Source organism: Antedon mediterranea, chromosome 10 (assembly GCF_964355755.1).
Source record: "Antedon mediterranea chromosome 10, ecAntMedi1.1, whole genome shotgun sequence".
Classification (NCBI taxonomy): Eukaryota; Metazoa; Echinodermata; class Crinoidea; order Comatulida; family Antedonidae; genus Antedon; species Antedon mediterranea.
The window spans coordinates 18,685,810-18,789,092 of record NC_092679.1 but is presented as its reverse complement, the minus strand read 5'-3'; the positions used below and the strand labels follow the sequence as shown (position 1 = coordinate 18,789,092).

The 103,283-nt window shown below is 33.3% G+C and overlaps 7 protein-coding genes, 1 long non-coding RNA gene and 1 other non-coding gene across 13 annotated transcripts; 5 read left to right on the top strand and 4 right to left on the bottom strand.

Annotated features, from left to right (window-relative positions):
- Positions 1-7,541: 7,541 nt before the first annotated feature.
- Positions 7,542-15,630, top strand: LOC140059932 (betaine--homocysteine S-methyltransferase 1-like). Of its 2 annotated transcripts, none has more exons than XM_072105929.1 (9): positions 7,542-7,622; positions 8,700-8,838; positions 9,172-9,293; positions 10,631-10,822; positions 12,021-12,168; positions 12,572-12,760; positions 13,825-13,955; positions 14,473-14,567; positions 15,139-15,630. In XM_072105929.1, the coding sequence occupies exons 1-9, from the start codon at positions 7,614-7,616 to the stop codon at positions 15,230-15,232; spliced, it is 1,119 nt and encodes a 372-aa protein (XP_071962030.1). In that variant the 5' UTR covers positions 7,542-7,613; the 3' UTR covers positions 15,233-15,630. The 2 variants fall into 2 exon arrangements, with proteins under 2 accessions (XP_071962030.1, XP_071962029.1); XM_072105928.1 differs by lacking the exon at positions 7,542-7,622 and adding an exon at positions 8,302-8,457.
- Positions 15,631-16,008: 378 nt separating this feature from the next.
- Positions 16,009-16,090, bottom strand: Trnas-gcu (transfer RNA serine (anticodon GCU)). Its single transcript has one exon. It is a non-coding gene; the product is annotated as a tRNA-Ser (tRNA).
- A 253-nt stretch (positions 16,091-16,343) lies between these two features.
- On the top strand, positions 16,344-19,689 carry LOC140059971 (uncharacterized). Its single transcript, XR_011847265.1, has 3 exons — positions 16,344-16,452; positions 17,138-17,482; positions 19,364-19,689. It is a non-coding gene; the product is annotated as an uncharacterized lncRNA (long non-coding RNA).
- A 5,671-nt stretch (positions 19,690-25,360) lies between these two features.
- On the top strand, positions 25,361-42,274 carry LOC140059897 (protein dispatched homolog 1-like). Of its 3 annotated transcripts, none has more exons than XM_072105877.1 (7): positions 25,361-25,747; positions 25,929-26,014; positions 33,425-33,495; positions 36,224-36,323; positions 36,970-37,099; positions 37,647-37,941; positions 38,381-42,274. In XM_072105877.1, the coding sequence occupies exons 4-7, from the start codon at positions 36,256-36,258 to the stop codon at positions 41,395-41,397; spliced, it is 3,510 nt and encodes a 1,169-aa protein (XP_071961978.1). In that variant the 5' UTR covers positions 25,361-25,747; positions 25,929-26,014; positions 33,425-33,495; positions 36,224-36,255; the 3' UTR covers positions 41,398-42,274. The 3 variants fall into 3 exon arrangements, with proteins under 3 accessions (XP_071961978.1, XP_071961977.1, XP_071961976.1); XM_072105876.1 differs by having other exon boundaries at positions 33,421-33,495; XM_072105875.1 differs by lacking the exons at positions 25,361-25,747; positions 25,929-26,014 and adding an exon at positions 27,615-27,780 and having other exon boundaries at positions 33,421-33,495.
- Positions 42,275-42,624: 350 nt separating this feature from the next.
- LOC140061294 (uncharacterized) lies at positions 42,625-51,468 on the bottom strand. The gene is made up of 19 exons (XM_072107803.1): positions 51,142-51,468; positions 50,869-50,916; positions 50,362-50,466; positions 49,811-49,930; positions 49,398-49,519; positions 49,148-49,299; positions 48,815-48,947; positions 48,464-48,586; positions 48,177-48,328; positions 47,491-47,696; positions 47,128-47,232; positions 46,824-46,901; positions 46,450-46,558; positions 45,754-46,129; positions 44,421-44,507; positions 43,996-44,157; positions 43,582-43,722; positions 43,100-43,194; positions 42,625-42,955 (listed from the first exon to the last, which is right to left on the bottom strand). The coding sequence occupies exons 1-19, from the start codon at positions 51,334-51,336 to the stop codon at positions 42,870-42,872; spliced, it is 2,595 nt and encodes an 864-aa protein (XP_071963904.1). The 5' UTR covers positions 51,337-51,468; the 3' UTR covers positions 42,625-42,869.
- Positions 51,469-52,505: 1,037 nt separating this feature from the next.
- LOC140059946 (uncharacterized) lies at positions 52,506-55,663 on the bottom strand. Its single transcript, XM_072105949.1, has 5 exons — positions 55,532-55,663; positions 55,063-55,301; positions 54,572-54,820; positions 53,466-53,663; positions 52,506-52,686 (listed from the first exon to the last, which is right to left on the bottom strand). The coding sequence occupies exons 1-5, from the start codon at positions 55,623-55,625 to the stop codon at positions 52,645-52,647; spliced, it is 822 nt and encodes a 273-aa protein (XP_071962050.1). The 5' UTR covers positions 55,626-55,663; the 3' UTR covers positions 52,506-52,644.
- Positions 55,664-55,927: 264 nt separating this feature from the next.
- LOC140059912 (TNF receptor-associated factor 3-like) lies at positions 55,928-68,416 on the bottom strand. Its single transcript, XM_072105899.1, has 9 exons — positions 68,345-68,416; positions 66,118-66,347; positions 65,126-65,465; positions 64,259-64,333; positions 63,288-63,365; positions 62,506-62,739; positions 61,124-61,328; positions 59,885-60,228; positions 55,928-59,527 (listed from the first exon to the last, which is right to left on the bottom strand). Exons 2-9 carry the CDS (start codon positions 66,336-66,338, stop codon positions 59,300-59,302), a joined length of 1,725 nt encoding a protein of 574 aa, XP_071962000.1. The 5' UTR covers positions 66,339-66,347; positions 68,345-68,416; the 3' UTR covers positions 55,928-59,299.
- Positions 68,417-71,393: 2,977 nt separating this feature from the next.
- On the top strand, positions 71,394-83,538 carry LOC140059896 (pyruvate carboxylase, mitochondrial-like). The gene is made up of 19 exons (XM_072105874.1): positions 71,394-71,476; positions 74,222-74,402; positions 74,746-74,930; positions 75,295-75,460; positions 75,847-75,992; positions 76,223-76,340; positions 77,079-77,349; positions 77,783-77,945; positions 78,056-78,238; positions 78,378-78,615; positions 78,837-79,061; positions 79,241-79,397; positions 79,715-79,955; positions 80,061-80,310; positions 80,461-80,705; positions 81,150-81,329; positions 81,670-81,918; positions 82,253-82,396; positions 82,792-83,538. The coding sequence occupies exons 2-19, from the start codon at positions 74,234-74,236 to the stop codon at positions 83,041-83,043; spliced, it is 3,582 nt and encodes a 1,193-aa protein (XP_071961975.1). The 5' UTR covers positions 71,394-71,476; positions 74,222-74,233; the 3' UTR covers positions 83,044-83,538.
- Positions 83,539-84,690: 1,152 nt separating this feature from the next.
- On the top strand, positions 84,691-97,731 carry LOC140059902 (nuclear valosin-containing protein-like). 2 transcript variants are annotated; one of them, XM_072105881.1, is made up of 26 exons: positions 84,691-84,721; positions 85,244-85,325; positions 85,428-85,501; positions 85,629-85,678; positions 85,768-85,831; positions 85,968-86,028; positions 86,235-86,342; positions 86,712-86,862; positions 87,221-87,285; positions 87,387-87,521; positions 87,803-87,904; positions 88,302-88,419; positions 88,741-88,879; positions 89,277-89,414; positions 89,966-90,120; positions 90,350-90,429; positions 90,684-90,806; positions 91,196-91,300; positions 91,433-91,495; positions 91,643-91,765; positions 92,011-92,110; positions 92,205-92,311; positions 92,748-92,824; positions 93,356-93,539; positions 93,983-94,055; positions 96,104-97,731. In XM_072105881.1, the coding sequence occupies exons 2-25, from the start codon at positions 85,254-85,256 to the stop codon at positions 94,016-94,018; spliced, it is 2,430 nt and encodes an 809-aa protein (XP_071961982.1). In that variant the 5' UTR covers positions 84,691-84,721; positions 85,244-85,253; the 3' UTR covers positions 94,019-94,055; positions 96,104-97,731. The 2 variants fall into 2 exon arrangements, with proteins under 2 accessions (XP_071961982.1, XP_071961983.1); XM_072105882.1 differs by having other exon boundaries at positions 87,221-87,289; positions 87,391-87,521.
- Positions 97,732-103,283: the final 5,552 nt, after the last annotated feature.

The following is a 103,283-nucleotide window of genomic DNA, read 5'->3' as shown; positions in this document are numbered from 1 at the left end:
TTTTGATTTAGATGATTTGCGATTATCTGTTTTTATTTTTCTACTTGGTTTTTCAAATTACTGTAAAAATAGTTTACTTGCAAGCTCAGAAAACTATATTTTCTTTGAACTTCAACCTAAAAATATTTTGAAACACCCGCCCTTTCCTGTTCGTTGACGTTTAGACAATTTTCAGAAGAAACTCTACAATTGTTCCTGGGATAAAAGTTGTTTAATAATAAATTCCACACATGGCACAGAAATTACACTTACCAAATTTTCCAGAATAAAGCTCTGTCTACACTTTAAACTTTGTGACAAAAATGTGATGTGCTCATATATGGACATGATGATGTCATATCACTACCATGTTTGGCAAATCACCACCATATTTGGCCACATCAAACTTTTTTTGTCAAACTAGTTTGATAGTGTAGACAGAGCATAAGAAAGTTGGGTTATTCTGTATCCTATAGATAGAAAGTAAACATTAATATTAAATTGTTCTGTAAATATTGACCAGTACATTTTACTTTATTATTATTTATAACAATGAAAGTAATTTATAGTTAGCACTTTATATTCACATTTCAAAATTCTTTTTCGCGATCTCAAAACGATTGCATAACATTTGTAAGGAAAAGTGTCCGTTCTATGGTAAGGTATGCAGCCAGTATCTATTCATAGTCACCTTAGGCTATGATATTACAATCACTGCCATATTTTTTACTTTAAGACGATACTAATGTAGCTACACTATCATATGGACACAAACAAGAATTCGATTTTAAAATTGATATTGAATACAAAAATAACGGTCTAATAATAATTAATTTAGATTTACTGAAAGTTACTGAAACTGCCTGTGAAAATTATCTGCTAACCCGTTTTGGTAGCGCATTAATAATCACCAAGTACTGTTTTGTATATAAAAACTTTAAAAAAAATTAATGTACATTATATTATTGTATACATAGTTATTTATCAAATATATATATAATATATATTTTTTATAATTTTATGTAAATTTTTCCCAAAAATTTTTTATGATTTGGAAAGTTTGGCATTATGGAAGCGTAGTATTTTCTTCACGGTGTGCTGAGTTACCTGTCACATAGTATTTTAATCGTCGCACAATACAGTATCGCCAAATTTTCATTACAAATTTAAAACAAGAAAATGAAGATTAAGATTCTATTGCTGCAATTTTATTTATAAACTATGAATTTTTGCCAAAAAAAAGTGTAAATATATTTTGTGTGTTTTAGTATAGTAGCACACTATTATACTAATTTGTATTTAATTGACGTAAAAGAAAAAAAATTAGAAATAAGTACCGCCGTATGTGTATAATACACCAATGGAGGTCTACAGTACTATCCATTGATTTAGAATGTACCTATCCAATGTATAGGTCCATTGATTAAGTATAAACCTTAAAGGTTTAACATTTTGATGTTACTTGCATCATACTGTAGTTGGGTTTCTTTTGTAAATATATATAAGAATAATATACGGCCATACTGCGTTGAAACACCGGTTCTCGTCAGATCACCGAAGTTAAGCAACGTTTAGCCTGGTTGCGTTCTTGATTAAAGCCCTTCTGAGAATCGTTGGGGGTGCTGTATATACCGGAGAGTGATGATGTAATGATAATATCGGACTATGTGATAGGCATGGTTCGAGCCTATCTGTACCATACTGATTGCATCCTTAGGCAAGATGCTTTACTCACATTGCCTCGTCCTTCGGATGGGATTTAAAGCCGTTGGTCCCGTGTACATATAGTGCACGTTAAAGAACTTGGTACATTATTCGAAAAGAGTAGGGGATCGTCTCCTTGTATGCTGATCGGGTGGGTGCTGCACTGCTGGCTGCCGTGGGTCTGTGAGGGACCTAAGCCAAATTTCTTCAGTTTCCTTGAGGATCAGAATAAAAACATTTTTAACATATTGACTAGAATACAGTAATTACAAAATGCTATGCACTTGTGTTTTATAACTAAAATAATTTAAATTTTTGAAGAGTGAAATGGAAAGAATTGTCAAGCTGTGGTTTGGTACATGTTTTCCAATGAATACAAAACATTCATGAACATAAAGCTCTGTCTTTAAAACTTTATTTTACAAAAAAAAATGTGATGTGCCCATATAATATGGACATATCACTACCATACAGTATTTGGGCACATATCACACTTGTTTTGTCAAAGTAGTTTGATAGTGTAGATTTGTATCCATTGTATCAGTTCGGTAAATGTAGGAATGAAACTGAAAATGCACATGTGTTGACATAATCATTAAACAACTTTACCCCAATGTGTTCTGTAGACAGTCAACCGTTTTTTTGTCAATCCATGGTTGGAAACACTTCAGTGACAAAACACTTAATTCTGAAAAAAGGGCACTTGGTTATGTAGTCTCATATTGTACTAAATGAAGTACTGATGTTAAGTTCAGACGTGGAAGAAATATATAAATTATATTTCCTTTACGGGTCAGATATCTTTCTTTCTGATTCCTTTACCATAATTGCTTTTCCTCTGTCTTTACATTTTACCACCAGTATGATATATATTGCACCATTGACTGAATATATTGTATTTTAAGATTATAAAATTGCAAATTTAATGTTTATTTTAATTTATGTGTAATTGAACTATTGTATAACTAATTCAGACTTTTATTACATTATGTTTCATTTTGCTCTATATTGGTAATTGTAATGGTGTAACAGGCTGATTCTTCCCTGCTCTTAAGGGTCTTTCACACCTGTTCGGCACGGTTCCGGTCCGGCGAATCGAACATTAATGTTTCGTTTTCACGCGGCTATGCGCCAATCGATATGTGCGCATCCGCGTGAAAACGAAACATTGGCGTTCGATTGGATTTTCCGGGGCCGGACCGGAACCGTGCCGGAACAGGTGTGAAAGACCCTTTAATGGGGGCGACAGCACCATTGTCGTGTATCCCAGACCTTGACTCAAAAGTCACATCAGGTTGGTATATTTATACTGTAGTGTATCACACTTTGGAGTAATCTTTTGGTCTTTTGGCTAAATCACCAGTTTGGTATTTAATAAAAGCTCTGGAGTGAATGTATTTTGGCTAAATCACCAGTTTGGTATGTAAGTAATAGCTCTAGAGTGAATGTCTTTTGGCTAAATCACCAGTTTGGTATGTAAGTAATAGCTCTAGAGTGAATGTCTTTTGGCTAAATCACCAGTTTGGTATTTAATAAAAGCTCTGGAGTGAATGTATTTTGGCTAAATCACCAGTTTGGTATGTAAGTAATAGCTCTAGAGTGAATGTCTTTTGGCTAAATCACCAGTTTGGTATTTAATAATAGCTCTGGAGTGAATGTCTTTTGGCTAAATCACCAGTTTGGTATGTAAGTAATAGCTCTAGAGTGAATGTCTTTTGGCTAAATCACCAGTTTGGTATGTAAGTAATAGCTCTAGAGTGAATGTCTTTTGGCTAAATCACCAGTTTGGTATGTAAGTAATAGCTCTAGAGTGAATGTCTTTTGGCTAAATCACCAGTTTGGTATGTAAGTAATAGCTCTAGAGTGAATGTATTTTGGCTAAATCACCAGTTTGGTATGTAAGTAATAGCTCTAGAGTGAATGTATTTTGGCTAAATCACCAGTTTGGTATGTAAGTAATAGCTCTAGAGTGAATGTATTTTGGCTAAATCACCAGTTTGGTATTAAGTAATAGCTCTAGAGTGAATGTATTTTGGCTAAATCACCAGTTTGGTATGTAAGTAATAGCTCTAGAGTGAATGTCTTTTGGCTAAATCACCAGTTTGGTATGTAAGTAATAGCTCTAGAGTGAATGTCTTTTGGCTAAATCACCAGTTTGGTATGTAAGTAATAGCTCTAGAGTGAATGTATTTTGGCTAAATCACCAGTTTGGTATGTAAGTAATAGCTCTAGAGTGAATGTATTTTGGCTAAATCACCAGTTTGGTATGTAAGTAATAGCTCTAGAGTGAATGTATTTTGGCTAAATCACCAGTTTGGTATGTAAGTAATAGCTCTAGAGTGAATGTATTTTGGCTAAATCACCAGTTTGGTATGTAAGTAATAGCTCTAGAGTGAATGTCTTTTTGTTCAATCACCAGTTTGGTATGTAAGAGCTCTAGAGTGAATGTCTTTTGGCTTTCATATCTCTAAAGTTGCATTAAGTTGGTATGAGTGATACTACAAGATTTAATGGTCTGTTTGCTGATCTCTCAAGTTGCACCAGGTTAAGTTTGTATGGGTGTAGTATATGGTGATATTACAAGATTGATGGTCTTTTTGCTGATCTCTCAAGTCACATCAGGTTAAGTTTGTATGGGTGTAGTATATGGTGATATTACAAGATTGATGGTCTTTTTGCTGATCTCTCAAGTCACATCAGGTTAAGTTTGTATGGGTGTAGTATATGGTGATATTACAAGATTTAATGGTCTTTTGCTGATCTCTCAAGTCGCATCAGGTTAAGTTGGTATAGGTGTAGTATATGGTGATATTACAAGATTTAATGGTCTTTTGCTGATCTCTCAAGTCGCATCAGGTTAAGTTGGTATAGGTGTAGTATATGGTGATACTACAAGATTTAATGGTCTTTTTGCTGATCTCTCAAGTTGCACCAGGTTAAGTTGGTATGGGTGTAGTATATGGTGATATTACAAGATTGATGGTCTTTTTGCTGATCTCTCAAGTCACATCAGGTTAAGTTGGTATGGGTGTAGTATATGGTGATATTACAAGATTTAATGGTCTTTTGCTGATCTCTCAAGTCGCATCAGGTTAAGTTGGTATAGGTGTAGTATATGGTGATACTACAAGATTTAATGGTCTTTTTGCTGATCTCTCAAGTTGCACCAGGTTAAGTTTGTATGGGTGTAGTATATGGTGATATTACAAGATTGATGGTCTTTTTGCTGATCTCTCAAGTTACATCGGGTTAAGTTGGGATGGGTGTAGTATATGGTGATATTACAAGATTTAATGGTCTTTTGCTGATCTCTCAAGTCGCATCAGGTTAAGTTTGTATGGATGTAGTATATAGTGATGCTACAAGATTTAATGGTCTTTTTCTGATAAGTCGCATCAGGTTAAGTTGGTATGGATGTAGTATATGGTGATACTACAAGATTTAATAGTCTTTTTGCTGATCTCTTAAGTCGCATCAGGTTAAGTTGGTATGGGTGTTACTAGTATATGGTGATACTACAGATTAATGGTCTTTTTGCTGATCTCTCAAGTCGCATCAGGTTAAGTTGGTATAGGTGTAGTATATGGTGATACCACAAGATTGATGGTCTTTTGGCTCCATATACATTTTCTGAAAGACTGCAATTATTTTATTTTTAATCATTTTAATCAAAAAATATTCATAATTATACAAGAATGTATCTTATATATGATTATAACATAATTCCCTATTATATTATAGTTAGATGTCTACTGTATTTGATTTATATTCTGGTTGAAAATAGTATACTGCTGTATAATACTAAGCAAATTACTAATAATAGTTATTCATGTGTTTTATGTGGTGTATACTCTGCTGTTACATAATATTTAATACATGACAATGGTGTTTCTTTAGTTTTGGTTGATGTAATTTAACAGCCGTATTTTGAAAAAAGAATAGCAAAAAAATGAAATATCACGAAATTTCTAACGTTTCTTTACTTGAGAAGAAGTATATAACATTTATATTAATTTGAAACAATGTCGTATTTTCCCAATCAAACTTAAATACCATATATAAGTAATAAAATATTGTGAATGAAGTACGTATATGTTAACCTTTGTAGACAAAAACAATATTGTTATTAGACTGTGCTGTGTGGTAATAATATATTATTACAAACTTTCCAAATATTCAAAATAACTTTTAATAGTTTGTTAATATAAGTTATTTTGGAAAGTTCATTGGAAGTTTAGATAATTAAAGATGTATTGTCCCCCTGAAAAATAATTTTTACATGTTTTGTTGTTGAATATGTAATTTTTTTTTTCACATTGAATAGTTATCCACTTTGACCAAAAATTAGATCAAAACAAAATTTATTTACCTGAAAAAACTAATTCAAAGCAAAAAATGGTGAAATTGGCTGCTGTTGAATTTAACCATTTATCATGTTATTTTATAAGTGATGAACAAATTTGTTTTCATCGTTTTTTTTTCTACAAAAGTGATTAACTTTATTAAAATTACAAAATAACCTATTGAAAGCCTGATTTAATTAATCTTTATTTTTCATGTTTTTAGGGGACAATACAAATTTGTAATGCTTTTAGAAAAATTAGAAATGTTCAAATGAATACACTATAGGCCTAGGCCTTATTTATTTATTTATTTATTTGAGTTGTTTACCATAAAGGTTTTGATAACATTTTATTTCAATTTATTCATTTTCGGATTGCTTAAGAAGAAAGCAAATATTGATTATGATTGGCTTATTTTACGTAAAAATATATGTTTATTTGACGTTTAATTTTTATAGTCGGTGAACAGCAGGTCAATATTGACAACAATTATTTACTTATAGGTCTATTAATTTGATTGCAACTACATTATTACATTTTTGTCCATGTTATTGTTACTTTTTCTTGAAACTGTTCTGCACGAAATAGATAAAATGTAGACTTAACTAATTGAATTAATTTCATGAAATGCAGAGTCATCATTTATTTGTTTTAAAAGAGAATACGTAAAATAACAACAACTCTAAACGTGATTGACAAAATATGGATACGAAAGTAACGTTATGACAACGACTTCAACGGTTAATGACAACGTTCCACGCATAATGATGACGATGTTAATAACGACAATGATAATGACGATATAATGATAATGAATGAAGTCTCGCAATTCTTATCTCTCAAGCATTCTCTAACGATTCTGTAATACGCGAAAAAAGAACGGGTATATACCTAGTATTGGCGCGGTTTTTTGTGTGATGGTTTTCCCCGTGATGGATAAAACGACGCCGGTGTGACGTACAAAGCCGAAATAGAATATATTTGCAGAAAAGATGAATGTACTGTAGTTAAAGTGGGCTAAAGAAACAACGGAATGAAAACCGCGGTGATTTATTTATTCATTTGATTTAACCTTATATATTTAATTATCGTATATACACGGATTATGAAATAATGTTTATTCCAAATATTATCCCTGTTTCTATGTATTTATATATTTAATTATTATGCAATTAGGCGTGCTTATTATGTCTAATTAAGTAGATTCTATTAGGCATCGACCTAATTAATTCCATTATAAAATGATTAACCCGTTTCAGATAAGTCCGACGGATAACAGTAGACTACAGTGCAGTTGTCGCGTATTTCGACACCAGTGTTCAGGAGGCATGGAGTAAAGAATTCTTTACTCTGCCCGTGGTTCAGGCAAATGAAAAAAAGTTATTTATTTACGAAGGACGTCATCACGAATCAAATATAACTGTTGATATGGATGATAAAAACCACTATTGCAACGTGTTGGTCGTCCAATGCCATCTATTGGTTGCTTTTAATTACATAGGCCATAGTATTGTACGTCTCCCAGTTCTAAAAGTCGCTACTGTAGTACTGTATAGTGTGTGAATGACCTGGTAGCTTCAACACAAGATGTCTCAGGTAAAACAATTTTTTTTTTTTTTTTTACCGTCTTTATATGCATGGTGATATTATATTGCCCAGTTTCAAACTTTGCATTAATATTTAGTCTCGATTACTACATTGTAGAACAGTAAGCTAGCTGTAGTGGGTTTTGGAAATTTAGGTCACATAACTTGGTCTTTCCTGATACCTACGGAATCACAGTAAAAGAAGCATTTGCAATCTAAAAGGGTGGTGTGCAAAAACACATTTATTACGTAACACTTTTCCATGAAGATACTGTATAACTTCATGAGGTGTATTTATAGCGTAATATTTTTTTTTTTTTTTAAATTAGAACAATCACCAGCAGATTAAACAGTCCGATCTGTACCGAATATGGAGTAAATTAATTAACTACTTACTAATTAGGATTTGATTGAGATTTTGCGTTTCAAATTTTCAAATTCAATTTCCATATTTCTTTGGAATATTTTGCGGAACTAATATTAAATTCAGTATTCAAATCAGTATTTCATTGTATTAAAGCAGATTTGCGTTTATTTTTATCACAATGATCAATATAATAATATGATAATACAGTAGGCCTATATAGTTCTAAAAAAACTAATCTTGATGGTACAGTACTCCAGGTCGCGAGCCTCAAGGTCAGTTCACTAAAGTTCATAGCAGGTGCTTATTTTACGCTTGACTGATTTCTATGTTGTACTGGTTATGATTTGAATTAATATAAGAGTAACACAAAATGAGGTATTTAGGACCTGTTTTCCGATCAACTTTGGCCCTTGCTAGGTCTAAAAATATTGCTCGATTTTCGATGTGCAGCTTTTCGACAAGTTCTCAGAGAGAAAAGGTATGCTTTATATTTGCAAAAACTAAAAACTCCACCAGCAACATCTATTTCTACAAAGTAGTGTGTAGTAGCCAAAAGCATAACATATCAATCTACTCTCCTACTCCTATTCCTAATAAATAGTGTGTCTGAGAGAGGAGTTTTTGGTTTTAAGCAAATTTGAATAATTCTATACTATGATTATTATTATTATTTATACAGCATTTTGATCTGTACAACTTTCTATTGTTTGTTTTTTTAAGCAAAAGAAAGGAATACTTGAGTTGTTGGCAGAGAAACCAGTGATAGGAGATGGTAGCTATGTTATCACGCTGGAAAAGAGGGGATATGTATTAGCTGGTACCTGGACCCCAGAGGCATCTGTTGTATATCCAGAAGCCGGTAACTCAGATTTTGTATCACTAATTAACTATTATTAGGGGGACTACTGTACTTAGCACCTAACCCACCCAATTTAAAACATTCACTAGCTGTGCTGCGGATGGCTCAGCATGAATGCTAGGTACAAAGTTACAGCACCACTATTAGTGGGAGGTGATGTGGTGCTGATGAACGTGAGAGGTAATTTATAAAGACTTTTGCAAGCCGGCCCGCCACCTCAAGTTGTGAAAAACACAATAAGCTAAGACGTACTGGTACTTTATGTTTAACCTCCCCCTGTATCATGTTTTTTATTACTAGAGCTACAGTAACTCTCTGTATTGTATATTTTAGTAAAACAACTGCATAAGGATTATATACGTGCTGGTTCAGATATCATACAAGCATTCTCATTTTATGGAACCGATGACAAACTATCTTTTACAACAGGAAAAGGCAAAAAAATCACTTACACAGTAGGTACACCTAATACATCATGTGCTGTTCAGTATTTGCTCTATTGCACTGTAAAATTTATATTTAATTATTCTATTACACAGTAGCTTTTTGTACAAAATGTTGACGCTGCTAACTGTTTAAAAACTGACCTGTAGTTCGTGTCGACTACAGGCTGCTGTTCTACTCTGTGACCAAAATCAAAATCCTGTCTTTATGAATGGCCTAGTCTCTCGTGTGAACTGCAACATTGATTATTGGAAGCAGCAGATTAATTTAATGATAGTTATAAAACAAATGAATGTTCTATATTCCTTGTTTTATATTCAACTCATCGATTATGCCTTATTGAATAGAACAGTCTCTTTAACTCATGGAAATATAAAGATTCAATTTCTTTTTTTCACAGAGGACAGCATTTTTTTCCTTACTAATTCAAATTGAAAGTATCAGTTCAAAAAGTAGAATAATAAGAAACAAAATCTATGATAAATTTTATTTAGTACTATATAGTTTAGTATAAAAAGGTGGTTGCTAATATTTGACTGAATGGCCATATAATTTGTTTTTATCTGTTTGTCGAGTTAAGTTTGTTTGAAAATTGCCTTTAGTCTTCTATTACCATTGAATCCAAACATAGAGCACCAATGCTAAATAAATTTAATATCGTTAATTGGTGAAAGGATGGGGCAAATATAAATTGAGAAAGAGTTTTCTAGTTCATTTCTGCTTAATATAAAAAGCTCTGCCCATTCATGCGTATTTGTCACCTTTCCCAGGGCCCCCCATTATGGAAGAGGTCAAAAGGGTTAACAGGAAATATTACCATTACAGGAACAAAGCAGTCAATGGCAATAAAAAGTTAGACAACGCAGATTCTTTAGGGTTTTGTCCTGCTCTGAAATAGTACGGGAACCAATTATTTATTTCAATAGATTAAATTAAAATTGGCATGGCATGGCATGGCAATACAAATTTTTAAATTTCAAAGTGCTTTGGAAATAAAAGTTTTTAAAATAGATTTTAATCCTCTGAAAGAAGGATAAGAATCCTGCACCCAAGTTTTATTGATATTATCTGTAGGCATTGAAACATACTGGATAAAACTTTGATTTAAAAGTTCAATACATTTTTACAGTGACAGTGAAATAAATCAAGTGGTGCGGTTTTTGCAAGAAAGGGAACAATCTCTGTTTAAGCCACTAAGTTGTCAACGGCTTCTGCAAAAACAAACTGTACTGGTGGCTACAGCCCTGTTTTAAAAAGCAATTTATTTTAATTATTTTAGAAAAAGTAATTCAATTCTGTGAATTACAAACTGTGTTTGTAAAAATGTGAATTTATATTGTATTTTTAGAGTGAAGAGGTGAATGAATCGGCCTGTAATATAGCATTTGAGGTAGCTGGTGACAGCGGTATCTTAGTATGCGGAGGTCTTTCACCAACACCGGCTTACACTGAAGGCAAGGGCAAAGAGTTTGTGCAAGGAGAGTTCCGCAAACAAATAGAGGTTTACAAGAAGAAAAAAGTTGATTTTTTGCTAGCAGAAGTGAGTTTTAAAAATGAGGAAAAAAACCACAGAAAAATAATCTGAATTGTATGTTTTATCTGAAACATTAAAATACACAATTGTACGTAATTGTATCCTCTCTTAAGAGAGAGAGAGTGCTATATTGTTGGTTTATCCAGGTAAGCAGCGGCACAAAATAGACTCCTGTCCATTAGTAATATTCTTGGTTTCAGTATAAATTTTTCATAGATTTTAGTTTTAAATTGAAAAAATTTTAAAGTTATGAAATTAATAATCACTCACATATAATGTCCTTGTCATTGTGCATATTTGAACACATTTAATTGTTGATATATCTTGTCAAGATCATGCTTATTAGAATTGCAAAGTCATTATGACTAGCCATATGTTCAAGCATTCATTGAACATAGTTAATATTTTTAACTTGTTTAAAACACTCCAGTGCCTTCTGTCCATGTTTATTTAAAATAACCTTTGTTTGCTCAATGTTAACACTACATTTTGATAGAGACCTTCGCTATTAGCCTTTGTATAGGAAGATACTGAAACCTGTTTATACAGCATAATAATGGTGAAAAACCTACATATGCCATACAAAATGTTGTCTTACAGATCCTAAGGGATCATGTCAAAATGATTCTACTACAGTTATTCATGCAGTAACTACAATTTTTCCACTGTGATAATGTATGATTTCGTTCGTTTCAATGTAGCAGTTTAAAATGAGATAGTTACTGCTGTAATAAACAATGTGTTTACCCCAAACAAAATTGCTAAATGATTACATAAACAGGTTAAAGAGTAAACAAAATGTAGTTACTGCAGTAACTGCAGTTGTATGATTTTGACATATGTTCCCTAAAAGAATTTATTTTACCATATTTAATGAGCGTGATCCATCCAGCATTTGCTGATCATTAGGGGGACCCTCAGAGGTTCACAAGACAAACATATACACAAGATGCGCTACATAAACAAAGTCTTATTACAAGTCTTTGGGAGGGGAGTTGTAGTTTAGAAAAAATCTGATGTGACAGGGCTTGAACCCAGGACCATTGAAGTGGTAGCCAAACATCATAACCACCAAGCTACAACTCCTGCACTTTCATATCAGATTTTTAGTATACGAACAACCATTTAAGATTTAATAATTAATTTAATCTTTTTCAATAAAATCAAATAATAAATCATTTGGAAATCGTTTTTTTGTTTATAGTTCTTTGGCCACATTGTAGAAATGGAATGGGCTATAGAAGTAATGAAAGGTGCTGGTATGCCTATTGCTACTACAATGCGAATTGGTATATGTGGCGATCTTGATGGAGTATCTGTTGAAGAGTGTACTTTGAGGATGGCTAAAGCAGGTATTTTACTTACAGTATTTTCAGTCCAAGATATTTTTAAAATAAATATAAAAAACATTCTAAATTCCCTTTACTCTCATCATTTTTTTTACGTGCCTTGAGTGCTCTTGAATGGTATGTGTTCCATTTAAATCCATATTATTAATAAGACATCACAACAAATTAACATAACATTGTTTTAATGCTTGGTTCCCAATAGGGACGCAACATAAAGACGTAAGTGCAACACAAGTAATTTGACCAATCACAAGTGATGGATTATTCAAACTGTAGCTTCTCAACGTTCTTGTGCCGATGTGTTGCATCTCTAGTGGGAATCAAGCTTAACAGATACCCTACTATTTTTTTTATACGTTAAGGGGTTTCATTGTATTTTATGCAATTTTATTTTGTATGTAATCAGGTGCTGACATTATAGGAACTAACTGTATGTATGATCCAGCTATCGCATTGAAAACTCTTAAGATGATGAAGGATACTTTGGATAAAAATGACCTCAAGGTGTTTCTAATGACACAGCCCGTAGGCTACCATACGCAAGAAATTGAAAAAGATACTAGAGGCTATTTTGCATTGCCTGAATTTCCCTTTGGTAAGTAAAGATGACAGATTGATTTATTAATTTACTTTATTAAAGATGTATTTTCCCCCTAAAATGCACGTTTATATTTTCATTAATTTTTTTTATGCTAAAATTGCACAACCAATTCACATGAATGTGAAAAACAGCCTTTCATATTAGGGTTATCTCACCGAATTTCAGTACATATTATTATACCACAAAACACTAATTTTTTTTATTTTCAATTTTGGTCATAATTTCTGCTGAATAGTTTAAAAATAAGTTTTATTTTAACAATTTAAATTTTATATAAACAACAACCAGTTCACATTTCAATGTGTGTTCCATTTTGTTAAAAATATGTTTATACTTAGGCTCAGTCAGATTTATCAACCATTATTTTGCAAAGCTGAAACTTAAAATTGCACAATAAATGTGTTAACGATTATTTCCTCAAAAACTTTTACTGCTGCCAAAGTTTAGGTAATTAATTCACACAGTACTGAACCAGTTCCTCAACAACAGAAATAGGTCCATAGTGGTTAGGGTGAAAAGTTTATCTATAATTTAGAGGGTATCTACAACCTCCTTACAAACCACGTGTGTTCATGTTGATAATTGATAAACTTATCAATAGAATGTAGACTTAGATTATCAATTGGTTTGAATTTCATTGATATTGTTATACGTAATAGGTACTTGAATATGGGTGGGGAACTTAAATATTAAGTATTTCACTTAACTCAATAAATATTTCCCTTAAATTGTATTCACTTAGATAGGAGATTTTTTTTTAAGGTTAAGTGTTTCCCTTTGTCTAAGTGTGAATGGTGAATATGGCTGTAGAAGATCCATTCAAATAGTGAAGCCCTTAAATTTGTAAAAATGCTGAATTAACCCAATGTCCTATCTTTTGCATTGGTGGGAATGTTCCTGTATGTGTGCCATTTATATATTTTACCTTTTCATTGGATGGTATGAAATCCAAACAAAACCACATCTAAATGAATTGAATAGTACAGGAAAAAATATAGGTAAAAATAATTTTTCGGCAATAAATAAAAAATATTAATATTCCTATTTTATTTTTTCAGCAATGGAAACACGTTTGTTAAATCGTATGGATGTTCACAAGTTTGCACGTGATGCTTATAATCTTGGCGTAAATTACATCGGTGGTTGCTGTGGATTTGAACCATATCATATTAGAGCTCTGGCAGAAGAAGTAAGTATAATAATAATATAATACGGTAATATTGTTTAAAGGTTTGCATGCTGAAGAAACACTACAGTATAGTAAGGTTTAATGTACTGTATTGATGTTTCGGTTGCAAAGCCCTGTCTACATTATCAAACTTTATGTGACAAAAAAGTATGATGGCCAAAATATGGTAGTGATATGCCCAAATATAGTAGTGATATGACATCATCATGTCCATATATGGGCACATCACATTTTTATGTTGCATAAAGTTTGATAGTGTAGACAGAGCTTTATACAACAACCGTCTTCTGGGGAATAGTTGTAGCACAATATCCACGGAACGTTGAAACATTCACAGCCATATCATGAATAATACCACCAAACTTGCGAGTTAGGATGACTATAACGAGGCATTTAATAAAAAGGCAAATTGCCTTAAAATGTAAATGTGACATGTTTCGAGAAACTATTCTATTGAATAAGTGTTCTACTGTGTAGAAATCTTGAATTAATTTTTGTTTTTTAAATTAATTTTCAGCTAGCGGCAGAAAGAGGATGCCGTCCTCCTGGTCAAGACATGTCTTCAGGCTTTAAAGGACTTAAGGATAGTATGTTTGAAGAACAACGAGCAAGGTACGGAATTGCTTGATACTTCAGGCCTGTTTGCTGGCTTTTGTAGCTTGTTTCAGGACACCCACATCCTCTGTATTTTTATGGGTTGAAAGACTCATCTATATAATAACTATATCCTGGAAATAATAAAACTGTTCTTGTATCAGATATATTTCACAAGAGATAAAAAATAATCAGCATTGATTAATTTTAACCATCAACATAGAACCAATCAACCAATTAGGCTTACCTTGGTTTGATCTGATTTAACTTGTTTAGTATTATCTATATCTTACTCTTGTTATATAGCCTGTACACTGAGCTTCTGTAGCTTGTTCCGAGACACCCCCTTCCACCTCCCATCCACTGTATTTGATGACTACAGTACTGTATATCTTGTAAATAATAATATAAATGTTCTTGTATATATTTTACAAGAGCTAGATTTCAATTTGTATATTGAATTTTCTTACATTTTATTTATATATTGTTAGGCTTATATGCTATTATGTAGTAATGTGGTTTAAGACAAAGAATTATTTAATTTTTATATATGATAACAATTAATTATGTTATTTTTATTTATTTGCAGAGGAAATAGAAAGTATTGGTCTGATATGAAACCAGGAACTGGTAGAAATGAGAGTGTACTGCTATCTACAATCGACCCGGTTCCTAAAAAATGAGGATTTTAATAACCAAATTTGATTTGTAAAATTACCAAACATCATGCAAATGTCACATGTCAAAATGTTATTTTTAGCTTTGTCCAATTTTCGAAACCCTCCCTCACCCTCTTTATTTTTTAAAATGACCTGTAACTTCACAGTTGATTAATTACATTTTAATTAATCATATTTTTATTGAATGATTATATTTTCTATTTATTCCACGAAAATATGTAAAACAAAATGTTGTATACTCCACTTTTAATAAGTACAATACAGGTATGTGTACACTACTTGCAAGTCTTTGACCATCCTGAGAAATAAAACTTAAATTTATAACAAATAGTTTTAAAGAAACTGAACTTTATTTAACAATAAAATGTAATTTGATCAATTTAAATATATATATATACTAATTTTTACTGTATAATTACAAATCCATTTTTGAATCAAATTGAAGAATAAATAAAATTTATGAAATGAATTATTGAGGTTGTTCTTTTTTTCTTTTAAAATACTGTATATTAGTATTTTGTATTATTTTAGTCACAAAATGCAGCTGAAAATTGTAATCTCACAACAACATAAAAAGAAACACCAAAGTTTACTTTTCTGAAATAATTTTGAAATCTATTTATTATTATTGGTGTTATTGGTGGATTTCCTGCTGTTGAATTTGACTAAAAATAGAAAATCGAGTGGAAATAATGAACAGTGATAACACAAAGCAAAACAATATTGTTAATATACTTTATATAAAAAATCAAAGCGATAAAAAAACATTTAAAAAATGGCGACGAGGATGGGATTCGAACCCACGCGTGCAGAGCACAATGGATTAGCAGTCCATCGCCTTAACCACTCGGCCACCTCGTCTTGTTGCGTATAAGCTCACAAAGATAAGATACAATTATTTTAGTTTTTAAAAGTACAATAAAATTAATTCTGTAGTATTTAGGCACTTATATAATATTTATTTATATATTTTAATCATTAACCTATATAAAATGAGAAATATGACTGTGTTTAGGACGTTAAAATCTTCATTTTTGTAATGCTAGAGGGCGCTCTATTTCACGATAGTTAAAAAACGTAAACAAACAAACGCACATGTGACAACACGAAGCAGACGATCGACGCGACTAGCCTAGCCTAGGCCATAGCTTGCATAGAATAATTTTATACATTTAAATTATGTTATGTAAAAACTGCGCCCTAGCCTACACTATATACAAATAGTAAATGCATAAATCTCATAATTATTACGGAGGCTGGAATCCGGACAGTACTACTAGGCCTAGCCTATATTATAGTATTCCTCCTTCTTAGCTACCTAGCTACTACTAGCCTAGGCCTAGGCCTACTAGGGTAGGCCCCTTCCTGGCCTTGGTTGGTACTAATAATACTATAGTACTACTACTACTACTACTACTAGCCTAGGCCTAGTTAAGTAGTATCTAGCCTCCTACACCCTACAGTAACTAACTACTGCCATACTGGTGGTAGGCCTACTACTACTAGACTAGCTAGCTAGAGAGGCCTAGGCTTAATAGAATTTGAAGTAAAATAAAATTGTAACATTACTAACAATAACATAACCAAAGCACACCACTGACTGTGTGTGTATTACTATTTGAAAGACTAGAAGAGAGGCCTACTCTGTCTCTGGGACTAAAAAAGGTCTATGACTATGTACTCTTTATTTACAATACAAATGTTAATTTACGATATTACTTGCTTTGTTCCATTTTTATTTTAAGTTGCATTCATACCTAATTCATTTAATGGGGCTCTTTCAATTATTTGTAAAGATAGTGCTGTCTTCCGTTCTCTGGAATTGAAGCTAGGTGTGAATCTACCTTTTTAAAAGTCTAGGCTAGTATAGTAGGTATCTCTAATTGTATTTTTTTATTTATCTTTCAGTTTATTTATTTATGCTCAACAAAACCTTAGAAGAAAATGAAATCTACCAAAACACCACAAGTAATGGAATCTGCCACCATCATTTCAACCAGTGATGTCGATAGAATCTGGCATTGTCATCATCTACATCACCAGAGATGGAATTTGCCACTACTGTATCATCTATACAACTAGTGATGTCGATGGAGAGAGTCCTAGTCAATGGAATCTGGCATTAATATCGTCTACATGGAATCTGATAATATCATCAACACACCCAGTGACACAGAGATGGAATGGGAACCATTTCCTCTGGATCGTGGGTTTGCTCCAGAAAAAAAATCACATTACTGATGTCAGTCACTGGTTAGTATTAGTAGGAGATTGTTTTCTTGAAACTGCATTTATTTTATCTGTATTTTACAGACGTTCCAACCTTTTTGACACATTTTAACAAATTTGACACATTTTTAAACTTATAAAAATATACTCTGCATGAAGATGTTTATCAGAGATGCAGTCAAGCATTCTAGCAACTAATAAATCGGATGTACTGTAATTACTGTATATGGAATTAACCTTCTAAAAAACCGAATTCAGACTTTAAATGTGGGTTTGAAATTGTTTTTAACCTAACACTAAAATTTCAGGAGATTTAATTAATATTCGGGAGATTGTGAGATTCGATGAAAATTCAGGAGGCTCTCAGAAAAATTGGAACGCCTCATTTCAACTTGAACAAACTCATCATTCTGTTCTAACACTCTTTAGTCACTCCAAACAATTATTAACAATCCATAAGGTATACTGTATTAAAATTACACATTCATATAACTTCAACACTGCCCTCTAGCACAAGATTCTACAAACTTTGCATAAACAGCACCCTCAACCATTGTAAGTAAATGACAATCTAGTCTCATAATTTTTTGGGTTTTGTTTATTACATTTGAATTAACCAATCAGATACATTCATTGATTTTTACTAATGAAACCTAATACTGTTGAAATAATTACTTTGTTCAGTCTGAATCGAGTCAATAAGTTACAAATAGGCTGCTGTTATCATTTCGTATAATATTTAATTTCTATCTTAAATTACAATTTCAACAAAACATGACAAATAAATTCACACTCATTATGTGAAACTCATAACATAGAATGGCCTGAGAATATACATGAAAGACACAGATGTTTTATTAGTTAAAACTATCCACTTTTCAAATGAGCCTGTCTATACACTATCAAACTAGTGTGATGTGCCCAAATATGGTATTGATGTACTCAAATAAGGGCATAATATCATGTCCATATATGGGCACATCACATTTTTTTGTCACAAAGTTTGATAGTGTAGCCAGAACTTAAATAACCTAGAATTAATGCCAAAATTAGAAATATATAGATAATCAACTTGACAGAGATCAGCCTGGCATCAAATTAGGGTGCAGTGTTTAAATGCCATTTAAAACTTTCTACAGTAAATCTTCAAGCGTCATGTTATAATGCTAATAGGCCTGGTAAAAATCACTGAAAGCTTTCCACAGGACCCTTCCTTTGGGACACCCCTAAAGTGGATATTTGAACAGAATGAGGAGGAGTAATATATGTTTTAACATTGCAGCCAAATTGATTGATTGATTGATTGAAATTTATATTCATACTGGGTAACCTCTTCAGTCAACGACTGGTCTCCCAGAGGGCCCAGTTGGTGATCAGTGGCTGTGATGTACTAATACACCGGGGTAACCCCCTACTCGTCTCGAAAGATGTACTAGGTTCTTTAAAGTGCACACGAGCTAGATGTGTACACTGGATCTACAGCTTATAGTCCTTATCCGAGAAGACTCGTTCTACCACCAGAACCATGGAGTGAGTGAGCCTCGAACCCCTGCCGATGTTATGGCTACGTAATTATGGTTCCACTGTCTTAACCGCTCGGCCACCCCTATTCATGGAACACTCCTATCCATGGAACAACATTCCAATTCAGGGCACACTCTTATTAAGAGAACACTTTGTTGGCTCCTGAGTGTGTCTTCTTTGTATCTACGGTTCTACTGTAGTTTCTATATAGTACGGCATGAAGGTATGTACCTCCATATTGGTAGTTATCCTGTTACATAATTGTTGTGTACACCTCTCTTTTCCAATGAGTTCAACAAAAACAGGTTTACTTTCTGATTAATCTTTATCTTGTACACTAATTGGCATTTATAAAACACATTCGATGAATTGGTTTTCCAGATCCAGTCAGATATATACAACATCCGTATGAAATACCACCAGACAAATGGGGGAGGTGACTTTTATGAAAGAGAGGTTTATACCAGACTGTGCCTTGTACATAATTCAAATAGCATTCAAGGCATACAGGTAAGGTTGATTGATTGTTTATTCTTGACAGACATTTGTATGTCATTTAACCTTTTCAAACTGTATCCTCATCTACCTCAATCACATATCCTTTGGGGATGAAGAACTATTAAATTTGGGCTACAGTAAATAGCTGGGGGCCCTGAATAGGTTAAAATAATACCATAAAAGAAATGAGAGAATAAACACCTCAGTCAAAGAGATTAAGATCAAAAATAGACTAAGCTAATTATTTACAAAACGAAAACACGTATGTTATTGATTTAGCTTTTTCCTTTTTTTTTTGTATCTCCATTAAAATCCAGCCACTGATACCCACAGCATTGTCATTTTTTTCAGTATTTTGCCTTTGAATATATATTAGAGTAAATGTACAGTGTAGTTTTTAAACAGAGAACATACTGTACCTAGTTGAAATTTTCAAGTAGCAATATGAAAAATCTACTAGGATAGGATGAATTTTAAGCGCTGTACAAATAAAATTAAAGTTCTATATTTATTTAAGCATTCAATTTCATATACATTATGTAGTGTCCAGTAATATAATCCCCAAAATTATCAGGCTTTATTAAAGTATGCATTACAAATTAGTTCATAATTGTGTAATGATAAGTGACATTCATGATTGTGTAAAATAAATTGGCACCATACTGGCGAATCGATGTGCTTAAAATGTAATGCATTCTGAAGATTGTAATAAGATACATATTTGTTTAGGTTGCCCATTTTTAGTCGTATGTATGCTTCTCATTGGTAATTTTTTGTCTTCTATATACTTGAACCAAAATGAATCTTGATGACGTATTAATACAATTTGTTTCTCATTTGTTCTGCAGCTCTTAGCTGTGTTGTTTTTGCTTTATACACTTTATATTATTAATACCTACAATTAATATGCATACTACATTTACAATATCGTAATTTGGTTTAAATATTCATAACATGACCCTTTTCACTCTTACAAGCAGAGTCAAAATATTACTTACATTTTCACAATAGAATGAAACCCAAGTTAATTAATTGTTGAACAACATAATTTTTCCAAAGAACTTGCCCTTTTACTAAGAGATATATTGTACAGCTACAAAACTAACCCCACCCCCTATCCCACAACTCAAGTGTAGTTTAAAACCTTCTCAGTATGATTGTGGTAAAAAGTGTGGACTTCATAAACCATTTAGGCTGCCATATTGGATCCAAGATGGCAGATGGTTTTTTAAGTTGTTAACCTTTCCAGTAAATGTATGGATTAGCAGTTCACCTTATTTGAACAAATCACTCAGAAAACTGGTAACTACTGTATCCTAAAACTGGGAGTAGGGTTATTTAGGGTTTAGGGTTTGAATTGAGTACATATAAAGGCTTGTAGTTCATGAAAACGACATACAAAACAACCCCAACCTACATTATCCAATATGTTAACATCACCCGATACGCCCTATAGCATTTGTGTAAATATTGTAATATTGACAGCACAATCGTACGCCTCAATCTGATATACATTATACAAACAGGTTTTATCCCCTTAGCAGCTTACAGCTCAGAAAATATCATTAATGTTTATTCTATCATAAATTCATTCACAAAATAATTAGGTTAAGGAGACATTTTAATGCTTTATCAATACTTTGACAGTGCCATATTTTATTTTCTCATAAAAGATAGACAGAGAAAGACAGAAAGGCCAAAAGTTTATTATAGAAAACATAAGTATAAGTTCTCCTGTTTCTATTCCCAAATGTTTTTATCACTTGGCTAGGGTACTATGACACCCAGCTTTTTGGAGCTTATCTCAACAGCCTCCATATTTGCTTCAGAATTTTTGGCAAGCCTGTTTCAGTTTTGCTTTTCAGTTATGACGGACAGCCTTCATTCTAACATAATAGTTTATGTTTTAATGGCATTCAACAAGTACTTTACAGTCAAACTGGACCTTGTTAAAGTAAACATATTGCACAAGCTGTCGCTAAAGTGTTCAGAATCGAACTTCAAGCTAATACTAGAATAAATTATAATTCTTTTACTATATATTTTTTGTTTTGTCAATGTCGCCCTTGGGCAAGCAAATGTTGGGGAGTAGAAAGCGGCAAAAGGAAATAACGGTCCTGGTTGTTAGGGATGTTGAGTAGTGTGACAGGTGTAATTAATTTACTTTTCAGGGGCTTGGGATGGTATCCAGGGGCACATACAGACTTAGGCAATACTGAAATGAAAATCAATATATTCATTTGAATTTTACTTTTATTGAAGTGTGTAACTGTAACTGTAAAATTGAAAATAATGATTTTTTTCTATATATCTATTGCATTTAAATTTTTCTATAAAAAAAAGGAGTGAAAAAACCTAATCTAACAAATTAATTGTATGAACATGGACTTATTTATATGTCCATGGTATGAGCTTGCATAAGATAGAAGTTAACTTTTCAATCAATTTTAAATAATTTTATGTCAGGCCAAAATCTGAGTACTGTAGCGAAAGGGGATTTATTTTGGTCTTATTTGTCGTATTTGTTTAATCATGTAAGTTTCTATAATGTTGTTAGAGAATGACAAAGTATTTTACACAGGTCTGTAGTACCCATATGTACTGTATGTAAGAAAATGTGGTGCAGTGTGTTGTACGTTGGACTACTGATCATGAAATCGTAGGTTCGAATCCAATGTTTGTCGCTTTTTATTCTTTTAGGCAAGACACTTGCGTTTTTGCTTCTCTCCACTCATGTGTACAAAGGGGTACCTGATAAGGTCAAGACGAATTACTTCTGTAGTTGCATCGTAGGAGTATGTTTCCATACATGTTTGACCTAAAAAATGACCAGGGTAATAATACTGTAGTACAGCGCTTTCTTAGAGTTTCACAACATTAGGCTCTTTAGAAATCCAGGATATTATTATTAGTACAAGTTCTTAAGGTACAGTACAGTACATGGCAACAAGTGATCATGATTTAATAATTATGGAAAAATGTATAACTTTAATTATATTTGTTTATTTATGATAAACAATTAACATCATTTTGCTAAACATTCTTTTTGCTTTGTTATTTACAGTACACATACTCTAGCCATATTGTAAAAATAAGGCTAGAAATTAATATGGCTAAATAAAAAAAATGTTAAATTGTTTTAATAACATTTTGATTACAAAAGTGGAATAGAGAATGTTTATTTTGTATTTGTTTATTTACAGAATACAATATAATATTACAATATGATTATAAAATTATATAATTAGATAATAATATAGAAGAAGATGTTTATATTTTAATGTTTCTTATAAAATAATATTACTGTTTATTTTTGTATAACTTCAAAAACATTTTTTATCCACATTACTTACAAAATTGAAAAGAAATATTTAATAAAATTATTGAGGCAGAAAAAGGCAATTTTTTATGTAAATGTTCTGTTTACCCAGCGAGGCCCAAATAAACATAAATTTCAAACGTAATAAGGAGAAACTAAATTTTAAATTGCTCTTGCCATTCTTTCACAGCTGTGCCAATGAGAATGAGTATGCATTGAATATAACAGCTTACAATCTCTGATTGATCATCTTATCATCAATTTTAATCCCAATTAAATCAAGTATCATCAAAAGGACCATGGCCTTAAAGCATCATTACATTTAGTGTTCTTAAGATTGATTACAACAATTTTATTCTTATGTTGCTTATTTACAGAGGTTGGTGCAAATTCTGTTAAAGTTGTTTAGATGTTGTGGATATTGTGCTGGTAACATAAAAAAATAATAATTTTGAGGTCAATCCTTAATTTTATTGGTGTCTCGAATTTGTCGGCTACTTGTCAGGAAGACTTCATCAGGTTTCACGCTACCAGGATTTTACCATGGAGTAATATGCAGGTAAATTAAGTATTTTTATTTTGAATTTAGTTTTTCATTCAGATTTTATTTATTCTGTGAATGCACAGAAATACTACAGTTATAAAGTCATAGATGTACAGTAGTTTGGGAATATTAGTGGTGTTAGGTGTCTAAAAGTTACGGTTGGGTAGGGAAAAAGTTACTCAGAGTCCGGCGATTTGTACTGTATGTTAAAGTTTGCTATGTTAAAGATTTCTAGATTTTTAAGGTTTTCTATGTTTTGTTAGGTAGAATAAAGATTTTGTAGAAGACTTGAAGATGTGTGTTTTCAATGGTAAAACCATTTTGGACCTTAAGAAAATTCTGTTTTGAGATAAGTCTGCCGGTATTAGTAGAGTTGATTGCACTTTTTATTGCATGAATTATTTTTAGAATAATGAGTATGTATGATGTCAACAATCGACAAATGTATATTGATTGTTGCTATAACAATATTTTAATCATAATATTTCCTAATTTATATTGATCAAAATTCCAAAAGTTATTCATTGTATTTTTTAAATTCAAGGACATTGAGTTATTACATGAATTTATTAATCTTTGGGTCTGTACTATTGAAAGCGTTCAGACCAAATGATGATGATGTAAGACTGCTATTAAACTTTCAGCATGTCATGAAAACCAATGTTGAGTTAATTGCTGTTATATACATTGAGAGATACTGTCTGTAAGAAGCAAATTACGATTCTCAACATACCCTAAAAAAAGTATGATGTGCCCAAATATGGTAGTGATATGCCCATATATGTTAGTAGTGTCAGATATGACATCATCATGTCCATTTTTTATCACATAATGTTTGATAGTGTAGACAGAATTTAAGATATCATAATTATGTTATGGAATTTACAATTAGGTGGATCCACTCTAATTATAAGGTCATCACAGTTTCTCACTGAAAATTCCTAACGAAGTAATGTGTCAGTCTATGTTAGTCTATCCCATGTTGCTTTTTCTGACCTGAAGGTCAGGTACGTATCCCGTCTAATCCAAATGTCACCATCTTTTGGAAATTTCATCTTAGAATTTGACAGTTATGATATCTTACAGGTCACGCATACTTCCTTCTCGCTGAAAACTATGCAAACACAAACCCGTGTTTAATCATGTTTTCTGCCTCTGAGGAAAGTTTATCATTATCCCAAGAGTCTTGTTTTAAGAAAAGACACAGTTTATTTTAAAACTCTCACGATTTTCTCATGGAAACTTCCATAGCCTTTTCTACCAAATAATGTTTTAGGTAGATCATACGAAAAATTATGATGTTGGACTTGTAAGATAATAGGGAGCTTTTAAATTATGCGACCTATTACCTAAAAACTAGTTACGTCATTTTAATTCATTGTGTGCATTATGGAATTTTGGGATGTGCTTTCTTCCTATGGTGAATTCTAGGTTCAGGCACTTATGCTAATAAGACATCCTGGATATAAGATGGCCACCCGCTTACTAGTTCGTAACAATTTTAGTTCTTTATGATGATACTTATTGTACCTTTAGTGACTTAGCTATAGAGGCTACATTATGAGCTACAGTAATGCCAAATGCATTTTTGCCAACTTTGGTGGCTGATTAATACTTCTATCAAGTTACAGTAACCCACAAACTTTTTGAGCTGAAACTTTAAACCTTTTTGAAAAGTTCCTCCACCCTCCCTTATCTCACTGTAGCCATGCTTTACCCTCATATTCACATGTTTATCCATAAACTAGTGATAATAACCATGTTTTACCCAATTCCCAGTGATATTAAAAACCTGTTGCGTTTCATTTCTTCAGATACTGAACACATTTTTTTCCTATTCCCTAAGATACAACGCACATTTCATCCCAGTCCTAGGAGAATTGTTAATTGCTCATCCTTGACAGTGACACTGAGACACACCCAAATTAGCAGCGGAATCACAGAGTCATCAGAAATCTTTCAGCCTGTATAATTGTGCTCAAAATGGTGGCTGAAATTTTTGTATCCAACACTGTATACGTTCAATCAAGTTTCTGTTTTTTTTAAATGCTTATTTTAATAATAATAATAGTTCATTCTTATATAGCGCTCTACAAGCAAGCTTCTTTAAGCGCTGAACATTATTACCCCAGTCATTTTTTGGATCAAACACATACTCCCATAATGCAGCTAGTAATCAGCGCAAAGTTGTGTCTTTATCTAACCGGGTACCCATTTAACACCCATATTTACTGTAAGAACATAAGAAAGTGTCCCTTTTCACTTCGTTCTCACTAGGACTTGAACACAAGGATGAACGTGACATACTGACCAATCAGAATTGAAGGATGACATCCTTTTACATTTCATTCTAGTGGGACGTCAAGATCTTCGTATACAATGCTTCGTTGTTATTCTACACAAAGTAAAACAAATATGCTACAAATGAATAAAGTGATTGATTAAACAAATTGCAAAAATTATGCGAAATGAAAATTAATGTAGTGGTAGATTGTGAAACAAGATAATTATATAGTCAATAACAAAGATTCTACAATAGGTGTTTTATATGACACCTTGAAATAATCAATACCAATTTCTTATAGGTGATAAAATTGGATGTTGATGCTCTCTTTAATTACTAAAGTGAAAGGGAAGCAATTATTGGTAGCATAGCTACAGTGCCAGCACAGTAAGTTTAATTCATTTTTGTTAACACTATCAAGCAATTTATATGGCTTTGGCTGAGAACTAACTTTGATGGAATCTCTAACCACTCATCGATAATGCTGAAATATACACCGAATATGAGTGTATGAGTATAATTCCAATACTTGTTGTGGGTATACAGTAATCCCACCTTCTTAGGCTAAATTCGGACACAAGACTTTGGTAGATCCATTGTAATTATATCCAAGTATAATCCTACCACCTTTTTCTAAATTACCCTTGGGACTGTTAATGGTTTTGAATTCAAACTGCAAAGTGCAAATTATAGCGCTACAAAAACAATTTGAAAGATGCTTAAGGAAAAGAAAGAAAGTAGAAGTCCATGCCAGCACCCAAAGTTTAGGGATACGCCCTCATCGCTAACCAGGGTTCAAACAAATGAATTGTAGTTGAGTCTCAGCCTCCGCCACCTATTTGTTTTGGCTTTATTTGTTGCTCAGTATAAACACAGCGTAGTAATATTACATAATTTATTGAATGAATAGTTGTTTTTTTAACCCTTACTAAACCTACCAGTATGTCTTTAATTGATGATGTTTGCATTTCAGTTAATTTGTTTTTATTGTTTCATGTACAAATCCTGTGACAGTTTTATTAGTATCGTAGTAGATAATAAAATGACATTAAACACGCACATTTACTTTTTTTGGCCAGATGAAGGGTCTTTCATTCTGGGACACTGTACTATTAAGAAGATTGATTCAAATTTTAAAATATTTATGAATTGGAATATTGAATGAATAATTCATCAATTTAATTAAATTTGTTTTCAGTTAGATTCCAATATTCATAAATTTGCTCATATATTATTACGCTTTATACCATTAGTAGTTAAGTTCATTAAATCATTTGTACAATTTAAAGAGAATATTCTAATAGTACACAATACTAATAGTACAAAGCTCTGTCTACACTACCAAACTTATTTAGTGATGTGCCTTAATATGGTAGTGATATGCCCAAATTTGGTAGTGATATGACATCATCATGTCCATGTATGGGCATATCACATGCTTTTTTGTCATAAGTCTACCGGTATGTTTTCTTCATTTTCTTTGTTCATTCAATACACAATCGTAACGAAACAATCCAAGGTATACTTTGTACTTTGGTTTTTTAACTTATAAAAGTTATTGGGTTTAAGTATTGAATGAAAGCCTGCAGATTGTTTACTTTATACCATATTGGCTAGTGACTAAGTGTGATTGATATTTACTTATAATTTGCCTGATAATACCATAGTAAATAAACCATATCAACTTAACAGCAAATTTGCACCATACTGGATTTAATTCTGCTAAGGTGAACACAATAAGGTACTTGTCTGCTTGTTCAATTGACTGGAAAAGAGACAACGTTTGTGAAAACTATTTAGTGGCTAACTAGGTCTTTGAAACTAGGTAATGTAGATTGCTGAGAGATATTTTTGCTAATCTGCTGTTTTGTTGTTCATTGAAAGCACAAGTTCTTGATATTGTCTGGTTATGGTTCACTGCCCGAAGTGCTTCAGTACTCGTTCATGCGCATGTGTGTTTTCTATGCCTATCCCCAACAATCTCAAACTTCCTGTACTTTATACTGCAAGCCAAGTTTAAGGGCTGTACGCACGTCTAACACCTCGAGGAGCATTGTTGGTGACAAGTTTTACATATTGAAGGAATTTCCTCTGGAGGAACCTATTTAATTTCTTATACCATTCTGTTTATTGAGCGTAATTTTCATTGTAAGGTAAGAGCCTCGTTTGATATTACTGTACATGTATTTTGTAATAAAACAACTCAATATTTGGTATATACTGTAGTAATAATTGAAACATCAATTATTTACTAAGATTATTTTAGAAATAGGTGTGTTTTTAAAATTTAAAAAAAATTATTTACTGATGATGAATTTACTGATGAATTGCGTATAGTTTTAGTAAGGTTATTCTGCCACATAGTTGGCCCAAACTTTTCAACTGAATGTTCACCAAATGATTGTTAAACATAAGAAGCAGAAGTTTGGTAAACATTGTGTTCAGATGCAAGAGAAGTTTGTTAACATATGTATACTTACTGACTAATTAGCGCATACGTTGACCGGTGCAAGGCCATTTACACAATTATAAACTTGAATCATTAAACATCAATTAACAAAAAGACAAATTAAACAAATCGCCTTAAAATTTTACAGCTTCGTTAAACCTACTCAGGTATATCATGTCTTGCTTCTGGTGCGGCCTAATTTATATTTTCAATTAAAATCTTTTGTGGAGTTCATCAAATAAAGTACTGTATGTTGCCCTTGGAATGAATAGTGCATATTCGTTATTAAATTAAAATAGCTTACAGTACCTCATTGTGTTTTATTTCTATGGGACAGGCCGCTATTAAAAAAAAGAGTACTACTGTATGGCGGACATGTGATAATTTTACCTGTTCAAATACTAATATAAAAGATTGCAAGTAATTTGAATAGTACTGTAAGAATTACTTGGAAAATCATGGATTTAAAATACTCTGTTATATTGTGTCCTTGGCTAGGGCACGTCGTCTTTCTTTAGTGGGAGTATAAATGGGTACACCATTTATTTGCCTATTATATATATATATTCAAACGTGTCTCATACAGTATTATAGCTATCTATATATTTTCTACATTATCCTTGTATGTCTCTTTCATTTTTATCTTTTTCATCATTCATCTGAGTAATTTTTCTTCCATTGCAGAAAAACTGTCCTTTCTTCCTATCTCTCTTCTTTCCTTTTTCTTAGTGATCTTGTCAAAATTATTCTACTGCAGTAACTGCATTTGTTCACTGCCATAATGTATGCTTTTATTTTTAGTTTGTTTCAATGTAGAAGTTACTGTGATGTCAATGCAGTTCAATTTTATAATCAGTATGTCTGATTATCCCAACCAAAGGTTGCTAAATAATTACGGTACATACTGTAGACAGGAATGTAGTACTGCAGTAACTGCAGTTAGCTTTACCTACTGTACTTTTCAACACCTTCAGTATCACTATGCAAATGGATTATGTGTTTGCTGCCTACAATGGCAACATTAAATGTATTGCAAATTGTTTTCTGTTTAAAAACTAGCATTAATTATCTATGTAAAATTTGCATTATAAAGGTATCGTCTAGTGTCGCATATTGAGAAGTTTTATTTGTTGTATAATATCCAGTATCTGAGTACTACTTGATATATACAGTGATCAAGTAACAAGTACAGATGGCTAAAAGGTTCATCTGTACTAAACAGATACTGTATGCATGACCAGATTTATTGTAACTCAAGGAAATATGCTTTTCTAGTACTTCCTAAGTACAGTAGTAGTTTAGAAAAGAAATTTTATAAAGAAGGATACATTTTTATAGTAGTACCTTATGTCTTTGAATTGTAAATGTTCTTGCTCAGACAATTATCTTTCAAAAGTGTTTTATTATCTTTTTTCTCAAAATACGCTTTTCTAGTACTTCTAGAAATTTTATAAAGAAAGATAAAATTATTTATTCTGTACAGTACCTTACTGTATGTCTTTGAATTGTAAATGTTTTTGCTCAGTCAATTATATTTCAAAAGTGTTATCTTTGTTTTGATGATGTCATAATATTAATTAATATTAAAAAAACTAGTAACACAATGTTAATGCTTTGTGCACATACATGGATATTAGAAGATTTATCGCTTGATTCCTCAAGACATTTTTAGTTGATTCTACTGTAGGTCTAAGCGATGACCAATGACACAATAAACTGGCCATAGTGCTGAATGAAAATTTAAGTGGAAAACGGGATGTAGATTAATTCATGTTTGCACTCCATACTCAAGAATACAGTTAGCTCTACAACTTAATGTGTTGACTTTATTAAATTGTTTGCTTTTAAGATCTACCTATCTCCCATAAAATTTAACACAACGTCAAATACATCATTTTATTTGTCACTCAAATTAGGAGTATTTTGACTGCTAGTATACTGCATAAGTTTTTACTGTTCAGTTATTTTAATAATTAATATAGATATTTAATAACATTGAATTAAAATTTAGAAAATGTATTATGAACTGTAGGCCTAAAAAGTATATGGCCCATTTATCCAAAGATTCAACATTTTTGGAGTACTGTATATGTATCTGATATGGTTTGAGAGAGAACATGATTTGGTTGTAAATACTTGAATTTTCTTTTTTTAAAGACAAATAATATTCAAAGCAATACAAAATTGTTTATTTTATACTGTATATGACCGATCCCAGAATAAGAAGACAATACTTCATAGGTTCGTGATAAGAAAAGAATGCCTCGCGCATGAAAGGTTATGCATGGAAATAGTGCAGTAATTAATAGCTGTACTGTATACCGAGAATTCATTATATATTTAGCAATAGATTTTTACCAGTTTTGTGTCCAAATTTAGCCTATATTTGGGGTTTTGTTTTATTATATACTCGATGAGTATCGGATTAATAGTTGGTCAACACACACAGTATTTTTTTCTGTGAAAAAAAATAATTAAATAAATTTAAATGTTTCCGGCAGTTAAGTAGTCACAATTGATGTTAATTTGTAAATGAATTTCCTGCAAACCAGCTGTGCTTAACACCAATTTGTTTTTTAATTAGGTAACTATAGAAACAGCAAGCAATCAACATTGTTTCTGTTTGTATCCAGGCTTCTTCTGAAGTTATGTTTAAACAGTTTAAAACATATTCATTTCAAATCAAATCTTTTTATCGCTGTATAGTCAAATCTCCATAAATTGAACACTTTGAAAATTGAAAAGTCATTAAAAAATAAATTAGAAAGTATAGTAATCATTATTGCGTTTTTCGTACTATTAGTTGGGAAAGCCACTCGACAGTGCAGTTCTTTTGAACTGATCCACTTTTGGTTACCCGCAGGTGCTGATAGTACTTTTGTTCTGTTTTGTTGAATGATGCCGTACCTTGTTTATGATTTTTGTATGTTACCTGGAAATTGAATAAAATAAAATTAAAAAGAAAAAAAATTATAGTCAATTTTTTAAATCTTGAAAGTTCTGAAAATAATCACACAAAACCTTTTACACATCATCATTCTATCATTAATTTGTGTAATTTGTCTATAATATTAATCATTTTTGTACAAATACTACAATTCAGCGTTTTATGCTGCAATTTTTTTTAATGGATATATGCTTATATGATTGAATATAGATACCAAATATACATTATGAGCACACCCTTTTATCGTACATTCTTTAAAACCAAAACCATATGATGACGATACATCTACTAATTTTGTTCAAAACTAGCATATCAATACTACCAACAAGCTATAGATATTGTGTGTAAATGCTGAGAAGCAACAAGCTGATATAATTTTAATAGGATATCAGGAATAGCTATCACAAACATTCTTTTCAATTATAAATTAACCCTTAAATCATCATCATCCAATTCCATACCATCTATCGCTTGACCTGATTTAAATATTTGAAATAATTATTGAATTATTTTCGAATTAATTTTGTTGTCTGATTTGACATTATAAATTTATTGCATTAATTTCAATCGGCTTAATGGATGTCCCCCGGTCGGTCGTTGGTCTTATCAAATTGAAAGCTCCCTATTGTCCCCCAGAGACGACAATCAAATTATTCTTGGTGATATTTATAGTTAGATGGGATCTTTGTTGATCTTCAAAATAGATGCCTGTATTTAGATATCCAATTTCAACTTGATGGCTTATGTACTTTTCTTATGTGATATTCCGAATTCTGGGTAGTTGGGATGTTCTTCAATACTCAACTTTGACACAGTTTGCGGCAACGACCAACAACAAAAACCAACGACATATCAATTGACACGAATAGAATGCTCCCGATGCAATTTCCAGAACTAATGCTCTAAGCTCTGTCTACACTATCAAACTATTTTGACACAAAAAGTGTGATGTGCCCAAATATGGTAGTGATATGTCCAAATATGGCAGTAATATAACATCATGTCCATATATTTTTTTGTCACATACAATATATGCTTTATTGTACAGTAGAATGATGACTCAATAAATGTAATGTATCTACTATTCTTGCTAAACTTTTACGGTATCAAGTTGAATTAAGAATTATCGATTATTTGATCAATTTACATCTTCAACAACAATCACAAGTGTAAATATTTTTTTTGGAGTTTGTTTTTCGTGTACGGTAACCTAGTTATGAATTTATTTATTTGCTTTATGTCGCTTGTCATCGTAAATTTACTCGATGTCGTAGCTTGATTTCATACGGATCCATTTAGACACCAATAAGTTTGCAATTAACTATAATGGACATTTGAACTGACTTATGTAATTTGAAACTGTATATGAAAATTATAATGAACAAAGAACAATTTCCAATATCATGTTTGTATTATTCTCATAATGTATTATTCAAAATTACAAATATTGCAAACAATAATTTATTAATAGTTAAATGCTATATTGCTATAGTGACAGTGAGTGTTTTTGATGAAGATAAGTTTTCTTATAACACTTAACAGTACAAAATTACATCAGTAAAGAATTTTACTATTATTATAATTATATTTTCCATATTGTTTTCATTATTTACTGTATAGTCTGACTACACTTTCAAAAAAAAAGTATGATGTGCCCAAATATGATTTTTTTACATAAGGTTTGATAGTGTAGACAGAGCTCAAGAGCAAACTGTTGGATGTATGTGTGGAGTTGTAGCTTAGTGGTTAACCTGCTTGCCTTCCAAAACCAAGGTCTACGGTTTAATCCTGACCTAGTGCCATTGTTGTAACTCACGACTGTATCTATTCCCTGATGAGAATTATTTTATAAGCATTGTATAAGTTTATCCAACCTGTAATTTGTGAATTACTTGATGTTGGACGTGTCTGAAATAAAACATTCCAGTTCAATTTAATCTTTTTTATCTTATCACAGTTTAATTATTAACACAATTACAATTAGTATACCTATACTTCTAGTTCAACCTATTATTGTGACATTTTGTAGTAATTACATCAGCTGATGTTTTTTTGGCGTCAAATGTTCACTAATGATTTCCTTGTTACTAAATTAAATGTTCAAGGAGGATTGTTATTGGATTAAAAAATAAAATCAACTATACAAATCAACGGTAAATTAGTCCAAGATTTGTGTGCGTGCATATTGCGATTTAAGCTCGTCCAAATTTTTTTCCAAATTATAGTTAATTTGAGTGCAACGCAAGACGAAAATGAGGAATAAACTGAATAGAACTTAATGTCATTTCAAACTTCTGATGTAGTAAAAACAGATCTTAAATTGACTAAGGTTTCTATTGTGTCCAGACTTGATTTTGTAAATGTGAATAAATCTTTGTTTTGTTTGTATTCCTTTAGAAAGACATCTATTAGAAGAATTCAAGGTCATTGATGAAAACTTAGTGGTCTAAACTGGACTGGACTGAACAAGGTGTAAGTATATTTGATTGTTACAGTACTTGTACAAGCTCTGACTACACTATTAAACTTAATGTGACAAAAAAATGTGATGTGCCCTTATGGACATGATGATGTCATATCACTATCATATTGAAGCATAAATCACTCCCATATTTAGGCACATCACATTTTTTTGTCACATAAAGTTTGATAACTGTGTAGACAGAGCTTTATAAAGTTCAGCCTCTTAACCTGTGCCTTCTACAGTTCCTGTGCCTTCTACAGTTTCTGTGCATTGGGACCTCTCATAAGTGGACACATCCCATAACTGACATTTATTCATTTTGCCTACAGTTTTTGTGCATAGCGGATACAGTAAAATTTGGACATTGTGTACAATTCTTGACAAAAACACTACACTGTATTTATACTTCTGTGGTATATCTGCATAAGCGGTCACCTCCCATAACACTTTCTTCTGGACTTATTTGTATTTATAGTTTGGATTATGGATTAGCGTTAATCAAACTTGATTATGTAAATATGGATTACTTAGATGTGGTGATTCCTAAGGGATAATGTGGTTTGGTAGATAGAGGCGGTTGAGAGAGTTATTAGCTTAAAAAACGGAATTTATCATTCTACAAGGCTCTCTGGACCCAAACATACTTTTATTTATAGTTTGGATTATGGATTAGCATTAATCCGAACATAATGCGTAAATATGGATTACTTAGATCTGGTGATTCCTAGGAGGGAGAATGTGGTTTGGTGGATAGAGGCGGTTGAAACAGTTCAGCTCTCAATGTCACTTATCATTTCTACAAAGCTCTTTAATTTTCCAACCAATCCTATAAAATTATACTTTTGATATGTTTTGCACAGACAAACTACTGTTTTGTCCTTGAAGTGTGCTGTTAGTATGATTGTAAGCAGCTTCATATTATTTGATGCTGCTTTGTGCAAATAGTATTATATGAATCCTTATTTGTGAATCTTTATTAAATAATCTTTTCAGTAGAAAATATAATATAATACAGTACTGTAAAGCTTTCTTTTCCTTCAGCCTTCGGGTTTTTGATGAATAATTGTCGGCTCTTTTTAAATAGGTTTTATAATGTGACTTGACTCAATCAATAAATCTTTAATACTACTATATAAATCAACTACAATCATCTTTGCAGTATAAATAATACAATTTGATACAGTACAATAGTGTAAAGGTTTTTTCACCTTCATCAACCACAGTCAATGATTTTTCTGCTTTTTGTGTGGTGTTTTTCAATACAACTGATTGGTTGTAAACACCTTAATTGTCAGGAATTTTGCAATCAAAGTTTTCATTCTGTTATCAAATTATAGTTCTTTTTATGAGTAATTTTCTGCTTTTTTTGTTGTCTTTTTCTATACAACCTGATTGGTTGTAAACACCTTAATTGTCAGGAATTTTGCAATCAAAGTTTTCATTCTATTATCAAATAGTCTTTTTTTGGTTGTAAACGATGATTTCTTTTTATTCATACTCAATATTTCAAAGTGTACGATGATTATAAACAAAGATAAAAATCTGGTTAAAAATCTATAAGGCAAAATTGAGAACAAATGTATTTCTGGTTAGTTACCGTTGACAGAAAGGTGACCTTCAATTCTATCTGGTACAATATTAAATTAAAAGTACTGCAAAACTAAACATATCTTTTGCATAAAAAACATATCAATTCAAAACATCAATGTTTCTAGGTCACTACTTTTCCAATGGCATTAGTAAGATATTATTATGTTGACAGCGTAAGATAAATCGATATACTATAGTTCCTGTCTGGATCTGGCCTATAGGAAGTCATTGGATAACTCACATAAGTACGACCATTCTTCACAACTTCCGATCCAGTGAGGCATGATATAGGGATTTGTTTTTATTTCTCTATACTGAATGAAATCATAGTAATATTTAGATAATAGTGGATTAATAAAAGGCTACTGTTTAGCCATAGTGATATAGCTCGATTGTTTAACAGTAGAAGTCTTAAGAAACCCTAAAAAAGGTTGTAAACAGGTCAATGGGTATTTGAAATCAGTAAAAAAGGTCTTAACTAGATTTTATTTGCTACACTATGCATAGGATTATTTTATTGGCACATGCTTAGTGTTTGACATACTTGTTATCCAATGCCAGGGTTCTCGATTCAAATCCTTTCCAAGTTCCAGTAGTTGTACCAAAACAATTAAAGTGTAAATAGGCCTATTGTTAAATAATTTTTTTTTTTCTCTAACTTTTATTTTACTTACTCTGGACGCACCTTCATTCAAAAAGTGTGCCACTGTTTCAAAAGTGTAGCTTCCAAATAAATTATTATATTATATATATTTATCTTTCTTTCTAATTATTAAACAATAATAAAATATCAGCACACACATGTCAATCAGGGAAAATCAGTCAAACATGACCTATAGTTTAAACTAATCCCTGGATCAAAAAACAAACTTCCTAATTTTGTTCGTCATTTCGAATCCTGCAAGCGGTAATTGATATTTTCCTTCTATGTTAGATTTTAAAAAGCACATTTGGTTTTATTTTATGAAATCAATGTAGATTGGAAAAACAGCTTTTATGCAAACTTGTTTTGTTTTGATTAGATAAATCATGAATTTATAAATGAATAAAGAGTAAATTATGTATAATTCATGAATAAAAAAATGTGTTTTATAGTTTTTGTTAAATAAGTGCATATGCATCTTTTGTTCTTTATATTTTTTTTAGATCAAATGGAACTAGACTGATTGTAATATAGAATGCATGAAAACGGGGACGATGTGAGACTTTACTGGGCTAGGCAGCTGAGCCACAAGATATGTTTCCAGTATGTAGGCCTGGTAGAATTAATATTGTTGTTAATAGAGCTACCAAATTATTCAGGACTTTACATTCAGGCTAAAGCTGTTGGTATACAAATAATGAATGATTATGAGTGGAATGGATAGGATAATTTTATGTTAGATAAAAAGATTTACTTGGTTCCGCATCATTGAGTAGACCAATCCATCATTGCTTAATTACAGTATTCTACCCCAGAATTTAATTTAGCATTAACATATACGTAGCTGTAGCTTGGTGGTTATGATGCTTGGCTACCAATCTAAGGGTCCTGGGTTCAAGTCCTGTCATATGTCAGGTTTTTTTTCTCATGACAATTAACAACTCCACTCCCAAAGACTTAATGTCTTTGTTTATGTAGAGCATCTTGTGTATATGTTTGTCTTGTGAATGGGATTGCCACCTTTGAGAAGGATAGTGAATTGTGGTTATCCTTGGCAATTTGCCTAAAAATGAGAATAAAAAAAAAAAGAATATCTCCTTGTGTTTGATGTAATATCATTTTAAAAATCAACCATTTCTATTTGTTTCAAATTTTAATGTTTTAGTATAATTTTTTATGTATTATATCCATATTGTTGCAGGTGGACTTCAATCTAATATAATACGTACCCTTGTTTTTGTTTTCCTAGGTATGCTTTGATGCTGAGCAAGTTGTGGTGCTCAGCTCTTATGATTGTTGTCATTTTCGTAGGTTTCCTTACATGCGGCCTAATTACATTCTTATGCTACAACATTCCAGATTTCAGTGACCCAATTAAGGTAACTAAGCGTTGAAAAGTTGGCCATCTTCAATAAACAGGGGGCCATATTCAATAGACAGGGGCATATTTTCAATACACAGGGGGCCATGTTCAATAGACGGGAGCCATATTCAATAGACAGGGGGCCATATTCAAATGAGAAGGTGGGGCCATATTCAATAGACATCGGGCCATATTCAATAGACAGGGGGCTATATTCAACAGACAGGGGGTCATGTTCAATAGACAGGGGCCATATTATATAGACAAGGGACCATATTCAATAGACAAGGGACCATATTCAATAGACAGGGGCCACAGTAAAAAAAAAAGCTGCGTACAAATATTTATATAATGGCAGAATACATTTAACTCCAAGTTTCTAAACAACTTACAGGCTGAGATATAAGCCATGTTTTAGAACACTTCCTTTAAGACACTCTCTATTCAGAGGAACATTCCAATTGAGGGGAACCTTTGTTTGATCCTGAGGGTCTTCCCAAGCAGTATAATTTGTATACATATTTTTTTATTTAAATATGTCAGTACTGTGTTATATTTTCAAGGGTTTTGAAGCAAGGGGTACTGACATAAAAAGTCGCATCTCGAGCTGGAACCAATACATCGAAGAATCCAAAGTAGTAGAGGGATCGTTATCCTTCTATCCGACGTTACATGACACAGCTGACTACTTTGAGGATTTTGCGTCGGACAATCGTGTTATACGTGATATTGACACTATGGGTTACCTCAACGAACCTGCTGATTCAACTGATGATTCATCATCCTCGTCGTCATCTTTGATGTCATCCTCCGATGAATATTTGGATACTGTTGACTCGTTCTTCTGCAGTGAACGATGTAAGTATAGTTTTTACTATCTGATGTTCAGTACATAACACGTCTATTGTGTTTCCATGATATTAGGTATGCATTATTAGGATATATCCTCATGATTGGTGGTACATTACACATTGAGGTTTTTGTAAACATGTTGAGAAAAATGGATAATGCATGATTGAAACCAACCTGCGGAGTACAGCAGGAAAATTTCAAATTTTTTAATAAGTCTACGACATTATTGACAACGTCCGGTCAAACTTCCTATTCTGTAATTATAATTTCAGTTTTACATTTAATTTATAATCCAAATCTGAGTTCATCTTCTGTTTGAAATGATATAGATGAAATAGGCATATAATAACATCTTTGCTCATAATCTTCTTTTTAATTTTCGCATCAAATTTAAATCATGAAGGAAGGTTTTCTATTAATGTATTTTGTTCTTGTTAAATCACAGATGGTGATTATGATGCCAGAATAGCTTTTGTATCGGAACCTGGGTATTCATTAATTTCATTACCAGCGATTCATTCTGTTTGTAAGGTCGATGAACTACGTGTCCGTAGCCATATTGATTTCAACAAGTATTGTTTGCGTCAAAACTTTGATTGTTGTCCAAGTAAATCTTTAGGAAATTACATCGCTCTTCTTCGCAATAGATCATCTTGTTTTGATGTTAAACAAGAAGATGTTACGTACGCAATAGAGTTACTTCAATTTTGTGCGGATTATTTCCATAAAAGGACGCTAACAAGATTGTGCTGGGATTATAGTACAAATTCGAAACGCAATGAGTATTGTTACGCAGTACCGACAAATTGCACACGTTTCAACGCGGTCTATATGTTGTTTCAGTACGTCTTAAGCACTGATTTTCTTAGCATTGAAAATCCAAATAACATTCGTCCAAAAGCGACGATGGTTATTGCTCCAATTACAAAAGGGGAAAATCATTTAAAAGATATATATATTGATAATTTTAAAGATTCAGATATATCGGATGGAGAAACCGAAATTGCTGGTATCGATTTCGGGATGAAAGATTCGTTGTTTGTTGATTATTTGATATCAGATACGGTATATCCTGCTCTTGGTGTGTCGTTTGTTTTCTTTATAATGTGGGTCTACATTGGCTCATTATTTATTACGATTATGAGTATCACAAGTATTATAATGTCGCTTATTTTCTCGTACTTTTTTTACGTCGTCGTTTTTCGATTAGTATTCTTCCCATTCATGAACCTATGTGCTATTATTTTACTTGTCGGGATTGGTGCAGACGACACGTTTATTTTCTGCGATGTTTGGAAAAAACTACGATTTGAAAGACCACATACGCCATTATTAATAATTATGATCGAGACTCTACGTCACGCCGTTCTCACAATGTTTGTTACTAGCTTCACTACGGCAGCTGCATTTTACGTAAACGCTATTAGCTCAATTACGGCTATTCGTTGTTTTGCGATTTACGCAGGAACCGCAATCATGTTTAATTTCTTACTGACAATTACGTGGCTGCCTGCTGTCGTTATTATACATGATTTGATAAGCCAAAAAGTGACTTGCATAAACCAGAGAAACCAAAAAACTTATTTTGATAAATTTTTTTTGTTTTTTCGTAAGCTACGATATCAAGCTAGTGAATATTCTAGAATATTTTTTGAAAAGTTATTACCATGTATAATTATTCGTTTAAGAATATTTTGGTTATTATTATTTTTTAGCTTAGCAATATCTGGTGCTATTTTGATATTTGTAACTCCAGGCTTAAGTTTGCCAACAGTGTCAGAATTTCAACTTTTGCAAAGTTCGCATCCGTTTGAGAAATACGATCAGGTATACAGACATTTGTTTAGATTTGAAAATGTTCAAGATGGCGATGATGAACTATCAAATTCGATTCCAGTGAATATAATTTTTGGCGTACGTGCTGTAGACAATGGGAATCACTGGGATCCGGATGATGCCGGGCATTTGGTACTGGATGATTCCTTTGATATTTCTAGTCCTGATTCTCAACAGTGGATGTATGGATTTTGCCAAAGATTACGTGAACAAACATTTTATAAGCCAACCTTAGGATATCATCCGGAATCATGTTTTATGGAAGGGTTCCGTGATTGGATGACAGAGAATCCATGTTTGACTCCATCAGGAATAGACGTTTCCCCATGTTGTAATCATACAAAATTTCCTTACTCTCGACCTGTTTTTGAATACTGCCTGAAAGAACTAGTGCTGTATCTGTACGATGATTTATTAATTTATTTTGATGGAACCGTTGGCGGTCCAAAGTTTCATAAAGATGACGATAGGATTAGTGTTGTTTTAGTAACATTTGAGGCAGAATTTGAATATTCTGTTGTTTATGGAAAAGTAAATGATTTTTGGAATGGTATAAACGATTGGTTAGATAAAGAGCTAGAAACTGCTCCGAAAGGTTTGAAAAATGGCTGGGCCATAGCGGATGAAAGTTTACTTACATTTTACGATTTGCAACATCACCTCGCAGTTGGAACACCAAATTCACTCATGCTTTCAGTATCAATTGCTACCATAGTACTATTACTAACTACTAGGAATCTTCTTATAACTTTGTATGCAATGCTTTCAATATCTGGTGCAATTTTTCTGACAATCGGTATTTTAGTATTCCTCGGTTGGGAGCTGAATATCCTGGAGTCAGTCATCATTTCCATAGCTGTTGGTCTTTCAATAGATTTCACTGTTCATTACGGTGTCGCATATCAATTAGCTCAGGAGAAAGATCGTGAATCGAAAGTTATATTCTCTGTATCGCAGATGGGGTGTGCAATATCAATGGCAGCGTTGACCACGTTCGTTGCTGGAGCGTTCATGATGCCATCCACAATTTTATCATATACTCGGATGGGCATCTTTCTGATGCTTATCATGACCATCACATGGTTGTACTCTACATTGTTCTTTCAATCGGTGTGCCACTTTGTTGGGCCTGAAAAAGATTTCGGACTCACAGCTATGAAATGCTGTAAAAAAGCACATTGTAACAAATCACCATCTAAGCATAGACTGAGAGATTATAGTGTGTCGTTCCAATCATCGAGTATGCCACAATCTTCTGATTCTGTGGAGTTGGAATGTCTTCATGATAATGGGCAACAAACAATACCGGTTTTAAAAACTCTTGTTAGAATTCCTCCAAGTTGGGACCATAACACGCATAATAACGTAACAACTTTGAATAATAGTCGTGAAATCCCAATGTGGGACACACCACATCTAGACACTCAAAGATTAAATACCAAAGATTTAAGACTCGGGGAAGCTGCTATACAGATTTTACATCCAGATAATTTTGAACATTTGAGAGCGGAAAGAATTTTGGAAGATGAAAGGTTTTTAACACGGGTTTACCATAGTGTGCCTAACTCTGATATGATACCAAACAATGATCCTACAATAGAAGATATATGGGTACCAATACGGTAGTTCATGAGATATAATCCCACCTTGTGTTTAGAGGCAAGAATGGGTTTGTTAACTTTCCCAAAATCTCTCAATGTTTTGCTTAAAATATACATTATAGTTTTTCAGTCAAAATGCATTGTTATAGTACTGATAATTTGTGATCTTTATCTTGAAAGAGCAAAAGTAAAGTCTACAGTGACTCTGTGTTTGCTAAGTGTAGCCTTCTGCAAATTAGTTTTCTGTAGTTTGTCAACTGGTCTACACTTACCAACTTTTCTTGTCAAACTCAAAGAGTTTTCAAACAAAAGTTTGCCAACGTAGACTTTTGCCAACTCATTTTCTGTAGTTTGTCGAAGTTTATCAACTGGTGGTATACACTAGTAAAGTTTAAAAACTTTTCCTGGCAAACTCAAAGTTTGCTCAAATTTTCAAACAAAAGTTTGCCAGCACAGACCTCTGCCAACTTCTTTTCTGCAACTTGTCAACCGACAAAAAACTTTGGAAAACTTTTCTTTTCAAACTGTTTGTTTTGTTGTGTAGGCACAGCTTCTGCAAACTTGTTTTTGCAGTTTGTCGAAGTTTGCTACTTGTCTACGCTGACAAACTTTGATATCTCCTTTCTTACGAAACTCGGAGTTTGCAAACTGTAAGGTTTGCTTTCTTGGACTAATAATTAATCTTAATAAACCGTTGTGGATCAAATTTGCATATATATTTCTACCTCAGAAATAATTATACCTCAGAAAGGGAATAAAGGAATTGAGGGCTCACTTCATTTAAGAAGTTTTTGATCCGCAAAGTCATTTATGTCCACCAAAATAAGTCATGCAAATCTATTTAATTTACTGTACTAGCATGGAGCTAAATTTTATAGTTCCATGGTAGTAGTATTTTAACGATATGTCATCATCAAATACTAATATCAATAGGTAAATTTTGTATACGATTTTTATTTGATTTGTATGTAAAATTCAATAAAGATATAGTTTGAGAACAAAGCAGATATGTTACTTTAAAATCATTTTAATATAGATTAACATTTGTCATTTTTTACTTTAAAGCCTTGAACGTATGGCACTTCATACTTTATTACATCTTTTACTATTACATAACAGTAGTAGTTTGAACCGATCTATATTCGACGGCCGTGCACCTTGCAGACTACACTTTGACATCTTTTACCATTACATAACAGTAGTAGTATTTGTCTTTTGACAATTGTACTAACTGTCTTCCACCATATGTACCTTGTCACAATGGTACACCTAACCTAATTTATTTTCTTTGCTGCTAACGTCATAAACCAATCTTAGGCGAGTGCCACAGTTCTGTGTGTGGAATGTTTTTTAATTCACTGTCCGGATATAGGAGGCTTCTTCATCACATCCAGTAGAATTATATGGACATGGTCGTCAGTAGAATTATATGGACATGGTCGTAAGTAGACTGCTGGACATTTTTCATATACATATTTCTTCATTAAATAATTCTCATCAACATGCATCACTTGGTATCCATGTTCTCGGTTGAATCTCTGGTTGTAGAAAGTCTTGATTCATTGTGGAAATAAAGTTGTTACCTATAGATAAAAACAGATAATGATAAGTGGATATTGGCAGAAACATCTTATCGTCTTATTGTATTCAAGTCGGGTTAGATTCGTAATAGTAGTTGTCCAATTTTGAATGACCTTGGATTTAAAGTGTGAATTATCTGCGCTTACCTCTGTTTTCGTCCATGTGGAATAAGTGTGAGGATTGTGGAAGTGTCGGCTTCTTGTTCATGTGACTGATGGTTCGAAGTTGGGCATCAGTAAAACTACAACAAAGAAGAGAGATTCAATTTAGTACTGTAAAATCAAGGGACAGGGACACCTTCGGGACCCAACAAAGTGTACCTTTAATACTACTGTAATAGGGGTGTCATTGGCCGTAGTTTCAAAACATATATCACCCTCGGAAAGTGTTACCTGAATAGGGGTGTCCCATAAGAGAAGTTCTACAGTATTCCAAAATAGGCTAATAAGTAATGATAATGACGTATCGTCTTCGTCATCTTGAGGTCGTGTGAGTTATCAGTATTCACTATTCAAGTTCTGTTATCGCTATCTTTGGTGTGAGGAACCAATTTACTTGGGCAAATAACTGAGCCAGAACGAGTTCTTTGTTGCTAGAGAGTGGTAGGCCTAATAGCTTTCGTGCTTACCTTCTTTGTTGCAGTGGTCTGAAATCATTTGACATCGTGGAATCTGAATGTGCTGCCGATACACCTTCTGGTACTTGTTGAGGAGTCAAGTTTTTCAGGAACACCTGGTAATTTACGTTGCCATCATCATAACGATCACATCTAACAAATAAAGTTAAGTTTCTGTTACAATTTTTTGTATTAAGTGAAACCTCCGGATGTATGATTATTATTTTTTTGCAAGTGTTCTTGGTATAAAGTACAATTACAGTTTAGGGCAATCATCTTATCAATTACATTCGTTGTAATAATGCCACTTTTTATAGTGTTTAAACCGATCGCTATTTGAAGGCCATTTAAGTTGCAGACTACACTATTTGATAGATACTGTATCAGAGACTGTTCTCTATATGATCGAATCTATACGGTACTTACTTTCTGAGTAACGCTTCTATTGAAATTTGACTGATGTTTAGTTTGTAGTTACGACAGATATCTTTCATATGTTCCTTGGTTATCTTGCCTGTGCCGTCTGGATCTAACTCTGAGAACGCTCGTTGAAGGCTCAGATGTAGAGGAGTCATTGAGCTTGATTGCCTGTATGAACACACCATAAATATTGTTTACCAATTCACCGTACTTATTAAAAATGTAAAATCAAATTTTAAATACTAATTATTTACTGTGATGTAAATGGTAGGGTATTGCCTGATATCATGTTGCGGTATGCATGTTACATGTAGTCCGTCATTATGATGGTATAGATCGACTTCCAATGCGAGGACAATATATGAACTCCGTATTAATCCGGTCCCAGTGTGAACGTAGCTAATCTAGTTTCAGGCCTGTAGCCTACATACCCATTGAAGTAGCCTTTCTTGTTCATCCTTAACGTATCAAAAGTATTCCACGACATCGGGTTCTTTTGCAAGTCTTGGGTATTTTTGCTTTAAAGTAATATAAATAATAGTTTCTGAATTTTGTTTAATTACAAAAAAACGATATACTTGTAACAAGTAAAATACCGAGGATCTACAATTCAGAGAAGATCGCCCTCTTTTATTACTTTTATTTACAAAATTTGATTATATTATATTTTTTTTTATTATGCTTTTTAAATTTTATTAAACTCTTAAGCTTAAGTTCAACAATCGGGTATTAGCATGTGATGTCGCAGCGCTTTTATGATTTAAATTTATGTACCTTTCGCACGTTTTTCGGCCCTAGTCCTATTAGAAGAATAAATAGTATCACAACTAGGCCTACAAGTTTAATGTGAATAATATCACGTTGACCACCTCCCTGTAATCACACTATAATTCTCAGGCTCTGATCAAATTTCTGCCCAAAAGGAAAGTGGTTGAATATAATGAGTTACATGAGGAAGTTCAACTCTTTGGTTATTAACACACTGTTATTGCCCGTAGGCCTACATCGTTCCTTGAAAACCTTTTTTTGGGACAACTCTATTAAGTGGACCATTTCCCGTGAACCAACGAGGGCAATATGTTGAACAAAGTATACATACAGTAGTATTAAACACTATGGCAAATTAACTATTCAGGAGTCATCTTTTTTAAGGAGGTACTTTTTTGGGTCACAAGTGTATCGGATATCACGTTCAGTTACCCTGTCACAAAATGTCGTCCGAACTTTGGCACTAGAATACTACTACTACTACTTCCGTATTAGTTTTTAGAAAGAGATAATACAGGTGTCATTAAACTTGTATCCTTATATAATGCCGTGAACGAGAAAGGTACTGTATGACCCGGATATCCGGGTGACTACCTGAATAGGCCTATTGCGTAATAACCATATTTGGGTCATGGTTTATCATGACGTCATACAGGACTCTTACATAGCTAGCCCTTTCGTCATATTCTTTTAATATTTTACATGTGTAATGTTTGAAATATTCATCAATTGTTTACATATTTGTAGTTGCGTGCAACTCTACAGCTCACTATTTCGGTCGGTCGGTTGGTCGATCGGTAAAACTAACGTGAGCACGTAACTGCAGCCATGTATATGGCCTTTTTTATGTTTATTTTTTTTTTCAGTTTTTATTTCGGAACTTTAAAACGATATTTTTAACGCTTTAGTCAATTGATTGAACTAGGTATTTGTTGTTACTAGATGTGTGTATATCGAGTCGAAATTAATGTATTGATTTTAATTAATACCACATACCTTGCTGTGATGTGGTTAAACCTTGGATCGTACATGTTCTTTTTACCAGCACTCGGCACTTCATTTCCCACAGATCGACATCTTATGAACTCACCATGAGACTCTGAAACTGCTGATGGTTCATCGGAACCTAACTGAAAATGAACTTTCCTCTGGTCTTTTGTTCTAGCGTTATTCTCTAGCTTGCCTTTCGAAAGGTTTGTGATGGTTTGTTCCGGTGATGTTAGGTTACTGAATGCCTCTTTAGCCTCTGATCTAGGAGTCTTGAATGAGTATGGCAAGGCCGCCGTGTCTAGGTATCGATATTTTGGAAGTTGTGCAGTTATCGGCATCTGTCTTACTGTATTCTGATGTTTAATAAAACTTGATCTGGCAACTGAAATTGAAAAAAATATTAGTGATAAACATCAATTGTTGATATTTATATGCGCATGCGCACACAAGAGCTAAGAGCCATAACGTAATTAATTAAAGCTGACAATTTAGATAATGTAGGTTAAAAAAAAAGACAATTCTAACGATAGAAAAACATCGAATTGTTCAATGATAACGTTTTTAAAATGGTCAAAGTACGCAATCTACAGTCCACATTTTAATAATTGTATAGCTATTAATAATACATTTAAAACAATTAAACCGTGACGATAACATTAATTACTGTATCAACATTGATATTTATTATTTTGTCTGACGTACCAGATGTTTGTCGGTCTTCCATGTGATTCTTTTCATCACAAGCCAGATGGACACTATTTTTAGAATGGCGTGATTTATTTTTTTTAGCCATTTCATCATTCCCATTCATCTGCTTATAAAAGATAATGTAAATAAAATATGGTTGTTGAACATACGGATATAAACTAATGTTTAAACATGATAATGTACATTGTACTATTCCAATCATACGTTTCAGATGAACAATGCTAAGAGGATTGTACAGATAAATTATTAACACGCTAAGTGTATATACATATTGTTTGTTTCAATAATAAACCTCACGTATGATAAAAGGTAGACCTTCTTTCAATTTCCATTGTATAGATCTGCAAATAATTTTTTTCCATTCTTACCGTTTCTTTCCTAAAAGTGATATAATCCGTTTGTTTTGTACTTTTTCCAAATTCCGGGTTTTCACTCTTGTGCATAACCTAATAGGTACATGGTAAAATTAGATAAAATGAAGCAACCTGTAGGCCTATTAATGGAGAATTAAGTTCACTATGCAGTATTTTGTGGAGAAGTTTCACCATAGTCAATTGTATTATTGAGTTAACAGTTTAGTTGCTACGAACTTCAGAATAATTATTGTATTCTAAAATTCGTTTCATAATAATTTCTCCCACACTGTAAGTATTTAATTCCCCGTGTACTAACCTCAGACGATATTGGTGGTTTTGCAAGTTCTTGGTCAGTTTGATGTCCTTTCATGTCAAAATCGTTGCGGTAGATAGAAGCAGGATTTTCTCCGTCATGTCCAAACTGACCAAAAAAAAGTTTGTTTGTTGTTATTGTTTCTCTGCACATACACACGCACACATAACATTTGCAATGAAAAAAACAAGTTACACTAAAAGTAAAAGGAATAAAAAAAGATACAGGAAAGTGGATGTGCTATACGTATACTAAATTTTCCGGTTACACAGTTTGATTTTGTTTTTGTTAGGATTGGTTCAGAGATGTGTTTTCCAGTTTCAACTTTATTATTACAGTATAAAAGACACAAAGCATTCAATCTACCTTAAAATGAGCTGTCGTTTGATAATCTTTGCCTAGTTCTGACGTAACTAATAAGGGATTTCCCTGTGTAGTCTTCGGTGGCCAGGATGTTGATTTATTTCCGTCTGTAGATTCTAAACCAGGAATGTCATCAAAATTAAAACTCTCTTTAGGATCATGTGCAGTCACCACTATCTCTTCTTCGAGATTAGGCTTATAATCATAATCTAAAAATAATGTTTATGTCATTTATTAACACTAAAAAAATAGAGTAAGATTACTCTCGTAAAGAATGTCTATCACAGACTATACTTCACATTGAAATATCATTGGAAGTTAGAGTTATGTCATATTATCTGGTAAGAAATACAATTTTGATTCTTCCAGATGTCATTTAACCTAGAACACTTTACCAACCATTTGTTTGCAAACAGAGTTTGCTAATATTTTAGAGAAGTTATTTAAAACTACAGTACTAATCTCTGTTACTGGAGCCTGTCATTTTGTCCGCCTACAGAATCACAAAGATTTGATTCGCGGAGTTCAAATGTTTCAGCAAACTAGTTTGGCCAAAGTTCTATAAACTAAGTTTCTGCAGTTTGCCGAAGATGTCAACTGATGCTGGAGATAGTTGCATCATGGTTAAAAAAAAAATAGAATTAGAGAAGAAATGGAAATGGATTTTGTGGAAATGTGGATATACCTACCTAAGTATTGCTTTATGAAATCGTTGTAGTCTATGGTGCCTGACATACCTCGTTTGCTCACTCTTAGTATGTCGTCGAAATCATTTTGTGGTATAGGATCCAAGAGACAATTACTTGCTCTGATTAAGGCGTCTTTACTTATGTAACCATTCCTAATGAAAATAATGTGTAATAGTTCAACACATTTTGTTTCCCATGTAATCTCCTCTGGTTCGTTATTTGATACTCATGTTTTGTTAAAAGTTAACTAATGCCATTCTTATGACGTCAATATACGTCATACTTACTTATTTAGATCGTACTGCATGCATATCTGTTTTAGTGTCGAGCAAACTTCTTCTCGTTGCGTCCTGCTCGGCTCAGAAGCTGAAGAACCGCTATCTTGGTTGTATGCGAGGAGAACTTCATTTCTATATATTATACATAATCAAATAGAATACCAACATAAAATCGCAATAATTAAAGAACTATATATGTCGAACTCGCTTTTATTAAGCTCTTTTATATCTATGTTTATGGCGTACTACGATCATGCGCAGTTCAGTTTAGATGCATAGTCATTACGCTACACTATAAAAGAATGTTCAATTTGTTGATTGCAGATGCATCGACATTGTTTTACAATAAGAAATGTATACCTTTCTTGCCGTGGAGCTCTGTCCAAGAATCGACCTTTCTTTGACTTGGTTACTTCTATAAATCCGGCCGCCTTTAACGGTTTAATAGTTGCGTTATAGTCACGGTTAAATGTTGAAATACTGGGTAAAATATCTGATGGTTAAGAAAATTATCAGTGACGTTTATACAATCGATGCATAGACCAATAATACTGTGAAGTATTTGCGTAAGTTTCCATTATGTGTCCAATTCAGTAGGAATTTATCAATAAGAATATGTGTGCTACTTTTGTAAACTTGATTTGAGTTGTACTTGCAACTACGATTTTAATTCAAAAAGTATGCCTAACTTACTTGAAAAATTGTAGTCCCCATGTCTGAAAACTGCTGAATTCTGCTCATCTTCAACCATTTTCTTGGTGAACATTGCCGGAGTGTCCTCGTGGTCGCCATTGTTTGTATCGAGCTTGGTATTAAAATATGAATCGCAAGTCTCCGAACTAAATCTTAGAAGAAAAAACAATAATGTTGGTAAACGCCTCGGCAGTTAGGCCTAATGGATTTTTTAGTAATTTGATTCAAGTAAAGAAAAGGTATGTCTTACTTTGATTGGTCATATCCAAGACTGAAATGACTTTTCCTCACATCTTTTATGTTATGCCTTCTCAGTTCATTTTGTTTCTCTTTCAAGTCTTTCATTTCTTGTGTCTGTGATCCTTCATTGGCCTAGAAAAAATAATTTTAGGCTAACTTAAGTAGTAGTACTTTTACCAATTAAGTGACTTAGTGTAGTGTTACGAATTGTAGTATATTGTATTGTGTTTTTGGATGAGGAATAGACTAGAACAACCGTGTGTTGATCTGGGCCTTTTTTCTTCATTCCAGGCAATGCTGCCTGCCTTTTTTTCTTATTTGAATTATAGTATTATGCTCAGTATTCAATCACCACCTAATCGTCATCATTCTCCACAACATATACACAAGTTTAACATTTAGCAAAACTAACATAAAATAAACTAAAACTACCATATTACTGAAGTCTGTCCTGTACAAAGAACTTCCAAAACGATTGTCTTTCCAATAGCGAGGCTGCATGTCCGCTAAATTAATTGTCCTGTCTGGTTTTAGTGTAGGCATCTATAATTCAAAAACAGTGTTAGTTATTTTCTATATATAGGAGTGAATTTTCATTTTTGTTAATCCAATAAATCGAAAAGTATGAAATACCAAAAAAAGTATGATACCGAAATTTCACTCTTCCCTGAAAATACAAAGTATGGCCCACTACGACGTTTTGCAAACGTTCACAGCTTTTCTATTAGTCCGGAATGTTAACAGTTATTTCTAGTCGTTTTTGCTTTGTTCGGTTTTTTTTATCATTGGAAATAAGTTAGGATTCTTCATGGTTTTAGCATTTTGTAACATTTATTTTCAAACTGTGTTTCAAACTTACAATCTCGGTGTTTTTATCATTGGAAATAAGTTTTAGCATTATTTGTGTTTGTTGCTGAATTTGTAACTTTTTATTTTCGTAGTTTTATAAAATTTAAATAGTGTTTCAAACTTACAATCTCGGTGCTTTTCTTATTATAATCTTTCATAGCGATTGACGACTTGTATATTGCGTCATCAATTTTGGACCCATCGGCTCGCATCGTAAAATGGCTTTCTCTCTATAAAAGCAAAATACAAAAACTGTTAAACAGAAGAAGTCTGAATAAATGAAAGCAAATGATAATTATGAACAAAATAAATAAACTGTACATTATCAGTGAAATGAGTAAAGTATGCCCTAATCTTCTATTCTAAAGCTCTATCTACATTATCAAACCTTATGTGAAAATACGATGTGCCCATATATAGACACGATGACGTCGTATTGCTAGAATATTTGGACGCATCACGCTTTTTTGTCAACTAGTTTGATAGTGTAGACAGATCTTAACATTCTTTAGGGTTTCTTCGTACGATGACTGTTGTTGTCAAAAGCCTTCATATTGAACAATGAGATAGGCCCTACTCGATTTTATTTTTCTTAGGGCTATAATGTTCTGAAATTCGTTTCATTATCTTACCTGAAAGCTGCTGCTAATGGGAACTCCAAATTCTGCTGGTTGCCGACCCTATGTGAAATAAAGATGTACAATAACTATTTCACTTTCTCAATGTTCATGTTTTGCTTAGTAAACTATAAATAGGCCTACATATGACTTGTTTGTAATGTAAACGATTTATTTATGTAGGCTACGCAATGGTTCTTTGACAATATCTTAAAGTCAATCATCAATCATAGATCATAGCCTAATAAGTCCTAATACAATTTTAATTAAATAGACACTTATCTATACTTTGTTTTTACTTACGATGTACGTGGTTTTTGTTGTACTTTCCCATCTACCCGTACTTCCTTCTTTGTGGATCTTGGATACATTATCAGTCGTTAAACAGTGTTTCATTTCGTTTAAACGATCGAATTTTGTATCGCCATACATCTCTTCTCGTCTTCTTTCTATGCCACCGGTAAATTTACTAGTTGTCATCATTATGGCTGTTTCAAAACAACAAATCCAAATAGTCCGTATACCGATAGATTTGGGGATTTGTTATTTACAAATCACTTAAAACTCCTGTTATACGCTAAATTCCAACTTTAAGTTATCCTCTTGTGAAATCTAAATAGGACAATCCTTATCAATCAATTATTTTAATTTAAAAAGTTGTATATACTGGAAAAGTGGAAATTGTAATATTCTGCTAATTCCCTTGTACTGTAGTTGATGACTACTACTGCATGTTAACTGACTTTGTTGTTTTTAAGTCTCGTATCATTAAGTATAGAACATACTTTGCAGTTGCTTAGAAACAATGACAGTGTGGTTGTTGACAATGGTGAGATGTTAATCCTCTTATGTGTTATTGACAAACAATGGCTGAATTCGTTTGTTCTTATTGTTACGTATCTGCTGATCCACGTAGAGCCTATGCGATTCACGGATTGCTTTTCATTGTAAATGTAGAAAACATCTCGTAAACTACCCCGGGAACTTATACTCGCATTTCAATATGCGCACGCGAGCTTACTACTAAAAGTAGTCCTCGAAATGAATTTGCAACAAAATTCTTTAAAATTCATCATTATACAGTATAATTTTTAGTTGAATGTCCTAGACGACTCAAATTATATGTACGACATTCTGAATGAAAAAGGAATGGAAAATCATAATTATTATTTTTATTATAAATATCCCTTTATATGTAAAGGAAAGATTTTAAAATTCATTCAAGGACCTCTCATGAAGCTTAATACCATGAAGTTCATTTTATATAAGTAATTAATTTTTAAAAAACAGTTATTGATTTTTAGGAACTCATGTTAAGAGTGAGTGAGTGGCCGAGCGGTTAAGACAGTGGGACCGTAATTACGTAGCCATAACATCGGCAGGGGTTCGAGGCTCACTCACGCCAATGTTCTGGTGGTAGAACGAGTCTTTTCGGATAAGGACTATAAACCGTAGGTCCAGTGTACACAACTAGCTCGTGTGCACTTTAAAGAACCTAGTACATCTTTCGAGACGAGTAGGGGGTTACCCCGGTGTATTAGTACATCACAGCCACTGATCACCAACTGGGCCCTCTGGGAGACCAGTCTTTGACTGAAGAGGTTACCCAGTATGAATAAATATATATTTCAATCAATTTCAATCAATCAACAGTATTATTAAGTAAATCCTCCATGATATAAACACTTTACAAAGAACACATGCATAAAGAATTCATTTTACTTGATTATCCTTTATTGTGTTTAGACGTGTAGGTCAATATTCTGGTGTATAATAATATAGTAAGTGTATTCATTGGAAACATTCGACTTCGAAGAGAGGTGTTTGCAGGAGCTGTTTAAAAAAAAGAAAGACAATCTTTCAGTAAGCCAAGTTCTCCTCTCCCGTCAATGTAGTCGTCATCTTAGACCATAGTTTCATTGTCTTGTTTTTAGTCTCTACAGCTCACTATGTCGGTCGGTCGGTTGGTCGTTCGGTAAACACTAACTCAAATTTGAGCACGCGACTGCAGCCAATGTATATGGTATTGTTTTTTGTCGTTATCTCAAAGATAGAAAGACGTTGCCGTCGTTGTGCGCATGTCAAACACATCTGCTACTATTATGTTATTATGCGTTTTGATTACGTCCGCCAATTTGTTTCCGCTTCCGTAACAGTATTACATTTCACAAGAAAGCGCGCTATCTCCTATTTTAATGTTTCTTTGTGCCATCATTAATATCAAGTTTGTTTACTGTTTTGACGTCATTATCGTTATTAAGGATCTTTCGATTTGTGACAACCTTGGACCTAGTAACTAGTAACGTAAAGTACATTGTGCGCATGATGCTGAAACATTGGAACATATTTCCTCGCTCTCTAGATGACCAATGACATAACAATGCGTAGGTCATGCCGTCGAAAATCGAAAGCTCCCTTATATCTTAATATATATCCTCACCTAAAACTGCGCTTTAACACTATCAAACTAGTTTGACAGAAAAGTGTAATGTTTCCAAATAATGGTAGTGATATGACATCGTATCCATATAGGCCTACAGTATGGGCATGTCACATTTTTTTGTCACATAAAGTTTGATAGTGTAAAAAAAACTTCAGTACAGTATACTTACCCCTCCCAAATCACTTTTCTTTTCAATCTCATCAAATGCAGATTGAAGCGTCTCAACAATTTCTTTGTGTGTTGCCTTGAAGAATTTTGCAAGTTTTCCTTCTTTCCGCATTGTCTCCAGAAATAGTTGCCCTTGTGTGTTCTCCTCCGTCTCCTCTTCTTTTAAAACCTCCAGTTTTCGCTGTGGCGTTATGTTGACCTGAAATAGATTAACAGAATGTTCGCTTTGAAAGCCGTTTTTTTGCATTTCAATTCTTCAATTTTGTCCGTTAAATGGAGAAGAAAATTGTACGACATTAACTTCTGTTTGTAGGGCTAGTCTACCTTGGCCAACTTTACCGAACTTTTGTTTGCAAACTTTGCCACTGTTTGGAGAAGTATGTAGGGCAGCCTCTACACTGTATTTCAAAATTTACCGAACTTTTGTTTCCAAACTTTGCCGCTGTTTAATTGGAGAGGTGTGTAAGGAAGCCTCTACACTCTATAGTAAACTTTACCGAACTTTTGTTTGTAAACTTTTCCGCTGTTTGGAGAAGTATTTAGGGCAGCCTCTACACTCGATGTCAAACTCTACCGAACCTTTTTTGCAAACTTTGCTGCTGATTGGAGAAGTGTGTAGTGCAGGCTCTACACTTTATAGCAAACTCTACCGAACTTTTGTTTGCAAACTTTGCCGCTGTTTGGAGAAGTGTATAGGGCAGCCTCTACACTCTATGTCAAACTCTACCGAACTTTTTATGCAAACTTTCCTGCTGTTTGGAGAAGTATGTAGGGCAGCCTCTACACTCTACGTCAAACTCTACCGAACTTTTTTTGCAAAATTTTCCGCTGTTTGGAGATAAGTGTTTGTGTTTACAAACTCACAAACGTGTTTTCTGTAGTTTACCGAACTGGTCTACGGTAGAAAACTTTCCAAAGTGCAGACTACTGTCTATAGGTTTCTACAAATTAGTTTTCTGAAGTTTGTCAACTGGTCTACACAACTAATTCCAAATAGACTTCTTGTTATGCTTTAAACCGTTTCAAGTTGAAAAATAGATGAAATAGGGGATTTGACAAAGAGAACAGCTCGAACAAAATTCAGTTAAATAATTAGTAAAAACTTACCTTTGTGTATTCAAAAGCTAGTTGTACATCGTTTTTCGAAATAACTTTCGTTTTATCCCCAATTAGAATTTCGAATCGTACCTTCTCGGCTTTATAGACTTTTGTTACGACATAAAATGACTTAAATCGTGTCATGAAGGGTGTTATACAATCGATCCGTTCACTCGCTAATAGTCTGTAGAACATTTTTTGTGGTAATCTAGTTGCCCTCACGCCTATAAACTCCACATTTATCATGTAATCTGGAATCTAATAGATACATTTTATAGATCATTATATGGAACGGTTGCTTTATACATTTTAACATTCATTCAACTCATCACCGGAATCACCAACATATCGGTATTATACTCAACATTATCGTTATTACTCAACATGTCGGTAAAACTCAACATTATCAGTACTGATCATTGTTGTAGTTTTGTCAACAACCCCCGGGAAAAAATACTGTACTATTGAATTTTCATCAGCTTTATCATCATCATCATTACCTTATTTCTAAAGAAGCTACATCCTTGGGTTTTTGATCGTCTATAATGGAAGTTTGCCTTATCATCTTTTATTTTCTTCAACAAATCAAATTTGCTCCGATTAGCTAAAGAAGTCATTCTACCCGGCCTAATGTGACGTATGATGTTGTCGTGTGTTTCGCGCATCTTGTTGGGTTCGATCTGTGGCCTAGGGTCTGCTGAGTCACCGTTCCTAGTTAAAATAGCGGTAATATCAGTTGCTATAAAATAAAAGTTAATAGAATTATTAGGTTATTGAATTTCATATTAAAATGATATCTATCTCTAAGCCTAGGCTTCATTCCTTTTAAAGGATAGGTTCCTCAAGTAAGCCACCGTGAACCCCATTTTTAGTGTTTGGTCTTTAATCCTAGGCCTAAGTAAAATATTATTTTTTAGCCTAGGCCTATATTCATTACGTTAAAAATCTAGGCCCTATCTGCCTACCTACCTCCACAGTCATGCTCTAAACTCCTCACTGGATTTGCATTTGGTGCAACTTTCTCAATGAACACTTCTGCTACAAGTCTCCAAAGTTGATCCATTTTTTACAAACTTCTATTTCATATCTCTCTTCTTTTGTTGTTGTTTTAGTATCATACGTAAGCATTGTTGTCATAGTAATGATGTGCGCTTAATATAAGTACGCGTACTTAAAAATGGCATGTGAATTGAATGGGGCGCGCGAAGCCGGTGGGGATTCTTCCATTATTACGCGTGTGTATTTATTTTGCTGCGTACCGTACAGTAGTTTTAGCAACGATTGTATATTTTTGGTATAAGAAACATTTGTTTAGAACTTCTATCATTGTGAAACACAACCAAAAAGGAGGCAAACACTCAAATATACCATAAATCTATTTTTATTTGTAAACAAACTAGAAATAATAATGTAATAATTGTAATAAAAGTTTGGCTCGTCTATGCATTCTACGTGTTTTTGGTGTGGGTTTGTCTTTTCTACTGACCATGAATAAGCACCATCAGCGGAACACCGCTGTACCCTATTTATTTTCCAGTTCATGTTGATAGAATCAAAGAACTTATAACACAAGAATCTCGTGTTCTTCAATTTGAATTCAAAACACAGTATCGGAAGTACAGTGTTAAAAGGTCAAACTGGGCGACACCATTTCACAGCATGGAGCAGCGCCCCCTCCAAATTAGGAAGTCAATTACTCAACCCCCCCCCCCCCTAGAGTATTAGCAGATCCCCTCTCTACAGGAGATTCTTGTGTTATAAGTTCTTTGATAGAATACAGTAGAATATACCGTAATCAAGGAAGAAAATTGACATACAAATCTCATTTTCTCCGGATATACATATAAAACATTAAGAAGGCTAGTATAGGTAACATTATATAGATTTCCCGTTTCGCAACAAGGCGAAATACTTTAACAATAGACTGAAAGTTTTTTTTATTTCCTTAAAAGATAATTAGACCCACTCTCCATTGTGTCAAAGATTTGTTATTGATTGTTCTTACTTATGAAATATCCGTTTCTCTGTTAATAATTATTAGTGTATTTCCTAAGGTCCATACCCTAAATTCCCAAGTTCTAGGTCTACACAATTAAAACATTGTTTGTAAGATAAGGTTAGTTGAGACAGTGTACACTAGGCCTAAACATTATGGCGTATCGGACTAAAACAATAATATATTTGGGGTTCCTGTTTTTTTTCTAACATACCAGAATTTAAATCGTAAAGTCTAATGCATGCCTCTGCAGCCACCACCGAAAATAGAGGCAAAATTAAATTACTTCTTTTTATTCTTTTCAAATGAAAATATGATTGGTAGTTTTTGTAATGGTAGATGGGCTACGTTTATTTTAGTATCATAATAATTTGTTAGAAACATTATATAAACATGATAATTGAACTTATAATAATTTGTAATAATAAATATTAGTATTTAGTAATATACTTAATATTAACAGTATGCATTTTTCGAGATATCAGCCTCACGTCATTCTTAAGTTACATTCTTATTTTTGAATATACAGTATTCATGTATAGGAGCATATAACAACATCAAAAAAGTAAAAATTCTCAATAAATACAATGGATATAGGCTCATTAATACGTGTTGATTTTTTCAAGGTAAGTCGTATATAATATGCTTAGTACTGATTGAATAAAATAGTTTAACAACGATAAAAGTACAACTGTAGTGGAAGATATCAAATTTAAACAATATCATATTAAAAGGTAAAGGTTACGATTAGTTACATCGGTTCTGTACATGTCCAGTAGGTCTATCTATCTATAGACTATAATTATACAACATATTAGTACAACACAAGTTATTAGAAAAATATTAGTACGGAAAGTTTTATACATAGTAATTGTTCACACATATTTATATGTATCTATACTATGGGTGCAACATGGTGCAATATATAATAAATATTAGCATAACATTATTAGGCTAGATTTATTAGATACATATTAGATGAGATTAATATATACATAGGTTTCCCCATGAAAACTCGTGTGACCGGGGTATTTTATATAGAAATTAGAGATGGTTAAAAGTACGGAAAGTTTTATACATAGTACATTTTGCATACATATTTATAAGTATCTATGGGTGTTCGTACATGGTGTAATATAAGGCAATATATAATAAATATTAGTATAACATTATTAGAGTTACTAGATAACATTTCATGAGATTATATATACACAGGTTTTCCCATGAAAACTCCGTGTGACCGGGTTTTTTTATATACAGATTAGAGATAGTTAAAAGTCAATTAATTAAATATCAGCTCAGGTATTTTCTATAGAAATACATTTTTTTTATTATTGTAACTATGGCTATAATTTAAAAGAAGGATCGAAATATTCCGTGAAAATCATATCGGAAAAATATTGACGCTCGGTCGATTCAGTCGATTCAGTCATCATTTTCAATCTTTAATTTTGGAGAAATGAGTTATCTCTCCATGATATATGCCAGATTTTTCAACAAGGGCGCCTATTATAATATGTTACCATAGAATTGCATGATATCAAACAATTGACTTTGTTATTTATAATAACCCTGAAGAAATAAACATAACTAAATCAAATTAGAAATTGTACCGGGCGGTACTGTTGTATTGCGTAAAATGATTGAATAAGCGCCTTAATCGATTAAACACCATAGTCGAATAATAAGCGTTCTTGCAAGTTTGTTAGTGTGTGAGAGGGTATAAATAATGTTTTTATTGTCCTATACGTTTGAAATACATTTATTATCAAAAATTTGAAGTTATTTTTTAACATGTAAGGATGTCCTGCCATGATTTAATATGAAACCCCATATTAATAATAAATTACAGTACTATTGGAACCTATCTCCCAATTATCCTCAGGCCACAATGGAAGATAAGCGCGCACACTTCTTTTGAACTGGCGCTTGTTCAATCATTTATGCTATACACGATAAGTTATATATATAAAATGGGCTGCGTTTGTTAATAGTTAAGCTATGGTTCTAACTAGCATGCAACGCAAGTAATTTGACCAATCACAATGACGGATCATTGAATTGTGGCTTGTGATTGGTAAAATAACTTGCGTTCTACGTAGCATCCGCCAACAATAACTGGTGCATTGGGGTCTCGTATATTATTTGAAAAGGTTTTTTTATGTGGACTTCGTAGCTCACATTATTAAGATAGGGCTTATTAATGATCATTGAGATAACAAATTGCATTACGTAATTGTTAAAAATAAACGATGGGTTATTTTATGTCAGTGGAAGAAAATCATGCCATGTTGAATGAAAAGATAACAGCCGCTTAAACCCGGTTTCACTGATAGTAGGCCTGGAAAACCCGGTGAACTATTAGTAATAAATGGGTCATATTTTAATATTTGCATCACGCTTATTAATATCATGCGTTGAATAAATGTTAATGAACCATAACAGACTATAACTATAAAAAAAATTAATGGAATGGAAATTCTATAAAACTAAAAATATCTGTCATTTCTAATGAAACCAAATCTATAATTGTTTGTTAATATATACAATAATCAGAAACTTTATAGAACATGCTTTAAATATCAACTGTGAAAACGTTAAAAATCGTAATTAGTATTTTTAGAGTATATGTGTACAGTTATGTGTTCACACTTACACGCACAAGGTGACTTAATCCATTTTCATTTCGTTGCAGAGTTATTTTCTGTTGGCTATAGGTTAAATCTGAAAGTAGCTTTATACTATATACAAGGGTCAGGTAAATCTACAACAATCTTGATATACATCGTATTACCCTTGCGGTACGTGTCTGTAGACTCCAGTGTGTCTAGAGCTACGAACTGTGGACAACCCGATGCGATGTTCATTTCTTTAACGGGGCGTTGAAAACTGCTGCTTTGTGGGTTCGGTCGAAATGCATCGACTAGGTGACGTCTGTCTGGCGATTGGTCCAAAAGTAGCATAGTTACCTTTCAAGAAAAAAAGATTGAATTAATTTTGAGACATTTTTAACAATTCCTAAACCAATTTGTTTTCGTATGGTCTGAACGTTCAGTGTGTCAGAAGATCAGTCTTGGGTATTTCGAGAGGTTAAATCTGTGTTTAAAGCTCTGTCTACACTAAACTAGTTCGACAAAAAAAGTGTGATAAGCCCAAATATGGCAGTGATATACCCAAATATGTCAGTCGTATGACATCATCATTTTTTTTTTTCACATTCAAGTTTGATAGTGTAGATAGAGCTTAAGGAATATAAATTCATCTGGTGTGGATGAAGTCGATCATCCACGGTGTGGATGAAGTGCAACGATTAAATTACGTCTTACCTTCTGTTTGAACGGCCATGGTAGAAGAGCATCATAATCCCCTTTCATAACCACGAAGAAAAGTGACATGTGAGTTCCTTTGCCGATTCCGTCGCCGTTCAAATAGACACGGGCGCACATTTTATACCCGTACCTACTTGTGTAAAACGGTTGACTGTAGAGAGAATGATTTGGTTTTAACTTAGCGTCTCTAATTCGTCGGTCTATGTCGTTTATCTTCCACAGCAATACTCCATCGTGACTGGCACATTCGGTTAGTTGGATACGTATGTCTTGTTCGGCTAGGCGGGCTGCGTGGATAGTGACTTCTTTATTCATTTGAGAAAGTCGACTATGAATGTTATCTGAGGAAGGAACGATTTCATTAAACTTACAAATTGTTTATTTTTTATTGTATCTTACCGGTATATAATTGAGTTTAAAGATGATATGAAACGGTTCCAAAATTTTGATTTTATGTTTTCAACACGTAGTATATACTGTTACATACAGCTGACTGTAATAATAGTACATTTCAGAGATGTCGATAAGGCATAGCAAACAGCTGCTTGATACGCAACGCAGGGACGTACTCAGCGCGAGTTGACCAATGACAAGCGGCAGTTTGAATACGTCCATGGTTGGAACAGTGAGCCAATCTCAACAATAGATACGATATTTCTTTCATTATTAATATCTGCATGTACTAAATACTATGGCATGGCAAATTGCCAAAAATAAGAATAATACAATAATACAATAATAATATTATAAATAAAGAACGTTTAAAAGAATCGCACCCCGTTGTTCCATACAATGACGTTTCCCTGATTAGCATAATAACTTTCGACAAATCAACGTGCGATAAAGGCAATTACGTTACTAGTGTGGTATTTAGTTCCTGGTATTAATTGCAGGGGGTATAGAGGGGAAAATACCGAAGCACATTGTTTGCAACCATAACCATTTTAGGCCAGGGCTATTCAGGAAGAAGAAGTAGTGATCATTATAATGATTATTAAGGTACCGCACACACTGTTTTTCCAAAAGGAAATAAAGTAAAGTTTTGAGGATCTCTACCAGAGAAAGATAGATGTTCGTAGTTGCATAGCAAAGGAAACGTCAAGATATTCTCAACACAACTTTACTTTATTTCGTTTTTGGAAACACGCTGCAGTATACAGCAAACCTTACTTTACTCCATGCAAATCTAATATGCCTTTTACTATAATTATTGTAGACAAATTAAAAATGACTTACGGAGCTGGAGGCCTTTATTTCCCTCTAAACCTGGAGCTGTTCCATTGTAATTTTCGATTTCCCTCATTTTATCCCGTAGCGTACGAACGTTTTCTTGCAACGGACCAATCAGTAGCCTTATGTCATTGAGATCATCAATCGCTGGTAGAGATTTAAACTTCTCATCGATTCTGTTAACTTTTTCTAAGTGGCTTGATAACGAACTCTTCAAGAGAAAAATAAATATACGATAAATATTGGGCTTAGTTAATTACAATAGAACTATTATATAAGGGAATACCTTTGGAACCCAACAATTAGGGGTGCCTCCTGAATAGAGTTTGGCTGTAGGAGGAGAGTATATTATCCTTAGTAGGGGTGGGTTTTATATACTGTATTGGAAATAGAAATAGTATGGTTGATCTTCGAAGAACGATTTATATTTTTGTATTTATGACAAAACAAATGACGAAAGGGAAAACAGACTAATCTAGAATAAAAAATGCTATCAGATATTTCAATTGGTTAAAATTAGACGCTTCTAAGAGAATTGTCCCCAGTTACGTTATGTTACGTTAATTGTGTCCGGCACTTGAAGTGTAAGTGGTTCTTGATAGTATTTCAAATGCTCTTTAGGATTTTTAAGTCTTGGTTATCCTGTCTTATTTTCCGATACAAGTAGTTTATCACGTCATATTGCGGACAATTCTTTAGACATGTTGTCAGCCTCAATCCGCAATCTTAACATAAACGTATTATTCCAATATCAGTGACTTTTATCTTGTTGGAGAATGCTAACATAAAAAAAGTTTATGTTTAAAAAAAAGTGGAATGAACTGCAAGAAAAGTAGTTCAACCATTATTGATTTATTGAAACAGGAAAGGTAACATTTAGTAAAATTGCGTTCTGTGTGAATTGATTTTGGCTGGTTTTAGTTCTTTTATATTATTTGTTGGCGCCTGTTTCGCAACCGATAGATTTCCAAACCAGTATAATTTGGGAATAAATCGGTTTGAGCCAACCAGTGCCAGCTGAAAAACCGTTTACGTGTTAAATATTAACCATTTCTGTCGTTTGGTTGTATTTATAGCGTAATGATATGTTTTTATCGTTTTAGGATTCTAGAAATTTCCAACCACTTGCCGCAGCACGTAAATACCTAGAAATTATCTGTTTTCAAACATGAATATTATATCACTAAGTGCATATCACAGTTTAGTCAGATTTGGAATTTTAATTAATCTTTTCTGGGAAAATTGTAGCAGAAAAATCTTACTTCTCACTAGGAGGAAAAATAATTTGACCAATCACAAGCGAAAGAATATCGAAACTGTCGCTTGATTGGCCAATAGGTTCGTCGATGATCCTGGTGAAATGCAATGTAAAGATCGATAGTACTTACCTCAAGTGTCTGCATACTCGCTGCATTTCCTTCACACTTATGAGTTAATACTTGTACATTTTTAGCCATTTCTTCTTGTTTTGCTTGTAAAACACTATTCTGATTCTCTAAGTCTGCGATATACCTCTGTGATTCTGCATCTTTCAAACGCAAATGGATCGTTTCCACCATCACCATTTCCAAATGCTTTGACGTTGAATCGTGTATGTGCTTTTCCATGTCATATTTAAAACCCTTTACAATAATCAAAACTGTCATAATACTTTATTTATAAATTTAAGTGAAAGCTTTCAGGTTTAGACATAGTTTTGTCATATAACAGACTTTGGTTGTAAGCTTCACATTCAAAGTCGCCCCAAGTTTTCAAAGTCGCCTCCAAGTTTTCAAAGTCGCCCAAGTTTCCAAAGTGGCCCTCAAGTTTTCAAGTGGCCCCCAAATTTTCAAAGTGGCCCCAAGGTGTTTAAAGTCGCCCCAAATTTTCAAGTCGTCCCCAAGTTTTCAAAGTGGCCCCAAGTTTTCAAGTCGTCCCCAAGTTTTCAAAGTGGCCACTAGGTTTTTAAAGTGACCCTTCACCACCACGAACAGGTTCCAATGTTCTTACGAGAAACTAATTATGGCAGACCACTAATAATAATAGTCCCATTCTTAATCACCACAGATGTTATGATTGTGCAGACTTCGGTTCTGAATCATTCTATACATCAAATGACCAATATTTTAGGATTTACAAATTAGTTTCATTCAATTTGGTTTGAAGATGAATGTCAAATATTAAACATTACCTTAAACTTACAGCCACTATCAGCGAATTTACAATTTCTCAATACCATTTCACAATCATTTAGTATATGCTCTTCCATCTATAAAATATAATTGAAGCTGGTTATACATATATTTAGATGGATTTTATGGTTAGAACAACTTACTAGACATTTACATGCTTATTTATTCATACACATTTATTCAGATATTAACAATAATAACTGGGGCCTGCACTACTTGTCTCATGAGGGCCCCTACAATGAATTAAACCCATTTACTATACTACTAAAAAATCTGACCACTGAGATATACTATAAATTAATTAACTGATAAACGGTGAAGATGAGGAAATCTATGAGAATGAAAAAAAAGCCCCAGCCGAACCCATCCTATCATTATAGCATTGTGGCTATCATTGTAGATATAGGGCTCAAAATATGAACATTATATGCATAATTCATCAATCATTGTGGGAAAGGTATTTTTTTTATTGGATCCATCCGTAAAGGAACAATGTTTTTATGTTATTTAACAGTTTAATTCAGTCTCCTATGAAAACTAAATGTCAAAGTGTTTTTAATGTTTATTAGAGTGGGAGGCACAGGAACATATCCGTTTCCGACAGTTACGACCTAACGACGTACATTGTTATTATGATATGACGTGGGAATACTATTTACAATACGGTGATTACGTCTTTGCACATGACGTTCATAACACAATACTGTACTATAACAATTTCCTATACGCACGTACGTACATAGTTTGTCAATGAAAGATTTTCTATTAACAAGTTATATAACAATCATTCGATCCCTTTATAAAGACTAGAATAATAAATCTATTGAATACAAATATCACCTGATATCAGTTCACGGAGCCTAGTAATGCCTAGTCATTCTATTGGACAGAATTGGAATTTTGAAGTTTGTTTTGGCGATAGAGAAAAAAATAATAGATTTGTTGAAAAATCAAAATTTCACACTGTTACCTTTGATTGTGGTATTTTCTTTCCGCAGTTGTTAGGACATTGTATTGGTAAAAATGTACAAGTTAATTTATGTTCCTGTAAAAAAAAGGTTATTATTATTATTATTTTTATTCATGATCGACAACTGTGGTAACTTTGCCTTTTCCGTCATGTTTCTCATTAATATTTTAACAATTTAATCAATAAGTGCTTTTCAATGTAAAACATGATAAATATTCTGCATATAGATGCAGTGTAAAAACCCAACCACAATAACCTCGACCTGATTATACACTGTAAATATTTATTGGCAGTAATAATATATCAATAAATATTGAGGTTTTTTAATTAATAATTAAAGTGAATTCCTGACCGCAATCATGGTCGCCTAACTATTCACCATACCCACCAACCTTCCCGGACTCATACTAATAGTAATAATTGTGACACTGTGTTGATATGAAGTTTGCGGTACACCACGTGTATTACTATTAGTTCTGAAAAGAACTGTTGAGTTTCTCGACGTTTCGATCAATATGCTTTGATCGTCCTTATTGTGATTCACACGGACTGACTCATTAAAGAAACAACTAAATTATATCAATTGATTAAAAATATTGCTAAAATAACTATCAAAACACGCTGCGGGTTCTATCTGTATAAAAACCTTTTTAAAAAGGGCGTCGTGGACGGCCCGAGCAGGGTCGTACGTAGGATTTTATTTGGGTGGGTGCGGATTAATATATTTTGGACCATTTTCATAATATTGAGTACTTATTTATTTTAAGACCATATAAAATGTGGACCTTTTGCAATTTGGTGGCGGGGGGGGGGGGGGGCGGGTGCGTACGAACCCGTGTCCCCCGATATCTGTACATAGTTACGTACCTTGATTTTTAGTATGGGAAACCGTTGTTGACAATGTTCACACTGCGCAAGTCGAAACGCACAGTCTATCATGATGTGTTTCTGAACGTCCTTACGTCGCAACGACGTCACACATCCACTAGATGCGTTAGGACATTGGACGATGGAAAAGTCACAGATATCTATATGTGCATCATGGTCTTTGAGAGGGAACTCCGCTTTGCATCCCTCTAAATTGTTAGGACAGTAAACAATTCGTTTGTCGAGCTGTTTCTTGACTCTATAGTCTGGGACCATCTCCATAGATTCCATTGTTTCACTACAAGAAGGGCAGGTGAATACATCTCCTGGCTTGTGGTTTCTATTTGATGATGATGATGAAATAGGAAGAAATAACAAAATCATTGAAAAGTACAAGAGTGGTGGCCGAAATGAGTGTTTGTGGTTGAGTGCCATGAATTTAAACGTTTCAAATGTGATTGGTTGAAAGTTTAAATACCAAGTATAGCCTTTGAGTAGTACATTTTCAGTTTTAAATATTTAGATTTTGTCAACTAACTAACAATAATTAACAAACAAACATAAATATAGTAATTTTACTAATGATCTCAATAATTATTAATACGGAGGAAACCATCAAGATGACGATTAGGATATTAGGGCACGGAGGATGTTTTTATTAGGCCAAAATCCGCGGTGTACCACAAACACAATTGAAAATGTACTATTTTGTTCACCTTGATGACGTCCACATAATGATCAGCTTCAATATTGTTGAAATAAATAAATAAAATACACACTGGGCCGCGTGTATTGTATGTTATATAATGATAATGCGCTGCTCTCACAGCATTTATTTGGTCCAATAAAACATATCGGAAATTCGTTTTTGTACACTATTTTAAGAAACGAATAAATATATGAGAACACTATACACACTATACAAAATTACACATAAACGTTATACACAATAAATAAATTAAATAAATTCAATCTGAGTACTGTGTACTTACTCCAAATATCTTTTAATACATGATGCACAGTATCTACAGCCACATGAAGATTGTGTTGGTAAACGGAGAGGTAACTTGCATAGATTACATTGTAAATCATCATTAACATTCTCCTTAAATTGTAATGTATGTCCTTTCTTTTGTAAATCATGTCTTGTGAGGTTATATGACGAAGTTGTTGAAATTGATGATAGATCATTTGTCTTTAGAAATGAACCCATGGGATTTTTCTACAATAAGGAAAAGAAGAATATAATGCTTGAATTCCTTAATTCGATTTCTTAAGAACTGATTTGATAAATAAGTAGTTTACTTAACTATCTTAATCTGAGGGAAAATGACTAGCCGAAAAGCTGGGTGCAATAAATTGAATGAAAGCAGCGTCATATTCATCATTCATCAATTTGAATTAAAGTTCAATCATCATTTATTCATCGTTTAAGCATGGTTCCCAATAGCGACGCAACACAAGGACGTAATGCAACGCAAGTGAATTGACCAATCACAAGCAATGGCTTATTCGCTTGTGATTGCTAAAACGGTCTATTACTTCACTTGTCATTGGTTAAAACGCTTGCGTTGCGTTTACGTCCTTGCGTTACGTTCTAGTGGGAACCAAGCTTTACGCATACCGCAAGCACAACGCAACACGTCTCAGTTCTGTTTGCGTCTATACGTATATAGTCTGGGTTTCAGACGGAGTTTTCACTTAATATTAGTAAAAAGTTACATATTTTGGCACACACGTGGTTTCATAATACCACTTTAAGCTTGGTTCCCACTAGAACGTAACGCAAGGACGTAAACGCAACGTAAGCGTGTTGACCAATGACAAGTGAAGTTATAGACAGTTAGCAATCACAGGCGAATAAGCCATCGCTTGTGATTGGTCAATTCACTTGCGTTGCGTTACGTCCTTGCGTTGCGTCGCTAGTGGGAACCACGCTTTAGCTTGTATTTCTACAAACATCAAAAAGCCTCGAAATAAACAGACTTGGGGCAAGTTTAATACGTATACAGCAACGTAATAATGACGTAATATAGACGACGTAAAGCACTTATGTCGTCTGTATTACGTCATTAGACTATCGGAAAATCACGTCACAGATACCCTTCAATAGTTGTTCAATTATTATTTAAATCGATACGCACGAATAGGTATCAGATATTCAATGACGTCGATTGTGTGATAACGATTTGTTATGTCGCCACTGTTGCCTCATTTGACTGTGCTTTGGATACCAACATCAACAAAACTAATATAAAGAAGTATATAATTATCATTCGAAGCTGGTATTTAGTTAGTAATAGGCCTAATACTATTTGACCATTGTATCATTCATTTGTATTGATTAATATCAAATAAGCCTCATCACACTTGATACACGGAGGTATAAATACCTCCATGCTTGATATTGGACTTTGGTTCAGGTTTAAAGTGGGTGAGTCTTACCCCGTTTACATTACGATTTCAAATCGTGACTCAAACAAAATTGTCAGGTGATGAGATTTGAGATAATATTGAGTAATAATATCAGTATTGGTAAATATTCATGTTACACAACACTTTGACATTGAGAGTGAGATGGTGCGATTTGGAAATTCCCAGAAGAGGGGTGGTGCCGGAATGTCTCACTACTATCTACACTGCCAGTGCGACGCCGGACCCTAACATTTTTGAAATGCTTTAATATTTTGCTTATACAGTACACTAAAAAAACAATGTTATACAAATATGCCTAGAATATGGCTATTTATTAGTTTAGTATCGTTACTCAAATTGATGGTTAGCAGGTAGGTAACAGAAAGTAAAATTGATGATCATGATTTGAACTTCTTTTTTATAGCAGCACTGTTATAGAATTAAATAGCCCCGCATGTTGCAATTAAATGTAATTTATATAAAATAATACAATTTATAGATAAATAAATACATTTAATTTATAATAATAAAAACCAATAGCTTTCAATGATTTTTGTAAAATAATAGATTAATTATTTGAACGCAACATTACACATTAATTTCACTCGTCGTGAATGTGCTTAATTGTTTGTCCAATATAAAATATCCGAAATTTGCTTTATGTACACTACATATCAAAAACACATTTAAACATACAAACAATATTATACGAATATAAAAGAATATGACCAAGTCCATGAAAATATATTTATTACACATATCTTCCCTGGTTATAAAAACATTTTACATAAAACATAGGCCTACCTTTAAAAATAGCAGGAATGTGTTTTGCAGGTTAGGTTGAAATGAAGATAAATCGGTATCTAACAACTTGTCCGTTAGTATGACAACGTTCTGTAGTTTTAAATGAATGAACTCAACGGATACCTTACATTTTTAGTATAAATACAACGCGTTATGCCTATAAATAAATCGGGAAATTCCCGGCCCCACCTGAAATTACTGGAACATTCCATTTTGAACTATACTTTTACCATGAAGTATAATGGTACATTCGATTCTATATCGGCGTGGGTCGACTCATAAGATTTGATTGTGGATCAGATAATGTTTAACAAGTTGTTAATTAGTGCAGTGTCTTTGTATAAATAGTCATCCGGAAGTCCATTGTCTGGAAGTCAAAAGTAGTTGATTTTAGATTTATGAAATTTTTTTTTATTACAAGCCCTGACATGGATTGTTCCATTATATTATGTGGATATTATATCGTACTTATAATAAAGAGGGCGCTAGTATATATTGTTTATTAATTGTGCTGCTGCTGCTGCATGCTGCATGTGCTCTCTCTATGCTTCATTGCTCCCACCACGCGACACGTGAATGTTTCTTCCCTCTTCACACACAGTACTGTACATCATCAATACAAACACACAGGAAGTGCGTGCTGTTTGTGTTTGCTGCTGATGATAATTCGTTGTTTGCTTCTTTGAGAAGGTAATGAACAATAAAATGTCTATACACAACAGTATTATATGTCAAATATTATAAACGTTCTTTTTTTCATACAGTTGAGTTTACTGTCGCCATGATAATAATATTAATAATAATAGAAGCTAGCCTAGGCCCAGAGTATTAGTAATAGTAATAGACTAGCCTAGCTAGTAGGACTGTAGCTAGGCCTTAGTTAGTCAGGCTTAGTACTAGTTAGTATAGATTTAGTAGTAATAATTAATAGTACTAGTCGGCCTGCTTGTGTGGCCCCTGCCTGGCTGGATAGATGAACGCATTAAAATAAACTAGGCCTTATTGTAGTGTAGCTGGCCTAGACTTGTTTTGTGTAGTTTTGTATGAGTTGGATGCCCAGAATATTCAATCATGAGTTCAGAGCCGAGTTGAAAATAAAACAGTCAATTCTTCATCGAATAATGATATAGGCCTATCTATTCTCTCTCCATTCAACGAATACAAAACATTAATTATTTGTTTTATTCAATTTACCCATCATAAATCATTGACGATTGCTACTGTGTAGACCAGCCAGGATGCTAGGCCAACATGCAAATACATTGGCACTCCAACTTTGGATGTGGAGTAGAAAAGTTAGACTAGAGATGGCACGGACAACACAACAACTCTTCAATCAACCACGTCGCATGGCAACATTTTTACAAAAAGCTGAACAGGCATTCAAGCGCATTAATTACCTCTTCTCTCTGCTTAGTAAATAGTAGGTTACCTGTACTATACTACTCTGTACTGTGTATCCTCAACCGATGTACTGTAGTAAGACCAATAATTCCGGTCCTGCTAGTGTACTAAAAAAAACCTATTTTAAGTAATTTAGATATATTTGTATTAACAGTCTTTATAATATTACTACCTGTATACATTTCAATATTTGAAACAATATTTAAATTCAATCAAACCAGACTATCAGACTGTCACAAGCCAAAAACAATATGTTAATTTTGTAGATTAATTCTTAATTTGCCCACTAGAACTTATTGGAGCTAGACTGTGGAATTCGGTGACCTTTTACATGATCAATATTGATACACAACGCAGGTTTGATTAAAGTGTAATTAAACCAGAATCACTCCAATTTATTAATTAGCATTTTGGGTTTCATAATGCTGTAAAGTACATAGCAATTATAATGATATTAATATATGGAAATTTGTGTAACATAAGCTATTATAACCATTACCACTATATGATATTATTGTTGAGCTTAATGTTAAACAGGACTACTATACTCTCAACATATTAAAGATACATGGAGTCTAGAGAAGACGATGATGTATGAATAATAGATAAGGCGTGCTTGCGTCAGACTTGACTTAATGTACTTAGTACAAATCCCACTATTCCTAAAGGCTGATAATTTCAAATGGGTTTTGTATGAGAATGAATTGCAATAAAGCATACATTTTGCAGTGCATTAAGGTAATAACAACTGAAGTTATCAAATTATTTATATAGGTAAAGCTCTGTCTACACTATCAAACTAGTGTGATGTGCCCAAATATGGTAGTGGTATGCCCAAATATGGTAGTTATGTGACATCATCATGTCTATATATGGGCACATTTTTTTCACATAAAGTTTTATAGTGTAGACAGAGCTTTATTCATAAATTTGATAAAATCAATAACAAAATGTGTATGTATTATCGGTTACAAAAATGAATGTGTTAATATATTGATGTATTTTTGTTATAATTAACCATGAAGAATTGTACTTCCAAAGTTATTTAACACACCTAGTCATATTATTTCCTAATAAGATTAATTATAATTGAATTATGGATAGTATTCGAAAATCTTTTCTATTTCTTGTGTTGTATTCTTTGACTACAGTTTTGTCTATTCTAAAATTAAATTTAGAAATATAACTTACTGACATTTTGACATATTGTACTGACGTACTATTTTTTCTTAAAAGCTACTAAACCATTAAAAACCAATGCTAAAAATAAATAAAAATTTATGTAAAAAAATTGAGGGAATGCAAGATTAAGAATGACCCTAACCGAGGATCGAACTATGGCTTCATATGTTTGATATACGGATGCCATTCCATTAGACCACTAGTGATTTTTGCAATTCTCCTTTTTATCTCGGTATCATTCAAACCTGTATTATTGTACTTATTTGATTTCCCATAAACAGCTTTACTGTCTGTATCACAATTTGACTTTGTCAATGACTTTGAGAATGGCCTATATTTTGTTATTATAAATATTGCATCATCAATTTCTGAAGCATTGATTGGTTGATAAATGAGGTGTGTGGGAGGTGTGTCTCTAAATCAAACACTCAAGCAAAGTACAGTATAATTATATGCAAATTATTCTCTCTCTGAAGAGTTATTTATGTCTTGTGAACTCTGTTCTGAAAGGGCATTTTGTGTATGTTGAGTACAGTTGGTACTACAGTGAGTATTGCTTGATAGTTTTTATTTTAAAATGATAGACAATGTTTTTAAAATGGTTTAAATATACTGTAACTGGGATATTTGATTGATATTGCAATGTGTGTGTTAAGGTTAACATAAAACAGCTGTTGCAGCATATTGACTGGTATGCAATTAGTATTAGAAGTAGAAAGAAATTATGTGTAGGATTCTTTGACCACCATCAATGTATGCTAATGTTGCGCTCCTGGACCGGTCATTGATTGCTCCAGGACCGGTCAAGTTTAATTGTTTGGGTCAGATCAGATCCAGTGTGTTTACACTCAAAGGTTTTGCCGATTCTACTTCATTTCCCATTGGTCACGGTTCACTGAATTTAGGCCCGCCCAACCCATTTAGAACACCTTACGATGTTGTCTGAATCCAATACCAGGGAGTTACAACTCCCTGCTGATACCAATTTATTTAATTGTCTTTTGGGTTTTCTTCCAATTTTGTTTTAAAAGTTGGATTAACCAGGGAATTATCATCTGGCAAACAATATGCAATTCCCCTTGTTGTACGTTATATGCTATAATAAATATTATCTATTTTAACTTAATATTCACATACAGTAGAGATAATATCTCTGATATTGGTAAAAAGCTCACATGGTATTTCATACTTATAATACTTGAGCTTTTCCATACAAAAAATCGAAACACAGACTGGTTGATAAAAAAGACTAATTAATATACTGTACAGATTTGGGGCAAGTCTATAATAAATACCGTCTTAGAATTTGTTTTTGTAATTTGCAAAGTTGTGAGATATATGCACAAAATGCAATACTAGTAGACTATAGTTAGACACAATGTGTTGATAGGGCCCAATAGTTCTTTTGAAACTTCACTTTGATAACTCCACTCAAAATGTGAACAATTTAAGGCTTGTAATCTAATCTCTATAATATAAATGTGATATGATTTTGATTAAAATTTTCAGTAAAGAAGTATAGTTAATATAGTATAGTATATAGTTTCAGATGGTTTTGTTGTAATCACAATGAGTTGGCATTTTAAACAAGGACTTCAGGCCAAAACAAATGAAAAAGTCAAAAGTATTGTTTATGTTTAATAGGCTGACCTGGATTACTATAGTTGGTAGAGCACCTTGACCTGTGGATATTTAAAATTAACAATATCCTTTTGTGTATAATTAATAACAGTGGCCTAGATATATACACTTTTGTCCACAATGACAATAACAAACATCAAAGCCTGTTTCTGTTTGGTCAAGAAGGAATAAAACTCATTTGCTGTGTGAATTCAAAATATGAGTAAAACTCTGTCTACACTATCAAACTTTATGTGACAAAAAATGTGATGTGCCCATATGGATATGCTAATGTCAAATCACTACCATATTTAAGCATATCACTACCATATTTGGGAACATTTTGTTGTCAAACTCGTTTGATAGTGTAGACAGACCTTTAGATGACATTCCAAAATATGTGTGGTTGGGGAGGTGGCAATGGGAATGAATTAATTCAGTAAAATTTTTACTTAATTTTAACAGTCGTTTTTAACCCAAATGATGTATTTGAATGTACAGTATCGCACACACTGATAACAGATTTTGGGTAATATATTCAGTAATATTTGAAAGTTCAGAATTCATCAAAGCTGATTGTGAAACCTTAAACCATCTGCTGCAAACGCATTGATTCATAATTGGATTTTAAGAGGCATACGTTCCCAAATGCACGTACTGAATCGTCTATTGGATATCGTATGAATTCATTTACATTAATCTTTGATTATTTTGCTAAGAGCATTAATAACCAGATGTATTGTTTTCAATATTTTTGACTGGTAATTATTGATAAATTGAAGGTAGATGAATTATAATATGATGATTGTTTTTTAGTCTTTCTAAATATCTTTTTAACACAAACATACTGTTTCTGATGTTTTTCTCGATTTTGACATTTTGAAGAGATTGAGGTTATACTACTACCGTATGTTACATAATAACGATTTTCTTGGTTATGCGTTCATATCATGTATACTTCATCATAAACAAAGCCGTGTGTTGTTATGCATTATGATTTAATGCAGGGGTAGTAGGAAGGTGGGATTATCTTGTATTAAAGATGTTTTGTCATCCTGAAAAAATAATTATTTTTCTGTTGAATATGCCATTTTAATGTGTCACAATAGTTATCCACTTTGACCAAAAATTAGATCGAAAGCAAATTTATTTACCTGAAAAAACTGTAATTTAGTGAAATTGGCTGCCAGCCAATGGATTGTTGGTTGAATTTACCCATTTATTTTGTCTTTTTTTTAAAGGGAAAACATTTTTTCTACGAAAGTGATTAACTTTATTAAAACTACAAAATAACCTATTCAAAGTCTAATTTAATTAATCTTCATTTTTCATGTTTTTGAGGGACGATACATCTTTAAAATTCAATAAAAATGTGCCTCTATGGATTCAGAACATTTGTTATGAACCTTATTGTACTATATAAGGTGGGGTGGTGGGGGGGGGGGGGGTTGATGAGACGGAGATTGAGATGAGATTTTACTGTAGATAAAATGATATGGATATTCATGCAATATTTGATTTAATATTACATCACTCTTTTGTCTAATTATTTTATGAACAGGTACCCTCTTTTTATAAAACTATTTAGACCCACGGTGAAAACATCGGTATGTCCATATCTTCATTACAATACGAGAATTTGACAATAACGTTTTCCAATATTTCTTTCAGTGTTAATGCATCATGCAGAGATTGCCATTAGGCATAAAATCGTTGGTCAATAGACTACACAGGCCTGCTCTACCATGCGCATCTCAAGTCCGCTTCACGCACACAGATAAATACTCAACGCTAAGTGCAGAGCACAATGTTGAGTCTAAGCCAATTGAAAAGGTTTTAGTTGCAAACAGAGGTAAGATGCCAAAGATGAAATTAAAATATAGTTATCTGATTTATTTGCATGAATACTGTATACTGTAATCATCTATATAAGTTATTTTCTATATATAGTAATCTGTCATTAACCATTAACTTTGTACAGCACAATCTCTAATAAGAGGACAAAAACAGTGTCCCCTGAATAGTGGTTGGCCGTAGATTTAAAACATCCCCTTTTTACAAGAAAGTGTAGTCTTAATAGGGGTGTCTCCACCCCTGAATAAAGGTGTACCAAAGGAGGTTTTCTACATTATATCTATTGCTAACAATGCTATCTTTGACAATTTTCATATTCTCATACATGTGTTTGTATACAGGCGAGATAGCTATCCGTGTGTTCAGAGCATGCACAGAGCTAGGCATCCGAACAGTGGCAGTATACTCTGAGCAGGACAAACAGCATATGCACAGAGGCAAGGCAGATGAAGCATACTTAATAGGTCATGGGTTACCACCTGTACAGGCGTACCTTGCTATACCGGAAATCATTCGTATATGCCAAGTAAGTGGCACTAACATTTGATTTTTTGTTTCACCCATGAATGTAAATGGGTACTGAATTAGAGCTTTCACCTAATAGAGTTCTTACTTGAATAGGGGCTGGCCCATTGATCATTTCAAAGGGGCTGGCTCATTGTTCAATTCATAGGGGCTGGCCCATTGATCATTTCAAAGGGGCTGGCCCATTGTTCAATTCATAAGGGCTGGCCCATTGTTCTTTTAATATGGGCTGTTTGTTTCACTGGAAAGTGTACCCTTAAGAGGGATGTCCTAAATGAAGCATTCTACTGTTTTTTTCAACAGAAACAGAAAATGGTGTGAACAACCTTATGTTAATGTAACATTTTTTACCATGTTATTTTCAGGAAAATGGAGTGGATGCTGTGCACCCTGGATACGGATTCCTATCAGAGAGAGCAGACTTTGCCCAGGCTTGCCTTGATGCTGGAATTAAGTTCATTGGGCCATCACCTAAAGTGGTACATCAGATGGGAGATAAAGTGGAAGCCAGGGCTATTGCAATATCGGCAGGTATGTTGGTACAAGGCAGCCTAACAACAGGATGCTGAGCTTCGGAGATCAAAGGGTTTATCTGTGGCTGCGACAACCCTTAACAGACACCGCGCAATGCGGAGAATATAGTATTTGTCGCAGCCAGACATAAGATCAAAGGACTGTTATTAGTTCCTATCTTGGCAAGGCGAGCTCAGTGTCCTGTTGTTAGATTGCTTTGATTGGTGTAACATTATGTTAATACAGTTGCTTAATTAGTGTAGTACAGTATGTATTTCTAATTCTGTTACTACAGTGTTTTGTATTGGAATCAATGCATACCCACACTTTTTTATTGAGGTTACCGTTGCATAATAATTTTTCTGAATCCAGATAACAAATACTTGTACATTGTTTCATTACAGGTGTGCCAGTTGTTGCTGGAACTGATGGCCCAGTTTCATCCTTACAGGAGGCTAAGGCTTTCTGCGAAGAACATGGAATGCCTATAATATTTAAGGCAGCTTACGGAGGTGGTGGGCGTGGCATGAGAGTTGTTAAATCAGTGTCTGTAAGTAGATACAGAATGCGCAAAAATAGGACCCTCTTAAATTCTGAAAGAATGGGGAAAAAATATTGATTAAAAACATAGTTACATGAGTACTATATAGTTTAACATTGCTAAGAGAACAGTTAAAGATATAAATAAAACAACTCAACATCATAAATCTACTGTTTTATTAAATACACACTAATATCTCACAATCGTCAAACTTGATGTGTTTTTTTCTACTTTCGCAGGAATTAGAAGAAAATTTCAACCGAGCGACATCAGAAGCAAAAGCAGCATTTGGGGATGGTTCACTCTTTATTGAAAGGTTTATAGAACGGCCAAGGCACATAGAAGTACAAATCTTAGGTATTGTTCACATTAGGTGTACATCCCCATTAGAACTTTTTGGTCAAAATCCTTATCAGATAAATCATCTAAGCAGGTGATTAATTACCTGAATCCTATTATACCCCTGTGATTTTATTAGCTCTCTTGTAATTGATTGATTAGGACAAGGTACATTCTTCAGTATGCAAGGTCAATGGTCAGGCAAAAACTAGCAGAATTTGATGATGATCAAAAGGTTTAACGACCTGCCTATCAAAGTTGGGCTTATATAAACACATGTTACATTAGGAGGTTAAGTGACATTTACCCGAAGTTTTTCAAAACTTCGGGTAAAAATGAACACATTCTCTAATGGGGCTGTACACGTAATGGTTCACATTAGTGTATTTTATTCAGATGTTTGGAACTACTACTTTGGACTGTAGAATCTCTCCTTTGGGACACCCCTATTAAGCGGACACCTTCCTTTTAAATGAGTATAATGCGATATTATGTTTTTTTTTTCATTTATTTTGTCTCCATAAAAATATAAAACGTGGACTAAGAACAAGAATAAACAACACACATAACCAGGCAGAGACGGAATTCTTAAAAAGAGATCTTAATCACTATCTAGTAGGTCTCCTATTAAGACGAAGCCCTATTCATGAGATACCCCTATTATACTTTGTTTGTCCTCTGATAGGGGTGCTACTGTAAATGACTTTATAATGATTAAACTGAAGCCACTAAATACTTCATCATTAATCATTTAAGGGGATAGTGTTGGTAACATTGTCCATCTCTACGAACGAGACTGCTCTGTCCAGCGTAGACACCAGAAGGTTGTTGAAATCGCACCTGCCCCAGAGTTAGATGTGGCACTACGTGATCGCATGACTTCCGATGCAATCAAGCTTGCCCAGCATGTTGGCTATGAGAATGCAGGCACAGTGGAGTTTCTGGTTGACGAGCATGGTAAACATTACTTCATAGAAGTTAATGCTAGGCTACAAGTGGAACATACCGTCACTGAGGAGGTTACAGGGTAAAGTATATCTTTAACAACCATTTTTGCATTTAAAATAAAAGCTGGTGTTGCCAGCTTTGCCCTGAAACCAGATTTTGGAACTATCATGATTGCTTCTAGAATTGTTATATGTTATAATTCGATTTGCTTTGAAAATATAAAATATAAGGTTTAGATATAATAATAAATATAATATAAATAATAATATTATGTTAAGATAACTTAATTGACCATTTTGTGAAGAGACTAATGAACGATGTTAGTGGTGGCATTCGACACAAAGAGACCACAAATTGTTGTACAGTATGTGACTTATCGAATTGGCTTTGAAATAGTTATATAAGCGCCATATGGAAATGAATCCATTATGGTACAAATCTTCTCTTGTTTTCCAGTCAAATGTCTTGTTTCAAGACGTGTGAACTTTATTACGATTGGTTTATCTCTTTAGAATTGACCTTGTGCAGTCTCAGATCCACGTGGCAGAAGGTCGTTCTTTGCCAGATCTTGGCATCACTCAAGAGAATATGTTAGTTCGTGGAAGTGCTATTCAATGCAGAATCACGACAGAGGATCCAGCAAAGGGGTTCCAGCCAGACACAGGCAGACTAGAGGTAAAGTAATACATCCATAGATCTATCTTGAAGTCGGATATCAACTTTTCCATGCACTAGAGTTAGTACTGTAATTCCTTTTAATCTTTTTTGTTCTCTCTCCTCTGCAGGTTTATCGAAGTGGTGAAGGTATGGGCATTAGAATTGATAGCGCATCAGCCTTTGCTGGTGCCATTGTATCACCCCATTATGACTCCTTACTTGTGAAGATTATTGCTCATGCACAAGATCATCAATCAGCCTCTGACAAGATGCAGAGGGCGCTTTCAGAGTTTAGAATCCGAGGAGTAAAGGTAACCAGTAATAGACATAGACATAGACATAATCTTTCTTCTTTCAAAATTTCTCGTGTTAAGTTTCCAATTCAAATAACACGTTTGAATTTCTTTATCTGTTTTTGAAAAACTAATATTAATTTTCTTTGTTCTGTAGACTAACATTCCATTTCTAAAGAATGTCTTGACTCATAAAAAGTTCCGCTCCGGTCTCGTAGACACGCACTTCATAGATGACAACCCTGATCTTCTACATGACATCTTTCCAAGTCAGAATCGAGCTCAGAAGCTCTTGCATTACTTCGGTCACTTAAAGGTCAACGGACCATCAACTCCATTAGCTACAGATCTTCTGCCAGCAGATGTAACGCCACCAATACCAGAAGTACCATTCGGTAATTAAATAGCATTCTACCAGTCTATGTTATCCATGTAAAATAAGCAAAAGAGGTGGATGCTCTTATCTGTACAATTTACCACAAATAAATTTGCTACACCATTATAACTGGGAAAGGTTTTGTTAAGATTTCTAAATTATTGATATCATGACAATGTAAGAATTTTGTCATTTCCCCAACTGTCTTGAAAGCTTTGGTAACACTTATCTTTCTTGCAGACAAACCAGCTCCTGCAGGGTTCCGTGACATCCTTCTAAAGGAGGGTCCAGAAGCCTTCGCCAAGGCTGTAAGGCAACACAAAGGATTACTCCTTATGGACACAACATTCCGAGATGCTCATCAGTCCCTATTGGCAACCAGAGTGCGAACACATGATCTTCTCAACATCTCTCCATTTGTGTCGCAGAATTTTAATAACTTATTTAGTGTTGAAAATTGGGGAGGTAGGTTGTTTATTTACACATACTGTATTATTTGTTTTTACATTTATTGAAAGAGAGAGTGCCATATCTGGGTTTCAAGAAATTCTATCAGATCACCTATCCTTATTGTAATTTAAATCTTTGGAAAAAATGTAACCCAATAAGAATATAGTTGTTTTGGAATATGTATCGCTTTTCAGGAGCTACGTTTGACGTTGCCATGCGCTTTCTACATGAGTGCCCGTGGGAAAGACTACAATCCATGCGGAGCCAAATTCCAAACATTCCATTCCAGATGTTACTACGTGGTGCTAACGCTGTTGGTTACACAAGTTATCCAGATAATGTTGTATTTAAGTAAGTTTGTCACTGTTCTTGTAGCTGTTTTCTTCTAAAGACACATGGCCGTCATTGACTATCAGTATTCACAGCTGGTGTACTCGAGATCCAAGTTTATACCATTATAAACTTGAGTAACCAGTTACATTCTGCAAAAATGAGAAGACTTGCTACAACCAATACACGTTTTCTGCTTCTTATGTTAATGCTGTTAGGCTTTCATACGTTTAATATCGAATTGAAAAATGGCAACACTTTTTCTTCATCCATATGCTAGTTCTCGAGATAAAGTGCATAATTGTTTAAATTAAAAATGAATTTAATGTTTTGTTTAGATTTTGTGAATTAGCTCATAAGAACGGCATGGACATTTTCCGTGTTTTTGATTGTCTCAACTACGTGCCGAACATGAAGCTTGGCATGGAAGCCGCTGGCCAGTCTGGGGGCGTTGTTCAAGCGGCAATATCGTACAGTGGTGATGTGTCTGACCCAATGAAGTCGAAGTACACTTTAGATTATTATATGGACCTGGCCACTGAACTTGTAGCCATGGGAACACACATTCTCTGTATCAAAGTAAGAATGTGCTTGTTCATTATTATTATTAGTATATAACCATCGCATTGCCACTCTAAAGACTATAAAACTAATAATAATAATTTTGAATCTATAATTTCATAGGATATGGCTGGCTTATTGAAGCCGAAATCGGCCACGTTGTTGGTAAAGTCATTGAGAGACAAATTTCCAGACATGCCTATTCACATTCACACTCACGATACTGCTGGCGCTGGTGTAGCGGCCATGTTGGCTTCAGCCCAGGCTGGTGCTGACGTCGTTGATGTAGCCGTCGATTCCATGTCTGGCTTGACATCTCAGCCTAGCATGGGAGCTGTTGTGTCAGCTCTTGAGAACACAGAACTTGACACAAGTAAGTTTAATTCCACTGTTAAACATTGTTTATTTCACTGACAAAGCAAGTTCACAAATATCTTATAACAAATTTATGTGTTTATATTATAGTGTGCCAATTCACTGTATGGTATAAATGGATTATTTTATCTATTGGTTACGTTTTCAGAAATCCCACTGGATAAAGTGTTTGATTATAGTTCATACTGGGAGGTTACGAGGCAGTTATACGCGCCCTTTGAATGTTGTACAACACTCAAGAGCGGCAACGCGGATATCTACAAGAACGAGATTCCAGGAGGCCAGTACACAAATCTTCAGTTCCAAGCATTTAGTCTAGGCCTTGGAAGTCAGTTCACAGAAGTCAAAAAGGCTTATGTGGAAGCAAATCAGTTGTTGGGAGATCTTATTAAGGTATTGACTATTGGAATGTTTTTTTAGTAAGTCTGAGCATTGTAGTAGTGAATGCTGCTCAATCTTCCACATACTCAACTACCTATAAAGGCTCATAAGACAGTAAGATATGCAACTCCTGTACTAGTCTATCTACTTGCTCTCTTCTGGAGAATGTTTAATGGTTGTAAATCAAGGCAATCTAACAACATGACACTGAGCTTGCCTAGCCAAGATAGGAACTCCTAACAGCCCTTTGATCTAGGTCTGGCTGCGACAGATAGCAACAGTACTGTACCATGTACGTATTCTTCGCAGCATTCAGTGTATGTTATGGGATGTGGAACTGTTGATGTCGCAGACACGGATAAACCCTTTGATCTTAGGAGCTCAGCATCCTGTTGTTATTTTATACTTTACAATATATTTTATGTCATGTCTCATAATATGACCTTTCTTCGGTAGGTGACCCCATCATCTAAGGTAGTTGGTGACCTTGCCCAGTTCATGGTACAAAATAAACTGAGTGCTGCAGATGTAGAAACGAAAGCGGAAGAACTCTCGTTGCCCAAGTCTGTGGTGGAATTCCTACAAGGGTACCTAGGCCAACCGTACGGAGGCTTCCCAGAGCCACTAAGAACAAAGGTTAGAAAGCATAGCGACGCCCTGTATTTTGTTATTAAATTAAACTAATATTTACACTAAATGATAAATTTATGTTTTATAGTGAAACAACTAGTTTCAGAGCAGGGTTACAGTAGTTGGTAGACCTACATTAGATAAATAATGAATTAATAGATTAATAATTTTTATAGATTAAATAGAGCTTTAACAGTATCATGCAAAAAACGAAATGATAAATGTATGGTTTTTAAAAAATTACACAGCTAGTTACATAGTATGGTATATAGTGGATAGTAGATAAATATTTCATACAATGATAATTTCTATTATAGATTAAATCAAAATGATAAATGTTTTTCAGGTCATAAAAGATATGCCTAGAATTGATGGCAGACCTGGAGAAACAATGCAACCAGAAAATCTCGGTAGTCTAAAGGAAAAATTAATTGAGAAACATGGCTCTCGAGTACGAGAAGAAGACGTGATTAGTGCCGCCCTCTATCCAAAGGTTCATGAAGATTACATGAACTTTCACAAAGAATTCGGACCTGTGAATTGTCTCTCAACAAGATTGTTTCTAACAGGGCCAGATGTTGCCGAGGAATTTGAGGTAAATCTTACTTAGAGTTGAGTTACACGGTTAAGGTCTTAAGCTCTGTCTACACTATTAAACTAGTTTGACTAAATTTGTGTGATGTGCCAAAATATGGCAGTCATATGCCCAAATATGTAGTACTAGTAGTAGTGATATGACGACATGTCATGTCCATATATGGGCACATCACATTTTTTGTTGCATTAAGTTTGAAAATTTGAATTTCCTAAATTTGAGGATGAATATTATCAAACAAATATTAGCACATGGACTAATTCTTTTCTTTTCTCTTAATTTTTACTATTGGTGATTATTTTTATTTTTAATTTTTTTCTAAAAATTTGTATAGGTTGAGATCGAAAGAGGCAAGACTCTTCATGTGAAATTCTTAGCCCTTGGTGAGTTAAACAAAGCTACCGGCGAAAGAGAAGTATTCTTTGAGTTGAATGGACAACTTAGGTCAGTGATGATTAAGGACAAGCAGGCTTTAAAGGTAGGTGTCTTTATACTATCATATACACTCTGAAATAAGCCTGATGAACTTCATTATAAAAAAATCAATAAATATTTAACCACTTCAGTGGTGTATTTAAATTGTTAGGTGTGTTTTTATTTAGCCTAAAGCTCTGTCTTGTTTGTGTATTGCACCCTTGTTGTTTGTATTGTACTGCACTAATGAGTGACAGGTATAAGAGCTTTGCTCTTATGGTTATCCACACCAGTTATATAGCTTTTAGGAAAATAAATTGATACTTGAATCTAGTCTGACAATAAAAATTGCAATGTGCCCAAATATGGTAGTAATATGACATCATGTCCATATATGGGCACATTACATTTTTCACATTTGACATGGAGGGTTGAGATTCACTCTTTTTGTTTTTACAGGAGATGCATGTACACCCTAAAGTACAACCTGGAGTGAAAGGATCAGTCGGAGCACCGATGCCAGGTGAGGTCATTGACATCCGAGTGAAGGTCGGGGACAAAGTCGAAAAGGGTAAACCGCTCGTCGTTCTCAGTGCAATGAAAATGGAGATGGTTATAAACGCACCGGTGTCGGGAAAGATTAAAGGAATATCCGTCACTATGGGATACCAGGTCCAGGGAGAAGACCTGCTAGTTGATATAGAAGAATAAATAAATGCAATAAAAATTGAACAAAAGTAACAAATTAAATTAATGGTTTGTTTAAAAACCAACTATATTTTCTTGGGTTTTTTTCTTTGCATTTTGTAAAACATTTTGATAAAAAAAATTTTTATTTAAACTATTTATTTTGCAAACACAACTTCCAACATATTATGTTTTTTCCAAATACCAATTCATGTAATGGTTGGTTCATTTATCGCATATCATTATTTTTTCTTTATGTTTTTTAATTCTGTAAAATTACAGGTATGGTAGTATTACAGAGAATGTGTGTTAATTAGATTGTTAAACTGGTATTGTGCTATGTGTGTGGCATCTTGGTGTTATTAAATGAAAACTAGCCAGAGAGAAATTGTGTATAAAGTAACTATAGTACTACTAATAAGTAACAAATAAGTATATAAACTCTGTTATTGAATAGAGCGAAAATAGACAGTAACTATGCTAGTGTAGATGTTCTTACTCTAGTGGAAAAAAAAGAAATGTGCTGTAAATCATTAATATTAAAATGATGTTTATGTTATTCACACATAATGATTTTATATTTCTTCTTATTTTTTCAATTCACTATAATATTTTGATAGCCATAATTGTCATCTCAGTATGTTTAAGTTTCGGGAAAAAAATTGGGAGATTACAATTTGCGACGACCTAGCCACTGGCCCTGACTCTAGGTCCAGACGACCAAGTCACCAACAATGCGATATGCATAGGTCTTAAGGCGTAAATCAGAAGTTCCCTATTGTGCTGTATACTATACTATTGATAAAATGAATAGTTAAGTTATTTTACACATATATTTTCTATTTATTTTTTATTATTTGTATTCCATGTCTAAACAGATCAAATCAATTCTTTCAACGCTATTTCATTTTATCCATTCCATCTTTTAGTTGGTCATTTGCTTTTGCAAGTTTTGTTAGTGAAGGGATTTTGTGTGGACCACCCCAAAGATAAGTGAAATGCCTTTTAAATATCAAAATTATAAAAACATTGTATGTAGTATTCGTGAATAGAGATGTTATAATATCAAAGTAACTTCCCTCCACATACAGTATATACAGTATTGAGATTTACCTTCTCGTACTTCAAAAGTGATGGGAAACCCACATTTGTTTATGTTTTATTTCCACAGTAGGCCTACATCTCAGAAAGTAAAAGTAAAACTGCCATTATAAAAATACTTTGCTTTAATCATGAAATAATAATTTATTTACTATGTAAATTTATTTTTCTTGAATCAAGTTGATAGTAACATTTTTCTGACATATACTTCTGTGTGTATTGAATACCATAGTCTATCGAAACATGGGATGTCTTCATAATTTATTTTTAAGATGAACTAATAATTGAAATAGTAATAATGGTAGATTATAGACTTCGATTGTGAATATACGATGTTTTTCACTCAAATAGTATACGTCTTTTTTCTAAATGAGTTGTACATACGCTTTTATACCACTTGAATGTATGCAAATGGGCCCCATTTATTTGTGGTGGCCACATAATAAATAATAACTAATTTTAACAATATTCAAAGTTCACGATGACCGTGTCGATAGAATATTTAATTGACGCACGGCTGCTGGTACAGTAGTCTCGTTCCACATGACTGGTTCCATGTGGTCTGTCGATCGTCTGCTCTGCTGCTTTTGGTTATTGACGGGTAACTATTAACCTCATTAAACTGTTCTTTTTAAATTTATCAATACAAATTACTTGCCATTCATGTAGTTTATAAGTTGAACTAGATATTTGGCTTACTCTTGATTTGGTAGGAGAAGTGATGTATTTGTTTTCAATATAAATTTACATATTTTATGCTAAGCCTAGGCCCTCTCTATCATAATGGTTGGACTGGTGGAAAGAATTGTCGATTTCTTCCGCCGACAATGTTTAGGGAGTTGGTACCTGTGTCTAGGCCTAGGAATTTAAAACCGTTTGATAAAGTACTAGCTTTCTGTTTTCAAGTGTCTATTATTTAGATATCGTTCTCAACATTTAAATTAAAGGATGGGCATATTTTTATTAAATATAAAATTATTAATTTTAATTAGGCCTAAAAGTTAAAACTTTAAAAAATCACATCTATTATTAGTAGTAAGTAGGCTAATAACTACTGTACATACTACACATCCTACAGGCATGTATTATGATACTGTATGTCGTTTTCTATACCCAACTTTAGGTTATCTGAAATGTCCAATATTAAGAAACAATCAATGAAAGGATATCCTGGTGATCGAGTGTTATTAAGACGGATTGAAGAGGTAAATTACGTTTAAAAGCAAGTAAAATATTTATTTTATTGCTTTAAAATACTAAAGATACATTATAAAATGAATATAATCACACTTGTTTGTACTTTACAGTACTTGTCTGACAACCGAGGGCGTATGTATGTAGATCCCACAAATATAGCAGACTCTTTACAACATAAATACAGGTAAAACATTCGTAGTACGTTCTTTAATAATGACTGCCAATTTTTACCATATCCATACATATCCATGCCTATACCATATGAAATTAATTTTTTTAATTTTAATAATCCCACTTTTTTTTTTCTTCAGGGAATATCAAAGACGGAAACGAAATGTTTTTAGGAAATCTGTGAGTAAAAGTGAGTAAACAGTATTAACAATTAACTAAGGTATTGCATGGTTGCCGTTGTGTATTGTTAAAAATAATCATATTTTGTTTCTATTATAGTTTATGATTGGATCTGCCAGCAGAATGGAGCACCGATGTCTAAAACCAACAAATACAATGCAGGGTATGTTATTGTTAAATTACTCTGAATAAATAATATTTAAGATTTAATTTGTCTGTGGTTACTTTACGATTTAGTTTTTTCTTATCGAGATCCAGCCAGTTGAGTAATTAATAGTTTTTTGTATATTTTATTACAGTGATGATTCCATATCAAGTGATAGTTTTTCTGATGATATTCAAGATTATATAGATGTCAAAGTAAGTGTTATTCTGTATTTTTCAATTTGTAATCGTTCTAATAATTACGATCTTCAAATCTTTCCAGTAAATTGGAGAAAACCCTATTTTAGTGTGATTTTCCATTTTGTATTGTATATATGGAATTTTTATTCTGAAATAAAGTGGTCAATTGTAAAATAATAGAATATTTACAAGTTTATAGTACAAATTTGTATTTATTTCAGGACCAAAATCTTGCAAATAATACGTTAAGTAATCTATACATGAAAGTGGACACACCAAGCAAATCTCAAGAAAGGCAGATCGCCAGAGAAAACATTGATTCGTCTGAAGTAAGTATGTTTTATGGGCTAATCCAACTGGCATGTATAGCACTATGTGCACTGAACGTGGAATATGAAGCCTGTAACTTTGTAAGGTTCAAACAAACCCCCTTTACCTGAATGCCTCTTAAGAAAGTGTTAGTAAGTAGGCCTACTAACCTAGATCAAGATTTTCTTCTTTGGTTTCCTAGACCATACCCTTGCTTACATTTGCATGTGCCCCTTTTTTTGGGGAAAAAGAACCCCCTGTAAAAATCCTACCTATTGGCATGGATATACCATAGTGTGGAAATATATCCTGTATAATAAGATGATATTTTTACACTGTCTACACCTGAAATTTATGCAAATTTTGTAACACAAATACATTGTTGTTAGGAAACGAAATCACTACCAACAGAAGTTATGACACCAAAGAAACGCAAGAGAGCGTCATCAAGTAGATCACAAAGCCGACCGACATCCGAGGTTGATGACAAAATTAATAAGAGTCTACTAGAAGGATCGAAGAAGACGAAGAAAAAAACTAGTAGGTTTCAACATACGAGATGTTCATAAACCAGATGTGTTGTATTAATCAAATCTTCCTATGATAAACAAGGAACATATTTTTAGAATTTGTAATGCATTTCGTAGAGGATGTGTTGTACCTAAAGCTCTGTCTACACTATCAAACTAGTTTGACAAAAACAAAAGGTGTGATGTGCCCAAATATGGTAGTGATATGATGTGCCATGTGTCAATATGGGCACATCACATGTCATATGAGTTTGGTAGTGTACATAGAGCTATTAGAATTTAATTTCCAATGAAGTTGTAAAATGTTATGTTCAAATCAGGGTTAGATAAATGTAAAATATATTCTTTTAATCTATTAAAATGTTTAGGTTTTGAACCGCAAAAATCTACTACAACATTCAAAGACATAGGTGCTAATGAAAATAACTTGCATGTAAGTATGGTGAAACTTATACTTGCATAAAAATGTCATCTATCATTTTAAAGTATCAGTTATCAATATATCAAAGTTTAAATTGTTCTATTGTTTTACAGGAAGTATGTAAACTTCTGGTTCACATGAAACATCCAGAGGTGTATCAACAACTCGGAGTGTCCCCACCCAGGGGTGTTTTGCTACATGGACCACCGGGTTGTGGTAAAACCTTATTAGGAAATGCTATTGCTGGAGTAAGTTATTTGATTGGCCAATACTAATCACATGAATTGTATATTAAATTTAACGATGAATTGTACTTACTTTTAACATTGCTTGACCCTTAATTGACACTGTTTGATCCGGTTTGACATTGCTTTACCATGTTTGACATTGCTTGACCCTGTTTGACATTATGTTATACGTCAAGAACAATCCCAGATAGTGTAGTGAACACTTTCCCCAGAATATTGTGCCTTCACTCAACTAAGTATAGATTGAGTCCCAAGTTATTTATTTATTTTTTTATTTGTAGGAGCTTGACTTGCCACTTTTGAAGCTTGCTGCTCCTGAAATTGTGTCTGGTGTATCTGGTGAATCTGAAAACAACATCCGCGACCTCTTTGACCAAGCTCAGGTATGTGGTTCTGTCCATTGACTGCAGTTGAACATCATGGATGACTTTTCAGACAATTTTCTATTTTGCGTAGCTCACAGTACAAGATTCACTAAAGCTCTGTCCACACTATCAAACTGTATGTGACAACAAAATGTGATGTGCCCATATGTGGATATGATGATGTCATATTACTACCATATTTCAGCACATTACTACCATATTTGGGCACATCACAATTTTTTGTCGCATACAGTGTGGACAGAGCTTTAGTGAATCTTCTGTGGGCTACGCAATTACATAGATAATCAAGCTAGTGTAGATTGTACTTTATGATACTCTATAGTTTCCGAAGTCTGTCATTTTGAATAGATTGATGGAGTACTAATTTAATAGGTAATGATTATTGTATTTGCAGGCATGTGCACCATGTATTGTATTCATTGATGAGATAGATGCAATAACACCAAAGAGGGAGACAGCTCAAAAAGAGATGGAGAGGAGAATTGTTGCACAACTTTTAAGTTGCATGGATGGTATGTTTGGTTAATGACCCATTCTGTTTTTGCCATAATCCGTTGATACCAATTGGGGGAAATCCGGTATTTTTGCTGAAAAGTTATAAGTCTTCCCTTTGTTTTGGCCTCACGATCGATAACTGGGTGAATTATCATTAAATGAAGTTTGTGACCTTAAATTATATCTAAAGCATGTAGGGAATTTGACTTAATATACTCATTACTAAATTTGTTAATTTTGTGATGTCATTTTTTTAAGTAGAATACCTAAACAAACCACTAAAAATTCATATGATAAAATATATCATGCCTTAAATTTCTGTTTACATCTGTACCTAGATCTATGTAACAGCAGTGCTTATGTTATGGTGATTGGTGCTACAAATCGAGCAGATTCAATCGATCCAGCGTTGCGAAGAGCTGGCAGGTTCGATCGCGAAATCTCTCTTGGTATACCTGATGAACCGGCTCGTAAGAGGTCAGTCTTGCACTACGAACGATTTAATTTAAAGATCTATAAAGTACCGTATATACACTACCTATTTTGTCTGTCTGTAGAGCTCTGCCTACAAAAAAATTGTGATTTGCCCAAATATGGTAGTGATATGTCACATTTTGTGTAGACAGAGATTTACCTAATGGGTAACAGGGTTAGAGGAAAATAGACAAGTTGATCGCATAGCGTGTTTTAATGCATACATCCACCCCTTATCCTAAAAAAAAAATCTGCTTGTGCATTGCTGTACTGCAATTAAATTTCTCCAAGATAGTCATCTTCTAAGATGAAATTTGTTTAGGAAAATAAAACTTTTTGGATAAATTCTACTATAATACTAATAATATTTGACAAACATTTGTTTTTGAAAATTATTTAGAATTCTTGAAGTCATGTGTAGAAAGCTGAATCTATCAGAAGATTTTAAATTTGATCAGCTAGCCTCATTAACACCAGGCTTTGTCGGGGCAGATTTAATGTCATTGTGTCGTGAGGCAGCCATGTGTGCTGTAAACAGGTATAATGCATTCATCGTTATAGTTGATATCAATCAGTTATGACAAGTAGTGGTGTGGCACTTTGGTTGACAGGCTTGCTTACCGATACTAGAGTCCTTGGTTCAATCCTGTCAATTTCTGATGCCCCAACACAGGTTTAGAAAGCTTGGGTTTCCCTTTCTGTAATTAGTAAGTCCTGGTGAGTCTATATACCGTATATCCTCAGGTATAACCCCACTTTAGGTCTAATCCCACACCCTACTTTATGTCTCTTTTCACAAACAGGCATGTCCCCAGGTATAGTCTCAGTATTCACTTATGATGGTCTGTAGGCCTCTTTCAAGCCAGTTCGATGCTTATCAATCATTATTTTCCTGGAACAGGGTTTCTGTCTGGTATACAGTAGTCCCACTCCCCAAAGTCAGCCCAATTTCGTGTTCTAGGGGGGGGGGGGGGGGATTATACTAGTAATAAAGAGAAACCTTATTTATATAGTTGAGTAAGGTAATGTAGGATAAGAATAATTGTTACATCATACAGTTTATGAAATTCTAAACACGCTTATTTGCAGGGTATTTAGTGATTTACATTCTTCATATACTGTGGAAAAATGCAGTGTAGAAGTCGATAACACAGAAACAAGCGACTGTTCCAAAGAACCACTAGATAAGGTCGAAGTTCAAGATATTTGTGTTGATTCTAGTGAGCTACCATCATATTTAACAAGTAAGGCACTTTAATGTACATACATATTATACTTTATAGTTCATGCAATAAAGAATTCAATGATACTATAATGCTCCATTCTCTTAAATATTGTGCCCAAAAGGCTTTTAAATCAGACAATGGAATCACAGTATGTGACTATTTACATAATAATATCAAATATAGTTGATGGTTACATTGGTAGTAGTGGTAATACAGAAAAAAAAATCATTCCTCTTTTGTTTTGCAGTTCTCAGCTGGCTTCGAGATCAACCACCTCTAACACATGATCAACTCAAGTCTTTGTGTATTACAGTTGATGATTTCCTGGTATGTACCCCTTCAAATTAATTTTTTTCCAGTGATAGAACTTCTGCAATTTGATGCAATTGTAACCAAGCTTTATTTCTAACAAGTTATTAAGCTCTGTCTACACTATCAAACTTTAGGTGAACAACACATTTGATGGACATACCACTACCATATTTGAGAATATCACTACCCACTCTATTTGGGCACATCACACATTTTTTTGTCAAACTAGTTTTATAGTGTTGACAAAGCTTTATAAATTTGATCAACAGAAAGCACTCCCTCTTGTTCAGCCTTCAGCCAAACGGGAAGGCTTTGCCACGGTTCCTGATGTAACATGGAATGACATTGGTGCCCTGGAAGATGTACGAGAAGAGCTCCAAATGGCCATTCTGGTATGTCAATAAATTTCTAGTATTCAAGACTTTTTGATCGCACCATGCATTCCTCAGTCTACTACTCAAACTATGTTAAATTAAAAGACTAAAAGCTCTGAAGCCTGCTGCAGATTGTTAATGATGACCTCTGCTTAAAGTGTATTTGTATACTTATTGTGACCACCATCCACATTTATAAATATTTAAAGATTTGTTAAGAAAATATATTGTTTGTGCAAAACACAAACAAACAGATTGAATGATACTTTACACTCTTTTAGGAAATAATGTTTTTTATTTTCCATAGCACACAATAGCTACAACTCCAGTCTAAGAACCACCATTTTATTCATATCTATTTAGAGCAGTTAATGAAACTCTCGCACAAACACTTTTTTTTTTTCTAGGCTCCAGTTAGAAATCCTGCTGCCGTCAAGGCTCTGGGTTTGACAAATCCTCCTGGAATTCTATTAGCTGGTCCACCAGGATGTGGGAAAACGTTGCTTGCCAAGGTAACTCGTCATAGCATAATTATATTCTGTATTTTTGTGATTGATTATCTTGTTTTTAGTCATTTATATTTGACCTAATATTTCAATCTTTTTACTATTTTTACTTATTTGTTTAATTTTTATTTTTAAAAGGCAATTGCCAATGAATCTGGAATAAATTTCATATCCGTAAAAGGCCCAGAATTGCTTAATATGGTAAGTTAAGATTTATTTTTAATCAAACTACAATTTCAATTTTATTGTTAGGCTTATTTATTTCCAGAGTGGGATTATATATTGCCATCCGATATATTTAAAGGTATTACTTGTTGTTTTACTTTTGGTTGTATGTTTTTTTCTTAGTATGTTGGTGAAAGTGAGAGGGCAGTACGCCAGTGTTTCCAGCGAGCTCGTAACTCTTCGCCTTGCGTTATCTTCTTCGATGAGCTTGATGCTCTCTGTCCACGCAGATCAAATGTGGCGGAGGTAAAAATAAAATGTATTATAAACCAAAGAGAGAGCTTTTGGGAATAGAAGCTTAGACTATAGATAATTTTAAAGACAAAGATTATTAACTAATTGGAGCATTTTTCAGGGCACTATTGAAAAAATAGTGCTGTTCAGGAATTGATGAGCCAATTACAGTATCTTTCAGCACAGACCCTCGAAATGCATTTTTTCTTTTATGAGAAAAAGTTGAAGAAATTGATTACTATTACCTATTTTTACAGTCAGGATCAACAGCCAGGGTAGTCAATCAACTTCTCACAGAGATGGATGGGGTGGAAAGCAGGCGACAAGTATTTATCATGGGCGCCACAAACAGACCTGGTAATTAGCATAATTAAAATTATTAAATTTGTTTATTTAGTTTACTTTTTTTATGATTTTCAGTTGTTTACACAATCTTGTCTTTTTTTTTCAGACATCATTGATCCAGCAGTCTTGCGCCCTGGTAGACTGGACAAAATTGTGTATGTTGGCATTCCAACTGAGACGGACCGCATTAAGATTTTGAACACCATAACTAAGGTAAAATATTATGTTGTGTATGTTGCTTTTTTTTGTATTTGTGTTTTCAATTTTATGGTTGATGATCGTTGATTCATCCATCATCATTTGTCTGTTACATAACAACAAGCTTTTGTTTGGGGATGGTAGATGCAAGAAAAAAACAATAATTTATAGAAACAATAATTAAGGCTGTAATAGGTTGAGTTAATATTCTACCATTTGGAAATGATACATTGCTAATATAAAATACTATGATTGATTATTTCAATTGTGTTGGTGGATTTAATTTATCTTTTCGAGATTTTTTTAAAAATTATTATATATTATTTACATTATTTGACTGCAATAAAAAAAGTCCAAAAACACAAAATAGGTTACAGAAAACATCTGGTAGGCCAAAGCATTGTAAACAAATTTAGAAAAAAATTGATGATTTTCTTTGGTTATATTTCAGAATGGGACAAAGCCAGTGTTAGCTAGTGATGTCTCAATTGAGAATATTGCCAAAGATGAAAGATGTGAAGGCTTCAGGTATGCTTTCAGAATTAATTTCATATCTAGTGGAACAAATTGGAATTTATTATAAATTTATGTAATTTTTCATTGTAGAGATAATATACCTTTCTTTAAAGTTAATGGCTTGTTTCAACATTATTTGGTATTATTCTACAAGACCATGTTTACAATATTATAAAATTTCTCACTAAAATGAACATACAAAGAAATAGACAAAACACACGTTAATAGGTTTTCTGTATCTACAGTAAATATATAGTACACATGGGTAAATCAATAAAGTATAAAGATTTTGAAAATTAAATTGTTTTCTACTTTATAGTAATCAATCACTTTATTTACATGAATCATACATTTAAAACCAATGATTTAAAAATTGTTTGAAAAAGAAAAGTAACATTTTACAATTGAAAATAAAATATTACAAGTATGAAATGAAACATGTGAAGGGGCAGTACTGTAAGCGAATAGCTTTAAGCGTACAGCCCATGGTAATAGTAGTAAGAAACGAGTACAGGTAGTTTTTTATTTAAATTTGTTTTGCAGTGGAGCTGACTTAGCTGCCATAGTAAGAGAAGCTGCCATGTCCACACTAAAGACAATTCTTATGAATCCATCCAATACCACTGATGAACATAAGCCGCATTCAATGAATGAAGAGAACTTAATTGTAACTCTGAATGATTTTGAAACGGCATTTAGTAAAGTCAGGCGTTCCATTTCTAAAAAGGTAAGACTTATTTCATTTGGTAATATTTTGTTACAAGATTTTTGCGAGATAAGAGCCTACTGTAGCGCCTGTGTGAATCTGTGAGCAAATGTGATAAAAAAAAAAAGCAGTGAGCATAATTTCACGATTTTTACATTAAATTTTAATTTATATTCAATTTTCTATACTGTAATTGAAGTGGAGTTGAAGCTTTTTTGTAAGATGCTTTTCTATCAATCCCATGATACTTCATTAAAATCCTGTCTGATTACCAAAATTTTCCTTTGGAACCCCAACAAAAATCTCCACTCCCAAAACATTACTTTCTCCAAGAATTTCTCTATATGTTCTCCTTGTATATGTTTGTCTTGTGTATCGCGACAGAACAATTTTGCTATTGGCAATCCTTTCAACACGCCTATGTAATAAGAGTTTTTATTCAAATTCGTGTTTTCTTCAAATAGGACCAAGAATTTTACAACAGAATGAAGAAGACGTGAGAAAGTAAACAAATGAATGTTTGACAGAAGCATAATGGTATGTACAGTAATAATATATTGTTTGAAATTGAAGGTTTGGCAAAATCAAATGTTGATATAAAGTTTGTGGTACACCAAATATATCTTGTTCTGAAAAGAACTGTTTCTCGACGTTTCGATCAATAATACTTTGATCGTCCTCAGGAGTGAGAACATTTCAGAAATATTATTAAGCATCTGGGTACTTCAGTATAAAACTCTAAAAACATGTGTTTAAATACTTGAATTTTCAGAAGTTATAAACTCTAGTACATAACCCAGCCACACCTTACACACCAGCCGTGCTACATATCTGTACCTGTTAGCAAAGCGTGTGTGAGGGTTTATTTTAGGTTAGGCTATTGCAAATGGAGGATTGATATTGCACCAAAACTTATATATGTGTTGACCTTTGGCTCAAAAGCAGCGTTTATAATTGCGTAACTACCTGTAATAAAATTAACTAGACCATTTTGATACAACATTGGTTTGTCATCGTCATAGAAGAGATACTTGCCACACATGGTATAAATGCCAAGTTCACCGGCTCTCAAAAAAGAATATTCTTGTATAAATAACTTTTAACTTTTTGAACTAATTTGTCAGTTTGAAGAAAGTGAATGCAATCTGTGTTTGTCGATAATAATGGGTACCGCGATGATGGTGAATTTGAATTTAAACTTTGCTTTAACAGGTTTAATGGTATCACTGTGTACCAAACCTATTGTAGTACATTCATGTAAAACGTTTTTTTTTTATCGGTTGTGATATAGCTTTTTATGTTATTTAAAAAACTAAGTTAAACTCTATAATTAACATCAAATATCAACCACTTTTATAAATGTGTTTTTTTATATATAGTACTAATTGTACATTAATTGCTTTACATGTGTCCAGACCTCCCAACTTGGAAAAATGAAATATCGGGATGATTTTTGAAAGCTTCGAAGCCGCTATATTTTAAAAATTGCCTTAAGCTAATTCGGCGCTATTAAAAAATTGAAAAATATTGGTAACTGTATAGTAAATATGGGTATTTTACGACTTACCAAAGGCGGAAAATGTTGAGAATGTTGTATTTTAGCAAGACAGCGGCAAGTGACACAAATTATCGGTCTACATATCGTACCGCACCCTAGCCATGCTCTACACACCCCTATCACACCATACAGACCCCTATCACACCATACAGACCCCTATCACACACTACAGACCCCTATCACACACTACAGACCCCTATCACACACTGCATTACCCGAGCCGCTTGGCAGGGATTTCAGTGAGGCTAGGGTTGTTGAAGTTTACTGTAAGGTCATAAGAACAAATTATGTGTATCTTGCCCTGTCACTGCTATTTAAAAAGATAGAAAACTACTATTTTAGGACAATAGTGTTTTATTTTAGAGGTCAGGGCAGATAGATGGTCAATGTTTGACCCAAAACTTGACACTCGTTGAATTTACCGGGACACAAATAAAGATCGACCATCTTTGTCATTGTCTGTCACCAATTTAATCTGGAATTGTTCATTTTTACACAATAGTAATTGATCATCTTTTTGTGTTCATCATTTTGTCATGTAAATAATACTACTGTACATGAAAGTAATCAATATTAATGTTTTAATTGTCAAAAGTAATCATTTATCTATTTATTGCGACGGCTGGTATCATACAATATTTGTAAGTAATGTTTTTCACAAATCCTTTTAACATAAAAATGTTAGTAGGAATAATCATTACTTGTTGTATTAGTTATTATATCAGATACAATGAGAATCAACATGATAATGTTGTGACGGAATCCTCAACTAATGGTCTGAAAATGAGTCTATTAGTCAGTTTTATATATATATAAATAAACCTTGATACTGTAAGTGTTACAAAATGTTCCAAGTATTTCTGTCAATTAGGTCTTTCATCTCTCTCTGAGGTTTATTCCTTTTGAATGCCTATAACATAATTCCACTTTAGCATTAAATGCTAGCAAAAATGTAAAAAATAATCAAATCAAAAAGATTAATTTTTACAATTGTTCATTAGTCAGTATTTATTGTTTTGTTTATTAGATTATGTATTGCAGTTTTTCAACGTTGATCCTGGTGTTGGAAGTATTTGTTGTAAATGGTACAGATCAAATAATATGTGGAAACAACCGAAAACTGGCTGATCACGATAATTGTATGTTGATCTTTAGTACAAAATGCATTTGGTATCCCAGTGTTAATTTAAAGTTTCTTGAAAAGAATGAATATCAACTTGTTGCTCCATACTTGGCTTACCAATTTATTGAGAATCAACATGATATGTCGTGACGAAATCCTCAACTAATGGTCTGGAAAATGAGTCAAGTTCTCATCATTTAACTACTGACAATGTCTTGGTTGGAGAGAAACAGTATTTACTTGCTTGTTACCCGTTTGAGGGTGACGTCAAAGATACAGTACATCAGGCAATGAACGCCATGGAAGATCTAATGGTACAGACTTAACATACACAACTGGTGTAAGTGGTTTAGCCGCCAACTTCACTGGCTCTCAGAGCATTGTTGTTGATGAGTTCAGTAACTTTGATTTTGGATCAGAATTTACGGTTAGTTTGTGGTATAAACAATTTGCATCGGGTAAAAACTATCAGTACATTTTGAGTAATGGGTACTGTGATGATGGTGAATTTGAAATAAGAATGGGTCATAAAAAGGTACATGGATCAATTTTTACCCATCCTAATTTTAGTAAATTTCTGTATACGCCAATGGTTCAATATGGAATGAGGCAACATGTGGTTTGAACGTACAACAGCAGTTACACACCATTTTATGTAAATGGAGAGATGCAATCAGGTCAGTGTGACTGCTCTGGTTCTATACTGATCAATCCGAACCCAGTCGTTATTGGAACAGTAAAAAACAAGATCGATCTTTTCTATTATGGATTGATTGATGAAGTCAAATTTTACAGTGTTTTTTTGACGTCGCAAAACGTGGAAGACTATAACAATACGACTCAAACTCCATAGTGATAGAGCAAGCACTGTTGTTTATCTCCCGTAGACTCTCATTTAGTTTTGTGCGACGACGGAGTTTATTCAAAACCTACCAATTGTGGAGAGAACTGATACTGATTTACAAGTTGTTTTAATAATCGTACAAAATATTTATCTTATTTCATTTTGTTAAATCAGAAAGATTAAAAATCGTATTACTTCCTATCTACATTTTATTTTTTTTTATAAATTGTAAACATTGAAGTGTATTAAGACATAGATTTCTGGTAATTTATTAAACTTGGTGTGTGTTATTGGTCATCAAGTTCGGAACGTTCTTCGACAAATTGCTTAGCGCTTGTGATATTTTCTCCAGATTTCGTTGGCTACACGTAGCAATTAAAATGGAAACCAAGCCGAAATCGAAAGATATTAAATACGCCTTTTAACCAATTAACTCCACTGATTTAATTTAGCACAATAGCAGTAGCATCACACTAATTATAGTTTACTATCCATTGTGTTTTCATATTTGTCATGTAAATGTGTATCAGTTTAATTTTTGAGGGAACAGAACGAGATGAATTGAAAGAATTCAATATTAATAATTAAACATACAGTCAAAATAAATCACTTAGGCCTGTTTATACGTAGTACTGTATATACTACAGTATTAATTTGTAATTCTTTCGCAAATGTTATAACAAAATTCTGTAAGAAGTTTAACTGATAACTGCAAGGCGTTCAATACTCTTGCAAAGGTATTAAACAACGGTTTACAACAAAATATTTCAATCGATTTTAGAAGCTGGTTCATGTTGAGACGGTAACATTATCTTATGATTTTTTTTTTAGCTCTGTTGATTTGCCAGTTAGTCTTTAATTTAAGCTTTCTTCCCACGAGGACGTCCGAGCGTAAACGCAACGCAAGCGAGTTGACCAATGATGAGCAACAGTTTGAATAATCAATCTCTTGTGATTGGTAAAATCAGTTGCGTTGCCCTTACGTGCTTGTGTTGCATTAAAATGTAGATACCCTTACGACTTTTATTTAATTGATAAATTCTAGGTAATCCTGCCGAATTGTTTAATTTATTTTTTAAAATTAATTTGTGCAGTGATTATTAATAGGCCTATAGTCAGTCAAAACATTGTATTTAAAATTTATCTCACAGAAAAAACCCCACATATTATGCTGTACTATTCTTTTCATTAGATTATGTATTGCAGCGTGTTCACGTTGATCGTGGTTCTGAAAATACATCTCGTAAATGGAATACAACATGAAATAAAATGTGGAAACGACCAGAAACTGGTGAAATTGGCTGATCGGGAGGAAGGTATTTTGAAAGTAGTTTCAAAATGCATTTGGTATCACAGTTTTAGATTTAAGTCACTGAAAGGGAAAGTGAATGCTCCTTATTTGGCTCAAGAATTCAATAAAAATCAACTTACTGATTTTGTGACGTTAGATGAAAATAGTCAGAATACAATTGTAACAGAATCGTCAACTAATTGTCTGGAAGGTGGTTCCAGTACGCAAACTGGCAACCATGACAATGTCTTGGTTGAAGAGAACCAGTATTTACTTGCTTATTACGCGTTTGAGAGTGACGTAAATGATACATCTGGCATTGGACGCCATGGAAGATCTAATGGTACAGACTTAACATACACAACTGGTATAAGTGGTTTAGCCGCCAACTTCACTGGCTCTCAGAGAATTGTTATTAATGAGTTCAGTAACTTTGATTTTGGATCAGAATTTACGGTTAGTTTGTGGTATAAACGTTTGGAAGGAGGTGATAACCAACAGTTCATTTTGAATAATGGTTTCCGGGAAGATGGTGAATTTGAATTTAAACTAGGTACTAATACTTTATTGGTATCACTTTTTACTTTAATCAAATCTAGATTCAAATATGTTTCTGTGGTTCAATTTGGAGTGTGGCGACATTTGGTTTTCACCTACAATGGAAGTTGCCTAGCGTTTTATGTCAATGCAGAGATACAATCTGGTCAGTCTGATTGTTGCTCTGGTCCTATACCGATCAATTCTAACCCAGTCGTTATTGGAACAGCACATGGCAACAACGAACGTTATTTTTATGGCTTGATTGATGAAGTCCAGTTTTACAATAGTTCTGTGTCGTCACAACAAGTAGAAGCCTACTACTATAATATTACTCGGATACCATAAGTAATAAGGCCGCGTTTTCTGCCCATTAAGTTCTTTTTCGGGTTAAAATGGCTGGTCGCAATAAATGTATGTTGATCTTTAGTACAAAATGCATTTGCTATCCCAGTGTTAATTTTAATTTTTCCAATGAATATCAGTTTGTTGCTCCGTACTTGGCCCATAAAATCAGATGATTGTGCTGATAATACAAATAGGCCTATCATGGTAACGGAATCCTCAACTAATAAACTGGAAAATGAGTCTATTACTCAAACCGTGATGGATGATACTGACATGACGTCAGATGAAGATGGTCGTAATACAATGGCGGTAACGGAATCCTCAACTAATGGTCTGGAAAATGAGTCTAGTACTCAATCCGAGATGAATGATACTGACATGACGTCAGATGAAGATGGTCGTAATACAATGGTGGTAACGGGATCCTCCAGATGAAGGTGGCAGTACAATGGAAACTAAATCCGCAACTAATGGTCTAGAAAATGTGTCTATTACTCAATGTTTAACGACTATTTACTTGCTTATTACACATTTGAGGGTGACGTAAATGATACATCTGGCAATGAACGCCATGGAAGATCTCACCTGATCTAACTATAACTTTAAGTATGAGCCTGCGGTTCGATTTGGAGTGTGGCGACATTTGGTTTCAACCTACAACGGCATTGACGCAGCTGTATATGTCAATATGCACAAATACAACCTGGTCAGTCTGATTTTTATGGTTTGATTGACGAAGTCCAATTTTACAATAGTTCTGTGACATCACAACAAGTGGAAGCCTATTATTATAATGTGAAATGTAATGTTGATTTCTTTAGTGACGCATAATCATTTGTTAACCTGTTTAAGTATACTAAACTATAGGCCTACTCTACTGAATTGACATATAATTCATTTTTGGCCTTAGTACCAACATTGTAAATTTATTTCTTTAGGTATAGGCAATTTAAAGATATTTTGACCCCCAAAAAAATAATTGTAATGAAAGTTTAAAGTTACTTTTAGATATTCACTTTTCCAATAAAATTGGATCGAAAAATAAAATTATTAGGCTATTATTATTATTATTATTTACCTGAAAATAACTGTAATTTAAAGCAAAAAGTATTCTGTCAGACAATGGGTTTTTGGTTAAATTTAACAGTTTGTTTGTCTTTTTGTAAGTAAAACCATTATATCTGTTGGTTTTCTTTTTTTTTTACAGAAGTAATTAACTTGATAAAAATGCCAAATGGCCTTAAATCAAAACCTGCTTTTATTAATCTTCTTGTTTTTTGGGAACAATACATCTTTAAGTAAATCAATAGTAAATCTCATTTATTGGAAATCAGTTGTTTATGATTATTGGTTTTGCGTTATTGAATGTATTGTTATTTTTCTACAAAATAGTTTGTGAAGATATTTATTTATTTATTTTTTTTATCAAATGTTTAATCTAACTCTTGTTTTTTTAAATAATGTAAATATCAAAATGTTAAATAATGGAAATTTATCATGTTACCCCATTCCCAAGAAAAACTCTGGCAATCACATATACTTCTAACCACATTGTCCACCACCAGCCCACACCCTTGTTGTAGCAGTGTTTTTCTCTAGAGGACTTTGGGCGGATTGATGGTCGATACATCCAAAACCTGACACTCATTGAGGTTTAATTAAACACGAATAAGATAGCATTGTCATTGCCTGTAACCAATTAAAGCTCGAATTTTTTTCCATTTTTACACAATAGAGGTTAATAATCTTTTTGTGTGTTTGTCATTTTGTCATGTAAATGTATATCAGTATACTCATAAGGAAACAAAACAAGTTATTACCTACGAAAGTAATCAATACTACACATTTGTAAGTTAGTTCCATAATTCTTTCAACAAAGTAAAACAGACATGTACTTGTTAGTTTACCTATTGACAACGTTGGTTAAGGTTTAATTTAAAGTACTGTAGGCCTCGACTAAGTTATCGTATTTTCATAAATTTGGTAATTTATCTGTTTATCTGAACTTCATAAATCGCTAATATTTATAAAGCATTTGTTAGATTTTCTAGTTAGTCCTTGGTTTAAACGCACAGTCATTCATTATTTTTGTTTATATTTAGACATTTCAATGTGGATAGCCTCTCAACTATTAATTATTTTAAAATTCGTATATTTGTATATGTAAATCTTCATTGATTTATTTTTTTTTATATACATTTTGTCAATGCAGAACTTAGTTTTGTTCATTTATTATTAATTTAAAAGTTTATTTTTACAAAATTCATATTTACTGAAAACTGCCACGTATGCGGCATTTATTCTTTGTTTCATTAGATTATGTATTGCAGTTCGTTAACGCTGATCGTAGCTCTTGGAATATTTGCCGTAAACGGTAAATGTACAAGCGACCAAAAACTAGTGAAATTGGCTGATCGAGAGAAATGTATGTTGGAGGTAGTTTCACTTTCAAAGTGCATTATATGTTCCAGTGTTAAATGTAAGTTTCTTAAAAAGAGTGTGGATGATGTTTGCAACGAATATCAACTGGTTGCTCCTCACCAATTTAATGAAAATCAACAAAATAATGTCATGACGTCAGATGAAGAATTTCAAAGTATGGAATCCTCAACTAATGGACTGGAAAATGAGTCTAGTACTCAATTCGAGATGGATGATGATGTATCAGGTGAAGATCATATAATGGAATCTGAATTGTCAACTAATGGTCTGAAAACTGAGTCCAGTACGCAAAGTGGCAACCATGACAATGGTTTGGTTGGAGAGAACCAGTATTTACTTGCTTATTACGCGTTTGAGAGTGACGTAAATGATACATCTGGCAATGAACGCCATGGAAGATCTAATGGTACAGACTTAACATACACAACTGGTGTAAGTGGTTTAGCCGCCAACTTCACTGGCTCTCAGAGCATTGTTGTTGATGAGTTCAGTAACTTTGATTTTGGATCAGAATTTACGGTTAGTTTGTGGTTTAAACGTTTGGAAAGAGGTGATCGAGGCGATGACAAACAGTATATTTTGAATAATGGTTTCCGGGAAGATGGTGAATTTGAATTTAAACTAGGTACTAATACTTTATTGGTATCACTTTTTACTTTAATCAAATCTAGATTCAAATATGTTTCTGTGGTTCAATTTGGAGTGTGGCGACATTTGGTTTTAACCTACAATGGAAGTTGCCTAGCGTTTTATGTCAATGCAGAGATACAAGCTGGTCAGTCTGATTGTTGCTCTGGTCCTATACCGATCAATCCTAACCCAGTCGTTATTGGAACAGCACAAGGCAGCAACGAACGTTATTTCTATGGCTTGATTGATGAAATAAAATTTTATAATAGTTTTGTGTCGTCAAAAAACGTAGAAACCTACTATTACAACATCACTGAACAATAAAGCACCGTTGTTTACCGCTCACAAGAAGCACACGAATGCTGATGTATGAATAATTTGAACTTTAAATACTCAAAAAGTTGGTTTCCTTCAAACGACATCTTCATTGTTACATATTTAAACATTACCTTAAGAAACTTAATTTTGTAAGATTTGTCAAATCCATATTAATTTATTTTCAAAAATATAATAAAATATATAAAATTATTCAGTAAAATGTTTCAAATGCAATATAAAGGAGCAATTCGTACATTTATAATTTCACAGTAAAACTAATATTTAAAATACTGGTTTACACATTGATACTGTGGTACGTCTATTGTATATAAATAAAGTCATAAATTGCATATTGATTAAAAAGAGAAAACTGCCTTTAATTCATATTGACTTTTAATCTGGCACAATTCTAGTTGATCATCTTTTTGTAGTCTGGCATTGTCATGTAAATGTATATCGGTTTTACTTCTTTTTTTTTAGAGAATGATTAGTTATAAAATGAGATTGATCAAAATAAACTGTAATCATTTTCCCGTGTATTCGTGTAGTGGTGACAGTATTGTAAGTTAACACATTCAGAAAGTCTTCTGTTGGATTATCGTAGTTCGAAGTTTGTTTTGTTCAGTTATTTTTAATACAAATTAACCGCTAGTTTTCACATACAGTATTCTTTT

What these genes read in the sequence shown, in the direction of transcription:
- LOC140059932 (XM_072105928.1), top strand. Translation starts at nt 8,350, where the DNA reads ATGAGGTATTTAGGACCTGTTTTCCGATCAACTTTGGCCCTTGCTAGG. An exon ending in CAAGTTCTCAGAGAGAAAAG is followed by an intron (nt 8,458 to 8,699) that starts GTATGCTTTATA and finishes TGTTTTTTTAAG; the next exon opens with CAAAAGAAAGGAATACTTGA. An exon ending in TTGATTTTTTGCTAGCAGAA is followed by an intron (nt 10,823 to 12,020) that starts GTGAGTTTTAAA and finishes TTTTGTTTATAG; the next exon opens with TTCTTTGGCCACATTGTAGA.
- LOC140059897 (XM_072105877.1), top strand. Translation starts at nt 36,256, where the DNA reads ATGCATGAAAACGGGGACGATGTGAGACTTTACTGGGCTAGGCAGCTG. An exon ending in ATTTCAGTGACCCAATTAAG is followed by an intron (nt 37,100 to 37,646) that starts GTAACTAAGCGT and finishes TATATTTTCAAG; the next exon opens with GGTTTTGAAGCAAGGGGTAC. An exon ending in GTTCTTCTGCAGTGAACGAT is followed by an intron (nt 37,942 to 38,380) that starts GTAAGTATAGTT and finishes GTTAAATCACAG; the next exon opens with ATGGTGATTATGATGCCAGA.
- LOC140061294 (XM_072107803.1), bottom strand. Translation starts at nt 51,336, where the DNA reads ATGATGACAACTAGTAAATTTACCGGTGGCATAGAAAGAAGACGAGAA. An exon ending in GGAAGACCGACAAACATCTG is followed by an intron (nt 46,130 to 46,449) that starts GTACGTCAGACA and finishes TTTCAATTTCAG; the next exon opens with TTGCCAGATCAAGTTTTATT. An exon ending in TTTAACCACATCACAGCAAG is followed by an intron (nt 44,508 to 45,753) that starts GTATGTGGTATT and finishes ATTACTTTAAAG; the next exon opens with CAAAAATACCCAAGACTTGC.
- LOC140059946 (XM_072105949.1), bottom strand. Translation starts at nt 55,625, where the DNA reads ATGGATCAACTTTGGAGACTTGTAGCAGAAGTGTTCATTGAGAAAGTT. An exon ending in TTTAGAGCATGACTGTGGAG is followed by an intron (nt 55,302 to 55,531) that starts GTAGGTAGGCAG and finishes TTTATTTTATAG; the next exon opens with CAACTGATATTACCGCTATT. An exon ending in AGAAAAGTGATTTGGGAGGG is followed by an intron (nt 52,687 to 53,465) that starts GTAAGTATACTG and finishes TTTTTTAAACAG; the next exon opens with CTCCTGCAAACACCTCTCTT.
- LOC140059912 (XM_072105899.1), bottom strand. Translation starts at nt 66,338, where the DNA reads ATGGGTTCATTTCTAAAGACAAATGATCTATCATCAATTTCAACAACT. An exon ending in TTCCCATACTAAAAATCAAG is followed by an intron (nt 64,334 to 65,125) that starts GTACGTAACTAT and finishes TTTTTTTTACAG; the next exon opens with GAACATAAATTAACTTGTAC. An exon ending in CGAGTATGCAGACACTTGAG is followed by an intron (nt 61,329 to 62,505) that starts GTAAGTACTATC and finishes TTTCTCTTGAAG; the next exon opens with AGTTCGTTATCAAGCCACTT.
- LOC140059896 (XM_072105874.1), top strand. Translation starts at nt 74,234, where the DNA reads ATGCAGAGATTGCCATTAGGCATAAAATCGTTGGTCAATAGACTACAC. An exon ending in CAGACACAGGCAGACTAGAG is followed by an intron (nt 77,946 to 78,055) that starts GTAAAGTAATAC and finishes TCTCCTCTGCAG; the next exon opens with GTTTATCGAAGTGGTGAAGG. An exon ending in CAGAGCCACTAAGAACAAAG is followed by an intron (nt 81,330 to 81,669) that starts GTTAGAAAGCAT and finishes AATGTTTTTCAG; the next exon opens with GTCATAAAAGATATGCCTAG.
- LOC140059902 (XM_072105881.1), top strand. Translation starts at nt 85,254, where the DNA reads ATGTCCAATATTAAGAAACAATCAATGAAAGGATATCCTGGTGATCGA. An exon ending in GCTACCATCATATTTAACAA is followed by an intron (nt 90,121 to 90,349) that starts GTAAGGCACTTT and finishes TTTGTTTTGCAG; the next exon opens with TTCTCAGCTGGCTTCGAGAT. An exon ending in GAAAGATGTGAAGGCTTCAG is followed by an intron (nt 92,825 to 93,355) that starts GTATGCTTTCAG and finishes TTTGTTTTGCAG; the next exon opens with TGGAGCTGACTTAGCTGCCA.